This window comes from Podarcis pityusensis (assembly GCF_964106645.2).
Source record: "Podarcis pityusensis genome assembly, chromosome: 4".
In the NCBI taxonomy this organism is placed as follows: Eukaryota; Metazoa; Chordata; class Lepidosauria; order Squamata; family Lacertidae; genus Podarcis; species Podarcis pityusensis.
In genome coordinates, this window is record NC_138027.1 from 57,484,586 (window position 1) to 57,628,764 (window position 144,179).

At 41.5% G+C, this 144,179-nt stretch overlaps 5 protein-coding genes across 8 annotated transcripts; 3 read left to right on the top strand and 2 right to left on the bottom strand.

Annotated features, from left to right (window-relative positions):
• Positions 1-2,229: 2,229 nt before the first annotated feature.
• On the top strand, positions 2,230-46,829 carry TRAPPC10 (trafficking protein particle complex subunit 10). Its single transcript, XM_081003723.1, has 23 exons — positions 2,230-2,520; positions 18,691-18,772; positions 19,343-19,478; positions 19,833-20,029; positions 23,015-23,210; positions 23,647-23,758; positions 24,000-24,247; positions 24,966-25,112; positions 26,055-26,169; positions 27,011-27,087; positions 27,810-27,901; positions 29,897-30,037; positions 30,952-31,064; positions 32,487-33,001; positions 36,133-36,274; positions 37,628-37,786; positions 38,937-39,163; positions 39,669-39,769; positions 40,225-40,351; positions 41,419-41,589; positions 42,351-42,528; positions 42,874-43,068; positions 44,149-46,829. Exons 1-23 carry the CDS (start codon positions 2,376-2,378, stop codon positions 44,385-44,387), a joined length of 3,855 nt encoding a protein of 1,284 aa, XP_080859849.1. The 5' UTR covers positions 2,230-2,375; the 3' UTR covers positions 44,388-46,829.
• Positions 46,830-49,408: 2,579 nt separating this feature from the next.
• PWP2 (PWP2 small subunit processome component) lies at positions 49,409-68,342 on the top strand. Its single transcript, XM_081003738.1, has 21 exons — positions 49,409-49,567; positions 50,532-50,644; positions 51,073-51,167; positions 51,421-51,520; positions 51,903-52,046; positions 53,192-53,327; positions 54,238-54,467; positions 55,200-55,343; positions 55,588-55,658; positions 56,747-56,883; positions 57,397-57,545; positions 57,946-58,093; positions 58,860-59,010; positions 59,752-59,932; positions 61,091-61,238; positions 61,654-61,762; positions 63,975-64,040; positions 64,969-65,187; positions 65,792-65,942; positions 66,395-66,469; positions 67,425-68,342. The coding sequence occupies exons 1-21, from the start codon at positions 49,550-49,552 to the stop codon at positions 67,570-67,572; spliced, it is 2,733 nt and encodes a 910-aa protein (XP_080859864.1). The 5' UTR covers positions 49,409-49,549; the 3' UTR covers positions 67,573-68,342.
• A 2,119-nt stretch (positions 68,343-70,461) lies between these two features.
• Positions 70,462-78,962, top strand: GATD3 (glutamine amidotransferase class 1 domain containing 3). The gene is given in 8 exon segments (XM_081003787.1): positions 70,462-70,759; positions 70,762-70,778; positions 71,308-71,360; positions 71,591-71,704; positions 72,096-72,215; positions 74,293-74,385; positions 75,550-75,706; positions 77,538-78,962. Coding segments are annotated over 8 exon segments (963 nt in total). The 5' UTR covers positions 70,462-70,479; the 3' UTR covers positions 77,667-78,962.
• Positions 75,269-99,161, bottom strand: ICOSLG (inducible T cell costimulator ligand). The gene is made up of 10 exons (XM_081003777.1): positions 98,743-99,161; positions 95,447-95,484; positions 94,409-94,768; positions 91,529-91,795; positions 90,589-90,749; positions 85,538-88,076; positions 84,463-84,625; positions 80,490-80,572; positions 77,749-77,899; positions 75,269-75,605 (listed from the first exon to the last, which is right to left on the bottom strand). The coding sequence occupies exons 1-5, from the start codon at positions 99,144-99,146 to the stop codon at positions 90,598-90,600; spliced, it is 1,221 nt and encodes a 406-aa protein (XP_080859903.1). The 5' UTR covers positions 99,147-99,161; the 3' UTR covers positions 75,269-75,605; positions 77,749-77,899; positions 80,490-80,572; positions 84,463-84,625; positions 85,538-88,076; positions 90,589-90,597.
• Positions 99,162-105,551: 6,390 nt separating this feature from the next.
• On the bottom strand, positions 105,552-129,230 carry DNMT3L (DNA methyltransferase 3 like). 4 transcript variants are annotated; one of them, XM_081003773.1, is made up of 14 exons: positions 128,982-129,230; positions 127,892-128,076; positions 126,750-126,842; positions 125,195-125,275; positions 124,198-124,242; positions 123,374-123,453; positions 122,872-122,984; positions 121,384-121,555; positions 118,886-118,970; positions 116,458-116,546; positions 114,485-114,560; positions 112,851-112,981; positions 112,201-112,286; positions 105,552-106,325 (listed from the first exon to the last, which is right to left on the bottom strand). In XM_081003773.1, exons 2-14 carry the CDS (start codon positions 127,944-127,946, stop codon positions 106,181-106,183), a joined length of 1,251 nt encoding a protein of 416 aa, XP_080859899.1. In that variant the 5' UTR covers positions 127,947-128,076; positions 128,982-129,230; the 3' UTR covers positions 105,552-106,180. The 4 variants fall into 4 exon arrangements, with proteins under 4 accessions (XP_080859899.1, XP_080859900.1, XP_080859901.1 ...); XM_081003774.1 differs by lacking the exon at positions 128,982-129,230 and adding an exon at positions 128,349-128,752; XM_081003775.1 differs by lacking the exon at positions 112,201-112,286 and having other exon boundaries at positions 106,163-106,325.
• Between the last annotated feature and the right edge of the window lie 14,949 nt (positions 129,231-144,179).

Sequence of the window (144,179 nt, forward strand, 5' to 3'; positions counted from 1 at the left end):
GTGATCTTTCTGTCCCTACATCTGAATGATTCTAAGTATTCTATTTGAATTCTCATTTTGCATAATGGAATGTTTTACCTTATGGTCAATAAACTTCAAGCAAATATATTTATTAAGCATAATAAGAATGATGCACAATGTAAGCAAATTATTGTTTACATACACAAAGCAGTAAATAGAATTGCATAGCGAGTCATTATTTATATAACACTATCAATGTAACATATAATAGTAGACTACCTTCCCAATTGTCCATTCACAAACTGTCCTGTAATTGAAAAATTGCTTTCAGCGTGTTAAGTGATAAAATTATATTTGTAATTATGCTTAGTGCTTTGAAGTAAAATGAAACTGTAGTGTGTTTATTCTGTTTTGATTTACTCGTGTTTGCTTAGAGACACTCTCAAATGCCTCTTATAGAAGCAGCTCTGAATTAATGTGGCACAGCTCCAATAGGATTATTTGAAGTGGTAACATACACTAAGCAGAGCTATGATCTTACAAGTCATAAGCACTGCCATACTACTTGCTAAATTGGGCAGCAATCAACAGCATATTTACACAAACTCTGAAAGTATCTCGTTTAGTTCAGCAGCTACAGGAGGATAAGTTTTTAAAGAACAGTAGCCTTTAGCTTGTTCTGCAAAACAACTGGATCAGAGTGCTTGAATATAATCACCCAGTCTCATCCTACACATATATACAGTATTTACTTCTGAGAAAATTCAATGGACCTTTTTTCCAGGTAATTAATTATGCATAGGATTGCAGCATGGATGCTGGAACTTACTTAAATCCAAGCACTCTATCTTTAGGTCTCAGCTGTAATCTAAGGTTACCAGACGTCCCCGTTTCTCGGGGACAGTCCCTGGATTTACAAATCAGTCCTCATACAAGATCCATTGAAGTTGAAAAGTGTCCCTGGATTCACTGAAAAAAATCTGGTAACTTTACTGTAATCATATATGTTGAACTCAGTGAAGCAGCCAAATGGATCTTTGGATAACTCACAGGCAACCCTTTAACTCCCTCAGAAGGTGGTGGACTCTCTCTCCTTCCTTTAAGGTTTTAAAGCAGTGGCTGGACGGCCATCTGTCATGGATCCTTTAACTGAGATTCCTGCATTGCATAGGATTCTACAATTCTATGAACTGCAGCCGATGAATGAATACAGGGAAACATTTTTTGTCCCAAACACTTAAGAGTATGCATCTGAGCCAGAAGACACGTTCTTCTTGTCTATATGAACGAACTAATATGTACTATAAATTGCAGGTTCTGAATTTTAATTTTAATCCTGTTCTTCAAACGAGGCTCCCAGAACAGCTTACAAATCACTAAAGAAGAGGCAGTCCCTGCCCTTGAGCTTCATCTAGAAGGGCATGGCACAAAAGCAAAATGGACCGGGGTGGAAAGAGAAAATACATGGACGCTGGCTAATGTTCTTAGTTACAAGTTCAAAAGACCAATTGGGACAGAATAGCTCCAGGACAGGAGGCACCTTAAGTTCATAGCCTTTTAGGAGCACAAACTGAGCGGCTCTGCATCCCTTCTCTTTCTCCCTTTGCTGCAGGCTGATGCCAGCTGACAGGTCGATGGAGGGAGGAGCCTGGCCCCGTCTTCTGGATCTGGAAGGTCAAGAAGAGATGTGCAAGGCGGCAGCAACAAAGCAGTAAAGAATGATGTACATGCAACTCACTTTGTTTTGTGTGATATTACAAGAACAGTTAAATCTAAGTAAATGGTCATGGCGATGGAATATAATAATAATAATAATAATAATAATAATAATAATAATGTTTTAATATTTTCTTTTATTGTTGTGCCACTACGCCCTATGTTCACATTTATATTAACTGGGGGAAACGACTGCGCAAATAAACCCGGCCAGTGGCAACTTTTTCTTCTCGGGACAGCCCTGCTCGTCCCCCCCCCCCCGCCCCTCTTCAGAGCGCTGCCTGCTTCTCCCCCGACCCGCCACTTCCTTCTTCCGCCTTGTTCTGTCCTCCCCTTTAAAGCTTCCGATTCCTGTCGGAGGCCAGCCGCGCCACCTCGAGCCTCCCCTTTAACGCCCCGCTCCTTCCTCCGCCGGAAGCGGTCATGCTGGGTCCCGGCGATACAGGAAGCGGATGAGCCTGGCACTTGCCTTCCATCCGTGGGGGCTGCGCGCGAGGGGGGGCCCAGTTGGGGGTTTGGGAGGGGGGAGGGGCAGAAGGAGGGCGCCCCCCCTTTTGAGGCGGCGGCGGCGACGAGGAAGAGCAGCAGCAGCAGCGGCGGGAGAGGGCGCGCCAGGAAGGTGTGGCGGTAGCGGCGGTGGGTCCATGGCGCGGCGCGGGCGGGGGAGCCGGAGCCGGGGCTGAGCGCCCTGCCCGCCCATGGAACCCGCCCCGGCGGCGGCGGCGGCAGCAGCAGCAGAAGCAGCAGCAGCAGCAGCCGGCGAAGGCGTGTTGGCGGAGGACGACGAGGAGGTGGAGGCGCCGCCGGTCATCTACACCATGGAGAACAAGCCCATCGTCACCTGTGAGTGAGCCGGGAGTCGAGGAGGGGAAGGCAGGCAGGTGGGCGGGGGGCCGCCCCCCACAGCGAAACCCCCGGGAGGGAGGACTGATGCTTCCCTGCTGGGCTCGGTGGGTTTCGCCTCTGGCGGGCCCTTTCTCTTAACTCCGCTTCTGGAAGACCTCCTGCAAACGCCGGCAGTTGGGAGAGGGAAATCCTTTACACCCCCCCAACCCCCCACCTCCCCCCATGTGTTCTGAGATTGCACGTGTGTCTGGAAGACCTTCGAGCACCCGAGGGTCCTGGTGGCCACGGGAAGCTTTAGCGTATGTGGACTGGATAGCCAAGAGACAGGCCACCCTCCCTCCAATCCCCGATATGATCTGGGATGTGCGGTGTTTGCACATGTTTTAATGTATGTGCAGACGGTTGACAGGATGAATGTGCAGGTACCCCTCGTGCATTTTTATGCTTCTTTCACACCTTGCACTGGGTGGTGGTTCTCCCTTCCCCATTCTCCCAAATGTAAGGAGAGAAAAAGGGGAGTAAACCCAAGTTGCTGTGTCTGTGATTAAGCTGGGCTTTCAAACTTCAGGTGCAAGTAGTGTGTCTTAGTTGTTTGGTGTGGAGAGCTTGGAGCTACAAACATTTCGTATATAGTCTTCTGTTACATATTAGCCAGTGGCTTAATTGTCCTTGCTCTCCTAATGAATTAGGTGGGGCCCTGCGAAATGCTTGAAGCTGTCTAAAGTGTCTAATTAACTAGGTTGCTCTGTGGCATAGTTAAAGAAGTAGCAATAAATACTATAAACAATGTAAATTGTATGTTAAAGAAAATTTCTGCTGTTTCCTTTCAGCCTGATTTAAAAAACAACAACCCCAAAGTTAAATTGTTGTAAGGAGATGTTAATAGGCTTGTGTCTTTGGGGACATGCATCAGAGTAAACAACAATGAAAGCATGGCTGTGTGGACATGTGATGCAGCCTTTGATCAAGCCACAGTTCTTCAGCCTCAGTTTTGCAAATATAAAGAGAAGATAGCAGTATTCTCCTTCACATGATGTGTTTGAGGGTATATGCAGTTAAGTTGTATATTGCTTATGAAGAGTGGTGATAATGTGTGCAGGGTGTATTGGGAGGAGTACTGATCTATTTGGGTATGGGCCAGTAAGTGACTGACTTTCTGGTAGATGTGTTTAAGATCATGCAGAAGGTTTTTTTGTTGTTGTTTTTTTTTTTTTTAGTACTGTGATGTCTTTCTTAACCCAGATGTTTTGCAGTACTAAAAACATAGTGGTGTTTTTTTTTTCTTTAAAAAAACAACAATTCCATAAAACAACTGAACAATTAACATCTACAGGGGGGCTTCAGCTAAGTTTATTCAGAGTAACCCCACTGAAATGAATGGCCTAACTTAGTCATGTTAAATAATTTCAGTGGTTCTACTCTGAATAAAACTTAGTTGAATACAAACCCCAGATTATCTAACCCAGAGTCGAACCAGATTGTTATGGGAAAAGTAGATTAAAGGTGATCAACCCCAGAGTCGGTCACGACTGGACCTAATGGTCAGGGGTCCCTTTACCTTTTTAGTTCAGTTGAAGTTGACATAAATATATAATTATTAGCAGAGAGCAATCTAGTTATTTATTATAGATACATTAGCATTACAGTGGTACCTCAGGTTAAGTACTTAATTCGTTCTGCAGGTCCGTTCTTAACCTGAAACTGTTCTTAACCTGAAGCACCACTTTAGCTAATGGGGCCTCCTGCTGCTGCCACGCTGCTGGAGCACGATTTCTGTTCTCATCCTGAAGCAAAGTTCTTAACCCGAGGTACTATTTCTGGGTTAGCGGAGTCTGTAACCTGAAGCGTATGTAACCTGAAGTGTATGTAACCCAAGGTACCACTGTATGTGCATGTACAAAATAAATTTGTATATATAAAATCAGCATTTATAAAACATTCTAGGGTGTTCAAAACACTACATATGTGCTATTTCAACATTTTGTGCAATGACCCTGAAAGGTAAGTAAGGATATTATTGTGCCCATATTGAAGATTGTGTGTCTTTATATTCATGTGCCTGATGCCAACTGGGAAATGTATGGCTTAGAAACATGTAATCTTAGGGATGTCCCTGCTCACTTCACCAGCTCTCAGATCATTCTTAAGTTTATTTGGATTGTGGATTGAACTGTCAGTTTTAATTTCTTATGATGTCATGCAAGCATTGTTTTCTTGAGTATGGATATAAGGTTCATCATCTGTGTTTCTGTCAGATACTTGCTAATCTACACTCCACTGTATTGCAGATCACCTTTTAATAAATATATATTTTAGCACTTTTAAAAATGTTGCTTGTTTCACATTTCTGGTGTATACTAATGATGGTAAAACTGATAGTTGGAGGCTGCAATTTTATGCACACTTACGTAGATGTAAGCTCTGTTGAAGTCACTGGGACTTATTTCTGAGTAAACATGCATACGATTACATTGAAAATCAGACTTCACTGCTTTCTGTGAAGTAAGTATTAACCACTTTGTTCTTTGGTTCTGAAAATATTTTTCATAAGTCTCATTTAATTTGAGATTTTAATTGAACATTGAGTCTAATAGGGCTTACTCCCAATTAAGTGAGCACAGGATTGTGCTATAAGTACTTTTTACATAAGCGTAGAAGAACGCAGCTTCAGAACTTGGGTAACTTCCTGGACCAGCAGGATACTTCTCAAATCTCATCATGTTTTAACTCTTGGCACCATAGTTTATGATTCATTTTATAAGAAAGTCAATTGTTGGCAAGAGAGGGGCACTCAAATATAACTCCATCCAGAGTTTTCATCTTTCCAGATTGCCATAGTTATTATATTCAGATAAGACTGAAGGGGGAAGGGGATGTGAACTTTGAACCTGTCAGCAAAAGTAAAACACAGAGCAGTAACAGTTTTAAAACTTCGGACCAACATCAACAATGGAAGGCAGACTGAAATAAAAAAGGTATTTATGGCCCATTTAAAAGAGGCTGAAGAAGCTGGCAAATAGGGGTTGGTTCATTCCATGAGGTGGTGTTTCATAGCAGTGAAGTTTAATCTTGACTGTGGGTCTGCAATAAAGGGCTCTGTGGCCAGTTTTAGAGGTTGTATATGTAGTCCTTCAAACAATCTGGTCTCAAACCATTTAGGCTTTAAAGGGAATAACCACTTTAGTAGAAGAGGTGCAACTGCCAAATCATACGAAACTAGTAAAGGCTGTTCTAGGAACAATGCAACCTGCACTGCCATAGATAATATAGAATTTGAGAGGAACTCCCAAGCTGTATGTTTGGCCTTCAGGAGGAGTGCAAAACCATCCATGATTAGTTATGTTTAGGCAACGACCATTTTGCATGAGACTGCTGATGTGTGTGCTGCTTTCGACCCCGGAAGGGGGCGGGGGCAGAACAGACATAAACGCAACGGCAGACTTGTGCATTCACTTGGAACGCATCTCCTGTTCAAATGGGGAGTTGCCTGTACTTCACCTAGATCAGAAGATTTATATTCCCACAGTTTCTCTGTCTAATCACAGCTTGCTCTCATCCATCACACTTCCAGACACCTTATACTGCTTCCCTGGGACCAGCAGATGCAAATGAGAGCCAGAGTTGTGTTGATTAAGACAGGACAGGGATTCTTCAGCTAGTATACCCCAATTGCAAGGGGATTAGTAGGTGATCTGTGGCAATAGGAATTCTCTGCATTCCTTGGGGTGACTATGGGAACTGAAGGTCTATGGCTAGGGTTTTGGCAGTCTGTTTCTTACCTGTGAGCATGCTTTGCCTTGGAATTCTAGTTGCAACTTGGAGTTTTTGGTGAGTGTTTGTTTTTGTTCTGAAGTGGAGTAACTGTAAGAGGTCTGAGATCATAAGTGTTATCCATTTGCTCTTTCCTGGATGCTTGGGTGTCAGCCTTGGCTGTTTGTTATTTTGTCTAAAGTACTTTCTTTGTATAGTGTCATTACACCACTGTTCCCATCACCAAGTTCCCCTTAGCCTCTTGTATGCTAACAGTTCTGAAATCCATAGCCATAGCCCATGCCACTCATCTTAATAGGTTGGGATATATACCTTTGTTTACTCTAGCATTTAAATATTTATTGCTTGTGGCTATAGACCATTCCAAGAGTATCCTATACAGTACTCACATTGTGAGAGTGGATAGTATAATGTGGCTCTCCATTCACTCCAGTGAGAATGTTTTTATTTATACTAGCTTTGTAGGTCTAACTATGCTAGACGAGGATGCAGGAACAGTGCCTCAGCTTCAGGATTAAGCTGGCCACCACTCTGATCCTCCTCCAGTATGTCTTCATTACCTGTTATACTATGACACATAATCTGTGCTGACTTAACAGTATTGTAATGTCACCAGTGTTCGAAGTTTGCCAGGCATGTTTTGCTACTGGAGTAGGTCCAATTGCGACTACATGGAGGTATCTAGATGCCAGGTTGGCAACTGACATCTCTATCAATCCAGCTGATTCGTACACAGTCCTCCGTAATCACATCAAGGAAAGTAAGTGCAGGGCTGACTACAGATATATTTGAATGTGCTGCTGACTTTCTACAGACCACCCAAATGGAACTCACAAACCATAGTTAAAAAACCTCTGCCTTAGCCTGTAGGTAATATCATTTCCATTTCCACTGTGTGTGTTTCTCCTTCTTGCATACTTGAACAGGTGAATTGTTTGTAAGAGCAAGCTACAGTCAAGCAATGTAGTTTAGATCATAAAATTGTAGCGTTGGAAGAGACTGCGAGGGTCATCCAACCCCCCTGGCAAATAGACATTCAGTTGTGGCGACCGTAACCTAGGTTCAAGGTGCCATTTGGCACTTAGCTTATATAACTGAGTTTCTAACACAGAATGTCATTTATGCTATCACAACTTTACAGTGGTGGTGTAACTTGGAGTAATGCCAGCACAAGAGATTTCATATTAATTCCATTGTCATGTAGGCAGTATAACTCAAGGACTAGGTTGCACTGTTAATCTGTTGAGAATATTAAAATTATTTGGTTTGTGAAGTTTCTCACTATAAGTAATCTGTCTTAATTACAAATACATGTTGGAAGTGCAATGCTGTGATATTTTTTCCTGAGTACCTACGGCAAGAGCTAAACTAAATTTGTCTTGTTTTAATATCATGCTCTAGATTGTGTCCATGCTATCCCATTGTTTAAACTGAGAAATGTAAGTTAGAAATACTGCAGTTCTCTTTCGGCTAGTTTGATAAAACCAAACACCTTGGATAAAAATTTTTATAGAAAGAAGTTCTGCATTTGTTGCATTTTATTATTTGAAAAGTTCTAAAATTGGTAACCAAAAACCGTTTAGATCCATCAGAACATTAGTTCGGCTGTGTAAGTGGAGTTAATGTTTTTCTGTTGCATGCTGAACTCTGTAAATATGTTTGCTACAGTGTGGCATGTTCTGGTGAATTCTGAGTGATAACAGTTTAGTTATTGTGAATTCCAAATACAGTGTGTACAGCGACAAATTCCAGAAGAGCAACTATGTTAATTTTGCAATAAAAAAGAAAATAAGCATTGGTGACTGTTTGTGAACATTCATAGTCAAGAGTCAGTGGTTTCATTTGCATGTAAGGCAAAGCCACCTATGCTAAAACATGCATGAGTATAGTTTGTGTTTCTGTATAGTTTTTAGCAAATAAATTTGATGGGCTGACACTAGTTGAAGTTAGGCAGATTAGATTGTGTGTGTGTGGTGGCAGCATGTTGGTGTTATCTTGCTCCACACTTAGTTAAGATAAACACAGTGACCAGCCCAGTCTCAACCAGCACTTGTGGTTTGTTTCTCTCAAATAAACCACAATTGGGAAGCTAAGAACAAACCTTGGCTTCAGATCAAGAGAAATAAACCACAAGTGTTGGTTTGGACAAAACACTAAGCCAGCCATTCTGTGATTTGTTTCTCTGTTCAAGGAAAGGAGAAATGCTTGAGCTGTGTGCATTAGTTAATTTGTTAACAGTGGCCAGCATTGTGTCTGAATGCAGTTAGTTTCTGAGAATGAAACTTATTGAGAAGTGGAATACAACTGTAACTCATGTTTATGCACAAATGGGAGAAACAACAATTTGAGAAGGTGGAAATATAATTAAATAGGAATGCAAATATTTTCTAGGGTTGTTGTGGGTAATTTGAAAGTACAAAAGTGTTCAGTCAACTCCACAGATTGGCTGATGTATGTTTTCCCTGGGTCTAAGTCTAGTGTTTTTTTCAGTTTGCTTCTGTTGTAGGTTTATGAGTTATAAGTCATTCAGGTGTGTGTATTAAATTTCAGTGAGGACTGGGGCATGTTTGGTCCCATAAGATATTGTGTTCCTTGGAAACTCATGTTCTCTGAAGTTTGGAGAGAATTGTCGAGTGCCCTTGCCAGGAATTCTTCCCTTGCACTAGGAGACTGCTGTCCTGGTGTAGGGGTTGTGTGGCAGTCTGGCAGACTTTTTGGCATGGAAAATGTTACCTGAAGCAAAAATGCTTGAAAGCCACTAGAGAGTGACATGTGTGCTGTATTCCAGCTGGTAACTGAAGGAATGTATTTCTGTTATTTAATCTTAAGGTTAAACAGCAATACAGTGGTACGTCGGGTTACATACACTTCAGGTTACATACGCTTCAGGTTACAGACTCCGCTAACCCAGAAATAGTACCTCGGGTTAAGAACTTTGCTTCAGGATGAAAACAGAAATCGTGCTCCGGCGATGTGGCGGCAGCGGGAGGCCCCATTAGCTAAAGTGGTGCTTCAGGTTAAGAACAGTTTCAGGTTAAGAAGGGACCTCCGGAACGAATTAAGTACTTAACCCGAGGTACCACTGTATAGTCTGGGCTTGAAGATGCGCAACCTTATATATTGTAACGTAAAAAAAAAATAAAAAATGGGGAGGGAAGACACAAGTAATCAGATTATTGCATCCTCGTTTTCATGGGTGTTGCATTCTGGGTTATAGTGCATGTACGTTCCGCCTCCACCCACTCCCAGGACTGAAAACGGTGTGCACATCAGCAGTCGCATGTGCCTTGAACACACACAAAGTGGGAGTTGCATGTGCTAAATAGAGCCAGGAGAAGAAACTTTAGCTCTGTTTGGGGTTTTGCGCCATTGGTTCATCTCTTAATTATGTTCAAAGCTACGTGCCATTCACTAAATAGTTGAACCATTGGTGTCCAGAAAGTTAATTTATTGTACGAGCTCAGATTAGCAGTGAAGGTAAAGTAGAAATAAACGAAACCCTGTTGAAATTCCAGTCAAGGGGTTATACGATAGCAATGGGGTCATGAACAGTTCTACCAAACACTGTCCTGTATCTGAACTGGAAGAGCTGCGGCTGAAACTTAAAATGTGGCAGCTTTGAAATGAATGAAAGTTAGGACAAACAAAGAGGCACAATGCTGGCTTTAAATGTAGGTAGGCTCATTTACCACCCACTATAGTAGTAATTTTTGAGTACACATTCAGAAGAAATATTTCAAATTCCTAGATGCTACTACTAAATTGCACGAGCTCAACATTATTTTTAGCCTATTTGAATTCTTCGGTTTGGTGTGAACCTAGTGTAATGTTTTCTCACTGGGAGTGCTTCTGGAATGCTGTTTCTTGCATGTGAGTCTTTGCTGGAAAAATCTATGTGGCCTTTTACTTCCCTGTGGGTTTGCTCATGAGAGTCTTTCCAAAAACACTCCCTTGGAAGAAAATCTTAGAATCTACTCTTAGCGTACTGTTCAAAAGTTTAAAACTCAGATTTTCAGCAAGTTGTGCAAGCTGGCAAAGGCAGAGATTTGTCCTAGTGGGCCTGTTTAGATATTAAAGGTAAAGGTAAAGGTACCCCTGCCCGTTCGGGCCAGTCTTGCCAGACTCTAGGGTTGTGCGCTCATCTCACTTAAGAGGCCTGGAGCCAGCGCTGTCCGCAGACACTTCCGGGTCACGTGGCCAGCGTGACAAGCTGCATCTGGCGAGCCAGCGCAGCACACGGAACGCCGTTTACCTTCCCGCTGGTAAGCGGTCCCTATTTATCTACTTGCACCCGGAGGTGCTTTCGAACTGCTAGGTTGGCAGGCGCTGGGACCGAACGACGGGAGCGCACCCCGCCGCGGGGATTCGAACCGCCGACCTGATGATCGGCAAGCCCTAGGCGCTGAGGTTTTACCCACAGCGCCACCCGCGTCCCGTTTAGATATTGGATGTTGGAAAATTACAGACACGAAAACATTGATTTCTGATTACATAAACTCATAGAGTGGATTCTTTTTGAGCACCCCAGGATGTTGATTCTGTTACAGCCATGCTGTGTCTGCTGGATTTGTCTTATTAACTTTGTTGTGTCCTATGAGAAAATGTATCTGAGTTATTTTCTCTGTGTCAGTTTATCGCCTGCTAGTAAAACAGAATATTTTTAAAAAATGCATCTTTCTTAATTTATAATTTATTATGCTGTTTTTGTATCATGATCCTCCTCCAAACAGGAGCACAGGGTGACTAACGACATAAAGGTACATAGCAATACATTGAATAAAACAGTACAGAATTGAAATCACTTACAAAGCTTAGCAGCAATAGTCAACCACATCAGCTGCTCCAAGAGATAGGCATGGCAACTCATGGAATCTTCAGCAGACCTGAACAAGAATCCAATAATTTTGCACATTCCCTCTGGAATGGAATGCTTGGTTAAATGTTAATGGGATGATGATCCATGCTGTTCTGTTGTTCAATTTGTTCCTTTACATTTGGCATGATTTGATGACTTTCCATGAAAGTTAATTGTCAGCACGTAACATTGGCTTGGTAAGTTCACATGCCCACTTTCACAGTGTAAAGAGACTATGAAACTGACTTGCCAACTGAATGTGAGCTTGTGTGGAACAGTAAATCTGAAAACTCAGACATTTTGAGTTTTGGATCCAGTTGAAAGGCTGAAAAGAGATGACTGGTTGGCAAAAGCAGTTCGGGGGATTTAGGGTGTGGCAGCTCAAAGGCAAGTATTTCCTGCTGTTTTTCTTGCTTCTCCAGCCTTGTAATACCTGCTCAGTTGTTCCCATGTACATAAATTGAATTGTACAGATGTAAGTTTCCAGTAATCATCCAAAAGGAATAGCCTGCTTCTTTGGAATTCATAAAAACTTTTAAACAATGGTTGGCCTCATGCTAGAAGCCTCTTGCTATATTGTGAACAAGTTATCCCATAGGCAGTTCCTAGCTTCTCCTCGAGTGCTCTGGATTTTTAAATTGAAAATTTCAATCCTCAGCCTTCACTACACTAGTGCAGTAAAGTTGACTAAATAGGTAAATTTTATATTTAAAGGCAGAAGCCACGTGCAATGATAGTATACCATGAACAGAAGCAGAGCACTGCTTGCAGAACATGCCAGCAGTGCAGAACACTGGAGGAAGAACATCCAGCACTTTTATTATGTAGGGGTGCTGCTTCTTCATCACACTTATTATAAGATCATTTGTTCTGAAAGGACCAGTTACAATAAGCAGGAGGAGGTAGGAGAGTGGCTGCTAGGCACATATCCTGGCTTGCCTCTGCATAAAAGATGACACTACTGGTAGTCTATTTACGGTATTTTACATTGTCAGTGCAGTAAGCCTCAACTTACACAGGGGTTATATTCTGGGATTCATGCCTAAAGCCAAAATTGTGTATAGTCCAAACACATTGGATGCAGTGGCAGGTATAATTGCCAAAGTCTTTTCCCCCACATACCCACTCTCATTCAACCCCCTTTTAATTCTTTTAATTATTCCAAGCACATAGAGCTGAATGCACACAAGTTATATGTGCATAAGTTGCAGGCTTGCTGTGTGCCACCTTTTCAGGGCTCTTCTTATGAGAAATATATTTGGTGCAAGAATACCTGTGAGTATCCCACGTGTTCGGTGTAAGATTTTTCTCCATTGCCTCCCGTTATACATCTTGTCCCTAGAAACTGAGAATATACATTTCTCTTATTAATCTTATTAATCTGATGTGCGACAACAATTAGCTGTTAAGCTACTATATGAGAGAAGGTTGGTCCAGGAACCATAGACTTAACATTGAAATTGAAACGGCCTCTATAAACCAAAATTCCCATTTGAGATTTTCACATTGCACATATAAAGTGCCAAATATAGAACACTCAAGTATAGAGGGGTGATAAGAAGAGACTCTGGAGGAATTCTTCTCCTCTGTGTACTGCACTTCTGCAGACTGTTCAGAAAAGGTGAAATACCAAGTTGTTGTAAACTTCTTAGGTTGAGCTGTGAAATTCTTCAGGGGAATGCTAAAAATTCTATTTTTATCTGTTGCTACCAATAATGTCAATAGTTGAAACCAACAGAAAATAGCTATTTCTTGGAATGTAATAGATACTGAGTGCTTTTATTTTTTATTTTTGCATTTGGAGTGCTCCTGTCTGTTCTTCTGTAAACTAGTGTTTGTGCCGTTTTTATTATTCTATGTATGTAGATATTTTGCATGCAGTGTTTCAACATTGCCTTCACAATCACTTGCTCAGTGATCAGTTTTACAAATGTGCAAGAATGAAAATGATGATGTATGTCCTCCTTTAATGCTTTCAAATAAAGAGAAAATACCTAAAAGTAATGTTAAATCTTTTTTAGACTTCTAGCCAGTTCTGTTTCAGGCATTTTGGTCAGACAGTACTGTTTTATGTATCCATTCATGAATCACATCTCTGCCAAAGAGCATCTAAAGCACCTTGCAGCCCTGAAACATAATACAGTCACTTTAAGAAAATCTTATCTTATCATTGAAAACACTAGTAGCACAAACTTACCATAAAACTAGTGCAAGAAACCTAAAGCTAGTCTGCAGACTGACATTTTTCTTAACAGAGCATTAAGATGAAACAGCAACACAGTTTTCATAAAAAGCATTGGTAAAATCAGTCATATAACACAAAAAGCAGCAGAATAAAATAAATTCCCATTAGAGCCAAATACAAAAATAGTACACATTAAAAATATCAGTATAGAGCTATCAAATACTAATTTAATCTGGTCACTAAAGCCTGGTGTGTTCAGAAGGATTATGATGTTTATGTTTTGGAGAGTTCTGGGGCAACAAAGCTAATGAATGCCTCAGTGCCATGGTTGTACAGGCTAGGGACTTGATCCTCAAGCCTGATTATGACCAAATTTCAAATAACATATGACCTAGCTACCACATCACCACAAAACTTCTAATCTATGTACCTGTTTCAAACCTGCTGTGTTGAAGGCCTTGCAAACCCAGACACACCTGAGCCTGAGACACAACAAAGAAGTGCATGTGTGGCTTGCTGGTGGTGGCAGCAATTGCAGTGCTCCCTGCTAGGGTGAGAGCTTCCTGGGCTTGCTGGTTGAACTATAACAAGACGGCTAGCACAGTGTGGTGCCCTCCAGGTGCTGTTGGACTCCAGCTTCCATTATCGCTGACCATTGGCTAATAGGTGGAGTTCAGCAACATCTGGAGTTGTCTACTCTGCTATATATTATTACTTGTTTCTGTTCTATTGCAAATGTAAATATATTTGACTGCTGATTTCTCTTCCTCTCCTCCTCCTCCGGTGACTAACACATAGTGGCCCGCATCCAGAGTTCCTGTGAATGTAATTTGCTTACAGGAACCTACTGCTAGAGGAAGCAGGCAGGGAGCTGATTTTTTTTGCTGATTCCTCCTTTTCCTTGCCCCCTGAAAATCTGCTCTGGAGATTTGGGGATCCCCTGTATGTCAGATAATGTGGGGGATTGATAGGGGGAATTGGAGAAAATTGCCTCCCTTTCCTCCATGGGGAGCATCCGTTGGATTGCATTCCCTTCTGCAATAAACTTTTCTGTTTGCAGAACAGTAATTTGTGTGTTTCGTTATTGTCTTGTCCTCATATCAAAATGTAGGGCAAATGTCTGTTTTCTTGACATTTATAGCCAATTCCCAATGTATGCACCGTGAGCAAAGTACACTTGATGTATCATAACAGCTTTAAGAGTCCTGCTGGATCAGACCATCTTGCCAGCATTTTGATTCTCACCAGGGCTTGGCAATATCAGGATTTCAACATCATGATATATCACCAGCTATATAGCAATATAAAGGTAAAGGTAAAGGTACCCCTGCCCATACGGGCCAGTCGTGTCCGACTCTAAGGTTGTGCGCTCATCTCACTTAAGAGGCCGGGAGCCAGCGCTGTCCGCAGACACTTCCGGGTCACGTGGCCAGCGTGACGAAGCTGCAGCTGGCGAGCCAGCACCAGCACAGCACACGGAAACGCCGTTTACCTTCCCGCTATAAAGCGGTCCCTATTTATCTACTTGCACTTAAGAGTGCTTTCGAACTGCTAGGTGGGCAGGAGCTGGGACCGAATGACGGGAGCTCACCCTGCCGCGGGGATTCGAACCGCCGACCATACGATCAGCAAGTCCTAGGCACTGAGGTTTTACCCACAGCGCCACCCGCATCCCATATATAGCAATATAGCTATAGCAATATAGCAATATATCATGATGTCTGAAAATAAGGAGGGAGAAGGAATTAAGGTGGGGAAGCAGCAACAGCAGCTGAGTGTTGATTCCTAGATTTGTATTGCTCTCTCCATATCAGCCCTGCAATAGCCAGGCAGCTACACCACAGGGTTCTTTGCTCCTGTTGTGCATACCAGTGTTAGAAACTCGGATATATAAGCTAGGCGCCAAAATGGTTAATCCACGGTTACAGCTGCCAAAACAGAATGTCTAGTTGCCATTTCTTGGCAAGACATCTCTATAAAGTCGTATTCTTCAAATGATTTACTGACTGTGATTGATTATCAGTTTAACATTGGGTTAGTTCAGATGGCAACCTTGGGCTAGGTTAAGAATTTTGAGAACCTAAAGGAGAAAAGTCACTTGATCCAGGAACAGTCCACATATATATTGGCCTATTCCTGCCTTTTTTCTTAATGCTGACTACTGCTGCTCAGGCTGCTCAGAAAAAGAGTTTTAGAAATTCATTCTGATTGTACAGATAAAATATAACTGATAGAATTCTACAGGATGGGTTATTAATGTATGAAAAGAGTCCCCAGGCATGCACCTCCTGATGCCCAGGCATCTTCACTTGGTTTAAAGTGGTTGAAAGCCAGGTGCAAAATGCACCTGGTATCGGACTGATTTCGAACACTGCTTTCAATGAGTGTAATTCAGATGGGAATGCTAGTGAATTTATTTATACCATGCACCCCTTCCAGTACCCTCTACTACTGAACTGAGCTCTATTGATGGTGGTAGGAATAATGATGGTGGGCCCAGCTAGAGAAGTGGCATTTGCCAAAGTTTGCCGTGGGTTTAGGAGGGGAAGGGTTGCTGGAGTGATACCATCTCAAAGCAAGAGTAAGAAACTAATCAGGCATCTCACATCCTCTCCTGTCAGTAAGTGGTGATGGCCATAGCAACTGGGTCTAAGGGAAATGTTGAGAAGCCTGAGGTAATGTGTTCCAGTAAGGAACCACTCACATACGTGTGTTACACTGATAGGTTGTATACCAGCACTTTGCTGCTTCACAGCAAAAGGGAACTAGCTTTGATTGCATAAGACCTCAAGTGTCATATGGTGACCTCCAAACCCATATTGGGAACATGCAGCAGTTTATTACTCTATGGAAAAGTCCCCCTGCACTTGGGGAATATGTCTAATGCTTTATAGTAATGTTTTTTAAACGAGATGGTTTTAAAGACTCCCATAGAAATTGCCGGGACATAATTTTAAAACCTTAGTTGACAGTTTTGTCCATTATCTGCAAATACCTAGCTGGTGAGAAAGTCCAAAATGGAAATTGTGCATTTTTGAAAATTTGAGATGCATTAATTTATTACAAGATGACTTGGGGATTATTTTAGCTGGGGGAAAAAACGAAAGTAAACAAGAGGTGGTGTCAAAGTGTCAATCTTTGACTTGTGTTTTTGTCATGGGACTTTTAGTAGAAAATGTAGGAGCAGTTGTCAAACATGCAGAACCTGATGTTTAGTCTTTCTTAAGCTTTCCATCTTGCTACGGCATTTGGATTTAGTGTAAAACTGTTTGTGCAGTTAGTTCTCCAGGTTGTGTAGTTGTAACCTTCCAGCCCATAGCTCCTTCTTGGCCTCTGCCAATAGAATAAATTATGTAGCTTATTCTATATGCATAATTTTGGAGGTTTGTTTCACACAGAGGATGTTTGCAAACCCAGCCTTAGGTGACATTGCTACACTTCTTTTCTGACAAAATGCTAAGTGCCACTGCCTGCTTTTCCAGCTTTGTGGTTTCCTTGTTTAGAACATCCCACTGATCACTCAGATATCTCTTTGTGCACATTCCCACTATCACAGGAAGACCACAACTTTTATGTTAATCCTTACTTAGCATTAATGAACCTCTGCTCCCAAAGCCTAATCTGCCAGCCTTGCAAAATAACTTTGTAATCCTATCTGCCCTTTAACTGATACACAGCCACTCCGTGCTTTCTTCCTTGTTTTCTCATCATAACCCTGTATTTTACTCCTTCCCTCCCCTACCTGTGAAAAGACTACAGTCTTGGAGCACTATTGTAATAGCTGACTTCATTATTGTTCGCTATTTATAGGCGTACTTATAACAGAATTCTTGGGGCAGTTTACTTCGGGGAATAAGCCAAATTAAAAATTAATAACGAAAACAATAAAATATGATGTAGCTGAAAACCCAGGTAGCAGAGAGTAAAACAATTAAGAGCTAAAAGAGATTTAAAACACCCTGTGCAGGAGCTGATTTAAAAGGCCTGGTGGCAGGACCGCCCCAGCATTCTCGACTGTTTGCAGAAGGACAATGACTAGTCTCTTTAAAATCCAAGGGACTGGGCTTTTAAAAATCCAAGGGATTGCCAGAGCAGAATATTATTCTGGCATAACGTGAATCTTTTATTGGCAGAGAGTCTGAAGTACACTGATTTGGAGAATTTCTAACATGTTGGCAATGGCTCTTACTTGATAATTGCAAAGATGACAGTAAACTAAACGTTGCTTCTCCTGACAGAAACTTATTTGAAGAAATAGTGAGATGATTATTGCACATGCATTTTATTTTCATTGGACTCATAGTCTGATGGAAAAGGAGAGCATAAATGATGTGGTATGAGAAACAGTTTTCCTATTCAGCATCCATTTCCTCCAAATCAAAGTTTTAAAAGCTATTACAGTTTTAAGTACTCTGCAAAATGTAGTTGGAAGGACAGTTTCTACTGAAAAATTACAGAGCTGGTCATTTTCTACCATTACTTTTCCCATATTTTTTAAATAATAAAAACATTAAAATTGTGCCATTAGAGCTCAAAGCTGCAGTAATTTTTTCCTGTGCCAAAATCTAGCATGTTCTGAAATGATAGGCATGGTAGGATTTAGAAAACCTTTAGTGCAGCCAATTAAATATCAGTTATCAACTGATTATGATTTTACTTCATATATTAATACTGAATCTTCCTCTGTTCAGGCTTTTGTAGACAAAATCACACCATCTACGTGCAAGAGAGAAGTACAGGCTTGGAATAATTCAGAGTTACACACAAGTACAAAAATTATGCAGGGAAAAAGTCCTAAGGGGTAAAAGAGCCCCTGAACATCTCCACAAAAACTCAGTTTTGTGGTGTGCTGAGAGGAGGCAAACCCTGACAACCTGGTGGAAGAGAGAGATAGAATGGAGTGTTTGGAACAGGTGGACAAAGACATTATAGATTGTAGATATAGGTAACTGACTAGTAAGAACCAGTAAGTGACCTATCCAATATTGAGATGTTTCTTCTATGTGAACTTAGTTGCGGTGTTGCAGGAATCAGCATTGGCACAGTGGGATTCCCCGTGCCCACAATGGCATCCCCAAATCTGCTCTGAGGTGTTGGGAGATCCCCAGAACAGATTTTAGGGGGCACAGTGGGAGGAGAAGGGGATAATGTTCTATTACGCAAGGAGAAATCCTTACATTGATGGGACGTTCACCTTAGAACTATGTTGAATACAACCCCTAATGTATATATGTTGCCTTTAGATTCTTGTTCAACACCTGCCAATAGCTAAGGCATATTGTAAAAAATGTCTAATAATTGGAACTTAAATGGATAATAGTCACAATAATCAGAATTTTATATTTTTGTTTCTCAGGTGCTGGTGATCAGAATCTCTTCAGTTCTCTGTATCCAACACTTTCTCAGCAACTCCCAAGAGAGCCCATGGAATGGAGAAGGTAGTTCCACTTTTCTTCATTATATGCATTGGGCAAGGAATCAGTGCAGTGATGCACTCTAGCAGTCTCTTGACAAGACTTGAAATGAGTTTAGAAACTTAGAAGGAATAGACATTGCAAGTTTTCAGAGCTGTGACGTAGCTCGCAATTAATTGTTACACCTTTTACTTTGTTCTGTCTCATTGTCTTAAAAGTATAACTATTCTGGCTAAAAGTTTTGGGTGGATGCTGCAAACATAATTCCTGTTTCAGAATAGAATATGTGTTAAGATAATAAAGAATGTAAATAGAAATCACTTGAAAATGAGGGATTTACCTATTCTAACTGTTCATAAGATTCATGGTAAACAAAAAATGGAATGTCTTCCATTAAAAACTTCTGTAAGTTCAGATTTGCTTTTTGTAAGAGAAGATAAGTTTACACAATTTTTAAATACATTGTACTACTGCATCTATATTTCTGAACTGAGTATTGCCATCTTACCATAGCCAATATATTTGCCCTACATGCTTCCTTTTTCTCAGCTTTGATCTGTGTGTAGTAATATCTATGTTCTATATACTATTCAGATCTTATGGGCGTGCTCCTAAGATGATTCATCTGGAATCTAATTTTGTACAATTTAAAGAAGAGCTACTACCTAAAGAAGGGAACAAAGCTCTTCTGACATTTCCCTTTCTCCATGTATATTGGACAGAATGCTGTGTAAGTACGGGTGTGTGTTTTAAAACATGAACTAACAGCTAGGTAATTTGTAGTTAGCTTTGCATTCTCTTATAGTTTGTGGGTGAACTTATTAAACTCAGGGGCAAGGGGAACTCTGTGCCAACTAGAATAATGCCTCATCTAGTTAGCAAAACTAGTGTTAACAGTGTGTATTTAAAATAAACTGTTGAAGAATCTTTGCAGAGCGATCTGTCAAGTGAAAATACTACAGTCCCCCCCGCCCCCATTCAGTTTGATAGTTTTAGAACTCCCCACCCCCTGGCATTCCAGGAAAAAGCATTTCAAGTATGTTTCAGTAAACCTGATGTTGTGTTTAATCTCTTATATCCTTAGGACACAGAAGTGTACAAAGCTACAGTAAAAGATGACATCACCAAGTGGCAGAATGTTCTGAAAGTTCACAGCTCTATGGATTGGTTAATTGTAGTGGTAGAGTGTGATGCCAAGAAAAAAAACAAAACGAACATCCTTCCCCGAACATCTATAGTAGATAAAATAAGAAATGACTTCTGTAACAAGCAGAGTGACAGGTTAGTAATTCTGGAGCTTAATAATTTTAATTTATTGTATTTGTAGCTGGACAACTTTTGATGGTCTTTCATCTGAGAAAAGGGTGGGGCATCTTAGGCACTCTTCATGTTGCAGGACTGCACTCCCATCATTCTGGCCATTGGGTGTACTATTTGGGGCTGGTGAGAGTTGGAATCCACAACATAACTTAGCAATGTAAGGTTGACCCTTGTTATATCCAAAAGTAGTGGGAAAGAGAAGCTTCAGAGCTCGATCTGTTCCTACCATTAGAGATGCTGGGGGACTGCTTCAGATATTATGTTTGCATGTTGCCAACATCATAGAATTCTAGTGCTTGTCAGCATGCTTACAAAAACAATTTGGATCCTAGATAACTAAGATTGTTATACTGTTAAACATGGCTTAAATTTTGTGTCTTTGTGGCAGCTCTTAGAAAGAATATTTGTTATTACTCTGAGTCTCTTCTAAATGATATCATCTAGTATTTATCCTTGTAATTTTTCCTAGTAAGTTATGAGAGGGTAAAAGATAACCTTGTTCTACAAGCGATCCGATACGTCTTCAGGTATTCATGGGCTCCAACTCCTGTCAGCCTCAGTCAGTAGCTGGGGATGATTGAAGTTGTAATCAAGCAATGTTGGGCTCTCCACAGGTTCCACATATCTGATTTAAAATTTGCTTGCGTATTTTAAGAATGATTCTAATACATGTGAAGTAGTCCTGTAGTTTGTACTTATTTTGTAACTTTTGGAACACATGCTGTAGAACGATATAGTGTGTGAATATGTATACAAGGGCTTATTAGAAACCTGGACATACCACATTAGTTGAGAGGATTCCATACTAGGCATTATTCAGTGCTGCAGTTGCACAAGAATGCTCAAAAAAGTTCCCTGCACTGTTATTCGTTTGTTTGTTCCTTCCTTCCTTCCTTCCTTCCTTCATTCATTCATCCATTCACTCCTATGTTGCTTATATGCCAAAATGGCTTCTATTATTCTACTGCAGCCTCAGTGCTCCCTGAGGGGGCACTCAGGAAAGGCCTGACATGTAGGACAAGAGGAAGTGGGGAATTGGTAGAAATAAGGCAGAGGCAGCTCACTTTTATATTTATATATGTACATTTGTACTCTACCCTGTCTTTAAAACTCAGACCAGTTAGCACTTGGATAAAACATACAGTCATGCTGTCCACATGACCCGGAAGCTGTACACCGGCTCCCTTGGCCTATAGAGCGAGATGAGTGCTGCAACCCCAGAGTCGGCCATGACTGGAACTAATGGTCAGGGGTCCCTTTACCTTACCTTTAAAACATACACTTAACTTGCAGTGGAAATAGCTCTTGTTGTTACTCTCTGACAAATCACATAGTTTCTTAGGCTGTAAGTCATTGGTCACAAAGTTGAAGTTCCATGGAGTCCATTCTTAGAAATCATTTGATAGGAAGAAACCACATGGTTTTGTAACCGGTGAGTGTTGCAAAATAGGCTGGTGAAACAAAATATTTCAGAATATTTTGAAACAAAAAATAGTCTGTTGGCTTTCTTCCAGTTTACCACTTTCACAAAACTTTCCAAATGAAAATACGCATTCTTGTTCAGCCAGGAACAGAGCAAAGTGGCAAAGATTTAAGTCTAGCTCAGCTGGCAGAGCACGAGACTCTTAAAGAATCTCAGGATCATGGGTTTGAGCCCCACATGGGGCAAGAGATTCCTGCATTGCAGGGGGTTGGAAATGAATTCTGTGATTCCTCCTCTGGAAGAAAGCAGGGCCAGCAAGAAATGTCCACTCAAGAGGCTTCTGCCTTTTAGTGGGAAGCGGGGGGTGGAATCCAATATAGTGCTAAGGAGAACATTCGGCCAATGTAATGATTCCTGTTCTGGCGCATTCCCAACCCTCCAGAGCAGATTTAGGGATGGTGCATGGGAAGGTGGGAGGGTAAGTCCTGTTGTTCAAGTGAGCATCCTTGCACCATGGAGCATATCAATACAGTGCTGTTTAAATTTATTTTTGTCCTAATGCTCCTATGCAGGTCAGGGTAGGATTGCTAATATTAACAGGGCCCCTTTTGAGCTGCAAATAGAGGCCAGGTTTGCTTGGGTCTCGCCATTTTCTCAGCCTTGTCTTTCTCCTCACACTTCTGCAGTTAGATAGGAAATAATGATGCACCAAAGCAGCTCGTATTTGCACTCTCCATTGCTAAAGTTGTGTCCTTAGGCAGCACTGTTTTTTGATATCCCTTCGCTGCCTGCTGTCTTATTGGCTTAATCAGACTGGAAAGTTGGATACCCTGGATAACAGGCTGGCCTATTTTACTAATATTGGGATATTTTTGGAAGGAGGACAGAGGTTGTGTGTACACACACACACATATCATGCCGCATGCGGATATTATTTAGGTACCTCTGAAGAGTTCCTTTTGACCAAACCTCTTCTAAGCACTCTGTGTCCTTTTTCTTTTCTTTTTTCTTTTTTTACTTCCTTACTTTATAACACCTCAGTACAAGTGATCTGTCTTGGGTTTTTGCTTGTGAAAACCTTCAATACTGAAACCTTGAAACTGGGTGGTTCTTCCCTACAGAGGGGTTGTCGCTTGTTGGCCCCTCCACTTTGTTTTAGGAGGAGTACTTTTTAATCTTTTACATTTGTTTAGTTTTTTTGATTTTTTTGTATTATTTTAAAACACCTTGAGACTCTGGTGGTGTGAAGTGATAAAACCCTTTTCCTGTTATTCTTGCTAAAAAGAAAGTAACCTCCTAGCAAGTCTAGTATCCCATTTGATTTGTCCATTCTTGACCAAAAGATTAATTAATCTAGCTCAGTTGGTTAGAACATGCAGCTGATAACACCAAGGTCGCAGGTTCGATTCCCCCATAAGGGTCAGCCGCATATTCCTGTATTGCAGGGGGTTGGACTAGATGATCCTCTGGGTCCCCTCCAACTCATATGATTATACGATTTTATGATTCTTTCCTCCTTACAGATGTGTAGTGCTATCTGACCCCTTGAAGGACTCTTCCCGCTCTCAGGAGTCCTGGAATGCCTTCTTGACAAAACTCAGGACCCTGCTTCTCATGTCTTTTACCAAAAACCTTGGCAAATTTGAGGATGACATGAGAACTTTGAGGGAGAAGAGGACGGAGCCAGGATGGAGTTTTTGTGAATATTTTATGGTCCAGGTATGGTAAAGCAGTCTATGGAAAAATAAACCTTTTTAAAACTGGTCTTGTACTGCTTGCATAAAACAATGTGTTTGCATTAAACTGTTTCCTTTAAACTGTGTAGAGCTAAAATCATGAGCAAAAGTTTTTGTTTCAGTGCTTCATTTTTCTTGCATGAGTCAATTTAGCTACCTTTCACAGAGCTTATAGGAAAGGGATCTGAAGATGCAAACCAGTACCCACTTTGTACCATCAAGATTAACACATTTTCAAGAGTGAAGACTTTCCTTTAAAATTGGCCCTTGGTTTCCTAAGAGTAGTCTTCGGTTATTTTTGCCGGGGTGGGGGACGGGGGAGATACCAAGTACTGTACATTTTTTGTTGCTACAGTTTTGTTGCTTCCATTTTGTTGCACCCTAACTATTAACATATATTTTTCTTTATATATTAAAAGGAAGAATTGGCCTTTGTCTTTGAAATGCTGCAGCAATTTGAGGATGCCCTTGTGCAATATGATGAGCTGGATGCCCTGTTCTCCCAGTATGTTGTCAACTTTGGAGCTGGTGGTAAGTAGTTAAATCAGAAGTGTAATTGAGCATTTCCATGAAGAGATCTGATGACTTTTGCTTTGCAAAATTAAATTCGAGCAATCCAAGGGTTACAAATAATCCACTTGATTGTGTAAACTTTTTATTTCCCCGTAATAAAAAGTGTATTCAACAGAAAACTTTAATTCGGATGTGTGTAGCTTAATTCACATTGCTTCAATGTGGCAGGTGTCGTTACCTCTCACTGTGTTTTGCATAGATGGCGCAAACTGGCTGACTTTTTTCTGCCAACCGGTGAGAAGCTGGAATGGGCTGGTTCTTCGTAAGCCAATAGACATGGAGAAAAGAGAACTGATTCAGAACCAGGAAGCCACTCTGTTAGACCTGCGCAGTTACCTCTTTTCTCGCCAGTGCACATTGCTGATCTTTCTCCAGAGACCGTGGGAGGTATCTCAGCGAGCGCTAGAACTTCTCCACAACTGTGTGCAAGAGCTAAAGCTCCTTGAAGTAAGTTTATGTAAATTAATCCGTCAAGTGATTTAATGCTTAAATTCCCTCCCTAGCTCCTTGTTTTGCTCTGGATTATAGAGTGACCAAAAACAGGGGTGGGCAAAAGACAGATTGGGGTCTGCGGGTAGATTTCTGGGTGATTTGAAGTATGTCAGCAAGGATTCACACTCCTGGTCGTTTAACGATAGCTACAACCAAAATATATTTATTATTATTATTATTTAAATTTAAAGTCTATTATGATGAGAAATGTTGGTGGAGGTGGGAACCAGGAGTAGTTTTTGTGTGAGAAAGGACTGTGAGCTCAATTCTGTTACTAAAAATAAATTCCTGATTCCAGCCGAGTGTCTGCTCATAGTTTTACATTGCCTCCTGACACTATTTGCACCTGACTTCTTTTTGTTGGGTTTTGGGGTTCTAATAAAAAGACAAACCCAAAGTAAATCCCGCAAACCTGAAGTCTTCCCAACTCTGAGCTTAAGGGTCTTTTAGGGTGGCAAGAACTTGAGCCTCCTTTGGAAAGCGATTAGCTAGTTTGTGTGGAAGTTTGTGGTGTATGGCAGGAGATGATAGATTGTCCTCAAGACCTGGCTTTGTGTTGCATGCAACCCTCCCCCCCCCCTAAAAAAAAGGTGTTAGTACTAATCTATACATTTTTTGCCTTATAAGAATAAATGTTGGGTCTGAATGGTGTCTTTGTTGTTCTTATCTTTAGGTCTCTGTTCCTCCTGGCGCTTTGGACTGTTGGGTCTTCTTGAGCTGCTTGGAGGTTTTGCAGAGAATAGAAGGTTGCTGTGATCGGTCTCAGATTGATGCCAATGTCTCCCACACAGTCGGCTTATGGAGTTACGCCACTGAAAAGGTAAACAAAGGGAGTGATGCATGTTGCCGAACTGTCAGTGGAAAAGTTTCATAGTTACAATCAGTACAACTTTTGTTTAATGGGAGATAGGCCAATATGATACTGAAGTTTTGCTTCTAACGGATCAGACAAATATTTGTAAGGGCAGTGCACTCATTTTTCTTCTTAACCAAACACTGTACCCGGATATATTTGGCTAGCTACATTCCCAGATAATGAACTTTTGTACTTCTTGCATCAGTCTAGCTGAAAATCTCTCTCCCCGCAAGACCCTGGCATGTGCATACAAATGTAGTTTTTCATGTGTACATTGGGTGAGGGGATTAGCCCACCTGCTCAGCATGGCAGTCTATTCTCCACATCGTACACTGGAAAATTGTATTTGCATAGGGGTGTACATGTCTGCAGTCCAATGTGTGTAGGACCTATATGTACACGATGCAGTTGGATCCTTCATGTGATAAACTCCATGTTGGGATATGAGCGGTTGCAAACAGGGGAATGGGATTTTACATGATTATGCAGATTATACAAATAATGTGAAGCATTTGGTTGGTTACTGTTTCGGAAAGAATGCAGAGCTAACAGACTAACTCAGTATGGTAGTTCTGTTGCAGGTGCCCTGTAAGATTTTGGATGTGTTGGGGTGGCGATGCATACATGTGACTTATAACATTATTTGAAATGAATCTGTCAGGTTTAAGACGGTTTCTTTCATCTGGTATCCTACTCTTATCAGTTGCTCACATTTATTTTCTGGAAATATAGATGTTATTCGCTGGAAAGACAGAAACTTAGCAGTTATTGAGGCGTTACGATTGTCAAAATAAATTTGTGAGGTGTTGCAAGACTCTCCGTGTGACTTAGGAGTTAAAAATGTAGCCAGTGTTTTCATATTTCTCTTGTCATGAAGTACAGTGACAGAACTTTATATTTCTGCAGTTGAAGTCCCTGGGTTACCTATGTGGACTTGTGTCAGAAAATGGGCCCAACTCGGAAGATCTTAATCGAACAGTTGATCTTCTAGCGGGACTTGGAGCTGAACGCCCTGAAACAGGTATTTACAGAAAATGTTTTATGAAACTATGTGAAGGCCCAATAAGTTCGCTTGATGTCAGTCATGCTTTTGATGGACAACTATTGTTTGCTTCAGTATTTGCCAAAGTTATCCATGTTCAGCGACAGTTGGCTACTGAAATTTTCATACTGAAAAGGGATTAATCTTCTCCACAATGCATGTATCTGGACCATTTTTGAATACCACAGAAATTCTTTTATGCTATACTTATTGGAGTGGTGGACAGGAAGTTTGTAACTCTAGTCAAATAACATAACGATGCTGGTAATTTGAGTTTCTCGTTATGTGTTTGATGTGCTAATAGATCCCTTCAGATAACTGTGTGTAGCCGCTGTTTGTTTTTTAAATGACACTTTTAGTCTTGCTGTACAGTGAAAATTTAAAATATCACCATTTCCTTTGAAAATAAAGAGTAGAACTGTGTTCCTGTTAACATAAATAATAATACAATTGTAGAGTTGGAAGGGACCCTGAGGCTCATCTAGTCCAACCCCCTGCAATGCAGAAATAGACAGCTATCCCATATAGGAATTGAACCTGCAATCTTGGTGTTCTCAGCACCATGCTCTAACCAACTGAACTAATTTTTTTGCACTGACAGAATATTTGATATATCAGCTAGATGTGCTGAAATAAGAGCAAATCAAAGCCCACATTTGAGTTTGAATCACAGGTAGAAAACCCCAGACTCGCCTAATGTTAATATCTTGGTTCTTTTAAATATAGCACAGGACAAAGTGCAGTGTGGTCTCTTCCTGTATTAATTTTAGTTGCCTTTTGAGAACGGAAGTCTTACATCTGCCCTATTTTATTTTTGAAGCCAATACAGCACAATCTCCTTATAAGAAACTGAAAGAGGCCTTATCATCCGTAGAAGCTTTTGAAAATCACTACTTAGTAAGTATGCCAGATATATTCTGCATGTAGATTCTAAATAAGAGAACAAAATATTATTGAGTGTATAATATATTGGGTGTAGTCTTCAGTCAATATTTGCAGTAGAATACTATTCCTAGGGGTATACTAGTTTAAGAAATAGTATAGAATCATAATCAGTGTTGGGAGGGATCTTCGAAGTCTTGATTCAAAATGGCAGCCAGCACCCAAAGGTTGGCAAAAACCACTATCCCACCTTGGGAATCCTCATGGCGAGTTTAATGGTGATATCTCAATAGGTGTCCAAACCTATAGAGAACAAACGGATAGACTTTCAAAAATACGTAGCTGATGAAGATAACGAGCACAACATATTTGAATATCTGGAGGCTGGTTAAATGTTTGTTTATATAGCTTTTTACATAGTCTCTTGCCCTGCATATTTTGATGCTGAGTGACTATAAAGTCAGTATCTAAATACAATGGTGGAATTCTTGTATGTGTAATTAGCTTTTTAAAATATTTGCCAGATTTCCTCTAAACTTTCAATAAGTAATCAACAACTTACAACAGTGCAAAAACAAAAACAAAAAACCCAAAGGAACTTTGGAAAAGATCTTTGTGCTCAATCGATAGGATATATGCTTCTGAATATATTAAACATAAAGTTTTGGAACAAAGAACTGTTGTAAGATAACTTGTCCTAAAGCCCCATGTCTTTTCTTTTCTTTTATCTTATGTAGGATCTTTCCCATGCTACTATTGAAATGTACAAAAACATTGGAAGATCTCGCTCAGCAAAGCTTGTTGGAAAGGATCTGGCAGAATTTTATATGTAAGGAAAACTTTAAATGGTTGCCTTTTAATCTGAAAGGGAGAGGGACTGTGGCAGTGCATCCTTGTTGATTCTCCTTGAGATCTCAGCTTTTCATGCTGTTAACCATGGTGTCCTCCTGGATTGTGTCTGATACATTGTTACAGTTATTCCACTCCTATGTACAGGTCCCACTTGGCATGCCTGCTGTGGGGTCCTGTAGGGTTCTATTTTGCTCTCATGCTCTTCAGTATCTATATGAAGCTGCTGGGTGAGGACATCAGGGAAGCAAGGTGTCAGCAGTGTAGGCTGTTGACAAATCCAGCAGTACTTCTTGCTGGAATAAGGTGAGACTGGAAGGTATTGGGCTGGTGTCTGGAGGCTGTAGGGGGAAGGGTGGGCAATAAACAGCAGCAGCAGGCTGGATGAGGGCCACTATAGTAAGAGTGCATCTAGAAGACAGAAGCTGTGTGGGCAGGCAGATATTTGGCCTGGGAACTAGATAGGTTCCCTGATTTGCATAGGGTTGCATTCCCTTTGAAGTAGCAGGTATATAGTTGGAAGTGTTCTTTGATTCAACACTGTCACAGAAACAGATATGGGTTCTGCGTTTTGAAGTGCCCTTTCCCACTCCATCTATTTTGTCAGCTACATCTGTTTCCTCATAGAGGTAACTCAACTGCAGTTATTCATGGTCAGCTAACCTACTATCTGAACTACTGTAACACAGTTTACATGGGGCTGCCTATGCAAATGATCCAGAAACTCCAATTAGTGCCAGAATGCAGCTGCCAGAGTATTGTCTGGGGGAGCCATGGGGAATCGCATTAAAACCAACCCAGAAAGATCTTCAGTGTCTGGCTATATTTTTCCAGGCTGAATTTAAAGTCATAAATGACTTGGGATCCAAGTATGTGAAGGATTGCTTCTGCTGTTACCAGCTTGCCCAGGCTCGTTGATCTGGAGGGGAGGCCCATCTCAGAGTCTCACTATTAGGAAAGATGCATTATGTGGTAATAGGTGATTCGGCCTCATCATTGGTGGTTCCTGGATGGTGGAATGCCTTCTCCCTCAAAGTGTGATTGGCACTGACCTTGTTAACATTTTTGTGCCAAGTGAAAACATTTCCTGTTTGCCTGAGCCTTTCAGTGATTTTAGTCATTCTCTACAATGAGAACCATCTCTGGGGTTTGATGTTGATTTTATGGACTTTTATCTGCTTGCTTTATTGACTGTGGTTTTAATAGAGATATAAATCACTCTGAGATCTTCGGATAAAGAGCAGGCTGAAAATATATTTAATAAAATAAATAATAAATAATGCACTTAGAAATTAAGAGACGTTTTAGGCACATGTTCTGAAAAATAATTGGAAACAAAAAAAAAATGGCTAGGTTAACCAGTTAGCTTTTCTATGCTGCAGCAGCAAAAATATGTGCTCAAAATTGTATTAGCTATCCTAATAATTAGATCCCTAACCACCATTCCTTTATGTGTACAGTGATATGGAATCTAAGACAAGGAAAGGGTAAATGCTCTGTAGTTCTATCAAGATATGCACACAGCTTAATATTATCAAGGACTCTATGAGCTTAAAAGCTTTCAAGGTATTCTAACAATCCATTCCATGTACAATGAATGCTAAGCATATTGAATAGGGTATTAGTTATTTTATTACTATATATTTATCATTATTACAGCATAAAATTTACATGCCTCTTGATTGTAAAAAAAAAAATCAATGCTGTTTGCAAAAAGATAAAATAAAATCGAGAAAAATTCACAGCCATACTTTAAAACATATAAAAGTTTAAATACTAAAATTGATTAAAGTCACCTTGGCTTTCTAAGCATCTGGGTAGGCTTGTCTAAGCAAGAATGTTTCCAGCAGGTGCTGAAAAGAGTACAGTGATTAGTTACCTAATCTATAGTTCATGTTTGTAGCGGATGAAAGGTTTCCATTAAAAAAAAATTGTAAACTGCTTTCCCCCTCCCTGTCTGTGACATTTTCCCAAGGAAGAAGAAGAGTCCTCAAAAGGCTGAAGTCTACCTTCAAGGAGCATTGAAAACCTACCTTGCGGAGGGATGGGCATTGCTTATTACGCATACACGGAAGCAGCTAGCAGAATGCCAGAAACACCTGGGACAAGTGGAAAAGTATCCTTCAAAGCAAAGGGTATGTCTTAGGTACCTATGTGCTTTGTTGGGGAGGGTGGGTAGTACAGCAGAAGGTGCACAGCACTGTCACCCAAGGATTGCACCAATAATCAATGTTTCAATTTTTCATCAGAGGTTAGCTGTTGGAGCTGCTGGGCTTTGCACATAACCGCCATAAAGGTCCTGGCATCGCTTTTATTTATTATTTATTTCTTAATACTTATATACTACTTGATAGTAACTACCTTGGAAGTGGTCCACTGACGCAGCCGGTCTTCTCTCCCTCCACTCCCTAAATCTGCTCTGGAGAGTTAGGTGAACTTCCATAAGGTTTAGAGGGGAGGAAATCCTATTGCGTGAGCAATCTTTGTTCTGCTTCCACATAACCCACTTAGCGCTATGTTAAATTACACCGCTAATGTCACATATATGAAAATAGGATCAGAACTGGCAGTGACTCTCCAGGGAAGAGAACTTGGGATCGTGGTTGGTAGCTTGGTGAAAGTGTTGACCCAGTGTGTACCAGTGGCTAAAAATACAAATTCCATGTTAGGAATAATTCTGGTTGCTTCACCTCAAGTCAAGAAGGATAGTGTAGAGTTCAGGAAAGGGCAGCCAAACTGGTCACAGTTCCCTCACAGTTTGAGGAATCCTTATGAGCCTCCCAGTTTTAAGTAAACACTCCTGAGTTCCAGTTGGCAGAGGGGATGTGATTTCATCGTTGATATAATTACTACTATTAAATAATTACTAAGCAGGTTTGTTTTTAAATGTAGAATTAGGTACGGAGATTATGTGATTTTTTTAAAAAAAACCTGTAACATGAATGAAGTATTTGTCGTTGCATCAAGGTGGCATATTATTTGTGTGTGTATGTATACTCCTTTCTCCACACTTCCTTAACTTCGTGCCAGCTATCTTCAAACAAGCAGTCTTTTAGCTGCTGATGATCACTTAACAGAAGAAGAACGCAAACACTATTGCCAAGAAATACTAAATTTTGCCAAACAGCCCTCAGAAGGTGAAGGTAAGACTTTCAAGAGACACTTATTGTGAAACTTCAGCTAGGCTATCTTTCTTAAGAAGTTAGGGCAGAGTGGGGAACCTTAGGCCTCTTTATCTGGCTGTCAGGACTCTGCCCAGATCACCAGACCTAACTTGGATCCTCCTTGAGGTTTTGTTTTTCCCTGGCTGGAATATGTATTCGATCTCTGATGGTGCCCCTTGCCTTGCCTTGCCGGAGGCTAGCATGGTGTGTGAAAGTATAAAACTAGCCTATTGTACAAATTATATTTGTTGTTCTGTGCTCTTTTGCCTCTGTCTTTACCCACCATGGGCACTACCCAGAGTATTGCCCTGAAGGGAATGTGGCCCTCAGTCTGAGAAAGATTCACCACACCTGAGCCAGTGGCTTTTGGTTTTGAATGGCTTTTAAAGCAAGATTAGTTTCATCATCTTGTAAGATTTCAACTTGCTCCTTTTTGAAGGAATAATTTTGTATAGGTGATTCCATTTTTATTTTTTTTTAGTTCCTTCATTTTATTACATGCTTCTGCCCTCTTCTGCCTACTATTTTGTTCAATTAATAGCTTCAGAATTTTACTAAAAGGATGCTGTGGCTTTAGGTATTGTGTGATTATACAGAGCTCGTAACATTTGCAGAATTAGGTTGCAGAGTTTAGTTTCCTGAAAATCTCAGCTTTCATTTTTATTGCACAAGTTTCTAGCCCATATGGTAGGGAAGATGTACTTGAAAGTGTGTTAAAAATGAAGCTGAGAGGGTGGCTGAATTAGATTTCTAGTAGTTCGGAGATGGGGTTTACATAGTACTCTACATAGTTATTTGTCTCTCCCCAGGATTAGGCCAATTAGAATAAATTATGCAAAGCATATAGATAGCATATTATGCAGAATATATTGTCCAAATGTGTTTAGGTTGCGGAATTTGGTCTTTTTGACACAATTAAGCAAAAGTGATGGGCTGTATCCAGCATTAGTGATAGTCAGAGTAGACCAATTGAAATTCATGGGCATGGCCAATTTAGGTCTATTAATTTCAGTGTATTTATTCCGAGTATAACTTAGTGTGTTACAACACAATATATATACTGCAGCTGGAATTCGAAGAGTACTTTTGATGAGCCCAAAGACTTGTATTATTCCTGCATTGCAGGGGGTTGGACTAGGTGATTCTTGGGGTTCCCTTCCAAGTCTGCAATGCTATTATTCCATGATTGCAGAACCTCCAGAAATGTTTCCACTCTGTGAGTCTGGAGATACATTGAGGCTTATGAATCTGTGCCCCTAAAGTTGTGCTGTGATTCACAAACCAAGAGTTCATGCTCTTCCTTAAGAGTTACTAGGTATTAGCTGAATTGTATCTTTGCTTTTATTACACTCATATGGTCAATAGAGTTTCACATGTATCTTATTTTATGTTTGTTTGCAGATCAGAAAGTTATACTGTCCATGCATTCCTTTGCACAGCTGAAGAATCTGCATTTTGACCCTCCTAATGCGGTGGTCCATGTGGGTGGAACGCTCTCTATTGAACTGACGTTGGCAAATCAGATGCCCATCGCGGTGAAAGTGGATCAGATTGCTATTAATATCCATTTCAGCATTGAAAAAAATAGCTACCGGAAGACAGCTGAGTGGCTCACAAAACACAAGACTTCCAATGGTATTATCAGCTTTCCAAATGAGGTTGTAGGTCTCTCTCTATCAAGAAGTAGCTTGCCGATGTTGGAGTTGTATGAGATGTATGAAAGGAGCCCCTCGGATAATTCCTTGAACACAACAGGCATCATCTGCAAAAATGTGCACATGCTGTTGCGAAGGCAGGAGAGCAGCTCTTCTCTGGAAATACCCACGGGGCTAACTCTGGAGGATGGTGCCCACGTTTTAAAATGTAGCAACTTAATACTGGAACCAGGGGTCAATAACATAACTTTCAGAACCCAGGTATGTTCTTACGGAAGGCAAGCGGTAACCTGGTATTGCTCCCTTGCCTGAAATTTGCCACTCTGCTACTTCTTGCTTTTAGTCCCTCTCGCGCCTGGCTGGCCTTGACTTATTTAGAAGAAAGGCTTCTAGCTGTGCCAGGATGTCTAGCTGGTTCTGTGACATGTATCTGTAGAAAATCAGGATTACTCTGAGCCAAATATCTTTTAACACATTATTTTCAGTTCTTGTCACTTCTCTAAAGTTTAAAAACTTTGAGCTGCTTAGCTGGAATTAACATTCAATCTACCGTGCTCATTGTCAAAACAGTGTGCAGAAAATGGTTTTAGTCAAGCTTGCTGAGAATTAATTTGCAAGATGTTTAAAGTGATAAGCGGTCTCTTGATCATACAATAGTTTGTACCTTTAACACTTTTAATAGCACAAAAAACCCTGCACTTCAGCTTTGTCCGGTTTGCCAGCTACGGTCAATACAGTGGTGCCTCGGGTTAAGAACTTAATTCGTTCTGGAGATCTATTCTTAACCTGAAACTGTTCTTAACCTGAAGCACCACTTTAGCTAATGGGGCCTCCTGCTGCCACCGCGCGATTTCTGTTCTCATCCTGAAGCAAAGTTCTTAACCTGAAGTAATATTTCTGTGTTAGCAGAGTCTGTAACCTGAAGCGTATGTAACCCAAGGTACCACTGTACTGTACAGAGATAGCCTGACCACTGTAGTCCATGCATTGCTGACCTCAAGGCTGGATACTGTAATGCGCACCATGTGATGACTGGCCTTGGGTCTGGTTCAGAAGTTCCAGTTGGTGTAGAATGCAGTAGCCCAATTTCTGATGGGAGCTTCTGGTCGAGAAAATGTTACATGGTTGTTAAAACCATTGCACTGGCTGCCCATCTGCTACTGAGCCTGGTTCAAAGTTGTCATCATAATTTACAAAGCCCAGAACAAGTTAGGTCCAGGGATCACCTGAACCTTTATATCCCAGCTCCATCACTGAGATCACCTATAGGAATGTTGGCCATTCTTCAAGTTGGTGAGGCTCATTAGACTGCAACAAGAATTCAAGTCTTTAGTGTCATGAACCCAGTCCTGTGGAATATTCTGCCGATGGAGATTCAGCAGGCACCTTCTGTGCCATCTTTGAAAGACCTGCTGAAAATTGTTCTGTCCCATCAGGACTATGCAGGCGGTTATGAATACATCCTTAAACAATGGTTAATTGATGTCTCTTTTTAACTGTTTTGTGTGGTTTTTATTACACGGTTTTGTTTCAGTGCTGTAAACCGCTTTGATACATATTTTTAAATGACATAGTGGCATGCAAATATTTTAATAAATTAATAACATCAGTGGCCTGTTCAAATGTTTCATTACTGCAGTGTCTTGAATTTCATAGGTACATGCTTTTTTAGTAGGAAAGAGTAGTGGATTGCTCACTTTTTGTCAGTCACTTGCTATATATTAGCCAATTTGTCTAAAATAGGACTAGGCTATGTATGGCCTACATGAGCTTTCCCCAGCCAGTGTAGTAGAGTATACTTGGTTGCCCTGAAGCCACTGCCATTCATGCTCAAAGCAGAGTAGGCAACAATGGCAAAGCAACTGGAGTTGGATTAAAAGTGGGTAGATGCCTCCCATAATAGACTCAACTGGTTTGAAATGCTTAAGCATTGTGCTTCTTTAGCTTTATTGTGAGTTCGTGCAACTTTATTTTGAAAGAGTGCAATTAGCTGAAATCTCTGCTCTGCTATCCTCAAGCAATGTCCATGATGTATCAGAAACCTTTCTTCAAGCATTGTGGAGCGCAAAGTGCAGGTCTTTGTTGTTCCCTTCTTCTGTTTCAGAACTTCTCTGCAAGCGAGATTGACTAAATGTACTGCGCGTATCAGAGGCCAGTGCTAGCAAGCCAAAGTTTTTGGCCAAGGGACAAAATGTATATAGCCTTTGGCAGTCGTAGGTCAAGTGGTACACCTTTCAGTAATTTGAATAGCAGTACCATTCAATTACAGGCTAGCCACCTTCTGGCTGCAGACAGGAATTGCAAATAAATGAGTTCTGTATTACTATATTACCACAAAGTTCATGAACACGTTTTAAGTGGTATTTCTACAGAGTGCTCTACAGCAACCGTAAACACAAATGTTGGCTGATGTTCTGAAAATACCACAAGCAAACATCACTTAACAGCATAGCTGAGAACAATTGTTGCTTTAGAAGTTATGTCACCTTTGATGTAAAAAAAACCCAAACATATATGAATTTGTGCCACAAAGCAGACTGCTTACCAGCATCCTTAAATAAACCACAGTTCAATATTTTTGAAGTTATTAAATAATCAACCCCCTCCCATTTTGTATAAATGGGTGCCAGTAGAAAAATAAAACTACAGTTGAATAACCTTGAAGTTACATGGTTTCTTTCTCTCACGCATACCCCAATTTGATTTTCAGCCTGCTATTTTAAGACTGTGTGTTTATTATGCAAGAGTCCATGTGTGGTGCAGTCAATTATATAGGGGAGACATTAACTTAATAACAACACACCTCAAGCTATTCAAATGCTTGCCGTTCTATACATATAAAATCTGGATATACTAACAGCCACATGCTCATACAACTATGCAGCCCTAAACTTTTATTATTGCAATGTAGCCTGTTTTGCATGAGTATATGATTATATTAAGAATATAGTAATTACCATTTATTCAATATTTCCTAGTGAAAATAGTCTCCAGGGGACTCAAGGTACTCACAGTATAAAAAAACCACATTTTTTAAAATAACTAAATAAAAGAATTAAGTACAGAGATAATAGTAATCAATGAGAATTTCAATACAATTTGAAAAGCAACACACATATGCCCAAGAAAATCCATGTATCATAACTAACTCAAAGCAGACCTGTTTAAGGCCCAGCAGAGCATAATAGCAAAAGTAAGGTCTTTTACCTGGTGTTGAAAGATGTTAATGATATTTTTTCCTGTATGCAAATTATTATTGTTATTATTGTTATTATTATTATTCTGGCTTCTACATATGTCTCCAGGTGATTTACAGAAATTTGAAATGTTCTGTCAGATCACCTGGTAAAACTGAGATCCCTAAAGAATATTGTTTTTTATTTTTCTCATAGGGCAAGGATCCTGGAACATACACACTCAGGCAGTTATGCATTTCAGTGGGCAAAATGCAGTTTGCCCTTCCTCATATTTACCCAATAGTGCAGTATGATGTTTACTCTCAGGAGCCACAGCTAAAAGTGGAGCCATGTACTGGTAGGTAAAATTTGCTTGAAACTATGCATGTTAATTTCTCTTGCTACGTGTCTAAATTAGGTACTTTCCAGTTTGAAATATGTTCTGCAACTTATGAACTAATTTGGAGGACTAAATTCTCAGTATCTAACTTGCCACAAGAGTCAAATATACAAATGCTTAACATTCTGAAATACACTATCTAATTTCAGTGTAATGTGTTTTTGCACTGCCTTGATAGTTTTATTGAAGGGCAGTCCTAGATAGCTTTTTAATAAAGTTTGTCAGCTAGCTGCCATTGGAAATGGTTTGCTCGTAACCTTGCAGAACAGCTACATAAATCTTGAGTAATTAGACATTCATGCACCTGGTGCTTTGGAAATAAATGTACATTACATAGTTCAACTTAAATGAGGCCAAGGGAAACTTTTAATTGATTTTGCTGCTGGAGCCACTGTTCTTGCCAAATAACTTCCTACAATATCTGTTGCAATATCTGAGTACATTCTGGGTTGTGAAAAATTGTGGAACGCGTGCCTTGTCTTGCCTGGCTTTCCTCAGTTTTGGGGAGTTTGTTTTGGCTGTTTCCAATGCAGGAAACTATTGAACTTCTCATTTACTTAGAAGAGCTTCTCAATCAAGGAAGATGCTGAAATACAGCCTTAGCTGTGAAGGCTCTTGCTGCGGAACTTGTTCCACAGTTGAATCTACCAACTTGAAAATTCTCTGTAGGGTTTTCCCTACTTAGAGGAAGTGAAGTTTGCATTTCACATAATTATTTTGATGATTAATATGCAAAAAAGGAGGGATGCTGAAGGATTCCTGTTTCCTCTGGGAGTGAAGCTACCCTTTCCCCCTGCCCCTCAGAGCCATACACGGTTCAGCATACCGATTTGTGGGTTGGTCCACAATTTACAAACCAACATATGCGTGGGTCCAGCAGCACAACTGAGCATGCTGTGGTTTAGTTACTAGCTGCTCCAAGCAGCTGTAGAATGTTAGAGAGAGAATGTGGCTCCCAGGCCTTGTTGCAAGGACATTATTATTTTTCTTTTATTATAACACTGCAGATTTTCTCTATCTGACTATCTATCTATGCATGTAGACAGGACACATGGACCCAAGCCAAGATCTGGAAGCCAAGTTTCAACCATGGTTTTATATTTTGGCTTTCTGGCTAGCTATCAACCACAGATTCTCAGTTTGGACATAATGGCTAGCACACGTTTCCTTTGCTTGCACAAAGGGAAGGGCAAAGCAGGAGCAATCTTGGTGTATAAACCAAGATTTAATCATCCATATGTAGCCATTGTGGTTGTTCTGAGACAGCAGAATTAATTGTTTCTCTTCACCACTACTTCATTTTTTTTCCAGACAGCCTTTTGGCTGGGATTCCTCAGAAGGTAAAATTTACAGTGACTACTGGCCATTATACCATAAAGAATGGAGATGCACTCCAGCTAAGTAATGCTGATGCCATGCCAATTTTGTACCATCCAGAGAGTAAAGCTGTGATTTACTCAAACACAAAGGGTATGTAGTTTCGGTATTATTATACTAATATTAGTATTTTGATGAAAGAGGGCTTCCTGCAGCCAGGATATAGAAATGCTATAGGAGCTGCATGGTAATTGTAGGTGTAAGAACTTAGCCTCCAATTTTATATTTACTTCTTAAATCTGTTTTACCGTAATAGGTTTAAGCTTTCGTTGATCACAACCTCAAGAAATCTGTTACAATGTAGTATGCAGAATAGCTGCTTCTGATGTTTTAGTTCTCTGATTCTCTGCACAGCAGTCTGAAAACATATGGCAGGAAAAATATATTTGGAAGCAGTTTAATCTTTTATCAATTCCAAGCAGAGTTGTTATCCCAAGGGTTACCATATAAATTAACTTTCTCTATCGGCACCCTCCCTGCTAACTAATTTTTTGTTGACAGTCATAGCCATGATTCAGAAGTGTGCATCAAAACCATTCTAAGCACTTCTTTATTAGCAGCTTTCTGTTCCATGGCGTAAACATCAGTGTTTAAGAAAGGGAATTTGTTATGAGAGCTTCCAAATAGGTAAAGTTCTTCAAATATTCTGGCATATATCCAACTCTGCCCAAGTGGAGTTCTTGTGGTGCAGGACTGGGAAACCTTTGGTCTTCTGAATGTTCCTGAACTGCAGCTCCCATCATCCTCAGCCAGCATGGCCTAATGGCTAGATAGGATAGGACTTGTAGTCCAAAACATCTGAAGAGCACCAAAGTTGCGGATGCTGCTATAGAGAACTGCTTAAGAAAAGCCACTAAACAAACTTCTTGTGTGCTGTCCATGTAAGTCTCTGGGTTGCATAATGACTTTGGTACAGTGGCCAAAGTCTTGAGATCATGTTTGTCTCAAAGAAAGGGCATTAGAGGAATATGTTATAACACCTGCAAAAAGTTACCTAGTGGGTTAATTCAGACAAATATCAAGCCATGATTTGTGTTAACTGTATAAGGTAAACCATGGCTTGTGTGGTTTCCTTTTTTCTTCATCCCTACTGAGAGTCCCCAAAAGTTACCTCACACAGTAAAACCCAGTGTGGTTTGTTGGTTTAGAGGCAATGCCACACTTTATTTTGAGGAATACCATGTGTTTGGAGTGAAGTGATTATTCTTAATTATAGTTTAATTGATATTTTATGCAATTGTAGAAAAGGCATCGGAAGCATCTCTAATGATCCAGTCGTCTGAGAAAATCACAAGCATCAGCTTACCTGTGGCTCCTGCTTATCACGTGATTGCCTTTGAACTCGAAGTCTTGTATTTACCATCAACCTCAGTAAGTGTGCTGGAGAATGAGAACCTGGTTAGCAAAGAGCTTCAGAAAAAAAGCAAAGAGGAGACGTCTTACAATCGTATGGCTACAATTGACCAAAAAGTAAGTTGGCGTGAATAATGTAATACTTTATAGCCCTGTTAAAGTAGTTACTTCCTTTGAGATGGTAAATTGATTTATTACACCCAGAATATTAGAGGAATGCTGTGTTCTTTGGGACCACAAAAGAAAGCTGTGCAGTAAAATATTGTAAAATGTAAAGATATTTTCCTCTGTGAACAAAAGCTACATCAAAAACACATTTTAACCACAGTTTTTTGTTCTTGAAATACACAAAACAGCACCTCCTGAAAAAAAGGTGATTCTTTGTAACTTCATTCCTGTTTTTGCTACCTTGCTCTAAAGCAAATTAAATGTGCCTGGTGTGCAGTGACTGTAGAAATACAAGAAAATAATAATGTATAAAAAATACTCTGATTTTGTTTTATGTTCTTATTTCCCCTCCCAATAAAGGGTACACTTCTTAAGAAATATTGCAACTATTTGAAATTAGAAAAATTAAAATTTCAATAATAACCTGAATAACTTTATTCTGTCTTGCCTGCAGGTAACCATTGATTGTCCATGGTCAATTTACTCCACCATTATTGCACTTACATTCAGTATACCCTTTACAGCCAAACATTCCTTGTTATCAGCAGGCAAAAGGTAACTTTCTCAAGGTCTCTCTCTTAATTCATCATAAAGATATGTCTTATTACAGCTACAGTTTACAACAATATGAATGGGCAAGGAGTTTTGAACACCTGGCCTGTTTTCTCCCTCCTTTTGTGCTTCATAAATCAATGCCATACCTGCTTACTTGAGAGTACAAATACATAGTGATATGGTAGAGTATTTTTTAATTTCACCTTTTCCAATGGGAGACTAACATAAAAACATAATCTAGACTTGGAATATAGTGGTTTGTTTAATTTAAATGTAATTTTAGCATGATTAAACAGTGCTATGAATATGTAGAGCTCTTTTTCTCTATTATTTAAGCCTTTAGCAGATAGATAGATAGATAGATAGATAGATAGATAGATAGATCTAACAATACAATACATGACAAAGTAGGCTCTTTGCAATATTAAAAAATATGTTTTCCTTTTTATTTTTAGGAAATACATACAGGTTTGCGTGCAGAACATGTCAGATATCTCTTTTAAGTTATCTGACAGTAGTCTTAAAAGTTCTGGCGTCTGCACAGATTTAAGTCTTGATCCTCTAAACTCCAAAGCTGAACAGGTAGGCTTTCTTTCTTGCTTTTTTTATAAATAAATTTTTATTATTAAAATAATTCAACATTCATACATGTTACGAATATACAAACATCACATCTGTTTCTCACATCTGTTCCCCTCCCCCGACCCCAAAAGTTTATAGAAAAAGCATTATGAACCTCAGCTAATTGGAACTCATTGACTGTGTTTGAACGCCACACTAAACTGTTAGGAAAACATAACTGAACCTAGCTTCCTCCCTAGCTCACATGCTACTTTGCTTCCACATTTTGCTCCTGCACGGCCAGGAGAAGGAGTTAGAAACTTTCTCTTCCATTTTTGGTTAGCTGGGGTTTGTCATATTCAACACCATACAAAAGAAAAAGGAGAAAAGAAAATGGAGTCAGGTTTCAAGTCCTACACACAAAAAAAATTGTGGAATAGCAATTGCTGGAGATAGTTCTGTGAGAGGAAAACCAAATAGCAGTTGGTTGCAGCCATATTGATGGAGGGAGACTCATGCACAGAATTCTCACAGCGTAAACCCCAGTTTTGCTGTTCACAACCCAAATTATGCCTGCTTCCCTCCTCCTTGCTCCTTCCAGCTCATGCTGGGAGAAAACAAATCACAGCCTGTGACTTAGCAATATGTCAGAACCATGGATCATGGTTTGTTTGGTTCCAGCAATCCACAATCAATAATCCAAGAACAACTGTTGGCCATGCATAATGATTTTGGAGCAAAGCAAAGCACAATCTCGGGTTTGGCTGTAACACTAAGCCAAGCCTCGTGGTTTGCTTTCTCCCAGCATCAGCCAAGAGGGCTGAAACAGACACAGTTTTGCGTGTGTGTAGTTAGCTGTCATAGCCAACCACAAGAGCTAGACATTTGTTTTAAGTAAAACCAATGTGAGGGATCCAGGGTTCTGAGCAAACTATTCAGCCTTGAGGGAAGGGGTTGCTGCATGCAGTGCTGTTGACGAATACACTGTCCACCCCTATTGAATTTTATTTTTTTTAAGTATGTATATTCTGTTCTTTATTAGCTAACACCAGAGTGACTATTGACAAACTCATAACTCTCTCTTTCAGCATATCTACACTAAGCAAGCAGTATTCTTTGTATGGGAACTGAAGTGGACAAAAGAACTTCCCTCATCTTTGCAATGCCAGTTTTCAGTGAACTTCTGTTCAGCACCTTCTGAAGAGCACTCACTGTCTCTGAAGCCGTACACTTACGAATTCCAGCTGGAAAACTTTTTTGTAAGTTTTTGCCACGCTGACAGCTAGATCAGATAGGTTGGAGATTTTCCAGAGTGGAAGCAGGCAGATTCAAGGAATCCACATTAAAAGATTGTGGAGTGGGGGTGGGGGTGGGGCTTTCAAATGTTTATTTATTTATCAGTATTCATATACTGCTTGCCATTATCACACAATCTCAAAATGGTTTACAGGAGTAAAAATTTTAAATTCCATATTGTAATTCTGGAATACTCGAAGGGTTGGTTTGTGCCAGGCACTTGCCACATTGAGAGCACTCGATCACTGCTTGGCAAGTGGCTCTTACTGCTTCTGCAGTGCTTAGAGCAGATTATCTGTGGATTGTCACAACCTTGTGGCATTTCTGGGCCATTGCTGGATAGTGGCTAGTGGTGTCATAGAGATTTCCGCATGACAGCAGTGCCCCATGGGACAAGCCATTCTAGATGTTACAACCTCTGTATGGTGCAGTTGCCACATGATGATATTTTAGGAAGCCATCACATGTTGAATGTAATGTTTGGTACTTGTTTAGCATCAATACGATTTGGGCTTGTTTGTTTTTACGATACAGAGTTGATTTTCAGGCTTTCGCCCTAGCTTTTGTGGCTTGGTCCTATTTTTTATGGAAAAGTAGAAGACAGACTTTCTCCTCCTCTGCCAATCTCCTTTTACTGATAGATTATCTTTCCTAATCAGTTTAATTGTGGAAATGTTTAACCTTGTGTATATAATGACCATGAATATCATTGTGCTCCTGCCAGACATTATATAATGTGAAAGCTGAGATTTCCCCCCCATTGGGGGCAGAATATTGTAAAACAGGCTCGTTGTGCTCACTGGAGGTGTCGATCACCCGCCTTTCAGACCTCCTAGATGTGGACAAAGACGAAGCATTGACAGAATCTGATGGTTACTGCACAACAAAGCTAATGTATGAAGGTAGGCATACGAATTGGACTGCATTTTGTGTGGTTTAGTCACTCAGGTCACCCAAAAGTGTATGTAGCTCTAATATCCAAAGAATTTACCCCCTCCAATTATCTTGAATTAAATCTATAGTAATTCTTAATCTTAAAGCTATCAACAGGATTTTAAATATGTGTATGTATCTTCATCAAATCATTTTGTTTGTATGGCATCACTGACTATCTCATGAAGCTTGTATAAGGACTACATCAGACATTTTATATAGTTCCCCCATAAGTGTGGCTTATACAGTATTCAAAATGAAAAATGGGTCTCAGTAACTGTTTCCTTTTAATAGTGGTTTCTCTTTTGTTTCAGTTGTAGACAATAGTAGTAACTGGGCAGTCTGTGGGAAGAGCTCAGGGGTAATATCTATGCCGATTGCAGTTCGGGCAACCCACAAAGTGCACATGGAAGTCATGCCACTCTTTGCTGGATACCTCCCTTTTCCTGATGTTAGGCTATTTAAATACCTCCCGCACTACTCTGCTCACTCTATGCAGCTTGATGCAGGTAAGAATGTATTCCTTTCAATGCTTCGTTTGAAGGCCTGAAACACAAATAATCTTGAACAGTTTATTTAGGTGCTTACATGAATGTTTAAAATGCGTTAGAATTTTTCAGCTGAGAAAGTTGGAAAGACACGTTTATCCTGATTTTCAGCAAGAAGGGTCTCCCAGGGTGGCTTGCAGAATATCAGTAATGAGATAGTATCAGGCTTATATTTGAAAAGACACAATTCAAAAAGAAAAGGTATTGGGAGAGATGAGGAAAACAGGCACTAACACTTAATTATAGTTCTCATGACCAGCTGGAACGGGAAAGAGGAGTCACATATTGCTGGTTTTTGAGCAGAGTCAGTGGAAAGGCTGTGGACTTCCACCCCTTTTTTTTCTGTCTGCCCCCATCGTCTGATGGGATGGCTGCTGATAGAGAACGTTTGCAGTCCCATTTCTCCCGTAGCTTGATGGCATGGCATGACACACTTTATGTGCAATCATTGCCTTGGAATGCTTTCAGTGCTCTTATGCGCCGGGACTGGCAGATACTTGAAGTATGATTTAACAGTTTCTTGCTCTTGTGGGAGTTCCAGTAAGTGCACAGAAATCTTTATGTGCTGGGGCTTCCCCATTCGCTGCAATGCTTTATTTACTGTGCTTATATGCTGCCCTTATACCAGGGCACTCAGTAAATCACTAAAACAAAAACGAGGTACAGAAGATGTAACAGCGAAACAGCAGAATTGTTTCAGACCTTTTTTCCTTCCAGGAGTTGATGGAATGGACTCCCTGTCCTGGCCTTTTTTGCTTCCCCTTCTGGGCACCCAAGTCTGTAGCCTGTGAAGAGGTGGAAAAGGGACTGCCCCGAGTGAGCACTCTCAGGCCAATGGCAGTTTTTCAGGAGTTGATGGCATGAGCTGCCCAGCCTTGGGCTCTCTTCAGTCTTTTTAGCACATACTTTAAAAAGTGTTTCTGTAAATAACAAGTCATGCAGGGATCTCTGATTCCTTCTACGTGATGAACCCTAAATTGATTCTAGTTCATACTGTAGGTGCACATGGAATAAAGTTTTGCATTTTTGTTTTTTAAACAGATAGTTGGATCGAAAACGATAATCTCTCTGTGGACAAGAATATGGATGATCAAGCTGACAGCAGCAGCATAAAGAGCAGAGGCAGCATACATTCAGCAGCCAGTGCAGAACACAAAGGTTTACCAATGCCTCGGCTGCAATCGTTTTCACCCGGACAGGTCTTCAACTCCAGCTCTGGCATGCAAATCCTTGTCATTCCCAGCAAGGATGATCACATTCTGGAGGTCAATGTCACATGACAGCTCTCTGTACATGTGCATGGACATGCACATGAGACTGGAAAATGAATGCACTTTAAGGGATCATAACCTGATTGTTCTTCATTTGAAACATTCTAACGCTAACGAGGCCTATGGCAACTCAACACTTACTGGCCCTGGAAGCATCAGACAATTGTATCAATTTAAATGTACAGTGATGCTTGTGTCAGCTAGTTTATATTGCTATTTTAGGGTGTTTGTGTAAAATGATTTTTGGGGTTTCTCTCTCTCTCTCTCTCTCTCTCTCTCTCTCTCTCTCTCTCCCTCCCTCCCTCCCTCCCTCTCTCTCTCTCTTTCTCTCATCCTGCTGGTGAAATAAAGGATACTTACTGCAGTTTTCTCTTTATTTTCGGCAGCTTCCAGAACTGCTATTTTTTTCCGGGGGGTGTAATTAAATTTCTGTTCAAAGAAAATTTCAGGTTGACATACAATAAGCCTTGCAGTGTAGCTGTTAATGACTGACGTGTGTGCCTTTCTAGTCACACAACTGTTTGGTTTCCTGGACCAGGATAGCTATCCACATTTCTGTATAGTAATTCTTAATCCTACAGCTATCAACAGGATTTTAAATATGTGTATATATTTTCTTGAGGACTTAACTTCTTTTGTGCCTTGGGATACATATGAAACTTATTAGCCCACTCAAACTCTTGAATGCACACCATATAGAGAGCCATTACTTAAGCTGACTGGAGAAACACACACACACACCAGGAAGCAAGTAATGAAGTGGCACATAAGTGGTTAAGTTGGAAGTAAAGTTTTACTGAACAAGCTTTCCCCCAAGTTTGATATTTAAATTATTTAAGGTTACTATATTGAGTCTCACTATATAGCTTTTATTCAATATTTCACTTGATATTTTTAAAACCAAAGTTTATTTGTTTCTCCTGTCCCAACTACTGTTAACTTATTATTGACTACAGAGCCATATAACTATATATATATTTGCACCTTATTCTAAAGTAATCTGAGAAGAAGCAAATAAAGCCAAGGATTACTTGACTGCTTTTCCAGTCTGGTTATGAGGAAATTTAAGGTCCTACTTATTGAACCTCTTCTGGTCCAGCAAACTGCAGTTACACCATTCCAACTGATTACTTTCAGTTGTAAATTTATTGTACAAATGATTATTTTAAAAAAATCTAAACTAAACTTAACTGATATAATGTCTGTGTATAATTTGCTCCCGGAATCAAGGACAAAATAAATGTGTTTTTATTGGTGTGGAAATCAAAGCTTGTAAATAAGTCTAGTGCATATAACTTTTTCCAGCTCTCAAACTGTGTATTTTTGTACATACCACATTTCCTTAAAACTTGTGGCTACAATCCTAGCTGCTGTTCACTCCTGTTACTGGCTTACACAATAATTCTCTTCTTGCAACATATGCAGCCTCTTGGGGAACAGCCTTCATTGTATGAACAAGCTTTGTAGGAACACTGATAATTCTTGGTTCTTTCCATGGGTTTTTAATATCTTTGAGGCAGGAGGCAGTAGCAAACCAAATTTGAATTCTGAAAAAGTGTGGTATGTGTGTTCCAACACTGTGTGTATCTGTTAATTCTTGATTTACTTTTCTCATGTCTTAAGAGCAAATGAGGTTTTATTTGTAGAGGGAGCAAAAAGCAAGCCCCGTGTTTCTCATGAATTTACCAGTACTTGGCTTTGAAAGTTAAAGTAAGCTGAGTTTTCTTTTTGGAAATAGAAACATACACTTGTATTTGGGCACTTCTTTTCTTGAAGTTACAATGGGAGGTTGGCTGACTGTCTCTTTGTGTTTAATTTACTTTAATTAAGTTAGGGAAAAATGTATGCAACCCCTTAAACGTTTTTCAACAAAATTGCCTCTGTACCTTCTTTCAGTTATAAGAATTAATGAGACTACACAATATTGATATGTACACACTTCAATTTTGCATCTAAATGATAAAATGTATTTAAACTTGTTATGGCCCTTCTACATTGAATACTTGTGAACAACAGCTTGAATGTTAAAAGTACATTTCGAATGTGGTGAACAACTTGATACCTTGATTTTGGGTCTTTCACAAGAAATGATTTTATTAGCAGTTAGTGTTGATGTGTTTTCTCTGGTTTGGTTTTAGAGCACCGTAACATTTTTATGCTTACGTTGAAATGGTGGACTTCACTAAAATGCAGCAGAACCATAGTCTAATCATTACTTCAGGAGACTACATGTGTATATGGAGAGGGGATTGGTTTCTGGGTAAAGATGTAAATAATCAATTTGCAATATGTGTATCTGAAAAATTAAGGATTATGCTATTTATAGATATCTGTCAAGCTTGTAAATACTATCAAATGGGTTAAAGGAGTATAATTTTTGTGAATTTCACAGGTTTATTTGTGACTGGAAAAATTAACTCCTACTATGGAAATTAAAGTTCAACAATGACATTTGTGACACTTCCTACTTGTAGTTCTGTAAGACTGTTACACTCCACAGAGGATATAAACATAGAAGAGCAAACTGTAGGGAAAGGATATTCAGAAACACAATTACCCAGTCTTATTTCTTATTTTAATGGTGCCATGAAACCTAGGGAATAAACTGTCAATGAAACCCCCCCAAAAAAGCCAACCAGTAGGAAAATGAATAAAAATCTTGAATATTTTAAACAAAAGTTGCTTACAGTTCTGACATTCAGCTTTCCTTTATATGTTCCTTGGTTTGAGATTTCTAGGTATTAAGTGGCTCTAAGCTGAGCTGATCAGTTATTTTCAGGCAGCTTTTCTATTAGTAGCATCTGTTGGCTCTCAGTTAATTTATTTTGCAGGACCAGGCTGAGCCTGTACTAATATACCTTAAGATAATTATATGGTGGTGCACAAGGCTTAACACATGCAGCTACTTTAGCTTCACTGTTTTTTTTTTAATCCTAGCAGGAAGTTTTATCTTCTCACATTCTCCTGATGTTTCTTGGTATATTTGGGGTAGCATTTATGTATGTATCAGAGCTTTGGGAAGCAAACATTGTCGTTCCTAGTTTAAGGAGTCATTGCAGATGAAACTTGGCACCAGCTTATTCTGGCAACTACTTTAAATGATGTTGACTGTTGCAGTATGATGAGTCTCTTTTGTGAACTGGGTGACAAACCAAAGCAGCACTACCACATCCTGGTTCAAAAGGCAATGCTTTTTGGAGAAAGCCACCTGCTAAATGCCTGCTTGTTGAAGTATTGTACATCAGAATGGTTTCTCTGGAGCTACACCTGACATGGATCTTCAGCTTCCAGATCTAGGAAAGATTTTCTCCAGAAGCACCACCTACTGTGAATGGTTACTGTTGGAAAAAGTACTGCAGAGTGGAATGTGCAGGGAGGGGAGTAGAGTTCACACTGGTGTGAAAGTTTCTTTAAAATAGAAGTCTTCAACCTTTTCTTACCTGGGATTCACTTTTAACCCAAATAAGCATTTGGGGACTAATTTACTTTAAAGATAATTTTTCTTCCAGTTTTACATTTCAACTTTGGATAAAATTAGTTGTACACTACAAATAAAAGTGACAGTATAAAGGTGGTTGATCTAGTTCATACTGAAAAGCAGACTGTGGTAGGAATCTGGAATTCATAAACTAAATCTTGCTAGCTACCTCTGACCTGTGCCAAGAGCACCCTTTTAAAAACAGTACTTGATCCAGGATTGAGATTCCATTCTCAAGAAATCCACAAAAGTTTTCCATCTGATACACAGCTCATCATTATTGGGTTGGGGTATTATTTAGGCCGGGGCAGGGGGTTGTTGGTGTTACTGATACTATTTTTTTGTATCTTTATTTTTAGATTAATGATTTAATGTGTAAACTGTTCTCTTTAGTTGTGTACTTTTTGATGTGTCTTATTTATTCTTTGTTACTATTTTCGTTATACTGTATACATTTTTTAAATGTTAAGCCAACTTGAGCATGGTTTTAGCTATGGAAAGGCGGCATACAAATAAAATTATGTATGTAGGTATCAGTCATTACGACACTCTGCACAGGACCCACTTCTATATTGGTATTAATTTTAAAAATGACCCTTTGTGTTTAAAAAGGGCTAAAATAGTGTGTACATCATCTCCTTATGGGAGAGGGTGTAATAGGCTGTGGTGCCCATGCAATGACTGTGCGATGCTATCCTCTCCGGGCTTTACTAATAGGCAAGAGTGAAGCAGCTTATTTTGGATGTCACGGAAAGATAGAAATTTGCTAGTTTTTTTATTATTTTTAAAAATTTGTATTTTTACTGACAGGGAAGCTGAGGTTCTCCGTGGGGTTTCGAGAAGGGCAAGGTTTCAGATGCCAAAATAATTTCGCCAGTAGTAGATGTCGTGCTTGCGGGTGAGAAAGTGCCATTGCTGCTAGGCTTCAGCCAGCAAGATGTCTTAGAGCCAAGATGGCTCTAAAAACCGCAGTCAAAATCTGGGCTCTCTCGCCAGTGGGGCAGCTGGATAATTTTAGACATCGGATTTAGTAGCTTATGCCCTTCGGATGACCACGTGCATTAAGTTTTGAGCCACAAAACGACACCCCTCCCAATCTCTACCTCATCCTTAGCACAGCTGCTACATTCCTGACATGTTGAAATAAAAGCAAAAGACCGCGTGCCAATCCTGATGGAAAACTGTAAACCTGGCCACGTGGGCGCTTTTGCATTTTAAGCTCACTTTACTTTTTACAGCTTGCAGCCATTACGCAGGTTTTGCTTCCACTGCCCTGCCGCTATAAAAGCGTAAGGAAACAAGCACCCTCCTACTTGTATGGAAAAAAGAACGTATTTTTTAATAAAAATAACCATAATAAATAATGACTCGAGGCATGCTCTCGAGAAACAGTGCTCAAGAAAGCAGCCTTTAAATGAGCTGCACCTCGCTGCTCCCCACCGGCCCAAATTATACGCGGGTTGGGGCGGCAGCGGAGGGGAGGAATGTTGCTCGGAACGCGGAGTGCGAGTCTCCGGGAGCTTTCGGTTCCCTGTCTGAGTGACGCAACAGGAGCCGGCAGAGAGAGCGAGAGAAAGAGAGCAGATAGGTCGCCCTGGAAATGTTCTGAACCCGGAAGCAAAACGAAGCGGCTCTTCCGGCCGACTCGTGCTGCCCATGTGTTTGCCGGCCGAGTGCCGGAATCTGCGCGGGGATGAAGTTCGCTTACAAGGTTCGCTTACAGGGCGGGGGGCTTCGTCCTTTCTGGCCGGTGGTCTCGGAGCTTGGGCAGCCCTAGGTCTGGCAAGAGGAGCCCGTCGCTGCCCGTTTCTTGAGGGCCCAGCCTCTGGGCGGCCGCTTGATCCCAGACCTTCCAAGCGTCCCTGTTTCCCAGGGGCGTCCCTGATTTAGATAAGGTTTCTGATTTGACCTCGGACTGTCCCACTTTTCCTTAGGATGTCCCTGTTTTCACTGGAGAAATGTTGGAGAGTATGTGATCCCTGTCCTCCTTTTCCCTTCCTGTTGCTCCTTTTAATCGTTATCTTGCCAAATTGCTCGAGTAGCGTGTCCAGCTTTAATCCTCTTGGAAGCCAGGAATTCTCCTGCCGACCTCCGCCACTGCCGACTATCCGCATTTGCTCATAATCTGGCAAATGCACACAAAATTTGCTATCTTTATGTGTTGCTTAACTAGCTGACTCTGGTACTTGGCATGCTACAAATCGTTGAAATTGAACATTAATGTTGACTTCCATTTGCACCATCTTTTCTATCCCCTAGCTGCCTTTTTTCCTTACAAAACTCCCGTCTTTTCCTCCTACTTGACAGATAGACGCATCTGTGCACATCCTCCCTGTGGTTGGGAGAATGAGTTGGCTACAAGTCAAATACTCTTCTTTCATCCCATCCGTTATTCAGGTAGACAATGCTGTGATCTCCAGATGATGTTGGACTGCAACTTTCGTGATCCTTGACCATTGACCATGTTGTCAAGGGCTGATGGGAGTCCAACAACATCTGGAGGGCCCCACATTGGCTGCTTCTGCACTATATCCTCTTAATTTATCCCCTCACTGGTTTGTACTATTTGAAACTTCATAGGTATTTATATAAAACAATTAAAAAATTGTCCAGTAGCACCTTAGAGACCAACTACTGGTTAAGTCTGCATTCACTTCGCTTCTCTCTCTTTTCAGTTCTCCAACTTGCTGGGTACAGTCTACCGACATGGAAACCTGAATTTCACTCCAGATGGGAACTCTCTGATTAGTCCTGTGGGAAACAGAATTACCGTCTTTGACTTGAAAAAGTATGCATTTTCTTTCATTGCCTTTATAAATGAGCTTTCTCAAAGAGTAAATGACCAGTAGAGGTATTGAGCCTCTGCATATAACACAGACTGCTAAAAGGGCTACTTGGGTCTGTTTCTGGGTCTCTTCTGTTATTCCACTATAGTGAAAGAATGTGCTCCATTATCAAAGTTATAAAATGGGCTAATGAATAGTACACTGCATTCACACTGGGAAGGATGTAGCTATTTCCCACTCCCCTTCATACATGTGGGATGACATAAAGGAAATCTGGCTTGAGAAACATGGTATTGTGTGCAGAAATGTATTTCTATGTGCAATTCACACTTCCTGGATTGGGCAGAGGTGTATAACAGATTAGCATTTTGCATACAGTTCTGTCACTGTTTGGACGTTTTATTGATTCTTTCACCCTCTTCTCTTCCAGTAACAAGTCTGAAACATTATCACTGGCAACCCAGTACAATGTTGCATGCGTGGGACTCTCTCCAGATGGAAATCTTGCTATATTAGTTGATGAAGGTATTTTAGATTTTTAATATAATAAAAAAGAATTCAGTCAGTATCACGAATTTTTAACAGAAATATAAGTTACGGTTAGATTCATTTTAAGTATAACTATATTTTATAATGTTCTACAATCAAGGCAAAAAATGTTGTTTGCTTTTATTATAGTCCCTTGAATAACATGACACTTTTATTTCATTTAGAAATTTGAGTTTGAAATTGGGCTGAATATAAATGATGCTCAATCTATTTGTTCTTTTTCCAACAGAGGGAGCTGCCTTACTTGTCAGCTTGATCAGTAAATCTGTGATTCATCGGTTCCATTTTCAGAAACCTGTACACAGTGTCTGTTTTTCCCCAAATGGAAAGTAAGAGAAACTTCCTGGTTTTGTGTTTATTTCTTTTTTTGTATGTATAAGTGATAGTAGTACCAGTTGTTGTTGAATTGAATTTTGCTTATCATAGGAGTTGGGAACGTGACCTTTTTTACTGGATCACCTTTATACACCCCAAATCAATATGCTTCTTGTACAAAAGTGTCTGGTGACAAAATAATTACAAATAACTATCTAGCTGTAAATACAGACTTTCGCTTATGTTTATGTATGTGTGTAGATATATAAACCTTGGAAACCTGCACAATTCTACTGCATTATCTGAATACATGCGCTTGGCGTCATCTTGTTCATTTTTATTTCTCTGCTGAATAATTATGTATGTTAAGTTCATTTTTCATATTATGTTAAACAGGAAATTTGTGGTCACAAAGGAGAACGTTGCTCTGATGTACCATGCCCCAGGAAAAAAGCGAGAATTTAATGCGTTTGTCCTTGACACAACTTACTATGGTGCATATGACGAAACAACATGCATTGATTGGACAGATGATTCTAAGTAAGTTTTAATATATGCAGTTTACCAAGGCAACATAGAAAATGAGCAAATACATTGAAAACCAATGCGACTTGGGTTGATTGTATCTGCTGATAATTTTGAAAATCTTGCATTGCAAAAAGAAAAGAAAAGAAAAGAAAATCTTGCATTGCTCTTTTTAGGAGAGTGTATTTAGGCAGTGCCTCATCTCATAAATTCCCTTAACAGTAATGCTAAAAGTTCAGGTTATTGTTTCAGGATTCTCCATTGTCCACATTTTTCACTCGTTAATAGAGATTTTGTTAACTCCTGAGTTAATAAACAATTTTTATTAAAGTAAGCATAGAGGGTTGGGTCCAGCAGAACCTGTCTGCAAATGGAAATATTCTTTCTCTACACAGAAGGTGTTGCAGTCAAGCCCAAGCTTCCCTGAACAGAAAGAGGGACACACTTTTTTTTAATCTGTTCCTCCTACAGCTCTCTGCTGCCACTTCTGACACTGTTCCAGAGGTTCCCCAACCCTCCAGAGTAGTTGGGGTGTATATGTGCAGAGAAGGACCAATGAAAATCACCTTCCCCACGCTTCTGTGAATTAGACCTGGAAACATCCCATTTATTGAACAGAAATCCTCTCATGGATCTCTGAATCCAACTTAAGATTTGTAATGCAATCATTTCCATCATTCCATACAATTATTCCATTCTTTAAAAAAGGGTTGTTGAAATATATTAAAAATGACTCCTTCATTTTCTCCTCTTTCAAATAAATATAATGTATTTCTCCAAATTCACTGTCTATAAAAGTTTACTTAAATCAGTTTTTAATATCATTAAGTGTCCACTGATCTATTTCAATTGCCTCTGTTTTGTATATCCACATGTACACACTTTGGCCAATAGCAGTAAGGGATCAACCAAATGCCTTTTCCCAGTTTAAACTGGAGAGACTATCCACTCAGATGGCGGGAACTGGGAACTGTGGTTTGGAATCCCATGATTTCCTTCCAGTGGCAGTGAACCTTTGGATCCAAATCTGTCTCTTCGTTCCTTGCTATCTTTCCAAAGGCCTCTCACTGTCAATAGAATTGAGCGGTATAAACTGCTTGTTCGCATATCCACTATGATGTAGTTTTTGAGATGTTCTAACTACGATTCTTTTATTCTAGATGTTTTGCAGTAGGAAGCAAAGATATGTCAACGTGGGTGTTTGGAGCAGAGCGATGGGCCAATCTGATTTATTATGCATTGGGAGGTCATAAGGATGCAATTGTTGCCTGTTTTTTTGAAGGAAACAGTCTAGATGTATGTACCTCTTATATATATATTGCATTGGTTTTTATGATTAGTGTACTTTGCTTTTGGATAATTATATGGCACAAGTCAATGAAAGGCTGTGTATAGTCTACTTTCCTCAAGGTGTTTATATACTGTAGGGGTCTTCTGCAGATTGCTTATCTGGGGGGCAGTGGCAGTTCTTTAAAAAGTGCCCAGAACTGATGTCCTGGGTGCCCAGAAATAAGCCAGCAATCAGCACCTCAGATATATTATGTTCCCATATTTCTAAGTCCAGAAGGGCCTGTTATGGATTTTGGACATTTTGGCAGTTAATGAATGTATATATTTAGAATGTATGTATACAGCGGAGCTCAAAAGTGTACAATAAACGTAAGATAACAATAAAGTAGGATCCCAACAAGGCTTTATATTTGGTCTAAAAATTCAGTTTATTAGACATCTCACATCCAAGATTGCTTTCTCTCAAATAAGTTCAAATTGAAAGATAATGTCTTTGTAATTAGGTACACAGGAAGCTGGCTCATACTGAATCTAACTATTTATCTATCTATCTGTCGGGCTCAGTCTTGTCTATACTGACTGGTAGTGAGTTTCCAGGCTTTTAGGCAGGAGCTTTTCACAGCTCTATCTGGAGACATGAGGGATTAAATTGGGGATCTGCATGACTATGTTGCAAGGGAGATGCTTTTTCGCTGAACTGTGGTCATTTTTTCCCTTGTAAGTCAAGTAGCTTACAAGATTCTGTTTTACAGTTTCATGAGAGAACATTTTATTCTTAGAGAATTGCAGTCTTTTGAGCTAAGTATCCTTTTGACTCTCAGTTGAGCATAGTGACATCAAATGTTTGTTTAGCTCGTCTGCTTAAGGCTCATTCCAGTTGTGCAATGATGTTAACCATTATGTTTTGGTGTTCCAGTTGTACACTGTCAGCAGAGATGGGGCTTTGTGTGTCTGGCAGTGCGATACAGAACTAGATGGTTTGAAAGTTCGACCCCCAAAAGATCAAACTGAAGATAAGGCAGAATTGGCAGAAGGCCTAGATGAAGAGTTGATGGAAGAACAGAAGGGCAAAGAGGTCCATGGGAAAGCCAGCACACATAAGAAAAAAGAGAAGGGAAAGAGAGTAAAATACTCATGTGCTGCCAAGTAAGTGATCTTCCAGAGAGAATAGGAGGAATATGTTGCAACCAGGAGCTTGGTCATGTAGTCAAAGCCAGTGTATATGAAAACAAAACAGTTCCATTAGACTGTCTCATTGTCACACTATGAATGTGCTGCAGGCATGACTCTTGATTAGGATTGTGGCATTCTAACCTTCTAAAGTGTGAAGATCTCCCACACCACAATCTCCAAGCATGTTCAACTGAAAGCACTTAGACTTTCCCTTGCGGTGGACAACACTGCCTTAACAAGCATCCAGTTAATAAGAAACAGGCTCAGACTTCCCCTGTCAATGTGGCAGGATCTGAAGTGGACATGTTAGAGGTGGAACAGAAAAATGCCATACAGAGCAATTCTATCCCCTGATTCACTGGTTAACCAGTGGGGGGCAAGCATTCCTCTGCTGCCGCGTCCCCACTGTGCCTGACAGTTCGTGGGCAGGTGGAAGCCACTGCTGGTGGTATCCAGTGTTAACCACAACATTGTTTCTTCCTTTGACTTTTTTATAGCTTTTTTGTTTTGTTTTTTTTTTAAAGTGGTGGGTTGGATGTTGCTTGGATTTTTAATAGATGGCTACCTTTCTTTACTTGTTTTTACTTCATGTCCAAAATGTCAGAGTACCATTGGTCTTTTGCTGGTGTATTATGAAATTAATTGAGTGGTAAATATGCCCTGCATTAAACGCATGTCAGTAGCATATTTCAATTGTTTTCTCAGATACTTTTTCAACAAAGAAGGTGATTTTAACACCTTGACAGCTGCAGCTTACCACAAGAAAATTCACCTACTAGTCACTGGCTTCGCGTCTGGAATTTTTCACCTCCATGAACTTCCAGAATTCAATCTCATCCATTCTTTAAGGTAAGTATGGATATTGCTTATTATAGAGAAATGTAGTTCTAGAGAAAGAACAAATCTTTTTTTTTCTTTAAAAGCAATTTCTGCTTTATAAGCTTGGACAGAGTAATACTGGTATTAGTGTCCCTTCTTCATCTACAGGTTCTTATGACTTAATAATGCATTATTTTATATGTGTCTGAAATTTTAGCATGGGCACCCAAATGCTTCGCTTTAAGCAGTTTCTTTCTTTCTTTTTGCTACTTAGCATTTCGGACCAAAGGATCGCATCTATTTCTATCAACAGTACTGGTGACTGGATTGCTTTTGGGTGTGCAGGTGCGTAACTGTAAGACACGCAGTTGAATGAGGGCCTGTTTATACAATCAGTTATGTTGAGAGAACCCTTTGACACACTTCATCTGTGGAAATTCCTTTAGATATAAATTGGGGGCTGCTGGGATGAGAAGCTTAAATCTTCAGCTCTGCTGGTGTTAAGTCCCCAATGCTGACTCTGTTGAAGACACCGTAGCATAACTTGCTTATCCTTGCTCAGTTGAGGTTCAGCCAGGTGAGGTGAAGCTGGTAAGCCAAGCTGGTGTAAGTTCCCAAAAAAGGTCATGCTAGGGGCAGGACCAGAGCCCTCTCTCCGACTTAGGCTGGATCCTGAGCCCATTCAGTTTGGTTGCATGCCCTGCCATAGACTACACCTTGAAAGGCTTGCTATGCTCAGGCAGAGCAGCAGCCCCACTGTTTGACAGTGTTTGGATCAGGTTTCACTTCATGCTCTCTTAACCTACACCAGCTTGCTTTGCGTCAGCTTCTTGTGCATATGATCGCTCCTTTAGAGACTTTGGAAAGTTATCACATCCAGGCAAAATTAGGGAGGTTGGACCCATTTCTTTATCAAGCTGGGTTATGAAATCACGAACAATAGCAGGTTGAGTCAGAATCTCCTTGTTACTTGAATACATTGGTTTGGGCCCTAGCCTCTGGAGCAGGAGAAAACAAGCTTCCTCCATCTTCCATGTGGCAGCCTTTTAGATATTTGAAGGTGGCTATCATATCTCCTCTTTTCCAGGCTAAACATACCCAGCTCCCTCAACCATTCCTCATAAGGCTTGGTCATGGCAATGTGTGTTGCATTGCCAGTTCATGCATCATGTTGTCCTTGTGAATATGGGCAAGCACAAGCTTGTGTAAAAAATAAGAATCCAGTAGAACCCTGAGAGCGGTGAAATGCGAATCCAGTTTGGTCAGTCTTGATTGGTGCAGTTCTTACACCCACCGTATTTCTGAACTCATTAACTGCAATTTACAGACATAGCTTTGTGTGTGTTGGTGTATTCTATGTATTGGTGCTGCAGGAAAATGTATAGATTGAATAGTTGTATTTGAGTCTGAACTACTTGTCATTATACTTACAGGTCTGGGGCAGCTTCTGGTTTGGGAATGGCAGAGTGAGTCCTATGTGCTAAAGCAGCAAGGCCATTTCAACAGCATGGTTTCTCTTGCATATTCTCCAGATGGGCAGTACTTAGTCACTGGTGGAGATGATGGGAAAGTAAGTCTGCCGCATGTTATTGAACATGGAGTTCGTAGTTCTCTAAAATCTGCAATTTCTGGACATATACTATAAAGATACTAAGAAAGGAGCTCTTAAAGTTCCTAGGAGCTAGGAACCTTAATTTATTTTGGATATGTTGTCATTCCTGTTTGCTATGGGTGATGCTTGCATTATTTTTTTAGAAAAAAGACATTAGTGTATATTTGGAGCAGAAGCAAAGCTGTGTAACATGGAAGTTGACCACGTTCTTGGTTGGCTGTAGCGACTCGTAATGTCTGGCCAGATCACGTTGTCAGTGAGGTTTCCAACTGACGGCAAAATGATAAAATCATGTCCTTGGGCTTCTTCAAGTGTGATTTTGAATGGCTTGCTTAACTTCCCTGGAGGTTTAGCTCTGCTAAGTGTGGTGTACTGGAATGTGCTTTCAATGACTTGAATCTCAATACTGTGTCAGTCCCAGAAAAGGAATATTTCTGAAGCTTACTGGAGCATTTTCTGTATTATTTTCAGGTGAAGGTGTGGAACACCAGCAGTGGTTTCTGTTTTGTAACTTTTACAGAACATACAAGCAGTATATCTGCCGTAACATTTACCACTTCAGGATATGTCATTCTGAGTGCTTCCCTAGATGGGACAGTTCGGGCTTTTGATCTGCACAGGTAAATTATTCTTTTACCCCCCCCCCCAGCAAAATTCTCTCTTCCCTGAGCTTGGAGTGGAAAACCAGAGAATTTAGAGGGAATATTTCTAATTAATATCTAGAATGTTGTTTGGTTAGACGCGGTACACTCCTCTTGTGCCATTGTGTCATGTGAGCATTTCATAATTTGAAAGTATCCAATAGAAAAATTGTGCCTGGTTTCAGAAACAACCAAAGCCTAGCCTTCTCCATTGAGAAGCCTAGGCTTTGGTTGTATAAATATATTTTTTTAAAGCTAATCAGTTGTTCACTTGGGATATTTCATCACTTTTTGTGATATCACTGAGGGACTTTGAACTAGAATAGTATACAGGCACCAAAGTTTTTCCTTAAATCATGTTTCTGCATGTTTTAAACAGATACCGCAATTTCCGCACCTTCACTTCCCCACGACCAACACAATTCTCTTGCTTGGCTGTGGACTCCAGTGGTGAGATTGTTTCAGCTGGTTCTCAGGACTCCTTTGAAGTATTTGTGTGGTCAGTGCAGAGTGGACGACTCTTAGATGTAAGAGGCATTTTGTTTTGGTTGTCTCAACCCCTTTTGAAACTGCTTTTAATTGAAGCTGACTCCATCCTTAGAGCAGAGACCGTATATATTTGCAGGATTTAAAAGAATCATTGAACTTGAGTGAGTTGAGCATGATTAAAAATAGGCACATCTTTAATTTATCTTACTAGCTAATGTTCAGTTTTTGCATATAAATTCAGCTTCTAACATCTAACCCTATTGATCGGCACAGCTTTGCCCACTTGGTGACCTGTGTCTTCATAGCTTCAACAGAATCCTTTGTAAAGCAAGTGGAGAGGTCTGCCTATCATTTTCACTCCCATTATGATCATTCATTATAAGGATGTATCCCATGTATGTTAGCTGTTCTGTGTGTGCTGCCGTGCTGAATCTGGCAATGATATCTGCTGCCTAATAGTCATGTCTCGCAATGCTGATCCACAGCTGTGATGGCGATACAGTGATTGTTCTAGTGTTGCTGTATTGAAAGTCCTAGTGCTTGTGATCCTGGATCCTTGCTCTGATTTGGTGGTGCATTAGAAGGATCTGGTCATGTGCTTTGCCGATTTTAAATGTGGCCCAAAAGTCATATACTATAGTAACTTTAAATGTTGGGAATTGCAACCCGGTAATGAAATCTCTAATGTGCAACTTTTGCATTTTGTATGCATATAGTTCCATCTGTGGATTATTGTTTTCCCTGTATAAGATCCTGTGTAAACCAACATGTATAAAAGAAATCAAATTGGCTTTTCTCCATTAGGTCTTAGCTGGTCATGAAGGCCCCATCAGTAGCCTGTGTTTTAATCCCGTCAAGTGTGTCCTAGCAAGTGCCTCTTGGGATAAGACAGTCAGGTTGTGGGATATGCTGGATAGCTGGAGGACCAAGGAAACACTGGCACTGAACTCGGATGGTGAGTCCCTTGGAAATCTCTTGTGCGAATACAGGCAGCTATGTTCTCCGTGTGATGTTGGGTGGCTGGTTAAAGCTTCAATTGGTCCTAGGTTCTGGGAAGAAAGCTTGCATATAATGCAGCTTTTTCCTCACAACTGGAACTTAATTCGTCAGGTAGTACATCTGTGTTTACTTGTATTTACTTGAAGCAATTCTGTCTCTCCCTTCTTTGTTGCCCAGTCCCAGGGTGGGTTGCAAAGCATGCAGCGCACCATAAACTGCAATAAATACTATAATAACAAGCTGAAGGATCAGATGAGAAACAGTCAATGAGCAAGCATTATAAGATTCATATTAAAATGAGTAAATGCAGTCATTGAATCTCCATTGCATAAAAGCTTGGCAATACACATACATTTGCATTAAAAACCAACCAACCCGGTACAGCAGGTGTCAGCAGTACCTGCTGTAAAATGTAAACTGCAAAAGGTTCAGAAATGAAAAAAATGAAAATGAAAAAAATGCCAGGATAAATGGTTATGTTTCAGCACGACTTTATACAGCACAGCATTATATATAGTCTTTGTGACGATGGATATGTTATGTGTTGAGCGTGTGTGTTCATGTGTGATTTCTGGAAATTCTGAATCTGGTTTCATTGAGTTTATCTGTGTGTGTGTTTTTAACAACTGAGGGCAATGTGGCTGAAATGTACATACAGGAAGGCGTGACTTTGGTTTTGCTCCCTTACCTTTTCCAGTGCTCGCTGTTGCTTTTCGTCCGGATGGCAGTGAACTTGCAGTTGCTTCCTTGGATGGACAGATCACTTTCTGGGACCATGAAAATGCTGTGCAGACTGGATCAATTGTGGGGCGACATGACCTTCAGATGGGCAGAAAAGAGCTGGACAAAATAACCGCCAAACAATCTGCTAAGGGGAAGTAGGTAGCCTTTTTTAAAAAAATAATTTTTTTTTTGTTTACAGAAGTACATGCCTTGTCTCTTTTTTCAGGTAGTAAAGTCTTTTCTACAGTATGAGACATTAGTGTTGAGTACAGTATAAGGTCAGGGATGGAGAGGAGGGGTGGTGGTGAAACTTACATTCTTTTTTATCATATATGTGTGGGGTTTTGTGTCAGTGTCAACTGGATAGGTTCTCTTTCTATTTGCTTGTTACATAAGTAGGTTGACTATTTGATCACAGGGTTGGGAGGGATCTCCAGTGTCATCTAACCCATTTGTGACCGTATTCTAGGAAGGATTAGCTCTCTTCCTTTGAATTAGGGATACTTAATATAGTTGTTGGAATTAACTACCTGTGTATCTGGTGAACTTGAGTTTTATTAGACTAGTTTTAATAGAGAAGTAGGAAGCTTGTGCATTGCTTGCTGCCTTTGAAAGCTCTCTTGCGCATCCTATTGACTTTTTGTAAATTAAATGTGTCTCCTTACTGCAGATAAAGGTGTGCATATGTGATTGTATTAGTATCTGGTTTTGATAACTTCTTAAGATGTGGTCATCTGACTTAATGCTCCCATCAGCTATGAGCTTGTAGTCAGACTTGTAGGCAGAGTCTTAGGTTTTACTTGTTGCTGTATGAAAGGTAACCTTGCAATTTGTTAGAGCTCATTCAGCACCCCTCTTACCATGTTAGCAGGCAAAGATAGTAAGAGAATGGCAGGCATATGTTTTGAAGGACTGTATTCAGATAACTTATTCAGATAATTTTTGCAAAGAAAGAACTTAGTGCAGGTAGGTTTTTAAACAGTGATGGATATGTCAGGCGATATGAGTATTTTCTCTTTTTTTTAATCTCCCACTAATAAAATAGAAGGCTCTACTATAATTAATAACCCCATGGTATTCAGGCTGTCACAACATTGTTTATTTCAATCCTGACCTTCTATTGTGTGTTGAGTCTCTTTAGTTCATAAAAAAATGATTTTAAGATGGCGATGGTTGGAATGGTTGGGTAGAGAAATGAGGACCTAATTTCTTAGCACAACAGACATCTATCTGCAGCATAACCAGAATATCTCTCTTGGTGGAAGGGACTGACTTATAACATAAATCTAACATGTCTTTGTTTTCCTCCCCAGATCTTTTACTACTCTATGTTACTCAGCTGATGGGCAGTGTATTCTAGCAGGAGGGCAGTCAAAGTTTGTTTGCATTTATCATGTCAAGGAACAGATGCTCATTAAGAAATTTGAAATATCTTGCAACTTGTCTTTGGATGCAATGGAGGTTAGTGATTGATTCCCCCCCCCCCTTATTTGTTGTATATGTTTGGGTATGATCTATATGACACTATTAAACTGAAGTATGTATGTGCTTCTGCTTCCCTGTGGCAACCTGAGTTGTAATTCGTCAATGAATCCAGTCTTTGGACCAAGTGATGCAAATATGTGCTCCAAAGTATTTTGTTATGACATTCCAATCTATTTCTGGTATGAACCAATGTTGTCTTTCTAGTGCGTGACTTTTATCCAGAAAGCATGGGCACATCTTCGATTTAGAGGGATAGAGATTGAGCAAATGCTGTAGCCCTTTAAATATTCTGAAACATTATAGAAATTCCAAATAGTTTACCTGAATTCATGTGCCTTCTACCTGAAGAATATAAGCTTTGCAATGTTGTTGTTGTTTTTCAATTTTACAGGAGTACTTGGATCGCAGGAAAATGACTGAATTTGGTAGCATGGCATTAATAGATGAAGGAACTGGGGATGATGATAATGTTGCAATCCCTCTTCCGGGAGTTAAAAGAGGTATCTGTTTCCATTTCACAATTTTCAGCTTATCTGCTGTTTCATGTGTGCCAGGTACTCTGTGAGCTAGGGTCGGGGAGGAATGGAAAGGGTGAGAACATGCAAAGCAAGCCTTTTGTTTATGCTTTCTCACTTTTACTTCCTAAAACGGTGATCAAACCTTTTTTTTAAGCTGGGAGTCCAGCTAATAGCACTTTGTCTTCTTTTGACATCTCCTGAAGAGTGAAACCCATTGTGTGAGAATGGGCGCTTGGAATTTAAGATTTCAAAATGCTGAGGTCGATGCAGCCATCAGTTTCACATTCTGTGATGGTTCCAGCACTGTGGTCGCCACCAGCATTTTCACATCCATCCCTGTTTTGTGAAGTTGTCCCTGTTGCCTCTTTCCTGTGTTCTCTTGCAGTTTACCTGTCTTAATCTGTTTCCGCTCCCATCAGCCCCATCCAACGCTGCATTCAGAAGGATAGGCAGATTCCTAGACATTACTGCAACAATCTGTTCAGTGACAGTGATGATAGGGAAGGAAATGGGTTGTATCCAACACTGCGCAAGCAGAGTTCCACTTGTGCAACAGGACTTTCATTGCCTCTCTTTTTCTGGTACATCAGCAAAAGCTGTTCCAAGGGTTCCCCAGCCCTCCAAAAACTTGAGTGTGTCGGCGGGACTGGTGGGGTACGTGAGAGGAAGTTCCATTGCATGCAGGGAGGTACAGTGGTACCTCGGGTTACATACGCTTCAGGTTACATACGCTTCAGGTTACAGACTCCGCTAACCCAGAAATAGTGCTTCAGGTTAAGAACTTTGCTTCAGTATGAGAACAGAAATCGTGCTCCGGCGGCACGGCAGCAGCAGGAGGCCCCATTAGCTAAAGTGGTGCTTCAGGTTAAGAACAGCTTCAGGTTAAGTACGGACCTTCAGAACGAATTAAGTACCGTATTTTTCGCTCCATAGGACGCACTTTTTCCCCTCCAAAAATGAAGGGGAAATGTGTGTGCGTCCTATGGAGCGAATGCAGGCTTTCGCTGAAGCCTGGAGAGCGAGAGGCATCGGTGTGCACCGACCCCTCTCGCTCTCCAGGCTTCAGGAAGCTATCCGCAAGCCTTGCAAGCCCGGTGGGAGTTCCCGCGGGCTCACAAGGCTTGCAGGCAGCAGCCTGCAGCCCCGGCGAGTGTCCGCAAGCCTTGCGCGCCCGGCAGGAGGTCCCACCGAGCGCGCGAGGCTTGGGGCAGCAGCCTGTCGCCCGAAGCACGGGGAGCCCTCCGGAGGGCTCCCCGTGCTTCGGGCGAGTGTCTGCAAGCCTTGCGCGCCCGGCAGGAGGTCCCGCCCAGCGCGCAAGGCTTGGAGCTGCAGCTTGTCGCCCGAAGCACGGGGAGCCCTCCGGAGGGCTCCCCGTGCTTCGGGCGAGTGTCTGCAAGCCTTGCGCGCCCGGCAGGAGGTCCCACCGAGCGCGCGAGGCTTGGGGCTGCAGCTTGTCGCCCGAAGCACGGGGAGCCCTCCGGAGGGCTCCCCGTGCTTCGGGCGAGTGTCTGCAAGCCTTGCGAGCCCGGCAGGAGGTCCCGCCCAGCGCGCAAGGCTTGGGGCTGCAGCTTGTCGCCCGAAGCACGGGGAGCCCTCCGGAGGGCTCCCCGTGCTTCGGGCGAGTGTCTGCAAGCCTTGCGCGCCCGGCAGGAGGTCCCGCCCAGCGCGCAAGGCTTGGGGCTGCAGCTTGTCGCCCGAAGCACGGGGAGCCCTCCGGAGGGCTCCCCGTGCTTCGGGCGAGTGTCTGCAAGCCTTGCGCGCCCGGCAGGAGGTCCCGCCGAGCGCGCGAGGCTTCAGGCGGCAGCTTGTCGCCCGAAGCACGGGGAGCCCTCCGGAGTGTCTGCAAGGTCCCGCCGAGCACGCGAGGCTTGGGGCGGCAGCCGCGGGGGGGGGATAATTTTTTTTATTCATTCCCCCCCCCCCCAAAAGAGGTGCGTCCTATGGGCCGGTGCGTCCTATAGAACGAAAAATACGGTACTTAACCCGAGGTACCACTATATGTTGTGTGAAGCTTTCAGTGTTGGATAGAGCCGAAAATGTAGTTTTCACTATGTTGTTTAAACATTTTACTCTGGCAAACAGTTTTAAACCTTTATAGAAATATTGTACTGATGGCTAACTAAATGGAATTAACATGGATTCTCATGGTTGATACATGCAAAGTTAATTAAATTTGTCTTTTCCTTTGTTTCAGGTGACATGAGTTCTCGCTCCTTTAAACCAGAAATAAGAGTGACCTGCCTCCGCTTCTCTCCTACCGGTGGGTGCTTTTAGAAGGGAGCTGGCAGTGGTGTGCTCCTGCTGCTTTTAGGATCAGGTTGTGGTGGTTTAAAAGAAATGGAAGGGGCTGTCTTTTTAAAAATTGCTATTAATATTTTTTTTGTTTGCGAATTTAATGAGAAGAACAAGGAAAAAGAGGAAATAAAAGAAGAGAAAGAGGGATAATGATAACTGGCATATATAAATAATACTAAAGATAGACCACCATTAGTAAGTAATTAAACATACGTTAATAAGCCTTCCAAATGTCCAAATAGGTATCCACACAAAACTGATGCCCATATGAAACATGTGGGGATCCCTGTGTGCTTGTGCTCCCTCAAAATCATGCGCCCCTGGCCCTCCCCATGCTATGCCTCTGTCTTGAGTGTTTTCCCTAACACTCCTCACATGCTGTTTTGTGCCTCCATCTCTTGCCATCAGCATTGACAGGCAACCAGTCAGACCTCTGCCTTTCATTTGCAGCAGGAAGGAGTAGTGAAGGAAACTTCAAGAAACAAGGATCTGCAGTGACAGGGGCAGGGTAGAGTCACATGACACATTTAAAGCACAGGGCTTCCCCCAAAGTGTCGTGGAAGCTGTAGTTTGTTAAAGGAACTGGGAATTGAATTAAACTACAGTTCCCACCATTACTTGCTTTGGAATGAGATGGCTGTCTTAGTTCACCCCTAGAACAGCATAACTAATCATAATTACTAGATATTTGTCACTTATTTGAACTTTGATTTGACTAGTGGAAAATACATGTTTTATGCCAGCCAGTACAGTTAAAGAATAAAGTTGTTTGTACACGTAGGTTTATTCTTCAAGATCATGGTTTATAAAAGCTGTCTTTAATATAATTTTCCAATATTCCTCCTTCCAGACATGAACAATTTTAACTAGTACAAGCAATATTTCTCTTGTAGGACGAAGCTGGGCAGCAACAACCACAGAAGGTCTTCTTATCTATTCTTTGGACTCTAGTCTGGTCTTTGATCCATATGACCTAGAAATTGACATCACCCCTAGCAGTATTCGTAAAGTACTGGTTCAGAAGGAGTACACCAAGGCGATTGTCATGTCTTTTCGACTGAATGAGAAGAAGCTGATTCAGGAGGTCCTAGAAACTGTTCCATACAATGAAAGTAAGCTGGAATTCTGTTGCCAGTCTAATGTGGTGGTTGCAGAAAGCTAGATTTCCTGAGGTTCTAAGACGTCTCCAATACTTGGTTTGCCTATATACTAGGGAGAAGGGAAAGTATATGAAGTCCCAAATGATCTCAGGTGCTTGACATATGTGCAAGAATGCAAGTAGTGACCATTAGAGGAACAGAAAGAGGGGGAGAGAATATATATATATATATATAGAGTGTGTGTGTGTGTGTGTGTGCGCGCGCGCGCGCGCGCGCAGTAGCACCTTAGAGACCAACTAAGTTTGTTCTTAGTCTCGTAGGGTGCTACTGGACAATTTTTTTATTTATATATATATATTTTTTGACTGCGTCAGACCAACACGGCTACCTACCTGAATCTAGAAGAGGGGGAAATAGGGAAAGAATAGCATCGTGCAGTATGGCAGCTTATTGATTTGGATTTCCTTTGCCTGGAGATATCTTTTTTTAATTAAAAAAACAACAACTTGGAACTGGAAAACTTAGTGATGAATCATATAGAATATACTGGGGGTTTTTAGCTTAAGATTTTGCACATGTGATTTAAACTAATAACTTACTATTTTTTAAACTGCAGTTGAAGTAATCTCCTCAGTGCTTCCAGAAGTGTATATAGAAAAAATGCTAGAATTTTTAGCCTCTTCCTTTGAGACATCTCGTCATTTGGAATTCTATCTAATCTGGACTCAGAAGTTGCTTATGTTACATGGATGCAAGTTAAAAACAAGGTTAGTGACCTTGGGGATAAGGGTGTGGGAAGAGAGAGAATAAGACATACTGGTATCCTGCCCATATCCAAGAAATTTGGAATGGTTTCCCGTCAGAACTGGTTGGGCCCAGATCTGCTTAGCTTTAGAAAATTAAACATCATTCTTTAGACTGTGAATTTGAATTAGCAAAATTGGTATTTGTACCAATTTTATCCCTTTAAGGTGATTGGACTGAAAATTACATTCCTAATTGCCAGGTAGCTGCCACGGTGGACAGAACCTTAAATTGTAGCAATATTGTGTATGTGTGTGAGAGAGAGATAATTTACCACTTCTGCAAGTAGTAGTTGTTTCATTGCAAGTCACCATTCACAGCTGTCTCAGTTCTTTGAATTTAGCCCTTTTTATTCTTAAAATGTACAGAATGATTTTTACAAACCAAGTGTTAAGTTTTTTGTGTGCTTTTGCAGGTCAGAGAAACTGCTGCCCACCATTCAATTCCTTCAGAAGAGCATTCAGCGTCACTTTGAAGACGTTTCCAAACTGTACGTATTTTGTTCAGTTGCATTCTCTTTCAAATAATTTCTCTTCCCAGTAGAAAGAGATGACTCTGACTAGACTATTGAGCATTTCTTAATGAAAATTCCCTTTCCCCTTCCTTCCACCTAACATCCCACATTGTATTAGGGATAATTTTACCTGGGATCTTCTAGCTTTGTGTGATTTTGTTCTGTCAAGTTCCTTGCCATTCACTCACTGACCTCTTCCTGTTGCCTTAAGGACCCTTCCCATTCCCAACACCAAATTCCTTCAGGGGCGGGGTAGGTAGTTGGGGGCTGCATACTACTGGTTAGTAGGGACAGTCCTGTACTCCATCCTTGAATGCACACATGCATTCCCCATTCACACACGCACAAACACACAGTACATACCAGACTCATAATCTCATACCCTTAACAAACAGCCCCCAATAGCTAACCTGCTCCAATTAGTTCAGGAAGAGGTCTTCTTTCCCATTGTCTTAATTCCACCCTTCTGGTGTGTCTTTGTGGGGATGAAAAATGGGCCTTCCTCACTGGGCTGCACTGATCAGCAGAAGAGCATGGAGAAAGCTGGGGTGAGGAAAGGGCTTGGGGAAAGTCTGGCAGGCTAGAGAGTCACCATGTATGTTAGATCTGTTTGTTATTTCAGCCTTAGAGCATCTTGCAACATGGAGTTTACTTGCAGAAGCAGCTAGTATGAAGCCAATGAAGCATCCTCAATTAAAATCCACAGACATAACTTTCATATTGCCTCAAACATAATAGTTTTCATTGGAGCCATTCTCAGGTTTGCCTTGAGAAATTAAGCTATGAGTGTGGCATGTGTGAACCAATGCAAGTAGTATGTTGCTGATAGTGGTCTGATTATTGGCTACTTTTTATAAACATAGGAAAGCTCTTGCATGCACTGCTTTGAATCTACCTAATTCCCCCCCTCCAATGGTCTTTGTCTCTACAGTTGTGACTGGAACTGTTATAACATGAAATATATTATGGCCATTTCACAACAGAGGGGTGTGAAACGTACAGCAGAAGTGTCTGAAAATGAAGATTTGGAAGACTCCAATAATGACTCTGTCATGGAAGAATTGCCTGCACTTCCATGAACTTTTGAGAATGCTTTTTCATACATGTAATTTAAACAGTGGTATTCACTGAGAACTGAGCAGCCCTCATAGAGGCATATTTTGTACAGGTGATGCAGCAACATGATTGGGAGTAAGCAGGCTATTCCTTTTTGTCCTCTGTTTCTAAACTAGCATGTAAATTCTTGATACTGCTAAATCTTAAGCTAGACAATGTCATCAGACATTTTAGATGCCTGGGAGGAGGAGCAGGATCCATCTGCCACCAGCTGACTTCTGTTTCTGCACAGGAACTTTGAAGCTCCCTCCTTCCATTGACAGCCCTTTCTGGATTGGGAAGTCATTCAGAGTGGCATCCTGCAAGAATACATGGGGTGCCACTGGAATAAAACATAGGCTTCTGGCATGCATGGAAGTATTGGAATGCGAGTGGGGGTGGATCCCAGCCATGGCTTTTTTCCTGGCTTGAGGGTAAACGTGTAAAAGTGCTGCAGTCATATTGCAAATGGTCCAATGACCTTTAGCACAATTTCATTGATATAAAATTCAACTATTAGTTGTTTATGGGGGAAAGACAAATACTAGGACTACTGGGATCTGAGATCAACTGAATGAATATCTAGGCAAATATTTCTTGCGAAGCAGCTCATTGTATGTCCCAAATAACTCTGGTCGACAATTTCTAGAAACCAACCATGAACAAGTGATTCCAGCTATTCATAATCCATGATGTATTCGCAGATACCAACATGAAAATATGGTCGAGTAATAAAGGCATGTTCATAGCTTCACAGGTTGTCTGGAGTGCATTAAGGCATGCAGTTACTTTTATGAAGTACAGTGGTACCTCAGGTTACATATGCTTCAGGGTACAGACTCCACTAACCCAGAAATACTACCTCGGGTTAAGAACTTTGCTTCAGGATGAGAACAGAAATCGTGCTCTGGCGGCGTGACAGCAGCAGGAGGCCCCATTAGCTAAAGTAGTACTTCAGGTTAAGAACAGTTTTAGGTTAAGAATGGACCTCCGGAACAAATTAAGTACTTAACCTGAGGTACCACTGTACTAGAAAATTACCCTGACTCCAATGTGGGAAAGTGTTGTATGTAATAATGTGGTCTCCTACGTTAAACAACAGCAAATGCTCAGCTGTTGTAGCCTGAATGTGAATCGTGTCTCACAGGATAAAGTAAACAATGTTATTTCCAAATGGTATTTTGGTGTTATTAGTTGATTGCTAGGATTTTAGCTAGATGTAGGGAGTGTGGAATATTTATTTTTATTGATCTCTATACCATCATTCATGAAACAATTCCATTGTTTTTCAAAGAAAAAATAAGAAGAGTAAGGAAAAAAATAAGAACAATAAGAACAGTCATACCAAACAGCAGATAGAAACAGCTGCATATTTTAACTTCAGTAGTTTTTTCAGACCTTTCTCCTGGGCAGGTTATTGTGGGCAGAGTTGTTTCTTTAGCTACTTGGATCCTAAGCCACATAGCACGTTAAATGTCAGCACCAGCACTTGGAATCGTGCTTGGAAACAGGTGACATTGGTGAACTGGATGAGAACTGGGGGAAGTGATGGTGCAGTCATTCCACTATGACATATCTTATACCACATCTTTAACCTTGACTATAGGATGCAGCAACGATGCCAACTGGGTGGGTGTAGATTTAGTGAGCGGTTGTTCACATCTCAACATTTAAAAGGGTCATATCAATTGGACTTCAGTTGAATGAAAGAACAAATGAGTTATTATGTGTTGAGTTTCCTGTACCCATTGAGGCTGTTGGCTCCCAAGAAAGACACTGCCGAAATGTATTTTTCTTAGATTACTATGCGATACCCACCTTTTCCCCTTTTGGCAGATCTTTCCCCACTCCTCCTCTCCCTTAACTGAAGGGGGCAATTTGGTTTAAAGGAAAATGTTTTTCAATGCTGGAATCAAAACTCTGCATTTTACTGGTTGATTTTACTACATTGTTGTAAAATAGTTTTGCTAAACAATATGCAAACATGGTTCCTTTGCAAATTTTGTCGCCCAAATTCCTTCAGGCCAAGTGTTGATGCTTGGGCATGTCCAGTTGATAAGAGTTGTCAAGCCACCCACTCTTTTGCAACGTTGTTTGAGTGTGTGCAAGTTCTTTTTATAAGTTGGAGCTTTGGGGAAATGCGTTCAAAATATAAAAGCAAAATACGATGAGGAATTTATAAGAGATAACGGAAACTAATCTGTATAAAAGTGCCGCCCTCTCCGTTGCCTGCGCCTGGTTGGCCGACTGAGAGCGCCGGCCGCGCCTGCCAGCCCGAGCCAGTGACCTACTCAGTCAGACCCTCCTGGCGAGCTCAGTCCTCTGACGTCAGCGGCGCGAGAGGCCTCCTTGCCGGAGGGTGGCGCTGCTGCGCTCCTCCCGGGCCCATGCCGCGCTCGCACTGCCGCCGGTGCAACGGGCTGAGCGCTCCGGTGTCGCCGTGTATATAACTCCCTCACCATTCGTTCCGCGGCTCGTTCCCTTCGAAGCGAAGTGGTGCGGGGATGTTGGCCGCCAGGTTAGCGGGTTGTAGGCCGCCCCTCTCGTCGCTCCGGGTGCTGAGGGGGCTCCCGGCCGCGGGGTTTCATTGCTCGGCGCAGCGTCTCCGCGGGGCCAGAGTCGCTGTGGTGAGTCCGGCTGCTAGCCGAGCGTGAGCGGATGAGCTTCTTTCCCGTTGCGCCGCCGGGGCGGCGGCTGCTGCTTCTCCTGCTCCTCCACAAGCGAGAGAGCTTCGTGGAAAATTACCGCCACATTTCCCTGCCACCCCCTCGGCGGCTGTGCGGCACACAGGCAGAAATGCAACAGGTTGAGCGGCAGCTGCAAAGCTGCACTGCCTCCTCCTGCCTTGCTGTTAATGAAGGCACGGGGGAAAGGCCGCCAAGGAAAAAGAGATGGCGGAGTGGAAAGTTGGCGTCCTTGGAAGGGAGGCAGTTGGTCGGGGTCGAGCTGCAGCTCCGAGAACTGCAGCCCTTCACTCGCGCACTTCAGGAATGCTGGCATTGCCCCAAACAGATACCTCGTTTGGTTTCGCTTCCTTTCTGCTGCCTTTCTTTGGCTCTTATCGTAATTCTGCTCCATTCCCTACACGTAAAATTATTACAGCTCAAAAGCAAGTTTCGCTGTGTTCAGTAGTGTCGAGAATTGCGGCCGCAGATCAGTACTGTATAGTAATGGTTTCTTTGTTTATACGGTAGTTACATTTTATAGCGCACGCCCCCTTACATTCCGTGTTCATGCTGAAATATATAACAATATCCAGGCTCAGAAAGACTTACTACAGCTGCAGTGAAAAGTGGAGTGGAGAGTAACAGTTCAGACTTCTGTTATGGGTTCATGTAAGGGTCCCGAGTGAAGCATTTGGCACAGATGGGTGAATTTGGAGAACGTTGCAGACAGTTGAGCATTAACAAAACTTCTGCGCCCTAGTCAGTGACTGACTTGGGGGGGGGGGAAGAGGTTTGGAGAAGGAAATCTTAATACAATTTACTATTGTTTCTTGGGAGTTTAGACAGTCTATAGAAACAAAGTGTTCTTATGTGGGACCTTCAAGAGTAACACTTCATCCATGAAAGTTTATGCTGCAGTAAGGAAAGCATACGAACAGAGTCACTCTGGAAATAATGAACTGAGTTGGACAAGAAACTACTGTTGCCTGTGTGTATGTGAACTGGGAAAAGAAATGTGATGTTGAAATCACTAGGCTGATTTTCTTTTTGCAGGTCTTATCAGGATGTGGTGTTTATGATGGTACTGAAATCCATGAAGCCTCAGCGTAAGTGTATTTGTGTAATCATTGGGTCTCTAAATGATCAACAGTTGAATCGATTGATAAACAGTCCAATTACGTAGGCAGTATTTCTTTGTTAGATAGCTTTTCCTTGAGTATTTTGGAGCGTCATACCCTATCCCCCCCCCATAGTTTCTACCAAGATATGAAGTAAATTTCAGTTTAATGTTGTGCTTATTTTGCTACTTCATCTCCTGTATCTATGTATTTTGTAGGATATTGGTCCATTTGAGCCGTGAAGGAGCCAGTGTTCAGATGTATGCCCCAGATATTTCTCAGATGCACGTTATCGATCATAGCAAAGGACAGCCAGCTGAGGGTGAATCAAGGTAAGAACATATTTTAAGACAAGCTACATGAATATATCTAGATTTATATTTATCCAGTGCACGCATATACACATACATCTATTGATACTCTGTGGGAAGCTGGCTACCCTCACAATTTGAATTGGTCTCATCTAAACCTCAGTTTTCTAGATTGTCTCTCCCACCCAGAGTTATATGTAAATAGTGTTCCCAGTATTCGAATCACAGTTCTGTATATTGCCCTCAAACCATTTGAGTATGACTGTACTTTATTAAATACTTTACCAATAAGTCCAGTAACTTTAAATTATCAATCTCAGGCTGTTACTTCCTGGGGTCCTTTAATAGCAGTGCTCCTTATACGTCTATGTAGTCAACTTCTGCTCTTCACTTTATACCACTTTTCTTTAAGAAATGTCTTAGCAGAATCGGCAAGGATCGCTCGTGGTAAAATTGCAGATTTGGCTAAACTTACTGCAAAGGATCATGATGCTGTCATATTTCCTGGAGGCTTCGGCGCAGCCAAAAATCTGTGAGTTCTGAATTTGTACGCTATTGCAATTGTTAAATTCCAGATAATTAGCCACTCTTAAGAGATGCTGTAGGAAAGTTATAGTTCATTAAGAAATACAATTTTCCAGATGCGTTCGTTCAGGCTTCTTGTTTCATAAGGACAAATATTTTCATTGTTGTGTGTTTGTTGATGCCCCAGAAAAATACACATACCATTTTTACAGCCAAATCAAGCCCCAGTCTAATGTTGAAAAACAGAATCAAAAGTTTTATTTTTAAAAATGCCTTAAGTTTTATGCCACATTGTATGGAAATCTTGATGCTGAAACTATTAAAGATAAAATTATAAACTATTTTAATGTGCCATTTTATATTTGTGAGCCACTCAGATAACTATGTTAAACGTACAACGTATACAGTATGGTATAAGTACAATAATTATTAAGAAGTAATAATTATTCTTCCTGGTGGTGTTTTCTTGGCATGCTGCAATTTATGTTTAAGGGCCACTGAAATCAGTGGAATTGCATGAAGGATTGCAGCTGCAGGCAGTTGTTGAAGACTGAAGCAATCTGTTACTTATTTGCATGCCTGTTTTCCCTTGGGGGGAGTCAAAATATTTTAAAGAGGTCTTTTAAGGCTGAGTCTGTGGATCACTAATGGAATAAGAAAATAAACAAGGAAGCTTTATTGCATTATTGCTGCTTGAGAGGAATATGTTTTCAAGCTGGCTTGGCAGCATCGGTGCTAGAATGGTTCTCATGTATTACAGAAGCAGTACTGATGCCTTGTATAACTTTTGCCTTGGGAATTTTTTTTAGTGCTTTATCTTTGCATCTGTTTTGCATTTAAGCAATCCAACTCCCCCCCCCCCCACGTATATAAACTCACCCACTGAGTGTGGGTGGCTTTCTTTACTAGCAGTCAATAGACTATTAAAATATTTTTTAACAATTGAAAATTACACTGATAGAATTAATAAAAATACATGTTGATACAGATGAAAAATGCAGACTTAAAATACTAAACTATCAGGCAATCTTAAAGAGGTCCAATAAGGATAGCTGTATTCAAAAACTTTGCCACTTGCTCTGTGACTATGATTGGAACCTTGGAGCAAAATGATTATAAAAGACTCAGAGGAGCAACCAGGGAGGGAACTACATAAAGTCTGAAGGAAGGAGTGCTTCCTTCTCTTGGCTGTTATCCAGCTGTTCATCTGCCAAAGAAATTGACCAGCACAAATCTGAGAACCAAATTTCAAACTGCTCTGTGGTGGGCCATTATGTACACCCATAGAAAGAAGTTTTTGTTTACTTAATTGCCCAGTCAGCTCTGTGAGTCACTGCACACAAATGGATCGGCAGGACAGGTGATTTAAACAACCTTCATATGATGGCTGTGCATGTATACCAAGGTGGCAAACCTTTGTCTCCTCCCCCGCCCCCCCCCCCGATATTACTGGACTACAGCTCCCATCATACCTCACTATTGACCATGCTGGCTGGGGCTGATAAGAGCTGGAGTTGAATAGCACTCCAGGGGCCATAGGTTAGCCACCTCTGGTTTACACCAACACTAAAACAGTTACCAAAAATATAGCTTGTATCTAGTGTTCCTGAGGAGGGAGTGGCCATATTTATTGCCCTCTTTCCTCAGTATTGAAGCAGAGGAGTGTCTTGGCTTCTGTATTGCAATAAGGCAGAGGATATTAATTGCTTTTATGAATAAATAATTCCTGCCTCACAGCCCTATTTTTAGGTGGGGTTTAAGGGTAGAATCTTGGAGGCTGCCTTATATTGAGTCAGAGCATTGTCCACACGGACTCGTAGCAGACCTCCAGAATTTAAGAATGGAGATATTCCTAGCCTTATCTAGAGATGCTGGGGATTGCACCTGTGGCTTTCTGCATGCGAATATGATGTTCTACCAGTGAGCTAGGGCAGAAGTTGAAAGGAAGTGGGGATTGCTTTCTTTCTTTGAGTAGTTTAAATTGTATTTCAAGAGACAGGGAAGGGCCTTTTACTTATTTTAAGCGTGGTGTACCTCTGGAAATGTAAAATTACAATTTATGGGTCTTTCATTCTTGTGTTAAGGTCTACGTTTGCAGTGGATGGAAAAGACTGTAAAGTGAATGGAGAAGTTGAACGTGTGCTAAAGGATTTCAACAAAGCTGGGAAACCCATTGGGTGTGTAAGTTATAAGATGGGAGTATTTGTTCATATTGTATGGAACACTACCGACCTGCCTTCAGCCCACCAGCCACAAATGTTTTGGCTGCCTGGCACAACGAGGTTGTCAAGCATTGGCAGTCCACACAGTAGGTGATGGTTAGCTGCTTTCGGTCTAATGGATCACAAGTTGGGCAGGGCCTATTCAGTTGATCAGCTGAAAGAGGAGCCCTGATGGGCCGGGCATCCCATTTCCTACAGTGGCAGCATTTGGAAATCTCACAAGCAGGACATGGCTCAAAAGGTGTGCTAGTTTCTGTACCTGTACAGCACACCAATGCTCCCCAGTCCAGTGTCTCTCCACCTCTTCTTTCCTTCAGACATTGTAGCAACACACTTTTGTTTGAGGTCCCTGTTCTCACCTTCTTCCTGCCTCCCTGTGCTCCTTCCTTCTGCCTCCAGACCTTCTTCAAACTGTGTTTCTGATCTTTCACACTCCTTGTCACTTTTGCTTCTGTTTTTCTGTCCTGCTAACAGCCCACAACTTTTCCTGTTTAAGGCCCCCTATGAGCTTTCCCAGCACCCAGATTTTATCTTCCACCTCTCTTACAGAACAGGAACAGCCAGCATAGCATTTCTAATGATTTCTGTGTGTGTTTTTTTTTCTTTTCCTTTTCTTATGGAGAAGCATTCTGGGCAGCTGCCACAAGGAACAGAAAAGCGTCATGGGATGGAACTGCCTAACACTTTCTCCTCTGGGTGTTTTTCCACTCAGGAGTGTCCTCCCCCTGTTATCAGCTGTGTGTGAGGAAACAGCTGAAGAAGGCATAATTTTGAGAGGTGAAAAGGTTCAGCAATCCTGTCCCTGGACTATTTTGCCTCTCCCAAGGGCTGTTACTTTAAAAAAAAAAAAAAAGCTGCATTTTAGAAGTCTAAAGTTACCTTATTCCTTTTAGGATTTTGTTGAGATTACTTTCCACCCTTGCCTTCTTTTCCTGGTTCTGTTGGACTGAAATTCCCATTGCTGTGTAATGGTTAATAAGGCTTTTACTCAGTTTAGTAACTTTTTTTATTTTTGAGGGTGTGCCAAATCTTTATAAGCAAAGGAACAGGGAGGTGTAAATACAGTAAATCCTCAATGGAGGAACCTAAGTGAAGGTTTTCTGTCCACCTTTTTTTCAGTCTGTGCTGCATTTCACCCGTTTTGGCTGCAAAGGTTCTTCCTGGTACTGAAGTCACTGTGGGACACGAAGAAGAAGAAGGTGGTAAGTGGCCTTATGCTGGAACTGCTGGGGCCATTAAAGCACTGGGTGGAAAACACCATATTAAAGAAGTAACAATATCCTTTTTTGCTGGATGAAGGCTGAATTTAAGTGTCTTTTCCTCTCCCCTCCCCACACCCCCTGCTACTCCCAAAGAGCCACATGTTTGGAAGCAAGTTGCACTGAAACCAATAGCAGGGTTTTCTTTCTCCTTAAGTGTATATGAGTTTAGGAGGTTAAGTGTGATAAGACATCAGAGATGTACATTTTTGTACAGAATTGAAGAGCTTTTGGGAAAGCATTCTGTGATATATTTGGATTAGCTGATAAACTGCATGTCCTTCTTCCTTGGCTTTCTAAAACCCTGATAATTAGTTATGATCTAGCACAATACTAATCATGTCTGCTCAGAAGTAATCCTTAATGAATTTAGTGGGGCTTAATTCCAGGAAATAGGGTTAGGACTTCAGCCTTAGTATGTTCAATTCAGAAGTAGGATAACATTTGCTTTAGGAAAACCATTAAACCTTTTATCTAAATTCTAACATAAGAGACTGTTTTAAATGTGAATACCAGATGTCCTGGTCTATAATTCCCATCATCCCAGACTATTGGCTGTGCCAGCTGGTGCTGTTTGGAGTCCCAACAGTATCTTGAGATCCACAAGTTGCCCAGCACTGTTCTATACAGTTCCTGAACATATAGTGGTGCCTCGCAAGACGAAATTAATTCGTTCTGCGAGTTTTTTTGTCTTGCGAAGCACGGTTTCCCATAGGAATGCGTTGAAACAGTTTCCCATAGGAGTGCATTAACGGTTTTAAGAAAAAGGAAACAAACTTGCAAGACGTTTTCGTCTTGCGAAGCAAGCCCATAGGGAAATTCGTCTTGCGAAGCAACTCAAAAAACGAAAAACTCTTTCGTCTTGCGAGTTTTTCGTCTTGCGAGGTACCACTGTATGTTAGATCACATTCTCAGTTACAGTGTTAGCCTTTTGATTTTTTTTTTTATTTCCTGAAACAAATTTGTAAACCCAGGAAAAGCTTTCTAGCAATGTAACTGGCCTCATTCCAATGTAATACTAAATTATGGTTTAGTGTTAAATAAGTGAGCCTCAGGCTCACACACTGTTCCCTGGCACAGCTACAAGGAACATTTTGGAAGCTCTCAGGGTTCTAAATAACTATGCTATCCATGCATGGAGCACGCATTCCACTTGGAAAGTTATGACCTAATGTGAAGGAGGCAGGAAGAGCCATGTGACTTTGGGGACGGGGCTAGTTAATATTAACGCTAGTCAGACATAATGTGATTAGTTAAAAAGTAAGCCGTTTCTGATCTCCTTGTGACTGTACCACATGGCTCACCCAGGTTTGTTCCTGAATGAAGCCACCAAGTTTACAGTAGAGAGCTGAGTCTGCTGTCCCTTTAATCATTCTGTCATTCATCCTAAAGTTATGCAAAGTCACGCAATACTAACGAAGTAAATTTGAATTTTAACTATGATAAAACATTGTTTTTTAGTCATCACATTTTGCATGGCTGCATCTATGTTTTTCAAGACATGAATAACAAAATGAGTAGTCACATAAAAGTGATAAGAAAGTGCCACTTTGTGGTTGAATTCCATGCAGAAATTGATCATAAGCTCAGGGATTCCCAAATGGCATGCAGGACTCCCATCTTAGCTACCAGGTTATTAAGTGGGGTCAGAGTGACACACAAGGTTGAGAGATTGCTTCCTTGACTTTAGGTGTTTGCTAACGGTGTGGTTAGTTTCTTGACAGGCACCTAACATTTAGGTGGCTGTCATTATGTATAATTATATAAAGGTTTGTGAGGCAGAAAGGCATATTCCTGTTTATTCTGTCACTTGGCTTAGTCCCTGTGTTTTCCTTAACTGTCTTCTATGAGGCCCATGTGGACACAAACCACAAGGTTGTAACTACCCCAGCCTTTATGTGTGAAACAGAATTGCATCACATTTATGATGGCATTGGAGCCATGGTAAAAAATGTATTGAAGCTTACAGGCAAATGAAGTGGATACCCATAATATCAGTGACAGTAACTTTAGGAAGTATGGTCCTTATAGCGCAGGAGTTGGCTCTAAGAATGCTTACGATTGTATTGGAACGGCGTGTGTAATTTTCAGCACTGAAGCAGCTCAGGCCGGTTGAATCATGCATCCCCTCCGTATTTCAGCAACAGTCTTCGCATCGTCATACAGTGTATCTGACAACTAATTCTGGAGATGGTCACTGTTTAACAAATCTGAATTGATAATGGAATAATAAAAGCAATTACACCATAACCTCTCCAAATCTTTCCAATCGCTTTTCAAGCCTTTTCAGAGACTATTCTAATTGCATAAAATATGTTTCCAAATAAATTCCTACCTTCTGAAAATGTATACCTGAACATTGAGAGCATGTAATCAAGAATTCTGAAACTGGGGGAGAAAACTACTAAAGAAACCACAAAATAAAAAGGATTTGTTTTAAGTTATATAATATAAAATAAATAAAGGAAATAAATGTCCTCACAATTTTGTTGGAATGAATCCATTGTTTATTTTATCAGGGCTAGCTGAAGTTAACAAGTACGTTAGCTGTAAATCATAATTTGACAGCCAAATATCTTGTCTCATGATTAATTGGACTGATTATTGTGGAAACAGAAGATGTCTCCTATTGTACATTTTGTTTTTACCCTGCCATAGCCAACATCTCGCTCAATCGTATCTGGTGTGGTACTACTTCCTTAATTTTTTTTTTCTCCTTGAAGGAAACTTTTTCCAGCTGATTTCAGTCACATCATGGTTTTAAATTTCTCTGATTTGTTTAGCTTTCTTGTATTTCCACCCACAAGTTCAGCAACCACTGGGATCAGCTTGCTGATCATAAAGTTCCATTAACGATTAATATTCCCATTTCAAACATGCTGCCCTGACCACAATTAAATAAGCATTCCACCCTGTTATTTTCTGTGGCAGGTCATTATCCTTACTCATGAATAAGTTAAGTCCCAGCCTCCTATTTGGGAGAGGTTCCAGCTGTCATTTCAAGATAGCAGCAGCTCTGCTGGGAAAGGACTCCCAGGTTTTATGTGTTTTCAACAAATTGGCATCTTTCCTCTACAGAAGAAGTAAGCAATATTTGTTGCTGTGTCTGTTAGGTAATAGTTAAACATGTCACAGGAAATAGTGAGCTCACTTTCCTTTGTTAATATCCAGATCAAGCACTCGTCAAAGCAGTTCCACGCATTGTTGCATAAATGTGCTCTATGTTTGTATACTGTATTCCCCCACTTCCGTATTAAACATATGTGTGGGCAACATCTCTGTTCCTTCATGTATCTAGGGAGTGTTGCCCACCGAGGTTGTGTGTCATGTGCATATGGTAGACATGAAGAAGGTCCACACTTAACAGGTTTGTTGTGGATAACAGGTTTGTTGTGGATAATTACATCTACAAGATGGTGCAAATAGCTCCATTCTAAGAAAATGATACTTATTAGACTAGGGATGGATTTCTAGAGTCCCACTGCATAGAGGAATTTCCTGCACTGTGGCACCTGATCCTATACTTCTGAAATATCCACAATCAAGTGAAAGCGCTCAAGACACAGCAATTTATTGGTTTTATGTGGATAAACTCTTCACTAGTTCAGCTGCCAATGCCACAACTTGGCACTGTTCCCATATACGAGATTATAATTTGTCTGGAAAGGAAATTTTTACAGAATGGGACTTGCCCATGTGCATTGCATGGAGGAACTTTTGGCAAACTGGCTTAAGGGAATTTTCTGGGGATTTCCATGCTTTAAAGTCAGATACTGGCTGGTAAACAGGTAGACCTTGCACATTGTGCCACTGTATATACACATGGACAGAGTCCAAATCAAGGAGACCAGTATCTCCAAAGTAGAATATCATGTTTAAATTCCTTTTACATACACATATGTGATGCATCTTAGAAAATAGTTGGTGGCTGCAGCAGCTACATCATGACCTAGTTAGAGCGGGCTTTTCAGTCACCATTACATACATGTACAATGTGCTACTTAGGCAGAAAAGTTCCACCCATGGCATCTCCACTTAAAAGGCTCAGGTAGCAGGTGATGGGGAAAACCTGAGACCCTAGAGCAGCTGTTGCCAGTCGGAACAGGCAATACTGGGCTAGATGGATAGATAGCTTCCTCTGGTTCTGTGAATCTTAAGAACATGAATGCAATCTTCTCTGGTTATATATGATTCTCACTGATGCTGAGCAGCTTACACAGCTTTTTAAAAAAAACATAACTTGCTGGGGTCAACTTCTCTTTCCTCAAACCAGTTACAGTGGAACCTCAGCAACCAAACGCCTTGGGAGCCGAACGTTCCAGCTCCTGGATGAACAAAAACCAGAAGCAATTCCGGTTTTTTAATGTTCTTTGGAAGCCGAACGCCTGGCACTGCTTCCACGGCTTCTGATTGCCTGCCGGAAGCTGCTGCAGCCAATCAGAAGCCACGCCTTGGTTCCCGACCTGTTTCGGGAATCGAACAGACTCTCGGAATGTATTAAGTTCGAGAACCAAGGTTCCACTGTATATCCCTTGAGAAATCAGATATAGGCATGGTCCCATTCAATGTAACAACATGATTGGGTGTGCGATAAGTGCCCTGAAATTATTAAAGTTTGGTATCGGGAAAGTACCTGGAGAGTCTGAAGTCTAAAGGCTGTGTGCAAGCCAGTGACTGAACCTCTCATGAACCAAACCATCTGCACCAAAATGTAGTCAGAAGTCTTCTGCAATCACCACTGCCCCAAACTCACAGTATCTTCAGCTACAAAGTCAAAACAGAAGCTTGGTGCTTACTTACTCAGAAATTAGGTTACTCTGCCCTGTTGGGATGCACTGTCAAGTAGCCTCTCTCCGAAGATGTTGTTTAAGAGTCTTGACAACCTATCACCACAAGTAAGTAGTCAAATGTATCTTACTCCATATTATCTGGACATAGTCAAGTAAGTAGCTTATGTCACTGAGGTTCTACATGGTGGTGGTGGGCTAAGCCAAAGTCCTTTTCTTACTGTAATTCATTTTCAACAACAATTGCTTCATTTTTGATAGCACATACTGATTAGCTCAAACCATATGACAATAGAGTCTACTCCTACCGAATAACATTGTAGATTAGAATTGGCAAAAGGCCAAAAATACTATAGAGCTTCTTAATGAATCAAGAGTTTTATGTTGTTATTGTTATTAGCCTTTATTGCCATAAGCTTAAACAATAAAATCATACAAAGTCATCCAAATATCCATACACATACAATACATAAAAGACTAGCTAGTCACCATTAAATAAATTGGGCAACTTTAGATCTAACTTGAAAGATCATTGCTAAATATGTAACCCTGTTACTGCAGGGTTGGCTGAGTCGAGACCTTCCAGATGAAGTTGGACTCCCATCATTGGCCTTTTGGGGCTGGGGCTGATGGGAGTCTAACAATATCTGAAAAACAGTAGGTTCTCCCCATCCTTGCATTATGGTAATTGCAGTGTATGCTTATTTGGAGATTAGACCCACTATGTTGAATCTGTTATGTTTTTTCTCAGGTTAAGTGCACAGAACACTACACTACTAAACACTAATATCTCCCCATAACAGCTAAAATATTGTAAAATCAGTGCATGGGAGCATAGCTGTAGGAGCAAGTTGTACTGTTAAGTACCAATACTAAAGATGTTTCCTCATTAGGACCTGTGGGAAAGTTATGGCGCCCAAGAAATATGACAGGTAAAATGATGCCCACTAGTACCTGCAAATCTTTAACTGTGAAGCTGCACGCTTGATTGTACACTTTACAACCCATCAACCATTTGGGGTCTGTGCAAAAAAGATGGTGAGGGGGCTGTAAAATGTCTTTATATTGAAAACGCTTCTGGTACTCTAAACTCTGAAGGATATCATCTGGTGCGCCACCATAGAATCATAGAATCATAGAGTTGGAAGAGACCACAAGGGCCATCGAGTCCAACCCCCTGCCAAGCAGGAAACACCATCAGAGCACTCCTGACATATGGTTGTCAAGCCTCTGCTTAAAGACCTCCAAAGAAGGAGACTCCACCACACTCCTTGGCAGCAGGACTCCCCAAGTTGCAACTTGCAAGCGGAATTTTCAGAACATTTTTGTTAAACGTATGTGCTAATAATAGGTTACTCCTGGAATCTCATGACCTAATTTTTTTAACTCAGATATCCTCTCTGCTGAGGAAATATGATAGTTCCCTTTTACAAAGGGAAATCAAATTCCGTTTCCTTAGTATCATTTACGCTGGTGGGAGTAAAACCAGTTCCTCTCTCGGCCCCCCACTCCAAATTCCCTTTGCTTCCCCCTCGGAGTTTCCTTCTCATTATTGCAAAGATTCCCCTTTTGCATAAAAATAAGACCATCTACCTCAAATGGTATGGTATCTTTCTTTAAAAGAATAGGGAAGAAATGCCCCATTGATTTATTAACTTTAGCATTTAAGAAATTTGATAGCAAATTATTCTGCAGAAGACAGAATTGAATTTAACTTTTTTTGTGTATAATGGTACCTCGGGTTAAGAACTTAATTCGTTCCAGAGGTCCGTACTTAACCTGAAACTGTTCTTAACCTGAAGCACCACTTTAGCTAATGGGGCCTCCCGCTGCTGCCACTGCTGCCCGATTTCTGTTCTCATCCTGAAGCAAAGTTCTTAACCTGAGGTACTATTTCTGGGTTAGCAGAGTCTGTAACCTGAAGCGTCTGTAACCTGAGGTATCACTGTATTTGATTAGGTTTCACATGAAAGGTTGTGCCACAGTAGATTTGTTAGTCTTTAAGGTGCCAAGAGACTCTGTTGCTTTCAGTATAACAAACTAACATGGCTAACCCTCCAGAAACCAAAGTTTGCAACTACTTCAAATTTTCTCAACATACTGTCAGTTTTAAAAAAGAGGATCAGTCATAGCACAACATAGTTTCATATCTTCTTAGACCAGGGCCAAAAGAGTAGGAGTAGGGAAACATGGTGGGACTTTCCTAGGAGGGTAAATGGAAACTTGATTAACATCTTTCAGTACTGCACTCCATGTGATAAATTTTTAGCTCTCAAGTATGAACCTTTGTTTCACACAGTTCCCAGATTGAGGCAAACCATCTCCTCTTAGACTGCTATCTGAAGAAATTATGAACTCACATGCAGTGCAAGCCAAGCCAGGCCAAACTACGAGTGCCTGTCTGACACCGCAACACATTGTAAGAGTTTGCCAATTTTCAGCAGGCCCTTGTAAATTCTGTCCTATCTGAACTGAGTCAAGTTGATTCATCCTCATCCAGGCTATCAGTGGTTACAGGCATGTATTCAAGAACACACTACCTTAAAAAATATATTATTAAAATGAGAACTAGGACTAGTGGAACAGAGCTATGTGATCCCTGCCTCTTGTACATAGGTGCAATCCTGATCGGTTTTTAAAAGAGAGGGGGTAGAACATTAACAGCCTGTCCTTCTTGCAGCAAGCTTACGTATGTCCCTTATCCACTGCATGAGAACAGGCAATTGCACTGCCAGTGCAAAATCCACCTAGTACTACTAGTATTCATTCCTCACCATAGCTTCTCTTCTCTAAACATTTCCAAAGTGAACATAATATGCAAAGTCACACTGGCTAAGTCTTGATGAAGTATCAAGAGAGAAAAATGGGAGGAAACTATTCACGAAACATTCCAAGGGTGTTTATCAAAGACTACAATGACTCTCATAATTGCACTCTGTTATAATCAACATCCACATTGCTCATGTTATTGATGTGTACTTTAGATTCAAGAATCTGCTGCGTATGCTAGATTAAGTTTCAGGCAAGTGATAGCCTGAATCAATGGGCAAACCTGATAAGCAATGGACCAACAGCTTGGCATTTGTGTGTGAAACCATCATGTAATGTACTTATTTTGCTTGTGTCAGCATGTCACCTACAAAAGAAGAAGTGGGCTTGGACATGAGTGAAACAAATGTGCAATAATGAGAGCAAACCCATTAGCACATGATGAAAGAATTTACATTTAGAAAACCTCAAGTATGGCAACTTCAGTGGATTGCGTGAACTTGCCTTCAAATTTAGTTGAATTCAACATTAAACTTTACATGAACTATGAAGAAAACAGGACAAGTGGTGATTGTAAAGGAGACTACTGTTTGAAAATAAAACCAGCCCCTTTCTGATCTGCCTAAAAAGTTTTAAGTACAATTTTTCAGCCCAGTCAACAGCATATGCAAATGTACCATATATGTGTTAAGGAAATATGGACAGAGCCTCCTCTTTCTTAATATTGCTTTGTTCCCCAATGTTTATAAACCTAATGGCTTGGTACCAGGTTTAGTATTCATCAGACACCTAAGAGTAATGGAGCTGAAATGTGTTTAAAGCGTTTGAGATACAGAATATTAAAATAAACACTTTTGAGAAACCTTTCCTTTCCTTAACTGTACTGGTAAGATCACAACATCAGGCCCAAGGTTCATTCTGTTCCCAAAGGGGACATCCAAATGTCTATGGGAAGCCCATAAACCTAGAATTTGAGGGGATATTGGGGGTGGGGGAGGATATTCTGCTATCATTGACTTAAAGATCCAAAATGTGAATAGTTCTTTGTCATTTAACTAGGAAATAAACTGAGCAAGTGGCTATAAAATCTCCTCCTATACCTGAAGTCCAGTGAATCTCTGACCACCGAGGGTGGAACACAGTAAAAGAAGTGGTTGACTGAATTAGAATATAAAATCAAGGGAATACAGATGATCGTTGGTTAAAATGCAACTTACCATGGTATGCGAGTAACTCAGGAATATCAAACTTTCTGTCCGTGAACCCTCTAGTCCTCTCTGACAAGCTCTGGGGACTCTCTTCCATGGCCGCAACCTCTATCTGGCTTGCTCATGCTCTCTTGGAATGTGTCTTTGAACTGTGGTCAGGCCCCTTCATTTGCTGAATGAAAAAATATGGAGAGAGTCAGGGTATATGTGTGTAGAAACCTGCCTGCCTGCTGGCTGTATGGAGCAATAAGACACACCCATTTGCTCCATCTACTCTGGCCTCTACCACAGCCCACCACAGGCATGCAACTCCCACAAGCCCTCAGGCGGAAAATAATTCCCCACTCCTGATATAGCCACTTGGTTTGCCTGGGGGGCAAAAGTAGGACTTCTATAGTTTGACATTTTGTCCGTGTTGGTATATTGTTTTTAGGACCCACCCTATTTCTGCAATTTTAAGTTGTTCTAAACTGCTTTTTAAAGATTGTGTTTTCACTGTTGTAACCCATGGCACAGGCTGGATGGAGGTGGTTGCCAGGCGTAATTCATTTAAACATTTGATGGGTTTTTAATGAACTGGGGGTAGGGGCATTGAACACAGAGGAACTGCAAATACAAAACCCTGCATAACTTGTGCTAGTTGTGATTGTAGTGTTTTAAGTCTGCTTTTAATGCTGCATTTTATATTGCTATACAGTGGTACCTTGGGTTACATATGCTTCAGGTTACAGACTCCGCTAACCCAGAAATAGTACCTCGGGTTAAGAACTTTGCTTCAGGATGAGAACAGAAATCGTGCTCTTGTGGCACAGCAGCAGCAGGAGGCCCTATTAGCTAAAGTGGTGCTTCAGGTTAAGAACAGTTTCAGGTTAAGAACGGACCTCCGGAACGAATTTAAGTACTTAACCCGAGGTACCACTGTATAATGTTGCAATCCACCCTGAGACCATCTGTAGGAGGATGGATAATAAAATTTAATCATCATCTAGGAACTGGCTCTTTGTTCAAAGGAAAACTGAGCTTACATTGGTTTAAAAACATCTTCAAAAAATATGCATTCATTTATTTAATAAAATTTACACACCACGATTGTAAAAAGCCTCAAAGCAGCTTGCAAAAAGATAAAGCAATTAAGTTCAAGAAAAATTCACAGCCATACTTCAAAACACACAAAAGTTTAAATACTAAAACAGATGAAAGTTACCTCAACTTTCTAAGGAACTGAGTAGGGTTGTCTAAACAAGAATGTTTTTAGTAGGCGCCAAAAAGAGTACATTGAAGGTGCATGCTTGATCTCCAAGCAGTGTACAACAGTAAAAAACATACAAACACTGAAACAATGTGATAAAAACACAATTAAAATGCCATGCAAAAATACTCTGTACAAGGTCCAATCATATACATCAGGTAGATCCTGCACTAAAAGATCAGTCTTCAGTAAACTTCTAAAGAAATGAAAGATAATGCTTCATGCAGGGCACAAGTGTTTATAACTGGAAAATTCCAATTTGTTTTTCCTTTGCTGGTAGCAGTGGAAGTATCCGACTTTTGTCAGTGAGGGAATAGGAGGTGAAGGGTGGGATGAGAGAAAATGAGTTATCTGCATTGAGATAAGTAAAACTTGAACAGTGTGAAAACCCATTTTATCACAGTGCACTAGAGCAAAACAACCAGGACATGATTTGTTTGGGAAGAAACAGACCAAAGTTTCACATTCACATTGCAGAATTTATAAACAAAGAAAAAAAATATTTTTGTAAAGTCAAATAGATGATATCCCTGTGAGATTAACTAAGTGAAGTATTAGCTTCATAAGAATTTTCAGCTCATCTATTGTACAATATTTGCAGAGTAAAAATGCAGAATGGTGCTTTTAAGGCAGGGTTTTCAACAATGCTTACTTAGGAAATAATTGAATACTTTCCCAAGTATTTAGGACTGAGTTGTAACAAGACCATCAATAGAATTCCACTGGCTCTCTAATAAACAATTCAAGTCTTCTGGTTTGATCAAGGCTGTAATTTACATTGCTTTTCTGGTGTCTATGATGATTGAATTGATAAAGTATGTTGTTTAAAGTATGCGCCCCAAGATTTGTCTACTTTATCATGCCAATCAACACAGATGTCACGGAGCTAAACAGATTTTGATTTAGCACGCCAAAACCCCATATTAATGCATGTATCACCATTCGCTGTGTGCTGCTATCTCCACATGCCTACCTTGCCATCATATCTTCCAGTTCGGACTTAGCACACTGGCAACATGAAGCCAACAACTTAGTAAATCATACGAACACTTGCACAAATCCTGAGCCCTGCATTCCTTCTGCTGCATACACTGTTCACGAGAAAGCATGAACAGAGCAGAGTTGTCTGTACTCCTTCAATGTTCAACCTGTAAATGCACATGACACTTCCCCTGCAAATGCATAGAATACTTTGGATGAAATATTACAACTAGGATTTACAAGTTCCTGTCTTTGCAATCTTGTATGTCTGAAGCCCAGCTTTTGGTTTGTTTAGATTTTGCAGCTGTACTGAAATGAGATGTCTGTCCACTAAAGCTCCTCTTGAAGCAGCTCTGGCAAATGGTAATGCATTCACATGCCAGCATTTGAAACATTCCATTTGCTATTGTTATGCAACTGGGCTGACTGTTAACTGGCTGAAGTATCTAACAGGGAAAAGCAATCATAATTAGCCCAAGGCCTTTTCATTTTTTGCCCAAGATTGCTTTGCCTTCAACAGTGGCAGAGCTTGCAATTAATATGGTTCCCACATACGTAAGACGTATATGTTCAGATTGTGATGAAGCCATTAAACTGAGATAAGAACTCTGGCCTAACTTGGTCCCAAAGTGATGTCTGGTGTAGAGGATCATATTCCCAACAGATTTAACAGACCTGCCCACCTACCTGGAGGTGGTGTCCATGGCATATACCCCCCAAAAATACAGCTGTCCTCATGTGTCTGTCCTATACAACCAGACCTCTGGGTCTAATGTTGGGGGACTGATTCCATGTCAATATTCCGTTCTATACCACCACTGGAAGACTGGGCTCAGAAGTGCCGCCACACTTCAGAAGATGACCACCCTTGCTGCATCAGGTCCATCTAGTCCAGCAGCCTACTTCCAAAAGAGGCCAATCATTTGCTTCGAGGAAGCCGAAAAACAAGGCATGAAAGTTCTAGTCACTGGCGTATGCTGCTGTGGAACAAAGAAGCTCCATTAAGCCATTGACAAAATGCTCCTCCGTGAATTTCTTCAGTACCAAAATGTCATTAACAAGTGAAGCAGTCCTTGGAAAGCTCAAAGGTATATGTTGATTCCCCCCACAGAATCAGTTCTGAGCTGTGCACAAGACGTGTGCCCCTTCTGGGTTTCATTTGGTGGGCTAACTTTATAGCATAGCCTTTATCTATCAGACGTGGGCCAGGTAGAATTCTGCCTTTCATCAGTAGAAGGGTAAACATGGCAAGCTGCTGGCAGTACGTAAGTGTTCTGCTCCAGTCCATGCTCTGCTGCAGGTAGAAAACACACAACCATCAGTCTCTGTGGGAATGTTTCCAGGCAACATTACTCTGGCAGTCCAAAATTTCTGTTTCCTATTTCAGCAGGAGCTTTAAAAAAACACACACAACAGAATATACAAATGTTATATGGGTCAGATTACAGAAATGTTATGTAGTAGGACAGGATTAAAACATCAAACCCTGGTGCTGCCAGAGAATTTCCATTTCCGTCCCCCCTCAAGGCCTCTTGTCTTGCCCATCTACAGCTATCACAGCAACAAGGGCTAACAAATCAAGGTAATGGTGTCTGGTTTGTTAGGACCAGTGCTGGAACGCACCATGAACACCCTTGTTCTCTTACAATGGCAACGGTGTCCACCTGAGAGGTGCTGGAACTGAGTTCTGCCTGAAAATAGCCCTGGTTAGGACCCACCCTAAATTTCTTTCCTTTGGGACATGACAGCATCCAAGCACTCTGAATGCTCAGAGCAATGGGGCTCCCAAAATGTGGGAAGCCAAGGGACCACAATATCCTTATAAGAGGAATCATTGGCTAGATATAGCCCAGTTGCAGCACTGACCAACATTTATTTGCAAGAGAAAGAAATGAGCAAGCTCAGAAAAGTATGCAAGTTCTTATGTCAAAAATATTGTAAAGGGAGCTGCAAGATGCTCAGAGCTCTGCATCAAGCTAAAATGTATGTTCTTAGTACAAAATTTCAGTTTAGGGGTCCGAAATACATATGCATTCTTCAGGAAAACACTACTGGGCTAAGTGAACCATTTCCTACTGACTACTGTGTTGTTTGATTCTTCATTTTTATGAACACCAATTGATAGGGAAAAAAAGATTTGTAGAACTTTTGGACTGAGGTGTATTACACGTGGTTGTGTATTCTAAATAGAATGAGGACCATTGAAACTGCTTTCAAGATGGCACACAAGGACTCAAGACATCACAAAGGGAAGGAAGTTCAATGGCGTATTTTAAATAGGAATTAGAGAGACAGCTAGTCTAATTTGAGTTGACACCAAGGGAAGGAACTGTCTGTTGAGCCAGGATTATTACATGAAAGTGAAAAGATGAAAAACCCCAACATGATGAATGGAAGGTTTACTGTCTACAAACACTGAGCGTCTCATTACCCTTGCCAACATTTGTTGGCAAGCAAGTTTAGGAATTTACAGATGGATATGACCTGGAAGGCATCTATGATTAATCAGATGCTCTGCAGATGTGGGACTGATTCTATGCTTCATTTATTTTGTGGTTTTCTTATTTGAGTAAGTTGCTATGGCCAATGTTGTTCTGATTGCTTTGATATGACAACATTGTTTTAAGTAACAATTATCATATGGTAGACCCAGATGATGTTTTGGAGGCAGAAGCCATTCTTCCAGTGAAACAAATAAATACAGCTGAGCCATAAACATCAATAAGAATGGCATGGGAGCCAAGAATACTTGGCCATGGTGACATTATTGGCTCTCTTTATTGACATTATTAGTTCTCTTTAGTACAAGTGTGACTAGAGTCTTTTTGGGAGGGGAGAATATTGTCTTTGACACAATGGGAACCCTGAATTATGCATTAGTAGAATCCTGAGTTAGAAGCAGAGTGACTACATCAGGGATGAGGGCCATGAGCCCCTCCAGTGGCTGTTGGACTACAACATCCTTAACCACTGGTCACGTTGGCTTGAGCTGATGGGGGTTCATCACCATCTGGGAGACATTAGTTTCCCCAACCTCTGCTCTACACCAGCAATGAAGTTTACAGAAGGAAGCCTAAAGGCATTTCTAGCCAGTAGCTTTTCATGATAAGTGTATATTACAGAACTGGCCCTCTTCTTGGGAGATTTACCATACGTTGTCCACAGGTTGTCCAAAGTTAGTACTTTGTTCTTCAGCTCCTATTGTAACAAGGGCTATTTGTGAAAGGGAAACCTACATGTTCCAGCAACCAGGGCAAGCCAGGATGAAGAGAGACAACAAATAAGATGTGGCAGGCTTCCTTTGAGAAGGCTGACTCTGAAGTATCCCCATATTTTGAGAATGGACTACAATAAGTGCAGCACAACACATCTTTCTTTTAATCTCCTCAGTTTCCCCTTCCACATGCCTGTTTTCCTAAGTTTGTGGCTGTAGGATGGGCCACTATCATTTCAGTTTTCACAAGCAGGCATGCAAATGGAGAGTAGGTGGGAGTGAAAATGGAAAGTGATTTGAGGCCTAGGGCGCATGCTAACAGATCTTAAAATAGGTCCCGCTTCATTAGAAACTAGCTGTCTTCCTCCACTCAAGGAGATAATGGTACATACCCTTCCAGTGATCTCAACAGCAGGTCCACTTCAGCCTTGCTAAACCTTGTGTGTGCTTGAAATGTGGACTGTGGCAAACCTTACTGGTAATCATGGGAAGAGATTCCCCAAGCAGCACCCTTGGGTGAAGATGTATACTCTACGTGACAAGCTACTCTGGTTGTCTACACAAAGTATCAGCTCTAATGCTGCCTCAGAAATGCTAGTTTAACCATTCTGGAAGTCTTGAGGTGGATGAACCACTGCTTCTCTACTCCTACTCCTTAGGGCTTGTTAAACTGGGTGTACTGTTTACTTACCAGTGTAAGTCATAGAACAGAAGTCCTCCTTTTCTTCCACCCGATGTACAAAATAAGTAGAATGACTATTGAGACAGCTGCAACAGAAGCCAAAACTACACCTTTTGTCTTACTTGGGCTGTTATCAACCGAGGGGCTATTTTCAGGACTGCTCGTGTCAACTAAATAGAAACAACACCAAGGGGAGAAGGAGGAGAGGTTTTTTTAAAAGGCTCAGACAGAACAGGTCTGCAAACAACATAAACTGCACATCTTAACTGTTTTTATGCTTTACAACACATGCACAAAAACTGGATTTTACTAAAATACAATGAAACTTAAGAATCACCTTTTAGCAAAAGGAACTTTTATCCTAATAATTTGCACACTGCATGTAGAAGGATGGAAAAATTTGGTCATAACCCAGAGACTTTCCTTAAGCATATCTAAATCAATAAGTTACATACACTCCCAGCTGAGTTACAGCCTTTCATCCAGCTCCCATTTCCCTCAAGGTCAGTCAGATAACAGACTTCACAACTGTTGAGTTTTAAAAACGGCATTCCAGCTAGCAGAATTGAAACAAAAGTTGTTGTGATTTAAGGTAGGCCTGTTTAACAGCCAAGATGCAGCAGGAGTAGGTGGGCCAAATGTCACATTCTGATACGAGCTAACCTGGCAATAATTTGTTCTAAGGCTTTAAGTAGCATGTCCTGGAACCCATATGATTTCTTACTGCATCTGAATTTAAATTTGAAGCTTTCCTCTCTATTTAAGAGGCCAAAGGCTTTTGTTCTAGCTGACAAATGATCAGAAAGTCAAGTTTTTTGGGGGTTCTGGACATGAATTACACTGTAGTTGTTGTTTTTTAGCTTACTTGGCAAATTTGTTCTTCACTATAAATATTTCACCGCGCATGAAAAATATTTGAGAGGAGAAAAAATGAAGAACATCAACTTACTGCTGGCAGTTAGATTTTGGTGCAGCTGCTCATTCTCAATTGTACACTCTAACTTGATAGCAGTAGCTGCTTTAACTGTTAACATACTGAAAACACTGATCGTCCCGTCAGGTGCTCTAGTATACTGTTGAGTTGAGTTCAAGAGGCTGATGTCAGTATGATTTACCCAATAAACTTTTGGTTGTGGGTACCCGTGGCTAGAAGTGCAATTAAACGTCATTTCTTCTCCAGATAGCATGTGAGTTAGAACTGGCGCACTGTAATTTGCTGGAGGGGAAAGTAAGGGTGACATATTTTAACACAGTCTGGAGCTGTTGTCAGTATAAAAGGTTGAGAGAAGGATTTTCAGTCCTCAGATTACACTAACACATGCAATGGGAGTAGGGTCCTGTTTGCACACGCAAGTAACTTGTACAGTGGTACCTCAGGTTACTACATACGCTTCAGGTTACAGACTCTGCTAACCCAGAAATAGTGCTTCAGGTTAAGATCTTTGCTTCAGGATGAGAACAGAAATCGTGCTCCGGTGGCGCAGCGGCAGCAGGAGACCCCATTAGCTAAAGTGGTGCTTCAGGTTAAGAACAGTTTCAGGTTAAGAACGGACCTCCGGAATGAATTAAGTACTTAACCCGAGGTACCACTGTACTGCCAGGTTGATGCCTTACTGTTGAACCAGAAATATTGGAAGTAGCGTTGTAGTATAGACTGTGACCTCATGGGCTGTTGGGGTGAATGGGGTTTCGGTCTACACACCTTCAGCTCTCCTCTGCAAAAAGCTCTCTGTGAACAGGAGGAGTGCTGACACGGCAGTGCTAGGGGAAAGGCCCTACTTCCATGGTAGAGCATCTGCTTTGCTGCATGCAGAAGGTCCTAGGCATCTCCAAGGTAGGGTTGTGAGAGATTCCTCTTTGAAACCCTGGAGAGCTGCTGTCAGCCAGTGTAGGCAACACTGAGCTGGATGGACCAAGGCAGTTTCCTATGACCCTTGCTGAGGGAGCCATGCAGAGTGGGAGATAAAGAAGGACGTGACAATGGACTGCATTGGCCAGGTGTGCCAAGTACATTTTCTTGTTTAAAACACCATTGCTCCAGGGGGTGGGAAAATTTTGTTTAACCCCTGCAGGAGAGGGAGTGAGAAGGATAAGTTTCCACCGTCTTTAACCTGGGAACGGGGTGTCAGAGACAGAAATTGTAGGTTCATTGACTGTGAATGGAATATTTTGACAGATAGTTAAAGAAGAGAAACAAGCTGATTCCAATGTTGCCTTTTGCATCTTAAAGAAACAAAATATCCGGAAAATATCTGAAAAATGAAAGTAATTTTCCTTTGTTGGACTTGCCTTAAAAAAAAAAAATGGATACAAATAGAAATTGTCTCCTCTAGAGGGAGCTTGTTAAATTTTTGCAGCAGTATACTTGAGGACTCAACAGCTGTGAGATTAAGACCGTGGGAACAGTCTTTTCTGACCTTGCCTAAAGATGAGCTGGGAGGAAGATTGGGTGCTTGCCTTATGCAAGACAAGTGCCCTGTTGGAACAGATGCATGAGAAGATGGACTTGATGAATGAAAAAATGGATTTGACTGTTGTGGTTAATAACTGTGGACAAACAGGGAACATTGATACAGAAATTATTCAGGGACCAACTCATGAATCTGTACTGACTGGGCAAGAACAGAAGATAATGGAGGAGGATGCGGTTGCACCTCAAATAATACAAATGGAGAGACCCGAGGCCCCACAGGAGCATAAGCCGCTGTCATTGAAGATTGAAGTTGGAATGGGCCAGGGGGAGTCTGGTGTTGAGGAGGTTCCTAACTTTGGAGAGACCTTGAAATATGTTTTTAAATACTTTCTGGATTTTACCGAGGACTGTGGGGAGTGGGACTTTGGGGAATGGGTGGGTTTGATGAAGAGAGATGGAGACAATTCTGGGTTGGAATCCCCCAGAGAACTACGCCTCAATGAGAAAGGAAAGGAATTAAGAAAGAGACCAACAAAAGACAAGGAAAAGGGCAAGTATAAACAACAAGAAGAAATGCAGAAGGGACATGGAAGAGACTTAAGGGCCTCGGACATAAAGCTTCCAGGTTGATGGACTAGATGGAATGGACAGTAAGGACTGACACGATCCGAGACCAGGAAGATGAGACGTTGGATGAAGATTGGAAGAAAATTTATAAAGGAAACTTTCTATTTAGGGAATTAGCTTAAAATTAATGAATATTAGGGAAAATGTTGGAATGAAACTATATGACTCTAGCAGAAATGATATCAGGAGTTATGTATATTTGAAAACTAAGATTTAAGCTTTAAGGTATTTTAGGGTAAGATAAGGTTAAATAAATTAAGGTAATTTGAATAACAGAATATGGGGAAAGATGGTAAGGATTTGCTGAGCTAATTATTAAGTTAAACTGTCAAGATAAATTTTTTAACAAAAATTGAGAAAGATGGAAAGAATTTGCTCAAATAACTAATTAAACTAGAATACAAAAAGAGAGGTGTGAGGAGGTCAATGAAGCAAGCAAATGGAAGTTATAGATATGTAATTTGGGATCTATGTTGTTTCCTTTTTTCTTTTGTTTTCCTTTTTTCTTCTTACTTTTTTGTTGTATTGTTGTATTGGTTTTTGTGTTTTTTCTCTTTTTTTCTATGTATTATAGTGTTGTTTTTTAATTTTTCTTTTTTCTTTATAACTTTGAAACTACTAATAAATATTATTTTTTTAAAAAAATAAAACACCATTGCTCCTCCGTGTCCCGTGTTAACTCAGAAACACACTTGAACACGCCTTTCTTCTATGCCATTCTCTGACATACACAAAGTTTGGCAAAAGAACAGGAATTTATCACTGATGGTTTATAAACATTTGCTTTACCTGCCACTTTGAGGTTTGTTTTCACTTCTCTATGTACTTCAAATTTTCTTTCTTCATTCTTCCTCAGTACCACACAGGTATATGTGAACTCATCTTTAGGACTGATCCTTAACAGTTGCAGAGTAAACTTGCCCTCCTTCAGTTCCTCAGTAAACCGAGTCCTGTCTCTGAAATCTGCACACTGGTTTTTCTCGCGGTATGAAGTCAGATCTTCATCAGAATCATAGGTTTCTACAAAGCACTTTATTTCCCCTTCTTTTCGCCATGTTACTCGAAAGTTATTTAAGATGAACGTGCCATTTAACTCATCGCATCTCAGTTCAACAGTACTTCCTATTATGCCAGTGACTGATATGTTAGCTATAAAGACAAAATGGGAAATTAAACATATGCTTTTTACGAATGTCTCCATAAAATCCAGTTTCACTGGGGCCACATTTCTTTTCATTCCCACTGGAGAGAATAACTTAATTCAGTAGTTTGAGTTCACTTAATGTTATACACTCTAATGGAAAGGTGACCTTGGCCTAATGGGGAAAGCCCTCGTGGCATCTACTCCTCTTTATGATTACTAATTTCTTGTTGGTTACCTTCTACTTATGTCACAGCAACTGAGTCCAAGAAAAACTTAACTGAGTCTCAGGCTCTTCTCCAAGAGTCCATGGCCACATCTTCCATGCCACAAGGCATTGAACAGATACAGCTCTTCCTAACATGCAAATGTGGCAATGTGTATGTTGATTATCTTCCAGCAGTGCACATACTAAAGACACAGAACCTATCTGAGGGGGAAACATCAACAGGAGATTCTAGCATGGCAGCTCTCCTGGGTAAGAGAAAGCATTATGAGAATTGTATTAAGACTATGATTATTACCTGAAATGTTAATTTAGTTATCTGTATATTTTAAAGTGGCTTTGCATTTCTGCAGTCCACCCTGAACTTTAGGGAAAAGACAGGACTGATCATCCGCATTATCAGCATATTTAAAGGTCTGCTTTATATTTGAGCATAGCAAACAATGCATTCATAACTTACCAGCTGTCTGAACGCAAAGGAACATCATAAATCCAAAGCTGAAACAAAATAAAAACAGATTATGAGGCAAGAATTTTATAAACTACAGTGGTACCTCTAGGGATCTGTTCCGGAGCCCCGTTCGCATCTGGAAGCAAACGTAACTAGTGATGGCACGTCTGCGCGCGTCGCTTTTCGTCGCTTCTGCGCATGACGTCATTTTGAGCATCTGCGCATGCGCAAGTGGCGAACCCCAGAAGTAACGTGCTCTGTTACTTCTGGGTTGCCGCGGAGCGCAACTCGAATGCGCTCAACTCGAAGCGTATTCAACCCGAGGTATGACTGTACTAAATACATATTCAGAATTTGTAAGACACAACTAAACAACAAATATTGATACAAAGACTGTATAATAGCAACTTTAGAATTTTTCTCTGCAGTCCTCACAGGTATTCCCATATTATTTCAGAATTTCTTCTTTTTGTACACAACAACCCAATAACTGTGATGGAAATTTGTTTTATGTTACTCTAAAGGATAGGACCAGAACCAAAAGGTTCAAGTTACAAGAAAGGGAATGCTAACTGAACATCAACAAGGATTCTCTGTTGGTATGAGCTGTTGGGACAGTGGAACAGGCTGCTTAGATGGTGAAAGACTCCTTTGTAAGTTTTTTTTCTTTTGGCACATTTGCTAGTGCCTGGGGGATGAACTAGACAGCATTTTGACTTCCCTTCCAACTGTATGAATCTAAGAAGGCAGGTCAATATTTTTATCTCTGTGTTGCTTATAGGAAAGGCCTGAAGCCAGGAGATTGTGGCTCTCTTCAGTTCAGACTATGGTTTCACTTCAGTCCAGACTATGTTTTGAATCATTACACCAACTCTCATGTGTGCTTGTGCTTTTGTGACTGTATTTATATTTATTAATTTGCTGTCCTTGAAGCAGGGGCGGAGGAAGGGGGTGGTCCGCCCCGGGTGTAATTACTGGGGGGGGGGGGGGGGTGACATTTGGCATGCTGCCCTCCCGCAACCCCCAAGCCTACCCCAAGCCGTCGGGGGAAGGGGCGGAGCTGCACCACCTTGCCGGCGGCCTTCCCCTTTTCCCTCTTTGTTTTTGACAGCTTGCGGGAGGGCTGGGAGTCATGGGCAGATGGTGCGCCGTTGCCCCCCCCCCTGCTGCCGGGCTGCTTCCTGGGGGGAGGGAAGCCTCCCCGAGCTGTCAAAAGGAAGAGGGAAGGGAGGAAGGCTGCTGGCAAAGCGGTGCAGCTCCCTCCCCCCCCCCCAGGAAGCAGCCCGCCATGGGCTGCTCGCCCCATCCCAGGTGCACAGCATGCTCCACCTCTGCCTCTTGAAGGTTCAGGGGAAAGAAACTAAGCCATTTTAGAAACAATGCTTTTTGTGTGATTTTACTCACTGGTATGGAGCAGCATCACCTCTATTCTTTGCTATCCATGGTACTTTTAATATACCAGTATGAATGTTGGAACCTCATTTTTTTACATGTGACATAGACCTATATACATAGCAGTATTAATAGATCTAGTTACAGGTAGGTAGCCGTGTTGGTCTGCCGTAATTGAAACAAAATAAAAAAATCCCTTCCAGGAGCACCTTAGAAACCAACTGAGTTTGTTATTGGTATGAGCTTTGTGTGCATGCACAGATTCTTCAGTATTAATAGATGTGACTGCTAAACTTCATTCAAAATAAGCCTGCTATCAAAATAGCTCCATCTTTTTCATTAGAAATGAGGCAATAGTCCTTATATCCCTGTATTGGGGAAGACTCTGCCAATAGAGATTCAGTAATTGCCTTCTGTTTCAACTTTTAAATGCCTGATGGAAACTTTTCTATGCAGGCAATTAAGAATACACCTTTCCACAATGGTTAATTGATGTCTCATGTTCATCTTTCTTTTAAAAAATTACCACTTTGATATATTTTATGAAATAGTTGTACAGAAATATTTTTATAAGTAAAATAACTAAATATCCAGGGTGCCTTTCCCTGGTGGTTACACACCTCAATCCCTGACAGACAATTAGTCATGTTGGGAGCTGCAGTCAACCAGTTCACACCAACTCAAGTTAATCAGTCAATCAGTATCAGAAACATCCCTGCCATAGCTACAATGCAGTATAGATTATTGTTAGTGTGTGATCCTAAGCATTTGTTTCAGCATTGTGATGCTGGGACAATGCTGTTGCAAAATTAATGTGTCCAGAAGCATACGTTGTGCTGTTAAGCCAAGAAAGCACCACCCTAAGCACTTATTTTGCCAAAATAATCAAGATTATTCAACTGTTTCTAACACGATTGCATTATATTTATTTGAAGCACTGGTTCTGAATCAGGAAGTATACCTGCTCTTTCACAAACAATGGTCAGGAACAGCTGGTTTCCAACCACTGAGAAATAAAAGCCATCAGAATTTGTTTCAAAGTGTTTGTTTACTCAGTTCATGATCTATTTATTCCTGTCTCATTCTCTTGGTATTCAGGTTTGACTGTTGTGGTTAGTTTCACTAACCACTTCCACAACACTGGGCTAACACCGCCAGAGTGTTTTGAGTCACAAATTCAATTGTGCCGTTTCTATTTGTCACCTTTCAAAACTTACAAAGAAGAATCCCACAAGCTAACTGTAACTATATTACAAAAATGCCATAGTATCAATAAAGATGAGCCATTTTTGTTATGGCTTTCAGTTGCTTAGCTAATAATTGAGCGGGACCCGTCTCACACAAAAAAAGCCTGGCTTACAAAGTAGTCAAAAATCAGGAGTTCTGTCTACTAGCTTATCAGCTTCATTTCCCTGTCCTGACTAGCAGGCATTCAATACATATATCCAGAAAGTAATGTTAAAATGCCTTTACTTTTGGTTGCATTACTCTTGATGCGTTTGCTACCCTAGGCTCCTTCGAAACGAAAACAATTTAATCAATAAAACCTTGATCACCCCAACGTGCACTAGGGTTGTTTCCATTCAATTTAGTAATACTTAGTTTCAGGAACGGTGCCTGATTGCTGTTAAACGCATAGCAATACAAGCAACATTATAATAATAATAATAATAATAATAATAATAATAATAATAATAATAATGTCAGCAGAAGCCATCCGCATACAGCATAGCGCAACATCCAAGTGTAGGAAATCTCCTCGGCGTTATCCTCTCTTTAAATATCGTATGCAAGCAAATTTATTCCACCTGGCCTGCAAGCAAAGCAACAACTAGCTGAGAGAGAAGCTCCAGGAAGGAGCGTGCAAAGTGCGAGACTTTGCTTGGAGATTCAGCCCCGAGAGCTCCACTCACCTTTTCGGCACCATAGTGGCAGCAGCGGCGGCGGCCTCAGCGCGAGGGCAACTAGACCCGCCGGCGGGGCGCCCCTCGCGCCGCCATCTCCGGACCCCGAAATTCCCCCGCGGAGACGCCTTGCAGCCGCAAATGGAGAGCCGGGGGTGGTGCGCTGCGGTTGGCCGCCTACGCCTCCCGAGGGGCGCGGCACGCTGCTTCTCCGGAGCAGCCGCTTCCTTGAGGAAACTCCCGGCCGCAAAGCTCGCGCCGCAGCTCGCCGAGGCTTCTCCCTCCCGCGGAGGGAAAGGAAGGGAAGAAAGCGGGGATTCCCGAGGCCTGGCGCCCAGGCGGAGGCGCCTCCGTCCCTCTCGCCCGCTTGAAATAGGCGCTCGGGCGGCGCGTGACGCGCCGTGACGCCGCATACTGTGGGCGCGCCATTGGCTCAGCCTCGAGGCCTCGGTGCCTTCGCTTCCACCTTCATGATAGGAGTCAGTTCCGTATATTCAGCGGGACACCCAGACCATAGAATTGAAGAGTGGGAAGGGAGCACGAGGAATCTTCTTGCCCAACGTGGGGCTTGAACCCAGCCAAGCTGATATTAAAGAGTCTCATTCTCTACAGACCCAGCTATCAGTAGACTTACCTTTTACTTTACATGCAGGGTTGCATTGTGAGGGATTTTTATCCAGCCTTTCAATAAATGCGAATAATCATCATTGGGTGAAAACAAAATGCGTTCAAAAGGGAGAGAGTAGTAACATATTACTGTTTTATTTATTATGACATTTGTACCCCACGTTTCCTCCCAGGAGCTCAAGGTGGTGTACAGTGGAACCTTAGTTCTCGAACTTAATCCGTTCGACTCCTGAAACTGTTCAAAAACCAAGGCGTGGCTTCCGATTGGCTGCAGGAGCTTCCAAAAACGTTCCAAAAACAGAACACTTGCAGGGCTTCGGTGTTCGGGAACCAATTTGTTCGTCAACTAAGCTGTTCGAGAACCAAGGTTCCACTGTATATGACCCTTTCCCCATCATCACAACAAAGCCAGACCCTCTAAGTGTCCCTATTTTCCAGGGACAGTCCTAGATTTATAGAAGCTGCCCTGGTTTCAGATTTGATCCTGGAATGTCCTGCTTTTCCTTAGGACGTCCCTATTTTCATTGGAGAAATGTTGAAGGGTATGCAACGCTGTGAGGTAAAGGTTGAGACTAGCAGGCAGTGGCTGGTCCTGTGGAGATTTGAACCCTGACCACTCAGGACATAGTCCAACACTCAACACCATGCTGAGTACACATCATAGATATATTGAAAAACTAGCAAAAATGCCTTCAGTGGGGAAGATGGTGGTTGCCAAAGATACCGATTCTAATTTTCATTCTCTGGCCTTCCCTCAACTCTCGGCCACCTTTGCTCACTGAGCAGGGAGTTGCTGATGTTGGCATTCCATCCAACTGAAAGACTATAACTCAGCCACTGGGTTCAGCTAAACCTCTACTGAACCTTCCCTTGCAGCAGGTTCATATAGAGCATGTGTACACAACACCCTTATGAATTCCCATTGGTTAACACTGGCCACAACAATGCCTTTTTAATCAAAACTGCAAACATTTTTCACAAGCACACACTAGACATTTCCCTCGATCTATGTCAACAACCTGTTTCCCAAAAGAAACGGTACTATCAGATAAATCTTTCCAGAAAAATCATCCAGACATGGTCTATGAAAGAAAAATATATACTACCTGTCACTCGCAGAATGTTTTATTCATATAAGTTATTTTTTCCCCCTGCCCCAAATTCAGCATAGGCCATCTACAAATGTGCCTCTCTTACACTATCAAGTTTCAAATCAGTCCAGTAAATCATTTTTAAACTATAAGTCATAGAACCTACTGATCCCTGGATTTCTCATTGTAATGATTCAGTCAACTCACCCCTAACATATAAACAAATACAGAAACCTTTTTTGGTCTTTTGGGAGTGTGTCTCTGGGTGTGTACATGATCATTTTGTACAAAGAAAGCTCATAATAAAGTAAGAACCTTGTGAGTTACTTTCTGTAGGTGAAAATCATGCTCCCAAATAAGCTTTCAAACCAACAGCTATTCCTTCATGAATGGTGCAGTCACAAGGGGAATTCACATTAGAGAGCTAATAAACTTGGTGTTGAGGTGTGTATTGTTTTAACAGAATCTCCCCCCACTCTCGGATAATTCAGTCAGTAATTCTGTATGTTCCTTTCTTCTTCTTTTTAAAACATGTACTTAAAATATGACCTTAAAAGTGTGAAGGGAAAGGGGTGATGTTATTTCCTTACTTGTTTTATTAACAAACCCCAACTTCAGCTTTCCTCAGTCCTTACCACTGCCACCATTTAATATCACTGACATGCTTCGCACCCTAAACTTAACAATAACCCTGCAAACTGTGGGATGTAGGTGTGGTATAAAGCCATTGCAATATAGCTTAGTACTGTCTCCTTAAACGGATATACACTATAACTTGTTCCTGAAATACAGCTTATGTTACACTACACTTCTTACAAAATCAAGGCAGCTTTGAGGAACCTTATTAAAAGCATTTTTCTAAATTGCTGTTGTATTTACTCTGCCCCAGTTAAGCCTCGCCAACATTTCACTGAGGACTCTTGTTGAAACCTTTTCAATCCCTACTGAAGGTTAGGCCAGTTTTTGCTGTCCTGCTGGTCCTGGAATCTTCCTCTGGCTTTCCTGCCTAGCGTTCCAAACTGCTTCCCACTGCTTCTCTAGGCTCTCTTAAGCCTGAGCCAAGTAATTTGGCAACCCCTGAAAGTCTTTGGTCCACAAGCCACTCTGCCTTCCTCTCAGATCTTCTTCCTCCTTCTTTGAACCTTTTCCCACTGTCCACCATGAAAACAAAGCACCAACCAGCACAGACTCTCTCCAACCAATAGTTACTGTCTCACAACAGACTAGCCATATACAGTGGTACCTCAGGTTAAGTACTTAATTCGTTCCGGAGGTCCGTTCTTAACCTGAAACTGTTCTTAACCTGAAGCACCACTTTAGCTAATGGGGCCTCCTCCTGCTGCTGCGCCACCGGAGCATGATTTCTGTTCTCATCCTGAAGCAAAGTTCTTAACCCAAGATACTATTTCTGGGTTAGCGGAGTCTGTAACCTGAACCGTATGTAACCTGAGGTACCACTGTACTGTATATTCACTTCTTCAGGCCTCTCTATCCCAGACTCAGCTATTTCATCAACTTAGGAATTCTACACCTGCAACCACCAGCTAGACAGTCTTTCTTTTGTAAACTGAGAGTTCTGTCTCCTACCACTTCTCAGCTGTCAGCTAAGATTCCCCTGTGACAGTTAAACAAATTTTCACCTGACAAGACAGAAGACTTCCCCTATCAAACTGACAGGATACATTCGCAATACTCATTAAAATACAGTTCAAATAAGCAGGATTTCTCCACAAAAGGCTATAAGAGAATTTAGGTTCTAGAAGATAAGATATGGACTAACAACCCACACCATTAGACATGTCACTTGTACTATTATATTTTATATAATTGTATATTTTTAATGGCATTATTACAATATACAGGGTACTTCCCAAAAGCAACTTCTTCAAACTTCACTCATAGCACAAACACAGGAAACTGGAAAGGAAGTGTCTGTGTTTGGTACCCTTAATATCACAGCTGTGCTGTGTTTGCTAAATCTCAAAACCTCCATTCTAAAACACCCTGAGCATAATATATAGAATACACATAAGTAAAAGTCCTTATTCTTCTTTCTGTTGCCCTTGTTAAAACAGAAACATAGCTATGGAATTCAGAGGATGTGTGTGGCTATTTTGTTATTGGTCCAGCATATGACAAAATAGGTTTAGGCATTCTGTTGTCCCTAGAAGGGACCTTGAGGATCATCTAGTCCAACTTGAATATGCAGCTGTCCCGTACAGGGATCAAACCTGTAACCTTGGCATTATCAGCACCACAGTCTAACCAACTGAGCGATCCTTAAGAAATGCAGATTCCTACTTTAGTGTTCTCAGCTTTCACCAGTTGTTTAAATTTCACATTTTAACTTATAAACAGGCTAAGCAACAAAAACAACCCCTGCCAGGCTTTTTGGCATGTTCACAGATTATGCAGCTGCTGCTTAGATTTGATTTCCCCAAAAAATTAACCCCTAAAGACATCAAATGGGGACTTTCCTAATAAACAAGTGGCTAGCCTTGAGGGAAACCAAATTGAATCTTAAGTAAAGAAGTCCTGAATTTTAAATGCATTAGAACCATTAACATTGGAGTGAGAAGGCCTGCTAAAAATATATAAGGAACCTTAGATCCCTTAAAATAAACAAAAGAAGTTTCATCATATTCAGTTGTTTTAAGAAGTACCCCATTACTGCAGATAAGAAGGTACTCAAAGTAAGCCAGTTTATTTAATGGTTTTTGCTACATATTGTCAAAATTATTATTATTATTATTATTATTATGCTTACAAGAGAAACACAATTCATTTTAATCATGATACCCCCAGATTGGAGAACTTGAGAAAAACAATACCTGTGTCTCATCAGGATTCAGCTTCAATTTATTGATTGAAGCTTAATCTGTGTTAGTTATACAAGGGTTAAGAACTACCTTTGAGAAAGGACACTGTTTTATCTCTCTCTTTTTGCTTTTATTTAGATTAGTTTATTTTATCTTATTATGAAAAAGCTTTAAAACATCTTATATAAAAAAAGGATTCAGCTTCAATTTATTGACCCATATCCATCACTAAACACAGATACAGAGTTAACAAATTATCTAGCTCTTGTAAGTTGTTCCCACATTGGCAGAAGTAGAGAGAGTGCTTGTGTCAATGTTTATTTGTTCCCAACAGGCCATGTCAGGGTGAAGAATGTTATTTTAGTTTTTAGACATTTTCTTATGATGCACTGATAGCAAATGGGGCTTCAGTTCTGATCTCACCACAACTATATTTATGGTGGAACAGCAACAAAAAGAGTAATATAATAGTTATTGTGGAGACTCTTCCCCCTTACTGCTTCCATAGCTGCGCTCTTGTTCTGGTATTTAAAGGTTTACAGCTGGATAATTGTACAAAAGGATGGGAGGGGTATCACTGAGGCAGGGGGAAAACAAGATTCCATAATTGTCTTCATTCCAGTTGCATTCCCTAATTCTATACATATCAATATGAATGACTAAATGAAGAGATTTTTGGCATTTGGATTTGAGTGGGATGATGTCTCTTGAGTTCCTTTTAACTTGACTAAGGTATCTGTGAATGAGTTTTTGAACAGTGTAGATCTCCTGAGACATACTTGGTCAGAGTCTTGAACTTGTTAATATCTCAGTTTCCTGATAAAGTTGCCCTAGGCCTTCCCTTTGTCTGGGATAGCATTCAATAAAATACTTAAAAACCTGTGAAAATGACTCACCAACCCTGAAACCTTTGTTCAGAGCCCTGGAATGTACAGAATAGATTTATAATCTAGAATCTAGGCAGATTTCAGTAGGAGAATTGAGTTGAATTTTATCCTACAAAGGAAATTTCACAATTTAAAAACCCAACAACCTGCATGAGTGCATGTGTATCCATCATTTTACACATTAAAGAGTTTAAATAACTTTTTGAAAAGTTTTGAAATTGCTCCAAACATAGACAGACAGTGCTGGTCAGATTTCTGCCCCCTGCCCCATGCTACAAAAATCTGCACAGTGTCTTACTGTGGTGGCACATTAAAACCCTGAACACATTATTCTGGTATGAAGATGTTGTTGATCAGCTTGGTTCTTCAGGAAATTAAAATTCTGGTAAACAGAAACCTTTATAGAAACATACATTTTTTAATTACCTCTCTGTTTTGATATACACATTTTCAACCCAGCACTGTGCTTTGGAATATAATTATTAATTCAAATAACTGACACTACAGCTGTAGTATACATTAACATTTATGGTGGCTCCAGTGTGCCCCTAGCACAGGTGTTTGAGCTGAACACACACTACATTAACCACAATCCATAGGTCTCTTGTAGCTCCTTGAGAAATTTCCCCATTTCCCGTGTTTCTCCTCAAATCAGCTTCCATCTGATTTGGAAAGATAAGCTGTGGTTACCGGTAAGTTGAGGTGTGTACATTTGGGACAACTGTTGCACATGTGCAGATGACAGCTGCATTGAATAGGAGTGCAAGGGGGGAGCTGAATGCGCAGGGAAACAAATCAGGCAATACACATTGGGTGAAGACATCCCTGCCTTCTCTCTGCTGTGTACAGGAACATAAAACTCAGTGGACAGAAATGTTGGGTATAAACAACTTTGCAGGACTCCAGTCAGTAGAGGGCAGGTTTGAGAGGAGCAGATCATCAGGGAAAATACACTGTTGTGGTTTTCCACTTAACACCTAACCTCCACCCCTTCCTCCATCATCCTCCCTTTCTCCTCCTCCTGCATGAGACAGCCATGAAACCTCCTCTCTCCTTGCGAATATGAAGTAACCGTTTTTTCAGTACCAATGAGATTCCTGTATAATTTATTTTACTCTTTTAAGCAATGCTAGTGATGTGTGAACAAGATAGACAATGGGTGGTGGGTTAGCTGCAGCTTCCAAGCTATTTTTACTTTGTAAGCCGACCAATTTTATTTTTAAAACCTATTAGCTTTGCTGCATTTTAAGCCACTAGGGGTTCATTGGGGTTCAGACATAAAAAAGATCAAGACTGTCATGTGATATGAATTTCAGATAAAGAACTTTATAAATTGTTTCCTTAAATGGGGGCGAACAAATCAAATTTAACCTTGCATTTCTCTTATGACAAAATAACATTTATTTGTTTTAAAAGTACCCTTCGGAAAGCATAAGCAAGTACAATATACTCAAAAGCAAGTAATTTTTAAGATTCTCTTAACACTGCAAATTTTATTTTTTCATTCTCCTGATGGAACATTTTGCAGCCATTAATTGTGATAATTCCTCACCATTCATGAATTTCTAGCATTTAAATATTATTTAAATATGTACACTATATTATTGTATTACATTTGGTTTTTGTTTTTGTTTTTGTATCCTGCCTTGTGAGCCCTTGTTAGGGCAGAAAGGCAGTTTATAAAGTTTTTAAATTATGAATAAATAGCATAACAATTAGAGCTTGTGTACATGTATGATGCAAACCCAGGTAAAATAAAATAAAGAATCCTGCAGAAGGCAGTTGGAATAGGAATTGTATCAACAATCCAAAAATATTTTTTCAGGATGATGGCCAACTGATTAGAAGAAAAACAGCTTGGCTGGCTCCTCTGCATCGAAAACAGCTTGGTATGAATAAATCAGTAGATGAAATTTCTCTGCATTGAGATAAAAATCTTTCTTGTTAATATCAAAACAGTATTAAAGGGACAGCTGATTATGGCAACCCTGCTTATAGGCTGACCTACAGTACAAAGAATGTCTTATGGAAATGTCCTAAAATATTCCTTCAAGGGCACAAAAAAGTCCTTAATCAGAGTGGCTGGACGCTGAGAGAAGATTCTGGTTTCAAGGATGTTCTTTGCCAACAGAGACAAATCCACGTACAAGGCAGATGCAGAATATTTGCTGGAGAATAAAAAACAACACCCCACAATATTCATGTAAAAATGTTAAAAGACGTGACTTCTTTCTTTCCCTTAACAGGAAATAAACAACTTGTCATTATATTTACATTTCAGGCCATACAGGAAATTATGCTGCTTCCACACCCTGGTCCCTTTCCCTATATAAAAGGGTCTAACATCTCATTGTGCCCTTATTAGCTGTGCACTGATTAGGGTTGCCACATTGTTTCCTGACAATGCTCCATCTAATTTTAGGTGACTTCTCAAATACAGCCGCAGCTGCACCAGAGCCTCTGCTGTTGAGGAGAGGTTTAGGGGGAAGGAAGGGACACGAAAGTTCAATTGCATGAGCTGCTTTCCTCTTGCACAACTTTGGTTTTCAAAGTTATGGGAAACGTTCTCACAGATTAAAGTCTGATTTGTGAGTCAGAGACTAATCTGTGACTGTGTCTGCTTTTATTTGGGGACTGCCATGCATTCAGACAATACAATAGCAACAACAGGACTATTGCTCTCTGGGATGTGGATATCAACTTTAGCTTCCTTGGCTCTTTTCTGCTGCACCTGCAGAACATCAGCAATGTCTAGGCAGCACGATGACCATGTACATACGCAATAGACCATCTTTATAGAAATCCTTCAAACCATAACAAGTGCAAGATGAAATCTTTAGTCTCAAAGTATCTAAAAATCTTTAAATGAATTGAGGTACCAGACTTTGTACGATGAAAGACAAGCTGTAAAGCTTTGTATATTCAGCAAATATGATGTCCAACACTGAACAGTGATTCTGGATATTGACTACTGTTTCGTAGAATTCTTTGTCAGCATGGTGGGAGGATATAGAATTGCTTCATAAACCCATCTTATATCGAATGAATGTATGTAAATTAAAATATCAAATGCTGTGGAACAGTGCTCATGTAATAATGTAAAAGCAATTCTATATCCTCCCACCACACTGACAAAGAATTTTACAAAACAGTAGTCAATATCCGGAAGATTTCATTTTGTGCTTGTTATGGTTTGAAGGAATTCTATAAAGATTGTCTATTGCGTATGTACATAGTCATCGTGTTGCCTAGACATTGCTGATGTTCTCTTTGCAACACAGGGGTTGGTTTGGTTACTTATTGCTGCACCTGGAGAACAGCAATCTATTGAGGAGCCAGATGGTTGTTGTTTTTTTGCCAGCTACTCCACCCTTGAAGAACAAGAGTCAGAGCTGTAGCTGTTTCCAGGGAGAACCATATTTATTTGGAGGCTGTTAGGGGGCAGTGGGTCACTCAGTAGGGTGGCTCCTAAAGGCAGGAGATCAAAAGGGAAAGTTCTCATTTGGTTTTCTCCTATGGGTTGTGATGAGGGCAAGGCCACTTCCATCAGGCAATTGTTTGTGGGTGGGCTTGCTCCTACGTGAGAGACTGGAGTGGGTAGGGTATGTTGAGTGTGAGTTTACCCAGCTTTTATATGAAAGGTGGCATTGTAGGTAGCTCCATCTGTGGTAAGAACAGGAATGCAGCTCATGAATGTAGATTTTGTTATTGTTTTGATTTATTTAATGTTGCATTTTTCTTTTGCCGTGATGGTCTGCTCACCACTTTGGGCTCCAAAGCAGTACATAAATAACACAGAATGTAACATAACACAATGTGTTTCTTTGCTTTTAACGTGTCCTACGACTCTGTTATTTTTGCTGCAGCAGACCAGGGATCATACTTCTGGGATTAAATTAGAAAAAACCCATCCCCATTTGGGGATCCCTTCAGCTGCATCAGATAATATCTTCAGGTCTCACTGAAGTTAATCTACAGGATTGTATTAATTCTTCTCTCATATATTATAATGTTCACCAGAATAGAATAGTTGTAAAGGTAAAGGTACGCCTGACCGTTAGGTCCAGTCGTGACCGACTCTGGGGTTGTGGCACTCATTTCGCTTTATTGGCCAAGGGAGCCGGCGTACAGCTTCCGGGTCATGTGGCCAGCATGAATAAGCCACTTCTGGCAAAGCCAGAGCAGCGCACGGAAACGCCATTTAGCTTCCCGCTGGAGCGGTACCTATTTATCTACTTGCACTTTGACGTGCTTTCAAACTGCTAGGTTGGCAGGAGCAGGGACCGAGCAACGAGAGCTCTCCCTGTCACTGGGATTCAAACCGCCAACCTTCTGATTGGCAAGCCCTAGGCTCAGTGGTTTAGACCACAGCGCCACCTGCGTCCCCAGAATAGTTGTATGAGTAGCTAATTAAACCCACATGCCAGAAGCCAAAGCTAATACATGATTCTTCAGTTTCAAATTAGGGATGGGGGAAGAATTTGATTTAGTTCACATTTAAAGGTGAAGCTAACAAATGTTGAACTTTCTGAAACAATGTTGAGAACCAAAAAAGAGTCATCCTTTGTCATTTGCACATATTCAGATTTTGTGATGCAGTTCTTTAACCAATGGTTACAAAAATGCATTGGTAAAAGTGTGTATAAAAATGATTATATTAGTGAAAATAACATGTAAAATGCCCTATATTTGAAGAAACTGCTTGCAAAAATACGTATATGAGCCAAAACTGCACTACAAACGTGCTTATTTGGAGAAATTTACACTAAAATGTGGAAGAATTTTCATGAGGATTTTAAAAATGAGTAAGCTGCAGAAAAGTAGAGAACTGAATTTAAGGTGGGGGGAAACATGGAAATTGAGAGAACCGAAACTGGCACAACTTTCCATCCCTAGATACCTAGATAAAAGAGTATGCAGTTCATTTGATTTGACATGATTTAGTTTAGGTCTAGTTCATGCATGAATACACACCACTTGACAGCTGCATGTATAAACAAGTTAGCTGTGAAATGGCATATTTCCAGTGGCGTAGTGTGGGGGGTGCAGGGGGGGCGGCCGCACCGGGGGCAACATCTGGGGGGGCGTGCTCGCACTCGCAGCTCTCTGCCCCCTGCTAAAATCCATGGGTTAGGGGGCGCAAATTACTTGCCTTGCCCCGGGTGCTGACAACCCACACTACGCCACTGCATATTTCACACTATCTAAAAACACAACTTTTCCATGGAATCAGTTCATCAAGAGTATTCAGATATCAAGTGATGTACATGCATGTATGAACCATGGACTTGTTGAACTAGCCATGGGGGAGAATATTGCAGAGATAAGTAGCTTGTGAAATGAGGAACAGTGAATGATTCCTTTCACAAGAGCCTGTTCTCAGATGCCAGCATTGACCACAGCCTGCAAACAGCTTAATAATCTTATTCATGCTTTGTTAGCATTTTTGTAGCTCAAATGTTCTAGAAGTGTCATTAACACAAACTGATTCATCTCTGCAATACCCCTGAAATGTATGTCACTATGTGGTTCCTTCGAAAGAGAGCTGTGCACTTCAAATTGATGAGCTCTCTGGACCCAATGCTACTGTCACTGTGATACCTTTAATATTAGCCCAGCATAGAGAAATTTAGCAGCCAAATCTTTACCTGGCATAAATAGTAACCTGGCCAATATTCTGAGGGCCAAAGAGGTAGGGCCAGAGGCAAAGGAGAAAGGACCAAAGGGGAAGGCAAAAACAAAAAAACCACCTATTTTATTAATTTGTACCCCATTATTCAATAGCACCTTACTCAATTTGTGCCATTATTACTTCCCATCCTTTCCCCCATTCCAGTATTACCCCTTTTCTCCATTGCATTTTATTTAGTTCATCCCACTGTACAATTTGGGTCTCTTTCTGGCCTGTAAGGAATAAAAATGTCACTTTTTTATATCACATGGCCCAAGTTACGCAATATGATAATATTGGTTGTTGTTTTGTTTTGTTTTAAAAAAGCTTCCTTAAACTAGCACCTTTTATTGTCGAAGTAAAGGTAGCTCTGGGGCCTAGATCCAAAGTAGAGAGCAGCCCTGCACCAGCTTCTTGCAAATAATGATGCCCCACCAGTCCTTTGCCACCGAAGGTGTTATTTACTGCATACAGTCCCTTTGGGAGAAAATAGCAGCGGAGGGAGGGAGGCATTTTTGGCAGGAAACCAGCATGAAGCCCCAGTTGGGTTTGGGAGCACATTCCCAATCTGATAGGGGGTATCAGATCTGCTGCTGTGTTGTCAGAGTGCATGTTTGCCTCCGTTTGTGTTCTGTTGTACATCTGTCTGTGAAGTCTCCAAAAGAAAGAGGGCGTTAAAAGAAAGAAGTCTCCAAAAGAGAGACAACTCCTCTTAGCTTGGGAGCGTGTAACTATATTAAACTGAGAGAAGTGAAAAAATAGCACCAAGCAGATGAACATTTCTGTGTCATCCTAAGCCATTCTACCAGTACAGATTTGGAGTAAAAATGAGATAACCTCTTAAGTATGGAGAACAATTAGAAAACCAATACTGTAATGAGGAAGATGTAAGACTTGCCTTGTTTTAGGTGTTCTATTTTTATTTGGTTTTACTAGATAAATGCTTGTATTATTTATATATTTATAGTGACGCAAAGGAAGTATTGTTCCAAAAGACGTCAGGCCTCAAATGTATTTTCCTTCAAGCAACTTGAGTTTCTTCCTCTTTTTTCGCTGCCTTCTAGTTTCAACAGGCCTTGAGACCCACACAAACTGAGACAGGACGGTGAACAACGATTTCCAGAGGAGCAGCATTAGTCTTTTGAGTCTTGTGGCATCTTAAAAGGCTAGCAACTTTTTATGCCATAACTTTTTGTGAACTACAGTCCACCGGTTCATCAGATGCATAAAGTGTTATCCTGAGTATCACATGGGGTTGTTGTTGTTTTTTGGTTGGTGTGAGGGAAGAAGCTGTAAAAAGTGAGGTCAGAGGGAAATGCAGAAAAGTGGCAAATGTAATTATGTAAGCCAATTAACACATATAATGTGCTAAAAATTAATTGTCTTCATTTGGGTTTGGGTTCAATCCACAAGTGAAATCCTGATGTATTTTAATTCAGTGGTTTCACATTGCAGTCTCCTTTCATCCAAGCTTATTTACAGCTTTTGAATATTGCGTTTCTGATTACTGTATCAACAATAACAACTTGATGATATTAGTAAAGGTAAAGGGACCCCTGACCATTAAGTCCAGTCGTGGCTGACTCTAGGCTTGCAGCGCTCATCTCGCTTTATTGGCTGAGGGAGCCAGCGTACAGCTTCCGGGTCATGTGGCCAGCATGACTAAGCCGCTTCTGGCAAACCAGAGCAGCGCACGGAAATGCCGTTTACCTTCCCGCCGGAGCGGTACCTATTTATCTACTTGCACTTTGACGTGCTTTCGAATTGCTAGGTTGGCAGGAGCTGGGACCGAACAACGGGAGCTCACCCCATCGTGGGGATTCGAACCGCTGACCTTCTGATCGGCAAGTCCTAGGCTCTGTGGTTTAACCCACAGCGCCACCCACGTCCCTTGATGATATTAACAAGTTATCTAAAGAGGTGTCACATGGAAGATGGATTAAATTTGATACCTGCTGCTCCAGTGGGTAGGACCCAAACCAATGGATTCAAGTTAGAAAAAAGGAGATTTCAATTAAACATTAGGAATAACTCTTGATGGTTAGAGGTTTTGGCAGTGGAATGGATTCCCTCAGAAGGCAGTAGAATGTCTTTCACTGGAGGTTTTCAAGCAGAATTTGGATGGCCATCTGTCATAGATGCTTTAGTTGTGATTCCTGTACTTCAGTGTTTGGACTAGATGACCCTCAGGGCCTCTTCCAATTTTGTAGTCCTCTGATTCTATTGTAAAAGTGAGTTGGAAGCCATAGGAACATTGAAAAGCCTAAGGATTTTCAGATGCAGAAAACAAAATCTTAAATGCTCTGCAGCTGGTTTGGCTTTAACACAAGCACACACACAGAAACTTCTGGGATATCTGAGAAAGCAGTTACCTGTTAACAGATGGGATATTACTCCATATGTGTACTGCATTCTGGATGGTGTCATCATGCTGCTTATATCTGAGCACAGCTTCCATCTTTAAAAGGACCAAAACCATACATATGTCTCAAGAGCTAGAACTAAATCTCTCATTTGATGCGAATAGAATATAATACAGAATTCAAAATCTGGGAGCCAATACAGATTGAACAATACTGAAGTAAGATGCTCCAAGAGATATAGAAATGCAACAAATAATTACATAAATAAAATAAAACTGTTGTTTCAAACTGTGAATTGAGCCACTGAAAATCTGTATTAAATTACAGTGGTACATCTAGATACTAACAGGATCCGTTCCGGAGCCCTGTTCGCATCTAGAGGTAAACCTAACTAGCGATGGCACGTCTGTGCATGCACGCGTCGCTTTTCACCGCTTCTGTGCATGCGTGTGACGTCATTTTGAGCATCTGCGCATGCGCAAGCAGCGAAACCCGGAAGTAACGCACTCCGTTACTTTCAGGTTGCCACGGAGCGCAACTCGGACGCGCTCAACTCGAAGCGTATTCAACCTGAGGTATGACTGTAATGTCTGCAAGTGAGTGGTGAAGCAAACTATCTCTTCATTCACCTCTTGAAGGCATTTTGTTTTGCTACTCACCTGAAAGAATCGAGAAGCTGTATCTCGGTCTTCTTCCTCCAGCACAAGGTTATCCACAAACATCCAGAAAAACATCCTTTCCGGGGGTATCACATACTGAAGAACACGAAAATATTGGTAAAAATACCAGGCTTTAAAGGGAAGGGAGAAGAGAAAACAGGCTATAAAAAGATGGTCTCTGAAAATGCCTTTCTAAGGTGCTCCAGCCCACCCGCTTCCTTTTTAAAGAAAAGAATGACTGAAAGGGGGAAGAGAGCCACCTCTGGGCACCAGGCAAAGCCTCTGGAGGCAAATGGGTGCTTATGGGTGCCAAACTGGCCACTCCTGAAGAGATTAGATGTTATAAAGACATGCAAATATAACAGCAGGAGTCTGAGGCTGCACAGGTCTCATGTTTAGAGATAGATTGCAAGGTGGGGTAGGTAGCAGGATATAAAGGCCTGAGGGGTGTGCTTTCCTTTCTCTTAGGCATCCACCCTCCATCCATCCGCTGAGAGGGAATGGACACTTTAGTTATACACTTTAGGTATAAAGAAGGTCTCCAGCCAGGGGCTTATCTAGGTAATATGGTACCAGACCAAGATTTGACACCCTCCGTCTAGTTTTCACAAGACCAGCTTAAGCCGGCTTTCAGAAGGAGGCAAGAGGCTTTGGCAGGGCCCTAAAGCCCTCCTATCTCCTTCCCAAAGCTTGGTAAGTGCTTGCCCAGCTTTGGGAAGCAGACAGGAAGACTCTAGGACCCTGTCTGAGCCCTCACACCTCCTTTTTGATATACCAGTATATACCAATAGGGCAGAGATCAGTGGGAAACCTACGCTTACTGCAGGTCAGTACAGACTTCCTCTGAACCACTGGCTTGAGGAAACCCCAGCAAAAGAGTTTTGTTGTATAACCTGTGCCTGTCTGTATTTGGGCTGCTAGGGAATCTGAGTATCTGTCTATAGGAAGTTCTGCGGTTAGTGGCTATATAGCCTCTAGCTGTGGAACAAAATCATGAGGCAAGATTGCAGTTGGAGGGGAAGGCCAGGGAGAAGGCACTGTCAGCTTTTCCTTGTGGTGCTCTGTGGATAAGAGCAAGATGGTAGTAGAGGATGAGGTTACATCACACGCAAAATGGCAGGTACTTTCCATGCCTATCTGATATGCTGTTAATATGGAATGTAGTCAGCGACCGCGATCGTGACTGATGTATGATGCAGCACTGTCACAGCATGCTCTAGCCGTGGCTCTTGGTGTCTCCCGTTTCCTGTATCAGTGCTCCTACAATATATATTGCATCATTTTGCTTTCCATGAGTTACTGGAAGCGCATTGGGATGTTGTTAGCTGACACTGCAGAACCCTAGGCTCATGCTGCCCAACCGCTATCCTGTGCACAATCACCAGGGACTGAGTCCCATTATCACAGTGTGGCCTACTTTGGAGGAATCATGCTTAAGATTGTGCAGCTTAGCTACAAATATTTATAAGGAAGCAAGATGAAACTTATTCCCAAGTAAATACTGTATGTTGGAGCTGCAGTATTTAACCTGTTTTGGAGAAGAGTGGAGAGAGAAATGGTCCGTCTCTTGGAACTGACCAGAATCAGAGAGACACAATAAGAGCTACAGTTTCATGCATGTTTGCTTTTCTTACCAGAGGGCTGTTGATAAGAGTTTCCAATGGGTGGCGTAGACCCAAATATAAAATCAAATGGACCCCATTCTTCTATCTAATAAACAAAACAAAACAATTACAGTAGTTTGGATGCAGGATCCCATCTTTCATCTGTTAATTTCACATGGGTTCTTGTTCTCCTCCTCCTCCTTTCAGAAACGCACCAGTTTGCTTTATAGACATTCTGATGGGCCTGTTATGGATCTGGATTACTACCACTTCCTAGCCACAGAACCAACCTAACCTTACCAACTAGTTTACCTTTAACCACATTGCTACTAACTATTCGGATTAGTCCAAGCTTGGCGTCTTCTGACAAATGACAAAACTATTAAATTGCCAGTGGTGTTACGCAGGGTGACTATGACGTGCTCCACTAAGTATTAGAAATACTAAATTTAATTTCTGAACCTATTTATGTTTATATACTGCCCTTCAATAAAAGCTCTCGGGGCAGTTCAAAAGATAAATGATCCTATCATGCAGAATACCCACAGAATGTTAAGTAGAAAAAATAAATAAAAATTAGACAGTTTTCCATCCATCTATAACAGATGTTGAGAATCTACAGCCCTCCAGATGTTGCTGTCCAACTCCCATCAGCCCCAACTGCATACTCAATTGTCAGGGATGGTGACAGCAGAAATATAACAACATATGGAGGGCCACAGGTTAACCATCGCAATGTAATCAAAACCCATGGCTTCTTGTTCCTTCTCCAGAATTTCTGGTAGGCTGTTTTTTATCCAAAACAAACAAAAGAACCAGTTTTACACACTGATTAAACAGCAGTGTTTGAACAAAGAAGTTGATGGTAATAAACTTAAATAAATTTATTCTTGAAGAAATTCCTTACAGTGCTATTTGATGCTTAACCCTTTGGCAGCTCCTCAGACTGTTTAATTTTATTTAACCTACACAATGTGGGATAAGCTTAATTCATGCATCAAGGATGCTGTATATATTTTTTAAAAAAATAGACCACTGAAGCAGTGGCGTAGCGTGGGGGGTGCAGGGGGGGCCGGCCGCACCGGGCGCAACATCTGGGGGGGGGCGCTCGCACTTGCAGCTCTCTGCCCCTACCGGGTTAGGGGGCGCAAATTACTTGCCTTGCCCCGGGTGCTGACAACCCACGCTACGCCACTGCACTGAAGAAGCCTAACAAGCTGAAGCGTGTTTGGCATTGCAGTTATCCAGAAAATCTGAACGATGAACATAATATACTGGTATTTTAGCTATCTAAAGCGCTGCTCTAAATAAACATAAGTATAACTCATGCACTGTAAAGAGGGTTTCTTTGTATCCAGATTATTGCATAGTTCTTTATCCATTGCGGAAATATTACTGTGGCATATGTTCTGTTTATAGATTTGTGCATCCTAGTTATTGTATTAGAGAGTTTTCCAGATTTTTGCTTATTTTCATCTTTTTTACTACCAATTTCAACTTCATTTTTATGTAATAACATGTTGTTATCACAAAAAAGGAGGCCAGAGAGGAGCAGGCAGCAGCAGTGCAGTGGCGTGGCAGCATGTGCGGTGTGTGGTGTGGACGGGAGGACAAAACCACAGGGTTGTGGGTGTGGCTGAAGACATGGAGGGGTCTATGGCCATGGCAAAGGGGTGCAGTAGTGAATAGCAAACTCAATGGACCTGGATCTGCTGCCTGGGGTAACTGCCTCCCTGTGCTGGCCCTGTCTTATTCTTTCTTCAGTTATTACCAGCATCAAACAGTTATGACTAGTTTTCAGATTGTCCAGTGTTAAAGGGGCAAGACTGTCCTTTCCTTGACTTCAACATAATAAACAATGAAAGAATTTGTAATTCTTTGACTGGAAGCGAATCTGATTTTATCCCAGTAAGATACAGTTAATATATTAGGAGCAGAAAGAATATACCCATCTAACAAAATTAGAAATCTGAGTAGTACAAAGTTCAGTGACATTTACTTACATGTATTCGTGTCACGTCAGTGACATCATCCAAATACTTCAGTGTCCCATTGCCCTTGCTTTCCCCCAGAAACCCCAAACTTTTCAGCTCTGGAGAATAGAAATGAGGACCTAAATGAATACCAATATTAACGCGACACATTTGTGTTTTACTGATGAGGTGCCCTAAAGGAGACACAGGAGTTTTGCAGACAATGCTTCATAAGTGCTTTACTGTGTGCTGGATGGAAGTTATTCAAAATGGCAGTGGCACTTTTGCAGTGGCCCCTCAATGTTGGACTTTGGAACCTAAATGTAGACCCTGGCATGCCTTTTGCTGGGCTAGAATTCCCATCACCTTTGATCATTGGCTATGCCCCAACATCTGGAGAGCTACAGGCTTCTCACTCCTAATGTAGGCTTTTCATTCAATCTCCTTGGGTGGGGGCGGGGAGAATAGGTTTTCCTGGGTGCTGACTTGAGCTTCCTTCTCATCTTTCCTTCTTCTCTGTATCTTTCCTGCTGTGGCTGCCTTCTCTTCTCTTCACACTCTTCTCTTCCCAATGTCTCCTAGACTAGACTATGGAGATTCCCTCTGCCATTTCCCTGGATTTAGAGAAGAGTGGGAGATGTTCTGAATTAAAGAAATTCCTCTCCTATTTTTAAGAGAGAGCAGATTGCTAGCAGGCTTGTTCTGGGAAGGGGTTAAAATTACTGCAGTTCCCACTACTCTTTTTAAAATGTGCATGTTTCTTTAGTGCCACAACATTCCCAAGAATTTATAGGAATGGGGGAGATCACTTGCAAATGTGCTCTCACTATCCCACCATTTCTTTCTTCGGTGCATTATATTTTATTTTGCACAGAAAAGATGGGAGACTAAAAACAACAACATAGTGCAGACTGACAGGTGTCTACTCAAAATAGAACCTCACTCAACTCAGTTGCACTTGCTCGCTACTCAGCTAATTGTGTGAATTGTGCAATCAATAGTGGCTAGAAACATAAGGAGCTGCCCTATACCAAAGTAGACCCACTAGGCCATCTAACGCAATATTAACTCTGAGTAACAGTAGCTCTCCAAGGTTTCAGACAGGAGCCTTTCCCAGGGATTGAACCTGGCATCTTCTGCAGGTACATCACGTGCTCTACCACCACTGAGGCTCTGACACCCTTCCTCAATTTGTTCCCCTTCCTAGGACAACATTGCAGGAATCTCTATTTTGGCTCCAAATATAAAAATAAGCTAAAAGAAATGGAATAAATGTGAACTGGCAAACCATTATTGAAAAGTAGTGGGGCAAGGGAAGTTGCGGGATTTCTGATGGTTTTCAAACCAGGTACAACTTTTTAATCCACATTACGATTAAACCCCATTAGGTTTCTCAATAGTGCTTTGCCAGTCCATACCAGAAGGTTTGTGATGTAATTGCCTTTTCAGTGGAAAACGAACAGCCACAAATTAGGTCTCAAAAAGAGTGGGTGTGGGAAGACAGGAAACAGTGGAATGCAGTGATTTCGCAGCAGCAGCCAGTAAGTGAAGGATGACAATTCTTGATTAATTGCTTAGTATGGAATGCACCCAAGGAGCTAGTCAGGAAGGATTAAGATAAAGATCACCCAAACTGGCTGTTTCTCTTCCACTTGGCAAGGGGCACCCATTTTTCTTCAATTTGTAAGCAGTGCTTTAATTTCATGGTTTTTGTTTTGTAAACCTTACTTATAAGTGAAGGTTGGTAAACATGTTAAAAAGTTTTTCACAGTCTTCTATAATAAATGGGACTGGTTTCAATGGAGGAGCTAAAGCACATGTTTCATTATCTCCCACTGAAACGGAGAGACTTTTAAGCTATCCAAGTATAGTTGGATTGAGGCTGTTTTTGGACAGAAATTGCCATGTTATATTTTTAATATAAGCAAAGACCACTTTAAAAAGCAACATTCAGAAAGCAATGACTTTTTTTTAGCACCCCCTCTTTAGATAAGCTCCCAATCATCCTAACAACTATGCCAAGCCACAGATATCAGAAGCCCCTTTCAAAGAACCCTTGCTCAATCAGCTGATGATCTTCAGTAGCCCCATTAAAAGGGTTGGGCAAAACAGCATTTTGAGAGATGCTTCTGAATAAATATTCACCAGCCCCTGACAAAGCTCTGCCTTGACCTATGCTTTGTTAAATCTTCAGAAGTTTCGTTTAACCAGCTCCTTAAATTTAGCTTCTGGAGATCCAACAAGGTGCTGCTAGCAGTGTTTTGAATGGGACTTCTGCAGTCCCTTGTGTGGGGGGAAAACTGGTCACTGTGACATCAGATGACTGACAGGTAGGAAGTTTCACCTACCTGTGAAATTCGGGGAGATAATAATCTGGCCCTCTGGGCTAGAAAGGTTTCCCACCTCTGATAAAGGGGAAGGGTAAACATGTTGCAAACCTAATTTCTCAGTTACGTACCTTGTGTAATATTGTCAAAAAGGGAGAGCACACGGACTGGTTTTTTATCCCATGTCTGCAAAGGCTGATATATCCACAGATGGTTCTAACACAATTGATAAAAAGATACATGTTTGCATGAGGTGCTTTTGTTGTTGTTGTTGTTGTTGTTGTCAAAACTTGTCGAACAAGTAGTATGTGATTTTAGTTATTACATGTATTAACATGAATACTTTTTATTAACTGGTTATCAACAGGCTCTGACAGCACTCTATAGATCAATGCATTTATTAATTTTATTTAAACTGTATTAAATTATTTATATCCCACCTTCCTGGGAAATATATAAATGCTACTCTGATCATATCGGAGCCTTTCGATAATGGAATGATGCGCTGTTGTTAGCACATTCACAAATACAAGGGTTCTACTACATCGATATCAAGTTGCAACAGGGATGCAGGTGCTATTTAAGTCACAGGTAGCTGCAGCACCAGGGCTAAGAAATGCAAAACAACATTAACAATGCAATGCAGAAACAATCACCATAAGATTTCCACAGCTTAAATAATGTTGACTACTCAGTACCTGCATTTGGGGCCAGTAGCAGTTAAATCCATGCAAAATAATAAGCTATTGAGGTTCTCCTAACATATATGGCCTTGAGATTCATGGATCCATCCTAATGGCAAATGCCCACCGTGCCTTCCTTGGTGATAGAGAAGAATATGAGAAGAGCCCTTTTGGATCAGGCCAAAGACCCGTCTAGTCCAGCTTCCTATTCTCAGAGAGACCAAGCAGGTGCCTATGGGAAGCCTGAGCAAGACCTGAGTAGAACGCACTCTCCCAACTTGCAGTTCCCAGCAACTGGCCTTCGGAGGCATACGGTGGAGAAAGAACTTAGCCATATTCTCCAAGAATGTGTCTAACTAAAGGCAAATGTGGCACCACTACCCATTGCTAGATCCCTTGGGAGAAGCTCTTTGGAGGGTATTAGAAATTTATCATTGGGAAGAGACCACATTGCTGATGAGTGGACAACATGTATCAACTGCTTTGCCCTTCAGGCAAAGGATAAATGTTCTCTTCTTAAGCAAGGACTCTCCCCCCAACCTCTGCCACACACTTCCTTAGAAAGCTGCCTTACAGCAGGCCAAACGGCCTCTCTGTTCAATTCACTACTGGCTACTCACACTGGCAGTGGCTTTCCTGATTCTTCTTCCTTCCTTTGACTTTCTTTTCTCTAGGATGGTGTTAAAGGCTTATGAGAAGGGCCACAGGTCAGGGCCCCAAAGCACATGCATCATATGGCCAATGTTTGATGTTCAAACCTCATCGTCATCAGATAGGTCTGGGAAGGGCTCCTGATGGCTGCCAGTCCGTGTTGGCAATACCAAGTCAGAAGAGCTGAGCTGCCCTGCTGCTTCTTACTTGGACAGGTTGAAGCCTCAAGGGGGGTGGGGTGGGACTTGTGGTTGGACTTGCAGGAACCCCACCAGTCAATCTGGTACTCCTTCTAGTTCGACTGCACAGCTCCAGCCTCACTGGCACCCCAGCCCAGGCCTCTCCAGGTAAGCTGCAGTGATGCTGGTGTTGGGAGGGTGGCTCTGCCTCTCCATATGCACCACTACTAGTGAAAAGGAAAGCAGAGATTGGGGCTGCTTGGCATAAACCTCCAATTAACAGGGTCCTCCCTCCCCACCCCCTTTAAAAATGTCATTTTAGTAAATGACCATGCAGTGTTTCAGGTCAGCTGAAATAGTTTTGCTGCCACCTGCTGGAAACGGAGCATCTAGTTTAAGTTACCGTATTTTTCGCTCTATAAGACACACCAAACCATAAGACACACCTAGTTTTTGGAGGAGGAAAACAAGAAAAAAAATATTCTGAATTCCAGAAGCCAGGACAGCAAGCGGGATCGCAGCTCAGCGATCCCGCTTGCTGTCCTGGCTTATGGGATAGCCGCGCACAGCCTCTCCCAGGCAGCGGCATGAATTCTCCCCCTGCCCGGGAGAGGCTGCGCAGGAAAGGCTAAGGCTCCCCCAAGAGCCGCACTCCCTTTAAAGAGTGTGTGGAGTGTGTGTGCGGCTCTTGGGGGCCCCACATGCTCCACGTGGCTCTTTAAAGGGAGTGCTGAGCGGAGCCTCCCACCTGCATTCGCTCCATAAGACGCACACACATTTCCCCTTACTTTTTAGAAGGGGGAAAGTGTGTCTTATAGAGTGAAAAATATGGTAGTTCTTTTTCAGCCAATTTTGCCAAGGTGTAGTGGTGGCAGGTGGGGCACGGGGGGGGGGGGCAGGAGGCAGCATTTCCCATTTCACCTCAGATGGCTTCCCCTGACCCCCAGCCAGCATGGGCAATGGTCAGTGACCCTAAGACTGGTAGTGCAACAGCATCTGGTGGTCCATAGGTTGCCCACTTCTGCTGCTGAAAAGTGACCCAGTTAATACAAGGATCTGCAGCCCTTTGACTTGTTCCTGTATACATCTGTAAAAGGTAACGGAACTTTCCCTTACAGACTCTTGATCGTAGAAGCGCTTCAGTTCTGCACGCCATCTTCTCTTCCTCTTGAGTAGACCATATGCTCGCTGTGGTGCACACAGGAAACATATCCAGGGAGACTTCTTTTTTATCTCGTCTGAGAATCCTGAACACACGAGGCTGTCCATGCATTCTTCACAAAAACACCTGCATTGTTGAAACAGACAGCAAAAGATGATTTGAAGGCATTTTTACATTTCAAATATGTGTCATACATCCAAAAAATTCGCTGCTGTTTCGTACAGGGACTTGTTCTTGCTGGAGTTTCGAAAATTATCCAAATGGGGGAGAGGCATCTAAATAGGAGTGCTGCATGTTTTTTGATGTGGGGAGAGCTCACACATTTCACTACAAGGAAAAACATGTGAGCATCTATGTTAGATTTTATACCAGCAATGCAAAAGCAGAAGTATGGGTGACTTGCACTTCCTTTCCTCCCACTTATTCATAATTTCTGAGTGAGCCCTGGCTAAGGACCTGATTTACACAAAACTGACTTAAATTAAAAAGATATGGAAGTTTGAAGCTGAGGGTTGGTGCACAGGTAACTGGGCAACTGGACACTCAAATGAGTTGCTCTATGATACTCTTATCTCTACTCTGTATCCCTGCATCACAATGATTCACATCCTAGAATAGAGCAGTTGTGCCCCACAGAACACCTCATTCCTTTGCAGCACCACAGGGACCCAATCCAAGCACCAGAGGTGGATTTAGGGGAGTGTAACTGGTTCGATCACACTGGGATGCGGGTGGTGCTGTGGGTTAAACCACAGAGCCTAGGACTTGCCGATCAGAAGGTCGGCGGTTTGAATCCCCGCGACGGGGTGAGCTCCCATTGCTCAGTCCCAGCTCCTGCCAACCTAGCAGTTCGAAAGCACGTCAAAGTGCAAGTAGATAAATAGGGACTGCTCTGGCAGGAAGGTAAACGGCGTTTCCGTGCGCTGCTCTGGTTCACCAGAAGCAGCTTAGTCATGCTGGCCACATGACCCGGAAGCTGTACACCGGCTTCCTCGGCCAATAAAGCAAGATGAGCTCCGCAACCCCAGAGTCGGCCACGACTGGACCTAATGGTCAGGGGTCCCTTTACCTTTACCTTTAACTGGTTCGATCACACTGGACACAGAGCCTGGGGGTGTTGCAGGGGGCTCCACAACTATGAAAGCGAGAGGCACAACTGAACTACAGACTTTGGCTTGTAAGGCTGTGCCCCCAACCCCACTTCCCTGGAAGTATGTGTGATCAAATTCAAAAGGACATACTTTTGAGTAGGCATGGCTAGAACTTCTGAGGCAGAAGATATTGCAGATATGCTCCACCAAGTGTAAGGGGAGTAGTCTGTTAGAGAGGTAAATATGCACATTCTATCTGAATATGGAAGCCAGGTTTTACGGCAACAGCATTTGAATCCCATATCCAAAGGCACTGCTATAAACTTGAATGTGGTTTGGGAGGTCAGTTACCTGTTACAGGTTGGATCATCACACATTATGAGAGATTTGCTCCAGCAGCATATGGCACAATCAGTCTTGTACCCATCATTGTCACACAGGAAAAATCTCTCCAAAAGATGTTCCTTTTAAAACAGCAGCAGCAGAAAACTGTAGTTAGTTAATAATGAGATTTAGCATTTCAGCTGTTCCAAGCTCAGTACTTCTTAAAACAACCCTTTAAAGATGGCGACCATCATTATTCCCCTAGAACAGATGATGGAACTGAGGCAGGGGAAAACATCTTAATTAAGGCCACCAAGGGAGTTTGTGGCTAAAGTGAGAGTTGAACTGGAGACTGCCAGCATCTTTTGGACAGATGCAATTTTTTTGCTTTAGAATTTGGTGGACAATCTAACACTGGCTTTTCCAGCAATTCCTTGATTCCTCTTTTCCCCTTTATTTTTTAAAGAAAAGTTGCCCAGCCTGTTAGATAAAGGAAGTGTAGCATGTCTGACCCAAATCAGCTACTCACTGTGCATGGAGCACACATTCCTCCTTGAAACAAAGGGTGCTGAGTGCGAATCTCAAGGCTTCCACAGCATATGCAGATTTCTACCAAACACAAAAGATACACATCTTACACTGTTTTTGGCATCAATTCCCAGAGCTTACTGTATTTCTTAAAATAAAATACGTTGCTCAAATAATACACAATACATGGTTAAGAATACATAAAACACATAAGGAATGATTAAAATTGTATTTTCCACTAAATTTAGAAATATAATTGCTGATTTGCACTGATAATGCAAGAGGGAAAAAGCTGACCTTGGAAAAAAAGACATAAACAAACAAACAAACAATAAGTAAACATTTCAAGAATGGTATCCCTACACACAAAGAAAGCTGCTTTTCCTCGCCTATAAAAGAATATGTTTCTTAGGAGGACCATGTCTGTTCTCTTCTCATTTTCTCATTCAGTTGTTTAGGTTTTTTTTTTAAGGATAATCAAGCATTTATATATACAAGGTGTCCATACGCCCAATTGATACAGGGCTAAAAAGGCCTAGTATCGTTTATGCAATCTGAATTTCTTTTTAGTTCTGCAATCTGGGATTGGGATGACTTGTGAATCAGTATATGAAAGAGACACAGTTTCTATCCCAATAAATGTGGATTTAAATAATCCATACATACTACGTTTTTATCATGTAAGCCTGATTAATTGGGTAGTACCTTGTCACTCAACCAAAGGGGTTTATACCAATTAATCTCACTGGCTGACTAAACACTGAAATCCTCCTAATAGCTATCTGTAGTAAAGACAGTTATAGCAGTAACAATTGCAACAAGTACCTTCAATATTCCTCTCCTTGAAGTTGACTTCATATGCAATGTTTTCTACGGAGGAAAAAAATCAGGGCACTTTTCGGAAGCGAGGCTTGCTAGCATTGCTAAATGTACAATCTAATCTGACTAGAATGTGCACTGGATTGCTCTTCCATGCCAACATTCATCACGTGTGGCACAGACAGCATCAGAAAGAGCCAAAACTTTGTTTTTGTATCAGGCATGAAAGTCGTCTCTAAGATTACAATAAAAATAAGCTCAGCACCAGAGAGGGATGTGAATTATACTTGCTTTAAAACAGTGTGATCCTATACAGTTTATTAAGATGTAAGCAGCAAATTCAATGTCATTGCTCCCATGTAAATGGGTATAAGTTTCAGGATCACCAGTGGAGGCTGTTCCATTATGGCAGGTGCAGCACTGGCCCACCAACCTCTGTCTGCCACCAGCTGGCTCTGCCCTGCCTGTCCAGGAGGTGGTACTGGCTGCCAGCTTCCTCCTTCTTAGTATTGCTCCACCTTGAACTCCTCAGCAGGAAGAAGGATGGGACAAAACTCTGCCTGTAATTGGCTATGGCTCCATCCACTGTTGGTCTCCCTACCTCCTGTCCTGTTATTATCAATGGGCGCAAGGTACCACTGAGACTCAGAGAACAATTCTACTTAATAAAAATTAGCTAATGTATCTTATTTTTCTACACAATTCTTTATATACATTGCCCCTTTCTCTTTATTATTCTGAAGTATTTTGAAACTCTCCTTCTACGTATCTTTTGCTAATTAAAAAGGCTTTTAGTTTCATTCAAAGGAAGAACAGAGCTAGATGAGATAAACCCGCCCTACAACCCCTTCTTCAACATTAGATGGTTTCACTTGTTTTTGTACCGCAAATTGGAAACAAACAGGTAGGTAAAGGGTTCATTCCCGCAGCAGATACAATCCATACTGGGGCACACAAATCTTCAGCTAGCATTGCTTTTAGTGCCTCTTGAAAACAAGATTACCTCTTCTTGGTTTGGGAGTGTTTGATTCCTCCACGGAACTTATAGAAATTACACCAGAACTATACTTCTCCAGTGATACAGCTAGATGTGTGGGGAGAGACAGAGAGACAGAATGAGGTACATGATGGCTATTTTTGAATGTGGCAAAACTGCAACAATATGTCTCAGCAAAAGCATTTATTGTAAATTGCTTTGGGTTGCATTAGCAAAACAGTGACTAATAAATTTAATACATAATGATGATGATGATGATGATAAATACCTGCACGTGTATGTTTGCATATAAACACAAACACTGTATTTAGAGACTGATACCCTGAGGCCCTCTGGATGTTGTTGGACTCCAACTTCCACCACCCCCAGCCAGCATGGCTAATGGTTAGCTGCCTGGGCAGGCCGGGTCTTCCTGTTATATACCTGCTGGGATTGACAAGGCATCTGACCCTCGTCTGAATCTCATAGCTCTCCTGATGAGTGCTTTGGTCTGCCCACCAGATACTAGGCACTCTACTATTCAAATTAGGCCCCATTGTTTTTGTTACAATCCTCTTCTCAATTAAGTAATCAATTTTAATCTAGAATTTAAATTCTCAAAACTTTCTTATTTGTTAATTCGAGCAAGTAAACTACTGTTCTCACTTCATTACAAGCAGTATTTCTACCTGCAACACACTTGAGCAAACCTGCTCCTCTTCCTTTCACAGATATTTTGTTCTCATTTGCAACTGTAGCTGCCTCTGATTAGTTATCATTTAACTCTTGGGGGAAATAATTAGCATCACATGTCAAGTTGCCGAACCAATTAACCAACTAGAAGGATTACTGTTAATAGCACCAGTTTTCCTATAACCTGATATTGCTGGATAGTTTTGATGAACTGAAAAAACACTTTTAGTTTGCTTTCTGTTGTCACCCTGGAACTTTTCTTTATTAGTGCCACTTTGTTTTGTACGATTCCTTGCAAATGAAGGGAAACAACTTTTCTGGACCGGACTTTGGACATGGCTGCTCTTAACAGTGTATGCATCAGAATAAATAAGAGTGTACCCAGGGTATAAATGGGGAATGTCTTGCTGGAGATCTCTGACTACCGAATTTAGCTGTCAAAATCAGGGCAGTGAATATTGGCAAGACTTCCTTGCAATGAAGAAGTGGTGGCAGTAGATGGGTGGGGAAATTATTCATAAAAAGACATTATAAGGTCTATGCAATACTAGCTGCAAGGGTAAGGGGCAACTTTGCTAGTGAAACACTTCCGTACTGTTGAAAAGATCTAGTATGGTGCTATCATTTGAAAATAACAATCTACAAGAAGTTAAAATATTTTAAAAGAATCTTTTTAAAAAAAATAAAGTTCAAGGAATGCCACAAGAAAAGGAGTCATCACAGCCAAGTTTAGACTCTGGAAGTACTGCACTAAGGTACCAAAACAGAGGGACACAAGGCAAATCTTCTTTCTGGAGTTGTTCTTCACAGCACCAAATTTTGTTAAAGATCTGTAACCTGTCTCTGTGGTCATAACTTTTAAATTCTTATTGAACTGTAATTTCATTACTTGTGCTTGGCCTTAGGGTTCTTGAAGGAGACATTTCTTCCTCAGAACTGATGGAAATGATATCAGGGAAACTTCCTCCATTGGATGATGGCGCTGAGAGAGAGAGAGAGAGAGAGACAGAGAGAGACATCAGAGCAATATGGGAACTGTGACCTTTCTGACTTACCCAGCTCATGATGACTGCTCCAGCAAAGTTGAATGGGCTGGGAAACAGTGCAGCTTGAAACATTTCAGACATACAGTGGTACCTCGGGTTAAGTACTTAATTCGTTCCGGAGGTCTGTACTTAACCTGAAACTGTTCTTAACCTGAAGCACCACTTTAGCTAATAGGGCCTCCTACTGCCGCCGTGCCGCCGGAGCATGATTTCTGTTCTTATCCTGAAGCAAAGTTCTTAACCTGAAGCACTATTTCTGGGTTAGCGGAGTATGTAACCTGAAGCGTATGTAACCTGAAGTGTATGTAACCCAAGGTATGTGCTTGAAGGACTGGAGCTATATATAAAAAAAGTTCTTTATGTTTTAAATAGTAGGTTAAAATGTGGAGGTTATACAAGGCGCACTCTTTATTGAGCATTCATTCTGATTCATACTCAAGGAGGTTATGCGTCTTCCCAACTGGGTAGCTGTTGGTGCCAGGCACAGGTGTATGGCAGCTGCTTCCAACCCGGTGCATCCCTTGTCCCTGCTGCCACGCTGCCCAATCCTAGTTTCAGTGGGCACCATCACAGCTGGTAGGCGGTGCAGTGGTGGTGCACCATCTTATATCCCATGGCTGGCATCTGGTCAATTCCCACAGATTTCAGTGGGAACTAAGTGCAAATTAAGGTACACATCATACATTCACACACCTCCCCAATAAGAATCCTGGGAACAGTAGTATACTTACAGTGCTACAGTTCCCAGCACCCTTTACAAACTACAGTTCTCATTATTATTATTATTATTATTATTAGGGTGTGGTGTGTGCTCTAAACGTTTTGTAAACACATGGTGTGTAGGAAGCCTTTGTCTGGATCTAACTCCATGGGTTCGTGTGGTTTCCTTATGGTGACCAGGCCATCGGTTTCATCGCTCTCATCAGCTTTATGGGCTCCTGCAAAGGAGTGGATCTGGGTCTACTCCAAGAGATCTTCCACTCACCTGCCTCCGAGAGGCTGCCCATTTCCCCGGAGTCACTGTCCAGCACCACGGCCATCCCTGCAGCAGACGGCGACCTCGCCAGGAGCGTTTGGGGCGTGTCCGGGTCGTCGCGCCGACGGAGAATGAAGACCCTGGATGGAAGAGCCGAAGGGAAGCTGCGCTCCCCAAGGAGATCCCTGAATCATCTGGTGCAGAGGAAAACCCCACAGCGTTTTACTACGGGAGCAGTAGCGTGGATTGTTGTTACATATGTATAAAAGAAATCGTGGATTTCCCATCAACTGGCATAGGAGCCAGCTCCAGAGGACCTAGGTCTCTTGCCCCCGCCTAAAATATTTGACGTCCCCCCCAAATGATGGGCATTGCCATTCAAATAGTGTGCGTGTGCCAAGTCATGTGATCAATTAGGTGGGGCGGGGCTTACCTGCCCCCCCCCATATTTTATTCAAGTTGGGACCCCTGTCCAGAACGCAGGAGCCACATGGAGAAGGAGCCGCGCGCGCCTTCCGGAGAATTTGCTCGCGCCAACGCTCCGCTCCCTTTCGTACTCCGGATCAATGCGGCAATCCAATGCATAGCTATAGACTTCTGAGTCCCATAGAACTCCGTGGGACTGATGTTGGATGAGAAGACGCTGAAGACGGGGCTGTCGGTTGACCTCCAAAATAAATACATAAATGGAGGGTCACCATTTAAAGCAGGGAGCAACATCTGTTGGACTCAGTCCTAGCCAGCCAGGTCAGGGATGCTGCAGTGCAACAACTCCTGCATGTTCTCAGCACAACAACCGTCTCTTTTCTACCACGTGTTTCCAGAGACAAACTAACTTTTGGGTTCAATACTGACGATCTCATTCAGGAGCGGGGTTGGTGAGAGCTGGCCCTCGACAGCACCCTGGAAGGCCACGGGGTCGCGCTCCCCCCCCCCAGTGATGCACACTGTTCTGAGCCTTTCACACGTGTCAGAGCACAGCTTCTTTCGCACCTCCCCCGGTAGCGCTGTCCGATTCCCCGAGGGGAACGGCACAGCCGATTTGCACCCAAGTGGTCGGACAGCCTGCCGTGAGCCCCGCTTGGGATGCACTTGGTACCCAGTGAAGTCGATGGCGACTCTCTCGCCGTCCGTTCAGAAGTATGCAGATCAGATGGCACCTTCTTCGGGCGCTTCACCTGCCTCTGAATATAGGTTGTTTCAGTTCGCGTTCCTCGGCTTCAATTACGGACCGCGAACCCTGGACAAATAAGATTAGGTCCATAAGGGACGGTCCATTCCATTTCACCAGAACCCAGAGGATCACTCAAGGCAGGTATCTGGCAACCCCTTTTCTGTAGCGAAATCCACGGCTGCAAAAATAGAAGAGGAAGGGTGACGTTCGCATGCCCCCTAGTGTCGCAGTGCGGAAGCACACGCCCTAATAAAGCTAAAGGCGTTTGTGACTATTACTACTACTAATATCAAGGGTGTCTGAAGTCGTAGGTTTCTCCAGCCCTGCGCGCACAAAATGATGCTGGCAGGTCTTTGGGGCTCCACTCAGAAGAATGAGCACAAGCCTCCCAAAGGCACCAGGGATGGATTGCATCATTTTGAAGTAAGCGAAGTACAACACCCATTGCTATCTAAAGGTGTGAGCAGGTGAGACCGTCAAGTCTAGAGGCTGAAATGTACTAGGCGCACCACTGCCTGTGAAGCTCGCTTTCAATTTTTCTTAGCATGAAGAATGAACTAGCTGACAATATTCACCTGTCGATAGGAAAGAAGCTTTAATTCCTCATCAAAGACACTCAACTCCTTTGCCTGTTAATAGCTTCACCCCCACTGGTGAAGATTGCCAAAAGCTCTTTGTGAAATGGGCAATGGGGTGTAGAATTATCATATTCATTAATAGATATACTCAGTGCTTTTTTCTGGGGGGTACGCAGGGGTGCGCATACCCCTAAACATTTTGTGAATCTAAGTTTGGCCTCATTGAGAGGCAGTATTTCAATATTAGTAGGAAAATTAGTAATACTCCTAAACTTTTTTTTTTTTTAAAAAGCACTGGATATACATTTATAATCTCTTATAAACATAAATGACCATATTAATTAATTTTATGTTTTTTTAGGCCTGAAGCTTCCTTTGTATGTTTTAGGTGCATTTTGGCTAGCCACGTAGAATAGCGGAACATGTTATAGTTTTAACATTAGAACTGCCTACCAAATGCTAGACGCCAAGGCTGATGTCCCTAACAAAGTTACTAAGGAGTCGGCCCCAGTGAAGACAGTGAGATGTACTTCTGAGTTAGCGTGCATAGGACTGCACCATGAAGGCAAGATTGCCTCAGATCACAGAATCTCTGTGGCCACGGTTGCAAACGCATCATGAAATTGGAATCCAGCACTCTCTGTTAATATTCACTGTCCTTTTCTCTCCCTTCTCTTCCAGCCATGAAGTACAGGGTACACAGAATACTGCCATTGATTTGATAGGTTTCTCTGCTTTGCAGCATTTTGTGGGACTTCCACTCAGCGGGAGAAGTAAATGAGGCCGAAATAAACTACAGTGGCCAGATTATAGTCTTCATCTGAGTTGCTGCCAACCTGGCCTGGAGTAATGTATCAGTCCAGTGGAGTGCTGTATCATTATGCTGCATTTTATCTGGCACTGGAGTTTGGGACTGAGTAATCCGAAGCAACTGTGTTCAGTCCCATCTTTGCTACAAAGCGGTTTCCTAGCCAACATGTAAAGTACTCATTGGAAATGGATGAAACATTCCTATTTGAAATCCGCAGCGATCGAAGCAATTGGCATTTGGAGTGAGCAGAAGCATTTTACCCGGGACGCGCTTGTGATTCAACTGCTAGGCAAATTCTAAGCCAAGAAATGGAGGGAGGGAGCCTTGAAACACTCACAATAGGGCAGATGCTTATAAAAATGGCACTTACAGTAGATTGTATATAGGTTGTTTGGAATGACTGAACTCGGTTGATCCATCCTTCACCTTGAAATTGGCTTCTTCTTTTTGTAGAATGTTCTGATCAGGGTGCAGGATGGGGGTGGGGAACCCTGCTGATGCATGGATTATCTGAATCCAAGTTTCATATAATGTATTTGTATTTATTGCCTACTTTTAAATTTCTACAGGTAATTGATGAATCTTCGTATTTACTCTACTTTTGACACCCTTCTTGAATATTTCTTCTAACAATGAACTCAGCTGGTGAGTGCCCCCAGAAGTGTAAAGAACAGGGGCGTGCAGTGGGATGTCCTTGGATGTCCTTGCTGGCTGCACCACCGAACACCTGCACTCCAAAGTAGTGGAGTGTCTCTCAAATTGTGTGTACCTGAGGGAGTCACCTGTATGAAATGATGCCAAGTAGGTGGGGGCGGTTAGAGGGAGAGGAGCAACACAAAGGGGATAGGCATGAAAAGAAGGGCAAGTGGTAAGTCCACAGTCTGCCTAGGGGCAGTTTAAACTCTGGTGCCACCTGTTACAACTCATTGGAAAAGCTTAGCAGACTTTTCTATCAAGGGTTAGTTGGGGAGGCCATTTATTCACGGACAAGGTTTTGTAACATGACGGTTGCAAACATAGGTGCCAGCTCCCCGGTGCCCTGGGTGCCCAAGCCCACACAAAATTTCCCATTAAGGGGCTGGGCACCCACAAATTTAGGTGACGGGGTCATCCACACTGCATGGCACCCATGGCCCTGGGCACCTACGGTTGCAGGGCCACGCTGGCACTCCTGGTTGCAAAACGTTATGTGAAACCTGGAATATTCTATGAAAGATGATACCCATTTCTGAGGTATGTTAATCATATACATCCTAAACTCAAACACGCTCAACAGTTCCGGATTGTTATAAGAGCTCCCTGAGCTACTAAGATAAAATAATGACAGTTTATAGATTTTGTGAGGACTCTACATGTAGTTTCTTATAACATGTTGTGTTTGGTCTGTGTCACCACATGATGGATTCTATATAAAAACAATGTAGTTGTTGTTTTTTAAAAATAAAAGCAATAGTTAGTGCTCTTAGAGACAATCAGCTAATTAGAGGACTACAGTGGCAAGTATGGCAGGCAACAGGAAAGCCTGCAGCAGGAATGAGGATCCTGCTGACTCTCCAGATGTTGTTGGACTCCGACTCCCATGAGCCTTAGCTAGCATGGGGGAGATTGTGTGTGTGTGTGTGTGTGTGAGAGAGAGAGAGAGATAGGAAGTTCTAGACTGAGAACATCTAGGTTCCTCATCCCTGGCCTTTGCTTGTGGCAGGCGTAGGGAGCCTTCTTCAGCCTGAGGGCAGCATTCCCTTCTGGGACCATGAGCAATAAATATAATTCTTACCTTTGTACAATGGGGTAGCGTGGTGGGCAGGAATGCCTCACATTGGGAGGACACACAAGGACCTGTCTGAGCCAGGTCCCAGCAGGGGGAAGACTGGGGAGGGAATGGGAGTGATAGAGGAGGAACATGGAAGAGGTAAAGGAATCAGAGGAGGCGAGATGTGAGGGAAGGAGAGGGAGGAGGCAGTGAGGAAAAAGGGGATTTGTGCTGCCGAGGAAGGGAAAAGGGAAGAGTAATCTGATGGAAGAGTTTGGGGCTGTTGACCCATGTGACATGCCGGTAAGAAGGAGGGGGTGCAAAGGTAAGCAGGAGAGGAAACTGTATGAGGGGAGACAGGAAAAGAAACTGTGTAAGGGAAGACAGTGGTGAAAAGGTAAACAATAGACAATAGACTGGGAAACAGGAAGGGCAGGGGGAAAGACAGGACATAAGACGTATGTGAAACCAAACAAACTGTGCCCTGTGACAGAAGGGAGAAACCAAACTCTTTAAGTAAACAAAGGGCTCTTGAGAATAAGAGACCACTTGGGGTTCTGAGGACATCTGTTTTCTACACACACTCAGGGCTCACCCAGACTTGCACTTGTCCCGTGCCTAGAAAGCATGGGTCCAAGTGGTTTTCCGCTTCTCTAACGCTTTCTAGGCCACAGGTCTGAGTGGTTTTGTCTTTGCCCCATAACTTTCCCCTGGCAAACCTGCTCTTTAGCGCTAAATCAGAGCAAATGTCAATCCAGAGAAAAAGCAATTGACCTTTGCTCTGAGAGGAAGTGGCAGGGCAACAGCAAGTCTGGAAGAGCCCTCAGAGATCCCTCTTTATCCCCCATCCAGGCAAGCAAGGAGCATTAGAGTTCAAGGACACATTCCAGTCAGGAGGGTATGAAACAGGCCTGGTGATGCTTGTGGCCTTGGGAGAGTCCCAAGGAAAGAAAGGCCTGGAGGGCCACATTCAGTTCCTCAGGCCTGAGGTTCCCCCCTGCAGCTGTTGATGATACTGCCAAACCTTTGCTTACCTTAGGCCAGCACTCTGTACATGAGCACGCCTGATTATTTTGACCCTTGGTGGTTGTTATTGCAATTTGTATACTGCCCTGTACACATAGGTCTCAGAGCAGTTCACAACACAAGTTACAACACACAAAGGCAGATGGTAAGGGTAGGGCAGATGGGGGCTGGTGGAGGTAGACTTAGGTCGGTGGGGTAGTGCCCATTTTCTTTAATGGACAAGCCTCTCTTGCATAACTGCTGATTAATTGGGCCTGGTAACGCCATCAGCTCAGTGTTTCCATGGGGCCCTGTCCTGACTCATCAGGTCAGTCTGATGCCTGCTCTGATTCACCAAGATCCAGGTCAGTCAGCCCAGCGGAAGCTGGCTTGCTTTCCAACAGAAGAGGGAGCTCAGGACCACCTTCGACTGAAGAGCTGGGCCAGGTTCCAGTTGCCAGACCATGTCTTAAATGAAAGAGAATGTTTCATCACATATGCTTCTAGCCAGGCAGTCACTAAATACACAGTAAAAGTGATTCATCAGCCATTAAAAAAAAGTTGTGAATGAGTCACAGGATTTTATTTTTGTCATTTCTAGAAATATACTAATCCATATTTCCTGGTGAGTCTTTGATGCAACCACAATATTTAAAGGACTGCTACTTCACTGCTGTATTTTTTCCCCACAGCCATGTCCTGTTTAATGTTTCATAACTTAGGAGGAATATTATCATTCTTCTGCTTCAGGGGAAGGATATTTTCTAGAACTGGCACCCAGAAGTGAAGTACCAAGGTGTGATTTTGCCTCTTGATTAGTTGGTCTAACCCTTGGCTTTGTGGGCTACAAATCTATACACACTTACCTGTGATAAAGTTCTTACTCAGTAGGTCTTACTTATGAAGTGACATGGATGGAATTGCATTGCTAAATGGTTGAGAGGAATAAAAATATCCCCTCATTCTGGATCTCTTTCCGCCACCTTCTCTTGAAAAAACCCCCACATTTTCATTCTTTCCTGTCTGCTTCAGTTTTGTTTTCAAGAAAATCTTGGCGAATGAAAACAATAATAATTTGGAATATTTTACTCTGGGTACAAGTGGTTCCCTTGCTGTTCCTCATCAATGAAAGTGTTCATTGTGAGTCCCTCTCTAGCTAGTCCAGGATCTCATAATCATTTCTTTGTTTGGGTGCAAAGCCCAGTCACTTTTCACCTGACAGCCTCTCAGTTTCTCCATATGACAGGAGCATTTGAAGTTCACAACCTATTACTGAGAAATAAGGTCCTACATCCTTTTAAAATAATGTTTGTTGGAGCAAGGCTTCCTTCCTTTGACACATCTTTTGCTACCTCCTGTTCCTGGTATTTGGGCCGGTTTATGGGCCGTTCCTTCCAGGAAAAACTCTTTAAAAGGCTTTGAAGTGAAGTGTGCACTTGGTGTACATCACTAACATTCTCAGTGCCAGTGCTTCTTCACATGCACAGGAAAAAACATTTCACTAGATGGTGCTCAAGCACCAGTAATCTATAGTTCTTTCCCTTTCAGGACAGCATAAGAAGATGGTTTTGTTTATGAGGGTTGAATAACAGTTTTGGTTAAGCTGCACCTACAGGGTGGGAGCTCTCCCATTTACAACAACAGTCTTTCCATTTTACACTTTGTTTTTTGTGCCTAAACAGTTGTATACTGAGTACTGTGTTCTATGTTGTTGTTTTCTTAAACCCCCCAATGTTTCACAGTTGTTTCACGCATGTCTTCTCTTGTATCCTGTCAAATTCCAACTGTATGACCAAACGTCTTGAGACGTTTAACAGCTCTAATCTTGAGTGTTTTAACAACAGCCACAAAAGAATCATATGCTTGCGCAAATTACGACATCTCCATGGCCAAAACATTATCTCATGCGGATCCAGACATGACAATACTTAATGTTAAACCCTATTACAGACTTTATTAAGTACTCCCTTAGGATGCTGGGCAGAGCTGCGTATTCTTGCTGATTGTAGTTCAGAAAGGGCAAACCAGGCTTATTCACGCAAAGTGTGTCAGTCTAGACAGCTGATGTTTTCTTAACCCAGAAACCACGGAAAGCAAGCAGAGCCTTTTGCAAACGTGGTGTCCCACAATCAAAGTTCTGGCCAAGCCAAGCTTGTTATGAATGAATGACTGAATGATCAATGCACCAATTACTTTCCTCTAAGGAGTAGAAATTTTATATTGATTGATGGAGCTCTTTTTTGAGTTTTGGCCAGGAAGGTATTCTCCCAAGTAATGATTTTAAGAATGCAACTGGGAATGATTAGTTTGTTCATTATACACCAGGTGTGGGACCCTATGACCCCCTAGATATTGTTGGATTCCAACTCTCATCAGTCCCAACCCACATGATCAGTGGTCTAGGATGATGGGGACTGCAGCCAGACAGTATCTGGAGAGCAGCAGGTCCCCCATCCCTGTTGTGTATATCCTCAATCTCTCTCTTGCATGCCCACTCACATGCATGTGTGCACCCACCCACATGCAGACATATCTTTACAGGGCACCTGCAAGTTTTGAAAACAAATGGGACAGTGATCCATTGATATTCCATTTCTTCCTCCTTGCATTCAGGTATCACCAATATCTTGAACTGTTAGAATTTGAAAGGTAAAAATGAACGACGTATTCCCACACCATATTGACCATACTTTCCCCCTCTTCGTTGGAAGTCCTAACAGGTCAAAATATGTTCTTTTTTAAAACACAATTTTAATTACTTTATTATCATAAACATATTATATTGGAGCAATCTTAACAAGGGGTTGGGGAGGCACAGAGCAACAGGCTAAACCATAGTTTAATGTTACATGCAAGAGCGTTGAGTTTGTGTACTCAGCGGCGTAGCGTGAGTTGTCAGCACCCGGGGCAAGGCAAGTAATTTGCGCCCCCTAACCCGGGGCAAGGCAAGTAATTTGCGCCCCCCCCAACCCCTAACCTGCCGATCTGAGTCGAGTTGCTGCTGGCGCTGCCGCCCAAACCACGCCGCTTGCCCGGAGGAGGAGGGGGGCAGAGAGGCGAGGAAAATGCAACATGGCCCAGCAGCTGCAGCAGCAGCAGCGGAGGCGGGGCTGTGAGGAGGGGCTGCCTGGCACGTCCTCCGCGGCCCTGACGCGCGGGGCTGAGAGCCGCTGCCTGCCGGACGCCTTCAGCCCGGGCGCGCGCACAGCTCGTCGGTTCCACGAGACATGGGGCTCTGCTACAGCCTGCGCCCGAGGCTCTTCGGCGACTCCGGAGGCAGCGAGCGCGCCCCCCCAGATGTTGCGCCCGGTGCGGCCGGCCCCCCTGGCACCCCCCACGCTACGCCACTGTGTGTACTTCCTCCTTCCCTCTTCTGGCACATGAGTGAGGAGATTGGAGGCATCCATTTCTCTTTCTAAACTAAGCACTGTTTATTGTTTTGTTCATATCAGGAACTGCAGTTAGTTTTAACTATGGTTGATCTAAACAATCTATGTTAATCATAAACCAGAGTTTGAAGTGCATGACCTATTGGAACTTCCTTAGTAGTACAGTAAGCAACTACATAGCCACAGCCTCCCCAGCTAACATGCTTGGGAAATAATATAGATGAAAAAGGAAAAATGATACATATGCAATTTCAACAGTGGCAGGTTCTGAAAAAAAATATAATTCCCACCCCCCTCATGCAACAGGAACATCTAGCCCCAAGAACAAGTCAACACAAATAGCAAACTTACCAGAACGGAATCAACATAATTACCTAAATCTGGTTTTAAAAATCCATTAAAAGGCAGCCAAACTCCTGCAGACTCTGACTCATTTCATTTTGTCGCAGTTCCTTCATATTGTGTTAAGCACACTCCCCACCCACTCAGTGGTGGGAAGTTCCAGAGTTTGGTTTCCTGGATGAGAATGAACTGTGGGGATTTATGTCTTTATAAGATCCATCTTATTATTCTTTCCAAGGACCTACCTACACAACTGCTGAGTATGAGTCTTGATCAGCAGTGCTGGTGCTGTAAGATGAGCCTAAATGGACCTGTCTGCTGACAGGTCAGCTCAGTGGCATTCTGTGCTGGATTCTTTGTACGGAACCCTAAGATGCCCCGATATTCCACTTGACTCTTTCTACACCCAGGTAACTTTATCAGGATCACTACTGTTGTTGTTGTTGTTTGTTGTTCTTGTTGTTATCCACCGAACACCAGAATATTATATTATATTATATTATATATATTATATATATTATATTATATTATATTATATTATTATATTATATTATAAATTATATTTATTATATTATATTTATTATATTATATTAATGCCAGACTAGACTTGCAGGTAGCTTACAAAACATAAAACCCATTACACTTACATTAAAGTAGAAACACCTGCAATTTAAAAACATTATAAAGCAATCTAATTAAAATAACGGTGATTAAAACAGCAGACTCAAGTTCATAGATCAAGGCAATTCCTCTGGTTACGAACTTAATTCGTTCCGGAGGTCCGTTCTAAACCTGAAACCCTTCTTAACCTGAGGTACCACTTTAGCTAATGGGGCCTCTTGCTGCCTCCGCGCCACCACCGCATGATTTCTGTTTTCATCCTGGGGCAAAGTTCTTAACCCGAGGTACTACTTCTAGGTTAGTGGAGTCTGTAACCCGAAGTGTTTGTAACCTGAGGTGTTTGTAACCTGAGGTACCGCTGTATAAACAGGTGTGTTTTCAAAAGCCAGTGGAATACCAATACAGATTGCCTCTCATATTTCATCTGGGAGTGCAACCCCTAACACTGGTGCTACCAGTGAAAAGGCCTGATTTTGCATCACCGCAAGCCTGTAATCATCAGGCTGTGGTAAGACCAAGCCAGTCCCTTCTTAATTTGGACGTATGTATACTTGCTGTTGAATATATTGGCTGTGAGTCCTTGAAGACCTACTCCCTGCCTTGCAGGTCTTTTCCCACCTGACCTAGCAGGGTGGACCCCTGACTGACTGACTCCCAGTGGTGTAGCTACCTGCTCAGATGCCCAGGGTAGTGTGCACCGTGCAAGGGGTCAGGGCTAGCTGCCATGGGTGGGGCTAGTCACCCACTGGGGCAGGGCACGCTGCATGGAGCCTGCAGGGGAGTCCGCCCGCCGCCTCAGCTGGAGGGTGGCCGGGAGGGAGGCAGTGGCTGGGAGGCCCTGCAGGCCACGCACCGCATGTGTCCTGAACTGGAGAGTGCCCTGCAGCCCCAGTGCCGCCTGTGGCACCCCACCCCCTCTGCCCACCTTCCTCTGCTCCTGCGGACTCCAGCTACAATAGCTGAGGCGGCTGAACTGGGGTATTGTTTAGGGCCTGGATAGGCAAACTAAGGCCAGATCCGGCCCAGTCACCTTCTGAATCCGGCCCGCAGACGGTCCAGGAATCAGCGTGTTTTTACATGAGTAGAATGTGTCTTTTTATTTAAAATGCATCTCTGCGTTATTTGTGGGGCATAGGCATTCGTTCATTTCCCCCCGAAAAAAATAGTCCGGCCCCCCCACAAGGTCTGAGGGACAGTGGACCGGCCTCCTGCTGAAAAGGTTTGCTGGCCCCTGGAGGGGGGTCTCTGTGGCTTTCTTGGGAGATCAGCACTCCACCTTGGGCAGCATTTTTCTCTCCGTCTTTGCTATTCTGAATGGCACCCTCAAGAGGCTATGGCTGCGACTTTATTTTCCTTATCAGCTTTGATTAGGGAATAATAAAAGGATGCTTACTAGTTTTTAGAATTTTATAATATGGAGAATGTGAGTTGAGATCTAATAAAATCTCAGCTGTTTCTCTAGGGCTCTTAACTGAGCTCCCCAATAATGCAACAAATTCTGAATAATGCATTTTCAACACCATCACTTCCTGGTACACGGCCCCCCAGGTTGTACATATGCTGTAATTGGTGTGAATTTTAGACGGCAATGCCACTGGAGATGTTTTCCTTTCAGAGGAATCTGTATCCTTTGTAGCATTAATTGTCCCCGTAATGGCTTTCTGGTGCACCTAGCTTCTGTAGGCAATCAGAGAATTGGGGATTCTGGATGTAATGTTGAGAAGTACAACATTAAAACTTTAACTGACACAACAATTTACTAGGCGTTGCATGTTGGAAGCATTTCGCTTGTCACAAATTCTTCCTTGTGTGTATTTTACCCGGCACAACTCATGCCAATGTCTTGATGCTTGGTTCCTTTGTCATTATTCATACTGATGTAATCAATTTGGAGAGCATGGAAGAGCTGCAGCGAGAGGAGTGTATGTCAAGCCAACCGTGAGAAAGGAAATTTAAAAGTGGTGCTGGACAAGACTATTAAATCCATAAAGATTTCTTGCATCATTGTTATTGGCTTTTTGAGATTAAACTGGAGTTGCTCTCAAGACACAATGGATGTTGCACCAGTTTGAAAGACTAGCCTGGATTATGTCTTCTCTCTTACCTTGCTTGGGAGAAAAGCCCATCTCACTGGTAGGGTAGCCAGTAATGCATCTCACACACACACACACACACACACACACACACACACGAGCACATAGGTTTGCATATATTTCTATAGCTATAGATGCAAATGTAAAATAAATACTTAATTTTAGTCTTTCCTATAGTGCAATGCTTGTGACTTCTGGCCCTGAGGCAATGTGATTTCAGGCTCAGTAAGGATAATCCAGACTGGAGCTGCAGGAAGAGGTTGGATCCCATCTTCAGGGTTCTGATCTGGAGGGGGACCTTGTGCTGGTAATCTGTGAAAGAAAAAGCGTTCACCATGTATAGTTCCGGGATGTGGAAGAAAGTTTATTCCCTTCAGATTTAAAGGCAAAGTTAACTAATTTTCACTTTCCAAAACAATACACAAACCAACTCTCAGCTATCTTTCAAAATTTGCACTTTCCCCATTTTTGCAATGCAGTCAGTCCTCCAGCCAAATAATGTATACAGAAATTATACACTAAAGTTTGAATAAAAATGCATATGTTAGTGAAAACAGCACACAAAAATGTCTATAGTGGTACCTCGTGCTACAGACACTTCAGGTTACAGACTCCGCTAACCCAGAAATAGTACCTCGGGTTAAGAATTTTGCTTCAGGATGAGAACAGAAATCACGCTCTGGCTGCACAGCGGCAGCAGGAGGCCCCATTAGCTAAAGTGGTGCTTCAGGTTAAGAACAGTTTCAGGTTAAGTACGGACCTCCGGAACGAATTAAGTTCTTAACCCGAGGTACCACTATTAGGAAAAAACCCCTTTCCAAAATGTGTATGGTGGCCCAAGTTGCACACAGGCCTGTGCATATTAGGAGAACATCACACCGAAATAGTGGTAAATTTTAAAAACAAATGTGAACAGATGTAGAAATAAGGAGAACTGAAGACTGGGGTGGGGCAGGAGAAAGTGAGAGGAACCAAACTGGACAGATTCACCAGTCCTTAGGTATAGTTTGGTCCTTAGCAGAAGAGTCAGGAGCAATATCTCACTCCTGGTGTGGACTCGCAAAACATTTTGGATGTTACTATGCGGTGGAAGAGTAAAAACAGCATGTTGCTTACCCAACTCTAAAAAGATACTATTCAGTGGTGAAAGCAGCCTAATTATTCAACCTCAGGAACAATAGTGATCTTTTACTGATTCACAAAAGGAGTTGGGATTTTCTCTTATAGTTTACACAGAAAAAGAAGGAACGTCGAACAATCTGTCTTTTCATTTTTAATTCCATCTCTGTTTTTTTTCTTCTTACTGCACTGGAAAACAGAACAAAGTATATTGGAGAGAAAACAGTTCTTTTGGCAACAGATAATTGCTACATGTTCAGAAACAGAATAGCACATTTCAGTGGGTGTTTTTATGAGATAAAACACTCAGTTTTGTCAGCAGCATGAAGGATAATAACTGGGATCCACTATTATAAATGTTTGGTTTCTCCTTCGTGGTGAGAATCACCTCTCTCATTGCATGGAGTTGCATTCACATTGTTACCACTGAAAGGAACTTCTGGGCAAGAAACAGAGCGAAGAGGAGGAGCATTTCCTTGGCACACAAAAGTCCCGTCCCCCCCCCGTTCAATTTCTGACGCCTCTGAGTAGGCTCTGGAGTGCCCTCTGCCTGAAACCTGGAGACCCATTGCCATCCTGGGTTAACTGGACCAATGGTTTGACTCAGTATAGACTAGGGTGCATAGACTAAGCGGGATTCCAGATGGAAAGGATTGTGGATTATTTGTTTGCCTGTCTTGCTACAAATTGTGCCCCATCTTTTTACAACCAGGGCACTCAAAGCTGCTCACAAACCAAGCTAAATCTATTGATGATAACAGAACAGGCAATAAAATAATAAATAGCAGCATCTTAAAACTGAGTTAGATTGATGCATGCTGGTATAAGAAAATAAATGTCTTTCCACCTGCCCAAAGGAACGTGGTGAGGGACTGGCAAGCTCTCTATGCAAACTGTTCCATGGAATGATTAAAGAGTTGTTCTGATCACAGTTCTATAACAATTTCAGAAGTCCAAAGGTCAAGCATTCTGTTATTCCAATGGCCAAGCAGATGCCAATGGGAAGCCCCCAAATAGGATTTGTTCTTCAGCACATGGAAGAGCTCATTCACACTTTGCTCCATGAATTCAAGTAATGGGTCTGAAAGGTTCCTGCTCAAAGAACATTATATGAAAATGATGTACCGATGGTATCTGACTCCGAAGTTATCCAAAATGTATAGAACAAGTTCCAATATTTGCGGGAAGTGTAAAGAAAAGGAGGGTACCTGTTTTCATATGTGGTGGTCAAGCAAGATAACAAAGTCTTTTTGGGAACTGATATACAAGGAATTGAATAATATGTTTAAAATAACATTTCTTTAAAAACCAGAAGCATTTCTAGTAGGAATTACATTAGCTGGACTTTAAAAATAACTTGTAAAGAAACGGGGGGGGGGGGGAATGGATAATTCAGAGAGATTAAAACTGTGAAGAACGTGATATGTCGTTTTAGAAAAATTATGTTAAGGACCCATGCAGGGGATGGGGGGAAGTCACAAGATTCAGACAATCTCATATGTGGATATGGTAAAAGTTTTTTCTCTTTATGATTTTGAATTTGTTTTTGTAAAACCCAATTAAAAAATATTTATAAAAATAAAAAAAGAAAGATTCCTGCTCTCCCCAGGAAAACCCACTGTTTTCTGTTGAATTTGAACATATGCCAATCAGGTTTTCTGCTGATTGATTTTTGTTCTGATTCAGTAGTAAACAGCAGGTTTCCCCAGGGAGAGCAGCGAGACGAGAAAAGAACCTCTCGGATGGAGACCTGTGGCTAGAAATCACAGGACAAATGGAAGTGTTGATAAGCCTGAAGATTAAGAAAAGCCTTGTTAACATGCTTTTGCCTTTGCCTGGTTGTGAGCATGTACTGGATCCTTCATTTGTTGTATGGCTGTTCCTTGATTTGTGCTGCAAGCCAAAAGCAGAATCCTCTGTGCAAAGGATATCATACCCAATCACCTCAGCATGGGCTGACACGCTCTTTGGCAAGGGCCACGATTGTTCTATGACTGCCATGTCCTGAAATGGAATGCAGCTAAAGGAAAACAGCCATGCAGAATGACTCTCGGAACACAACTAAAAGTACCCAGACTTAGCTTTTCTAAAAACCAAAATTATTTAGTATGTATGAAAGCAGTTAATTGTTGGTGTCAGTGTGTGTGTGTGCAAGTAAACTGTTTAAAGGCTTTAAAGTTAAGTGCTATAGAAATCCAATCAAATAAATAAAAATAAAATAAACGAGCAAATAGGCCGGAAATGAACAGAAAACCATCATTAAGCCTCTCTGTACAATAAAATGCATCTTGGCAGCCCAGTGCTTGCACTTTCTGGGAAGAAAAGGAAAACCAACTCATTGTGTGTACAGATCTGAGGATCATGGCAAATGTATTTTTCTCAGGCAGAAGCCTGATGATTCAGTGCCACAAGCGTTTTCTTCCAATTTTGCATTTGGTGCTTTGTAGAAAGGAAGAAGCAATCATTCAGTGCATCTTTTTCTATGGCATTGGATGAATTTGGGGCCACTTGAGGGCAGCAAATACTTGCTTTGATTTCAAAGAGGAATGAAGGAGGTGTTTAAGATGGTTTGCTCCACTAGTCTGCTTTCTTGCTCAGAGTACCTTTTTGACACAATAATTGTGGTCAGGATAACTGAAGCTGTTTGTGGATTTCATATGAAACAAGTCCCTTTTTAGTCTTGCATTTTGAATGCTTTCACCAAAGTTGCCAAGGGGTGTCACTTTGTGCTTGTGCTTATGTATTCTTCTCTGGCGATCACTTGTAGCCGAGTAAGATTGTTTTCCATAAACACGGTTTTAACAGTCAATAAATGACTGTGGAGGCCAATTCTGGATCCGCACGTCATTCCACAGTGGGGACATTGGTTTCCAGGTGGGAGTTGATCACGGTGTGGATTTGCCAAGCGTGCCTTCCTCTTAGCACATTTCTCCCTTGTGTCCTGAGTTCGAGTGTCGGCAAAGCCCATGACACCTTTGGTAAAGGCTGTTCTCCAACTGGAGTGCTCGCAGGCCAGTGTTTCCCACAGTACAAAATAAAGGTCCCCAGGATGTATGCATCATTTTATTAGAATATTGCATGATAAAGCATAGCATTTCATTAAAAATGTTTGTATGGATTAATTTGTATATGGAAAAATGGCAGTATAGCTCCAGAATATAAAATTATATTTGTTAGGGGACAAGCATTCTTTCCTATTGAGCATTTGAACATTTCTATCCATCCTGTGCAAACAGAATAACCACTTACGATTCGCCAAAGTAGAAGACAAAGGAGAACATAGATCTGCATAACATTTACATATGCAACTTTATAGGTATGGATGGTTGGGAAGACTGTGGCTGGGTGACCAGTGTACTTTCTTAGTCTCCTGCTACTAACTGTTGATGGGTAGCTTCAAACTCCCTGCTCTCCT

Coding starts and splice junctions, on each gene's coding strand:
- TRAPPC10 (XM_081003723.1), top strand. CDS start 2,376: ATGGAACCCGCCCCGGCGGCGGCGGCGGCAGCAGCAGCAGAAGCAGCA. Junction 25,113..26,054: donor GGAGTTACGCCACTGAAAAG/GTAAACAAAGGG, acceptor ATATTTCTGCAG/TTGAAGTCCCTGGGTTACCT. Junction 36,275..37,627: donor AAAAGTGGAGCCATGTACTG/GTAGGTAAAATT, acceptor TTTTTTTTCCAG/ACAGCCTTTTGGCTGGGATT.
- PWP2 (XM_081003738.1), top strand. Junction 51,521..51,902: donor TGTTTTTCCCCAAATGGAAA/GTAAGAGAAACT, acceptor TATGTTAAACAG/GAAATTTGTGGTCACAAAGG. Junction 54,468..55,199: donor AAATACTCATGTGCTGCCAA/GTAAGTGATCTT, acceptor TTGTTTTCTCAG/ATACTTTTTCAACAAAGAAG.
- ICOSLG (XM_081003777.1), bottom strand. CDS start 99,146: ATGCGGCGTCACGGCGCGTCACGCGCCGCCCGAGCGCCTATTTCAAGC. Junction 94,769..95,446: donor CCTTTGCGTTCAGACAGCTG/GTAAGTTATGAA, acceptor TTGTCTTTATAG/CTAACATATCAGTCACTGGC. Junction 90,750..91,528: donor CCAAAATCTAACTGCCAGCA/GTAAGTTGATGT, acceptor GTTTCTATTTAG/TTGACACGAGCAGTCCTGAA.
- DNMT3L (XM_081003773.1), bottom strand. CDS start 127,946: ATGGCCGTGGTGCTGGACAGTGACTCCGGGGAAATGGGCAGCCTCTCG. Junction 126,843..127,891: donor GGGCAGCCTCTCGGAGGCAG/GTGAGTGGAAGA, acceptor TCTCTCTCTCAG/CGCCATCATCCAATGGAGGA. Junction 121,556..122,871: donor GATGATCCAACCTGTAACAG/GTAACTGACCTC, acceptor TCAACAATGCAG/GTGTTTTTGTGAAGAATGCA.